Source organism: Dreissena polymorpha, chromosome 12 (assembly GCF_020536995.1).
Source record: "Dreissena polymorpha isolate Duluth1 chromosome 12, UMN_Dpol_1.0, whole genome shotgun sequence".
Lineage (NCBI taxonomy): Eukaryota > Metazoa > Mollusca > Bivalvia > Myida > Dreissenidae > Dreissena > Dreissena polymorpha.
This window is the reverse complement of record NC_068366.1, coordinates 39,829,816-39,950,795: the sequence shown is the minus strand read 5'-3', so window position 1 is coordinate 39,950,795 and position 120,980 is coordinate 39,829,816. Positions and strand designations below refer to the sequence as shown.

Sequence of the window (120,980 nt, the reverse complement as noted above, 5' to 3'; positions counted from 1 at the left end):
TTTGATCTAGTGAACTAAAATGGGTGTGGCGTGTAGAACTGATCAAGGTGCATCTATATATGAAGTTGTAGGTGGGAGCACTTTGATTTTAGAGCCAATGTAAAGGTTTTTGCACGCCTATGGCAGACGGTGGACGCCACGACGAGCTGGCTCTGACAATAGCTTGGGGTTTTCTCCAAAAACAGCCTCGCTAAAAATCGGCCTAAATTTTGTGAGTCTAGTAATCAAATAAGCAAGGAGTTGGACACACTCCGGCCGAGCGTTCAATAGCGAACGTTGGCGAACTTTAGCGAACGTTCGCTATAACTGAATGCACTACTGGATTCAAGGTTTCCATGGAAACAGTTTCATACCACAGTAGTCTGCTGAGATTATTGAAGGTAGTCCTCCATAAAGGACTTCATAAACTTCAAAATACACATAAGACAACTTCAATTGAAACCTCACTTCTGTTAAGAAATTCAAAAACAATAAATGTGATTGTTGCTATCGTTAAATCCACTTCTCTTAAATTTGCAGTTAATCCCATAACAAAACATACTTTAGCCAATTGTGAAATTAAGTATCTACATTCAAATTTATAGTATATTTTTGGGTCCAGAACAGATGTGCGATTGTCTGGCAGTCAGTTTTTTAACCTGGTTATTAGATTGGCGAATGCGGGCGGGCTTATTGTTTTTGCCCTGTCTGTTGGTCTTTCTGTCTGTTTGTGCCAACTTTAACATTTTGCAATAATTTTTGCTATATTGAAGATAGCAACTTCATATTTTGCATGCATGTGTATCACATGGTGCTGCACATTTTGAGTGGTAAAAGGTTAAGGTCATCCTTCAAGGTCAAAGGTCAAAAAAACTAAAAGCGCAGAAGGAGACATTGTGTTTCTGACAAACACATTTCTTGTTTTTCAGCATGAGAATAGTTCTCGAGCTTATTTATATATACAAAACTTGTTGTAAGCAGCATAAGTCAACTAGTATAGCAAGGATGATTCCTATGAATAAGAATCTGAATTCATGCACTTGGGTATTTTGTCGCAAAAGTAGAATGGGTGGGGATCCATGACAAACAAGGAAGAGTCGGGTGTAATCACTAAATGCCAATCATTCCATGTGTGTGTGTGTTTATTTTAAACTTGTGTGAGGTCCGTCTGCAACAAAAATGTATTGCGTGCATTCCAGATGCATGTCCCGGCACCGCTGCTTAATTAACTAGCTTTTCTTCGTTAAAATCATCTGCTGGTACGGCACATATGATTTGAAAATGGTTTGATAGTGCATTAGTCACATTGCGTTGCATTGTGTTGTGTCGTGAATACAAAAATAACACTCGCCTATAATCTTCCCTCATTGTAGTTATTTTTTGTTGACAAGCTCTTCATTGAAGACCTATCCATGACCACAGTATGTTGTTCTGGAATATGACAATATTAAACTCAAAACGAAGGGCCGAGTTTCATATTGATGTTTGTATTGCTCATGTATACAAAAACTTGACATCTTAAATATTTATTAATTAAAAAGGTAAAATGGAATACAAGTTAAAACACAAACTGGCAGTTAAAGCTAAAAATAGTGATCACAATTCAAAACAAAACGAAGAAATATAACAACTGGTGCTGTACATGCTTTGTGAGCTGTTTTTTCTGATTGATTACATATTTATGCTGTATTAAGTACAATTAAGGTAAAGAGAAATTCTTCAAAAGCATTAGAAACATACATAGTGTATGCCACTACAATACATGCATGGGATAGTAATAGGTGGATTTCAACAAGATTATTGAGGTTATATATCTTCAATATACTGCCAATTTTATCTGCTGCTAGCAAACATCATCGCCTAAAAAGCAAGTGTGTTTAGCCACTTTTAAGAGCTTCTATGGGATGTTTTCTAAATGAACACATTCATTATTAGTGTGACATTGAACTTTAATGTATTTTTAACTGAAAATTCCTTATAATTCAATGATCAGCCGTTTTCTGAGTTACTTACCAATTATAGGAAAGTGCCTTAGCAACAATGATTTTTTATTACGTTTCCTATTTTTCCCAGTCCATTTGGATAGAAAAACACTTAAATTTTGTAACAATCTTGATATAATTCATTTCCCACCACAGTGTATGAATTTTATCAATATAATATTTTCTTCAGTAACAATCTAAAATTTTCATTAAAAAACAACAATATGTACATGTGATCGAACTGTCAAAATGCAGATAACACACCCACATGTTTAATGTCGAGATATTTCTTTGAAAAATCCATAATATATGGGTGACTGAATCTATTGGAATGGCTAAACTATAGGAAACTAGTGACCTGAAAATCAATAGGGGTCATCAGCCTGTCACGATCAATGTACTTATGAAGTTTAATGATCCTAGGCCTAAGCATTCTTGAGTTATCATCCAGAAACCATTTTACTATTTCGAGTCACTGTGACCTTGACCTTTGACCTAGTGACCTGAAAATCAATAGGGGTCATCTGCCAGTCATGATCAATGTACCTATGAAGTTTCATGATCCTAGACTTAAGCGTTCTTGAGTTATCATCCGGAAACCATCTGGTGGACGGACCGACCAACCGACCGATGGACCGACCGAAATGTGCAAAACAATATACCTTCAAAGGGGGGCATAAAAATAATATATAGTGACTTTTTATAGACATTTAACGAATTCCTATACATATTGAAAAGGGATACAAGAAATGGCAAGAAAAAAAGAATTTTAAACAAGAGGGCCAAGATGGCCCTAGATCGCTCACCTGAAAGGAGTTGGTTCATTTAATCTTTACCAAACATCAAACTTGACTTAGAACTTGTCCAGACAACATCCTGGTTAAGTTTCGTCATTATTGAACCAAAACTCTGGCATATGGAGTGTTTACGATGTTTTTGTAAGATTAGACCTGGTGACCTATATTTTGACCCCTCATGACAAAACAAAACTTTGCTTACAAAAATAAATATTATGACCAAGATTCATAAACTTTGAAACAAAATTGTGACCTAGAGTGTTTACAAGGATTTTGTATAATATAGTGAAAATTTTGACAACTTAAGGGCAATAATTATGGCATTTATTATGCAATTTTGCTCAGTATCAAACTTGACTGAGATATTGTGGCCATATAGCTTCTCAGCACCTTTGATAAAGAATGCTTGAGAAATGTATGTGCTAGATTGTTTACAAACAAAATACGGACGGACAGACTGACAGCGCACAAAGACCAATCCTAAAACCTCACTCGAGCAATCAGGTAAGCTACAAAGGATGTTTTTTCACCGATCTGAGCCATTTTCCAATTTGTCCGAGATATAAAAAAAACCAATGTATTACCTAAGTGTCACGATAATTAGGAAAACAATGTGACTTCTAGAGTGTTCACAAGGTTTCTCTATAGTCATATAAGGAAAACTGCCCCACCCCCGACACCCATGTTTTTTTGACTGATCGTGACCATTTTCAAACTCATCTGAGATAATAAAAACCAATCTTTTTACCAAGTTTCATGATGATTGGGCAAAAAAATGTGACTTTTATAGTGTTCACAAGCTTTTTTACTATATAAACATAAGCAAAATCTGCCCCCCCCCCCCCCTTGGCAGCCATGTTTTAAACGGACAGGAACCATTTTCAAACTCAACTCTCATATCTAGCAAACAAAACAAATGTTCTGACCAAATTTCATGAAAATTGGGCCAAAAATGTGTCTTCTAGAGTGTTCACACGTTTTCACTATATTCATATAGAGCAAACTGCCCCGCCCACTGGTGACCATGTTTTTTCAACGATCTAGACCATTTGTTTTGACCAAGTTTCATGATGATTGGGCAAAAAATGTGACTTCTAGAGTGTTTACAAGGTTTCTCTATAGCCAAATATGGAAAACTGCCCCACCCACTGGCGGCCATGTTTTTCAACGGACCGGAACCACTTTTGAGCTCAACTAACATATCATTAAGACAAACATTTTGACAAAGTTACATGAAGATTGGGCATGAAATGTGACTTCTACAGTGTTTACAAGGTTTTTCTTGCTTTTGACCTAGTGACCTAGTTTTGACCCAGCATGACCCAGTTTCGAACTTGATCCAGGTATCATAAGGACAAATCTTCTGACTAAGTTTCATGAAGATCGCACAAGAAATGTGGCCTCTAGAGTGTTTACAACCAAATATGGACGGATGGATGACAGACGGACGACGGACAAAGACCGATCCCAAAAGCTCACCTGAGCAATCAGGTGAGCTAAAAAGAACACTTTTGATTATTCATTCTAACAGATATTACAAATATTCTGCTTCAGAAATTGAGCACACATTATTATAAGTCTATTTTGATTGTTCGGTACTTATAAATTATATTTGTGTACCAGCCAAATTAAAAATAAACAATGAACATTTTTTGAGGGGGTATGCCATACATGACAAATATTTCAAAGATTAAAAATAGCAAGGAATCAACAATTACATAATTTATGTAACTGGTCTAACTAATACTAAAAAAATAACATAAATAACAAATGCTGCTACAGCTACAGTAACCTAAATAACAAAAGTTCTACGGGTTAGCTTGAGAATAACAATACACTGATGTTAAATTTAAAAAGTCTATAAAGAGCAGAGAGTGTTGACCCTGATAAGCTAGTGCGGACTGCACAGGCTAATCTGGGACCACACTTTACGCACATGCATTAAGCCCTATTAACTAAGAACAAGACTCAGTTTGGGGAGGATGCTCAAAACGAGCAAGTATAAACAGTGCTCTAGCTAAAACTAGAAAAGGGAAGGTTTCTTTTTGGTCAAAAGAGAACTTTGGTACGCACAGTCATATAATCCCTGTAAAATATTTTCAGTAAAGCACGTATACTGGTTTGTATTTCATATTAAATGTATTTTCATTTAATATACTGTTTCTATTATAAATAAAATTAAAAATATTTCTATTCTTAACTATTTTAACTAAAAATTTAGTAAATTTAATGAAACTTCAAAAAAATGCATGGTGGGGGTCAGGGTGGGACCTTTATGTGAGAGAGTGCTGGGCCCTTCCATTTAGACCTAGCTGGAGCGCTGGTTGTAGATTGCAGTCATTTTCATTGCATAAAGCTCATATGAAAGAAAATGCCGTAACTCTTCACTGTTATTTTCTAAATACTAACATTATAGAATCTGCCAGAACAATTTTTTTGTATAGTATAGATATATTAATAAAATTTCCATTTCAACATTTACCTGTATAAATAGGTACATTTTTTATTTGTAGCTTGTCCATTTTATCGTTGGAATAAAATTGACAGTGGCAGCTTTAGATCAACTTTACCCAGAATTCATAATGAATTGCATTAGCATAACAGTGATTTAAAGGATTAATACACTTCGCATACTTGACATCAAACAACATACATAACATTTGCATCTTCATCTAACAACATCGTCTAATGAAATCTTTAAAGGTTCACTATTCAGGCAACACATACTGAGGAAGATGTTTGCCTTTCAAAAATCACATTTTGTACTTAAAATTACACATGATCTATTCATTTTTGTATTAAATAGTTTGATTGTATTATATCCAAACAATATCAACATACAATGTACGTGATTTATGACAAAGTTAAAACAAAGAAAGACAATGGCATTGTTCCCCCCTTCAGTGTCAATAATTTGTGCGCACAAAATCCTTTGATCAAAATCATAAATTCAATGAATTCCCTGAAAAGGAAAGCGTGGTAGAAAAAAAGTTTAATATCTTAAACAAAATATCAAAAGTACAAATGCCCCTATATTATTGTGTTTTCTTTTCTTTTTTCTCCAATCCATAAGATGTTCCATGTTTCACTTCTGTGAATCGAATCATCCATTTCATCAGTAACACCACTAAAACAAATAGTAATTTGTAAGTAAATAAACTTAACTACATACAAACATGTACAACACATCTTTTAACTCTTTCAGTGCTGGAACCGAATTTTGAAGGCCTTTGCAAACAGTTTGGATCCAGATGAGACACCACAGAACTTGGCGTCTCATCAGGATCTAAACTGTTTGCTATTCTGATAGTATTCTTTGAAAAAAATCGAAGAAAATGCTAATTTTAGAAATTCAGCAGACAACATTTTAGCAGACAAAATTTCCCAGCATGCAAAGGGTTAATGACAGTTGTGTTGGTATAATATCTCTGAAAGGCACAACCATCCAAAATACTATATATTACAACTGTTGTCCCCATAACCTCACATACAATCATAGCCATGAATGCATCAGACACAAATACAACAAGATGCGTTTGTGAAACACAATGTCCCCCTATATGACGTTTGACCTTGAAGGATGACCTTGACCTTGACCCTTCACCACTCAAAATGTGCAGCTCCATGAGATACACATGCATTTCAAATATAAAATTGCTAGCTTCAATATTGAAGAAGTGACATTACATGAGAAATTTTGACCCATATACTAGTATATGACCTTGAAAGATGACCTTGACCTTTCACCACTCAAAATGTACAGCTCCATGAGATACACATGCTTGCCAAATATCAAGTTGCTATCTTCAATATTGCAAAAGTATTCATTAAATAAGCGATTTGGGCCACATATGTTTGACCTCTGACCTTGAAGGATGACCTTGACCTTGCCTTTTCACCACTAAAAATGTGCAGCTCCATGAGATACACATGCATGCCCAATATCAAGTTGCTATCTTCAAGATTGCAAAAGTATTCATAAAATAAGCGATTCGGGCCACAAATATTTGACCTTTGACCTTGAAGGATGACCTTGACCTTTCACCACTCAAAATGTGCAGCTCCATGAGATACACATGCATGCCCAATATCAAGTTGCTATCTTCAATATTGCAAAAGTATTCATAAAATGAGCGATTTTGGCCACATATATTTGACCTCTGACCTTGAAGGATGACCTTGACCTTGACCTTTCACCACTCAAAATGTGCAGCTCCATGAGATACACATGCATGCCAAATATCAAGTTGCTATATTCAATATAGCAAAATTTATTGCAAAATGTTAAAGTTGGCGCAAACCAACCAACCAACAGACCAACCAACAGACCAACCAACATACAGGGCAAAAACAATATGTCCCCCACTACTATAGTGGGGGATATAAAAATTAAATTAAAGTGAATGAAAATTGTGTTACTGGTACAAGAAAATATCATGTATAGCTTAGTTTCAAAAAAGAAGAACAATCCTTCAAAAACTATGCATTGTTTAAAAGTTAAAACAGTAGATTGTATTAAATTGAATTGGACGGACAGGGCCCGGTTGCTAAAAAGGGCCAGTTCTGATACAGTCAGACCCACATAAATTTAATTTCAAAGGCAACGTTTTAATCAAACGTATGCAAACTTTTCGAGAAAACAAATGTGTTTCTAATTAACACATTTATTAAAATGTTCACAATTAAGTCACACAAATTGTTTTCTACAAATAAACTGTTGTAAGCTTATCAGGCAGTACAAGTTTTGAGCAACCAGGCCCAATTAACCCTATCCACCATAAGAAGCAAAGTGAAAATGGCTTTTGCAACCAGCATAAAACCAGAACAGCCTGCGAGTAACCTCGCAGTCTGTTCAGGTTTTATGCTGTTTGCTGTTAGCTGCATCTAAGGGTTGGAAATGAAGCCTTCAAAACTTGAATTTAGTAATAAAGATATCTAATTACATTTAACTTTCTATGGGACTACAAATGTGTCAAAATATGTATTTAAGTGATAAAGGGTTAATCATAATATACACACCTATGGGATAAAAAACAAGAGGGCCATGGTGGCCCTGTATCGCTCCACTATTTTTTTATGCGAAAAAAGCGTGCAATGCGCATGGGTTAAAATGTACTCAAGCATGTGACTTTCTCTTTCTATCCATAGTCCCACTGGCGCTTAAAGTTGGAAGGGTGAGCATTTTTATATATGGAAAACGTTACTACAGTGTTAACTAAACAGACTAAAAGCCCAGAAATTGTCGCACAGGTCCTTTGCTTATAACGTAGGACGTCGTAGGTACACTTATCTCTCCAAAAGATATTGTCGTTCTTTCTATTTCACATATTTTTAGATGATGAAGATCAAATCTACGCATGTTCTACATGATTAATGAAAGTTCCTTCATTCAATCATGAATCTTTTCCCAAAATTCCAAAATGTGTTTGTAGGTTTTAAAGTTTCTTTTACTTATATAGGTCATGACATATTCAAAATAACTAATGACGTAGATCACCTGAACTTTACTTCATTCTTGAGGCATTTGTGAGTGTAGCAGGATTGTTAACGTGGTGAAGAAATTGTTTATTGTACAAATAAGATATTTGCCCAAAGAGACATAAATTACGAGTTTTTCAGGTTCATGAGGTGCCAAAGCAGTAGGAATGATAACTTTGTAGAGGTTGTTTGATAAACGAAGTAAATGTTTATGAGACAAAAATTGAATTATAATTCATCAAGATGTTGTGATCATGGCAACACTACTTGCATATGGCTTGAGGTTTAAAGAGATATCATAACAAACAATTAGCTTGACCTAACCTTCCTTTACTTTTTCCATCTGACGTTGGTTACCTGTCATGTTTGTTTTTTAACAAGGGCTGTTTGTAAAACATGCATGCCCCCCATATGGGCTGTCCGTTTGTCTAGGCAGCCATTGTGTGAATACGATTTTTGTCACTGTGACCTTGACCTTTGACCTAGTGACCTGAAAATCAATAGGGGTCATCTGCGGGTCACGATCAATGTACCTATGAAGTGTCATGATCCTAGGCAAAAGCGTTCTTGAGTTATCATCCGAAAATCATTTTACTATTTCGGGTCACCGTGACCTTGACCTTTGACCTTGTGACCTCAAAATCAATAGGGGTAATCTGCAAGTCATGATCAATCTACCTATGAAGTTTCATGATCCTAGGCGTATGCGTTCTTGAGTTATCATCCGAAAACCATTTTACTATTTTGGGTCACTGTGACCTTGACCTTTGACCTAGTGACCTCAAAATCAATAGGGGTCATCTGCGAGTCATGATCAATCTACCCATGAAGTTTCATGCTTCTAGGCGTATGCGTTCTTGAGTTATCATCCGGAAACCATTTTACTATTTCGGGTCACCGTGACCTTGACCTTTGACCTAGTGACCTCAAAATCAATAGGGGTCATCTGCAAGTCATGATCAATCTACCCATGAAGTTTCAAGATCCTAGGTGAATGCGTTCTTGAGTTATCATTCAAAAACCATTTTACTATTTCTGGTCACCGTGACCTTGACCTTTGACCTAGTGACCTCAAAATCAATAGGGGTCATCTGCAAGTCATGATCAATGTACCTATGAAGTTTCATGATCCTAGGCCCAAGCGTTCTTGAGTTATCGTCTGACACCCACCTGGTGGACGGACCGACAGACAGACAGACCGACAGACCGACATGAGCAATGCAATATACCCCCTCTTCTTCGAAGCATAAAAATACTAGGATTGCCATATAATGAAATAAGGTATCTTACCTATTCTCTGATAGGTTGCTAGTAATAGACTTAGCGGCAGTCATGTAATAAACAAGGGCATTGTTCATGGCATCGGTAGAATATACTTTTCATAGATACATCTTTTTTAAGTTGGATTCTCCTTACTTTTTTGCTACTGAATATTAAAATCACTTAATTACAAGGTACAATTTGTTGTTAAGTATATCTTGAACAAATATTTTTTGCAATCTGTTTATAAATCATAAAATGTCATTCAAAAAAAAAAAAAATATAATAAAACAAGAATTTTGAGAGAATGTTAACATAAAAGAATAATACTAACCATTTGGTGAAAACAAACAATACAATTTTTTTTATAAAATGTTATATACAAACAAGGTTAATGGACTAAATATAAACAAACACACTTGAGTGTTCTTCTTGTGTTTATGATGTATTAAACTGAGTTAAATTAATATATTTAATTTGTTTACCTTTCAATATCTTGCATTTCACATCTTTAGTTCAATGCTATTTCAATTAATTGAACAGCGTGACAAACATAATAAAGCAGAATATGCATATGAATCTGATTATACACAGATCCACTATCATATAAATCCAATCATGTTTGTTTATTTCCATGTTCAAAAGATCCTCTTCTAAATTGTTTTACTTCGCGAGTAGACTCAACTCCAATTTGCAAACAGAAACACTGGTTTCCGTGACACAAATTCACTGTGCACATTTCTAAACAAAATATGTGTTTCTTGTATCTAAAACGCAGTCTTTTTTGTTGACAAAAACATTTCATTATTCCTATCAAACTATATGATGTCAGTCGTTAATTTGATTGATATTTGTCATTTCAATAATCTTAATTTTTCGCTTCACAATGGCGTCATTTGCATACGAAAATACCAAACACATTTTAAGAAACCGATTTTAATTGGAAGATTGGGAAACGACAGCCAATTATATCGCTCGTTTTAAAAATGCTTAGGCAGAATCTACCAGTGTAAAATGCAGAGAGATTTTGCGGGCCGCGGATATATTAAGCATATTTTCTTTTTTGTGACCCCCGGGTCAGGGTAAAATTTTACCCCAGGGGCATAATTTGAACAAAATAAGTAGAGAACTATTAGATGTCACTACATACCGAATTTGGTAGCCCTAAGCCCTACGGTTATGGACAAGAAGATTTTTAAAGTTTGCACAAAATAGGCTTTATATAAGCATATGTTCAATTTTGTGACCCCCGGGGCAGGGTCAAATTTGACCCCAGGAGCATAATTTGAAGAAATTTGGTAAAGGACTATTAGATGTTTCTACATACCAAATTTGATAGCCCTAGGCAGTACGGTTATGGACAAGAAGATTTTTAAAGTTTGCACAAAATAGGCTTTATATAAGCATATGTTCAATTTTGTGACCCCCAGGGCAGGGTCAAATTTGACCCCAAGGGCATAATTTGAAGAAATTTGGTAGAGGACTATTAGATGTTCCACATACCACATTTGATAGCCCTAAGCCCCAATGGTTATGGACGAGAAGATTTTGAAAGTTTTCACAAAATAGGCCTTATATAAGCAAATTTTCAATTTTGTGACCCCCGGGGCGGGGTCAAACTTGACCCCAAGGGCATAAGATGAAGAAATTTGAAAGAGGTTCACCCCAGGAACATTTGTGAGAAGTTTTATCAGAATTGGACTTGTAGTTTAGGAGAAGATGTTTAAAGAAAAAGTAAACGCACGCATGGACGCACACACAACGGACACAGGACCATGACATTAGCCCCGCTGGCCTCTGGCCAGTGGAGCTAATAAAAACTAGAAATGGCGCGGCAGAGGCCGACCTGTATCCCCATGTGTATGTTTGTTAGTAAAATGAGTGAAAATCTCTGACATGGCCCCACCCCAACCCCCATAACTTTTGACCCAGGGGTCAGATCAAAATTCCAAGTAGTGCACCGTCGCACATATGCTCATAGCTACTATGTGTATAAGTTTCAAGGTTCTAGTGCTAATAGTGAAGAAGGAGATAGTGGCCAGTACGGACTAACAGATGGTGGAGATAACCACATAATCCCCACAATTTTCGAAAAGCGTGGGGATAAAAAACTTAGTTGTCACCATCACTTACTTGCCACTATCACAGCCATGACTATAAGTTTGTGCATTACAGATCCGGACAGGACGACAAAGGCCAGGTACTGGAACAGTGGCACACACGTTAATAGAGTCCAGAAGATGTACCAGCATATATCGTAGTACCGCCTGGGCACCTCTATCACTGGGCGACCTTGAAATTTACCAGTCTGCTTGTAGTGTATCAATTCGTTGTCCTGAAATGAAAATCAAATGCAATGCTAATTTTCACTTGACGATCTCAGTATGAATTTATAAAGTTATTTAGCTCAAATAATCAAACTTTGTCTGGGTTTCAAGAACAGTTTTATAAATAAGCAAAATCATTTTCTCTTTTTTAATTACATACATGTATGTGCATATTGTAATGTAACCATTTGTTCTTGTTGTTAGTTTCCTAAGGTTCATTTTTCTATGTTGAAAATATTATGTACTCGAAGCAGAGGTTTTTCCCGCATTTAGAAAAATATAGTCTTAACCCTTATCCCCCTAACGGTGTAAGTAATTAAACATTTGTTTAGTTGAAATATGATCTCGTTATGACTTTGTTAGTATAAAAATTTCTAAGTAACCTGTATAAGTAAGTGTTTTAGCCAACAATGTTTTGTACCCTGATTTCTTACTCATCATCTCGCTCCTTTATTTTCATTATATGATGCATTACTTGACTATCATTTAGAATTTAGAATTAATAATAAAGTTTTAATGTATTTTTGTTCTCTTTGTATATTTTCAGCTTTTTACCATACGATATACAATGAAGGGTTAACTAAACTGCAATCGTTTTTCGTCTTGGCAGTGACATACATTACTCAAATCAATGCCACAAAACATTTTTTCTACAACATAAAAGATTTAATCCAGTAATTGAAAATGTGTTGATTAATTTATTGTTTAACCAAATGCAGTTTAATTCATACTGCAAATGTGTGTTTCTATATTCCAGATAACAAATTAATTATTCATAATTCTTTTAAGCACACAACTATTTTCTTTCATAATCAGGAAATGCATTTATGCAAGGCTTTTGCTGCCAATCATTATCATCACCAAATGCAACACATTTTTAAAGCTGGTGACAAAATTTCAAAAGTGGTGATTTAAAAAGAAGACATTTATGTAATTAGTTTTATTAATTGATTGCCATTAATAATAAGATCAGATTAACCAATGATTTTGATGTTATGAAAAAGTGGTGGCGACACCTTTTTATGGACCAGTGAAACCCCTGTTAAGTGATACCTTATTTTTGTATATGTCCCGAAGCCACTTGCCAGCCTCCTCCTCTGTGGACGGGATGTCTTTAATTGCATAGCGCCTGAAACAATATTGCTTTGCTCTGGAAAAACTGGGGTTATTGCATGTGCGTGAAGTGTTGTCACAGATGAACTTATGCAGTCTGCGCAGTCTCATCAGGGACAACAATTTCTTCCTTAAATGGGATTTTGCTAAGAAGCGACTAAACACTATTTTTAAGCGGAAAGTGTTCTCCCCACTTAGACTGTGCCAACTGCACAGGCTATTCTGGGACGATACTGGACACACATGTGTTTAGCCCTGTTTTCAAGAGAACAGCTCATACCACAGTTACTATATATAATCTTCCAATTGTTTGTGTTATTTGGTATACATTTTTTTAAATCCAAACAGCTTTTGTATATTGAGTTTCTGACAGACAGAAAAATTTAATGGTAAATCTGTTCATTAAATCCTTATGTTGACTTAGCTTCCAAACCAGCACTTAAAATGCTAAAAAAAAAATAAGTTGATACACATGTAAACAAACATGTAAACAAAGTTATATGATATGTAATCATCAAATAATAAATCAAGCATGTCAATTCAGAAACTAATGCAAGTATGAAAACTGCATTCAGCTTTGTTCAGAGACAAAACCACAATGCATATCACACAACAAAACACATGAATTGAAAGCCAATGTTGGGATGAATCGTTCAGACATCAGTGTCTCCCATACTGCCTGTCGGCAACAACCCAGTTACTATAGTTAAACCTTCGGACTATGCTCCAGACCGAAGGCAACTACAGTACCAGGAGGATGTGGAAAATGTTTACAAAATCTCCAAAATTAATCTGATATAAATCCCCCCTGTAAGCATAATACAAAAGCTTTCTTGCTAAAACTTTGTTGATTTATTCCTTTACCTAATGTATACCTTAGACACTTATCATTTTGTTTTTATTGCGGCATTATTTAAAATTAAACACAAATTAATCGGGACTGCTGATTATCCGAAACTGGTTGACAAACTGTATATGGTGAATCCAACCTATTCATTGTTGATGGGGCTATAATTATTTCAACAAAGTTTGCTGGATAATATGAGCTGCCTCTTGGGAAAAGGGGTCTTATGTGGCCAGTCTGGTAAGGGGCAACCCAATCCCCTATTAACCCTTTACCACTAAGATAGGTATTTTGACACATTATTAGTCCCATAGAAAGTAAATTCTAATTGAAGACCTTAATTACTAAATTCAAGCTTTAAAGGCTTCATTTCCAACTCTTAGATACTGATGAGCAGCAAACAGCATAAAACCTGAACAGACTGCGAGTTACTCGCAGGCTGTTCTGGTTTGATGCTGTTTGCACATAGCCAATTTGACTTTGCTTCTATGTGGGAAAGGGTTAAGTAATTCAAGGTTTCGTGGTCTCTTTAGTAGACAGGGTAGCTCCAAACCAGACTGCACACAGCATGTTATGTAATCATCCAATAATGAATCACGCACATCAGTTTAGAAACTAATCCAATTATAAATATTCATTAAGCTTTGTTCAGAGATAAAACCAACATGCAAACCGGCATGCATATCTCAAAGAATTACACATAAAAGCCAATGTTGGGATGAATCGCACAGGCATCAGTGTCTCTCATACTGACTGTCAGCAACAACCCAGTTAATATATGGTACCCTATGAAACCCTCAGACTTTGCTCGAGTCCAAAGGCAACTACAGTACCAAGAGGATGAGGAATAAATATACACAATTGTACCATATGGTAGCTCTCCACCTCAATCTGACATTGATCTTTACGGATGAATATATTTGGATGTATATATTTAAATACCCTTTCTTTCAATATTTTTGATTCCATACTGGAATGAAAGTAAACTGATAAAAGCATAATAAATGTACTGATATGGCATCTTGTAAAACCTGTGCACAAACAAACCCAAATACCACCACTAGAAATAGGTCACAGACATTGATGTCCCCCAACATGGACAAAAAGACGAAAGGTCATACCGATAGTTTTGCCTAAGTGGTCGAAGCCTAAGCTCCAACCTTTTAATGACTACACATTTAGGTAATTCAGCTGTAACAGTTTGAATGAAATCTGCAACCAATCATTTTAAGAGTAGTTCAGTAAACAACATTTTGGGAACTATGTACCTATATATTCTATAGTGGAAACATGGCAGTTTGTACCTAAGCTGTCTCAAGAAATATTAGATGTAAACATTTTATGTATGTGTCTACGTTAATTCAAATAACTTGTTTAGTTCTTGTCGCCCAATTTTTGCCTTAATTGTGGCATATTTATTGCAATTATATCAATAAACAAGATATGTGTTTGTCAGAAACACTATGTCCCCTTCTGCGCCGCTTTGAAGCTATATATTTGACCTTTGACCTTGAAGGATGACCTTGACCTTTCACCACTCAAAATGTGCAGCTCCATGAGTACACATGCATGCCAAATATGAAGTTGCTATCTTTATTATTGCAAAAGTTATGGCAAAATGTTAAAGTTGGAGAAAACCAACAAACAAACAAACAAACAAACAGACCGGGCAAAAACAATTTGTCCCACACTATAGTGGTGGGGGACATAAAAAAGTATGGAATAAACAGCTACATACATGTATCATTTCATAAGTTGGGTAATGGGGCCGCAGACCCCCAAAATAAGTCATTCCACTAATTAAGAGTTAAAGGGAGTGTCAACCACATTTGACGGAAAAATAAAATTGTTAAAATACCTTATTTTTTACAATTATTAGTTAATATTGATTAAAATATCATGACTGGTATATGACATTACTTGAACAAAGTTCAAATTTTCAGTATATTCGGTAATAAAATTTTGCGATGTGAAATTGAAAATACATCGCGAAAATAGGTGACATGACGATAAACACACTATAAATAACGCAAGGAGATTGATAATTTTATATATAAAATATATACAAATCACTACGCATGCACAATTTGCAATCCTGGGTTAACCACATGACGATGATGATCAATCTACTTGCCTTATTTATAGTTAACTGGTAGTTACCTGGTAGACATACCCAGTAAAATTGATAACTGAATATACTGAAAAAATGAAAACTTAACAACTTTTTCAAGTAATGTAGTATACTAGTCGTGATATTTTAATCAATATAAAATAATATTTAAACAAGGGACAAAATTGTCACAAAACCAGGTTTTCATTGTGAAAAAAAAATCTGATAAAGGGAGAAAACTCAAACTGAACTTTTGAAATGAACAAACAAAATTAACCACCTTTGTAAGTTTGTTTTAAAAAAATAAATATTTTTAGTCGTGGCGACCTTGACATTGGAGATATTGACGTGATTCTTTCGTGCGACACACCGTCCCATGATGGTGAACAAATGTGCCAAATGATTTTAAAATCTCACAATGAATGACATAGTTATGGCCAGGACAAGCTCATTTATGGCCATTTTTGACCTTTGAACTCAAAGTGTGACCTTGACCTTGGAGATATCGACGTAATTATTTCGCGCGATACACTGTCCAATGATGGTGAACAAATGTGCCAAATGATTTTAAAATCTGACAATGAACAACATAGTTATGGCCCGGACAAGCTTGTTCCGCCAGCCCGCCAGCCAGCCAGCCAGCCCGCCAGCCAGCCAGCCAGCCAGCCCGCATTCGCCAATCTAATAACCAGTTTTTTCCTTCGGAAAACCTGGTTAAAAAACACACAGTATTTTAGAACTTTTCTTTTTTTGTCAATCGCGGTTGACAGTCCCTTTAAATTTGCTTCGTGGTTTACACAATTTCAGTGCAATATCTCCATTCATGAGCAGAAACTCTTTTTTTATTTTAGTAATAGTAATTTGACCCAACACACCCTAAAATACAACCCCAAGCAACGGTTCCATACATGTTTGCTCTCATGTTACACGTTATATAATCATCAAACAATAAATCAAGCATGTAACTTAAAAACTCATCCAAGTGTGACATATTCATTCAGCTTTGTTCAGAGACAAAACCACCTTGCATGTCACAACAAATAGCACATGAAAGCCAATGTTGGGATGTTTGGTTCAGACATCAGTGTCTCCTATACTGCCTGTCGGCAACAACCCAGTTACTATATGGCACCCTATGAAACCCTCAAACTTTGCTCCAGACCGAAGGCAACTTCAGTACCAAGAGGATGTGGAAAAAAAACATACCAAATTTAGCAATAGCTCTCAAACATTGTCCAGACCTTTATCTTTATGCATGAATATATTTAAATACCATTACTTTCAATATTTGTGTTTCCATACTAGAACCATGTTAAATGTACACCTATTGTGTATGGTTTGACTTTTCAACAACGAATATTGACAAAAAACAGGGGAGGGGCCGTGGGGGGGGGGGGGGGCGGGGGCAAATTTATGATACTGCTGCCTGTGACTAGAATCAAGGTAAATTGATCAATGCATAATAAACATACTGTAGTGGCAGCATCTCGTGAGCACTATCAAAACCAAACACCACTACAAATGTGTCAAAAACACTGATGTCAGCTCAACACATGCTTGGACACAGAACAATCCATTATATATTCTACAGTGGACAAAATAACAAAGCTGCATAGTTTTGCCAAAGCGTTCACAATCTAAATTCCTTCCTTTCTTATTAATTATAAAATAAGGTATTTCAGCTGTATCGGTTAGAACGAAATCAGCCACTATAAAATTACACAATTTTATTTGGTCTTATAAGCAGACAGGGATGCTCCAGACTTGACTGTGCTGATGCGCAGGCTTGTGAGGAGCAACGCTTGCCTCATTAAATATATGACCCATATGATGCGGCTCTAATGAGTAGCATCTCAGCCAGTATCTATTTTCCGGCAGGTGACAGTGATACCTGACAATCATTGCACATGTGACTTTTTTTCCAGCAATGGCGTCCATCAGGCTTGGCTCTGGTCTGTCAGTGGGGAAACCCACCGTAACATCTAGCACTGTTGGAACTGAAATACCAGTTGCTAAGTAAACCCAGAGTCATATCACACGCAATGGGAAGTGAAATACCCGAATTTAACCCTTTCGCTCTCAGAAACAAAGTGAAAATGGCTATGTGCAAACAGCATACAACCAGAACAGCCTGCGAGTAAACTAGTTGCCGTCTGCTCAGGTTTTATCCTGTTTGCTGCTCATCAGTATCTAAGGGTTAGAATTGAAGCCTTAAAACTTGAATCTAATAAGAAAGGTCTTTCATTAAATTTAACTTTCTTAGGTGTACTAAAAATGTGTAAAAAAGTATCTTAGTGGTAAAGGGTTCAATATACATGACTATTAAACTTATAGCAATTTTTTACACAATGAGAATTGTTATATTAGGTTTTTAATTTAGGCAATTCTATATATCTACCAAAATAGAAATTTGAAACAAGAGGGCCTGAAAGGCCCAAAGTTGCTCACCTGAGATAAAAAGAAATGACCTGTTCTTTGCAGCCCAAGATATCAATGGAACAAATGTTCTAACCAAGTTTCATGAAGAATGAACAACAAATGGCCCCCTGGTGGACATGTTTTTTTAACAGACCTGAACAATTTTTGAAAACTTCTAACATTTTCCAAATTTCATGAAGATTGGGCAAAAAATGTGTCTCCTAGAGTAGACTGTTCACATGTTTTCACTATATAAATAAAACTGCCCCACCCCCTGGCGGCCATGTTTTTTCACTGATCACGACCATTTTCAAACTCGTCCGAGACATCCACATAACTAATGTTTTGACAAAATTTCATGATGATTAGGCAAAAAATATGACTTCTAGAGTGTTCACAAGCTTTTTTACTCTATAAATATAATAAGGAAAAAGACCCCCCATCCGGCGGCCATGTTTTTTTACCGATCCAAACCTTTTTCGAACTCAACTGTCGTATCCAGGTGTGGTAGTGCGGTCTCATTCGCTTACGCAAGTGTACTGGTCATGGACAGTTAATTACGAGTTATGTAACTTTGTGAGCACTTATGTAATGCGGAAATATTTATTCGACGCTTATTTCCAGTCAGGATGACACCACTGACTGGATGTTATTCAATTAACTAAAGGCGTCCAGTCAGATACGCCTGAATACACTCAAAGAATTAATCTATAAGTGAAAACCAAAGCAGCTTTAACGAAAATAACAAACTTTTATTCCAAGAACTCGGAAAATGAAGAACAATGACAGAGAATTAAGAACAGGTACAAGCCAAGTCTAAAGAGTCTAAGTATTTTTACAAAAATGAACAAAAAACAGCAAATACCTTAATGAATGTAAAAAGAAGTTCACAATCTGTCAAAAAAAAACTGATATAAATATTAGTTACTGTAAGTCTAGAAGTTGCTTCAAAAATCTAGTTTAGAAAATAGGTCTAACTTAATCTTAAGAACACAATTTATGGAGATGAGGAAACTTCAGTGAATCAAATGTAAAAATAAGAAGAATTTACTAAAGTTATTGCAATAAAATAGATTCTTTCTATTTTAGAAAATACCAAATAAAAATAATCTAAATAATAAGAATAATTTAGAAAATAATGCCAAAATGTCTTCATGCTGGTGTTACAATAATTTAGAGTTTAATTATTTCAAAATTCCAACCTTTTTCAAGAGCTGTTACCTTTTCAAGAAAGCATCAAGAGGTGATTAAATCAGCCAAAATAGCTTATTTTATACAGTTCTGAGCGCACTGGCAGAAGAGTCTATTTTCCCTCAGAACAGTCCATTTATCAATGATCAATATCTTCCCAAATTCCAGAGCAGAACTAACAAGACTATTGCCAAGCATTATAGTCCCCTACCGGTTCCACCATTGTCAGAAACTCCACCATTGTCAGTTTTTTTGTTGCCATAGCAACCAGAATTTTTGACGTAGGAACAAAATGAAATGACATGCATAATGTCGATATTGCCATCTATCCATGTTTCAAGTTTCATGAAAAATATTTAAGAACTTTTAAAGTTATCGCAGGATCCAGAAAACCACCATTTTCAGCAGTAATTCTAGTCTATTTGTTGCCATAGCAACCAGAATTTTTGACGTAGGAACAAAATGAAATGAAGTGCATAATGTCCATATACCCATCTATCCATGTTTCAAGTTTCATGAAAAAAATATTAAGAACTTAAAAAGTTATCACAGGATCCAGAAAAGTGTGACCGACTAACTGACTGACTGACAGAGGGCAAACCATAAGTCCCCTACGGTGAAACCAGTAGGGGACAAAAATAGATTACTGAACCAGGTCAAACAAGGGAGATAAATACTGCAAAATTATGTACATGTTGTCTTTCATTCAGCTTTCTCTTATTTGATAGGCCTATCATAAGTGCTAATGACTAAAACAGTTATGTTAATTATGAAAATTATGTGTTATGAAAAATTATATAATACAGTTAATGTTACATAATAATGACATAATAAAACCAAACTTTACTACACAGGAAACAAATGTTCTGACCAAATTTCATTAAGATTGGGCAAAAAATGTGTCTTATAGACAGTTCACATGTTTTCACTATATACATATAGAGAAAACTGCCCCACACCCTGGCGGCCATGTTTTTCCACCCATCATGACCATTTTCGAACTCGTCCGAGATATCTATATATAAAATCAATGTTTAGAAAAAAAATGATGATTTGGCAAATAATGTGACTTCTAGAGTGTTCACAAGCTTTTTTTACTACATAAATATACTGAAAATGACTCCCCCTTTGGCGGCTATGTTTTTTACCGATCCGAACCATTTTCAAACTATACCGTCATATCCACAAAACACATGTTCTGACCAAATTTCATGAAGATTGGACCAAAAATGTGACTTCTAGAGTGTTCACATGTTTTCACTATATACATATAGAGAAAACTGCCCCGCCCCCTGGCCGCCATGTTTTTTCACCGATCTGGACCATTTTCGAACTTGTCCAAGATATCAATGAAACCAATGTCAAGTTTCATGATGATTGGGCAATAATTGTGACTTCTAGAGTGTTCACAAGGTTTCTCTATAGCCATATAAGGAATACTGCCCCGCCCCCTGGTGGCCATGTTTTTCAATGGACCGTTATTTTTTAACTCAACCAACATATCATTTAGACAAACATTTTGACAATAATACATAAAGATTGGACATCAAATGTGACTTCTATAGTTTTCACAAGGTTTTCATTTTTTTTGACCTAGTGACGTAGTTATTGATCCAGCATGACCCAGTTTCGAACTCAGTCGAGGTATCAATAGGACTAATGTTCTGACCAAGTTTCATGAAGATCACACAATAAATGTGGCCTCTGGAGTGTTCACAAGGCAAAATGTTGTCGACGGACGACAGACAAAAGGCGATCACAAAAGCTCACCATGAGCACAAAAGAACTAAAAAGCACAAACTTCAATTTTACCTCAAAATCTTTTCAGTGTGAAACAGAAAAGCCAGAAAGTAAGGTATACTGTAAAATAGTTATTATATGATTGGCATTCATTTTGTTGATTTCATGGTTTGATAATCCATGATTTTAACACAAAGGATCAATGCAAATTCTTAATTTTTATTTCCAAAATCAGACATACACCAATTTACTTGTCCACACAAAAGTACTATTTTTTAAACCATTTAATTTTACTCTGACAAACATAAATAATATAAGATAAATACTTATGCTACTATATATAGTAACAAAATTTACTCGAATGCATGTGATTATCGGTCAGAGCAAGGTGATTATCACGTTTGGCCCTGCAGGGCCAAATGTTGATAATCGATAATTGGCCCCAGAGCTTAAGCACATGACGTTACGGCCAACGCGTTATGTAATAACAAAATGGTGTCCACATTTAGTCTCAGCCAACACTGATCAATACAATTAACCACAACTCAATGCAAGAATCGAACAAAATGTTAACGCCACATAGCACACAGTTTGGATAATACACATATCGATTGAAACTGAAACTCTTCTGTACATTAGATATATTGCTCTATTTGAGCTTTTACAGGAATCATCGAACAGCAAAATTTATAGTTAAAGAAACACGTACCTCGACAACTTAAATCCGATGTTTTTAATAATGAAATAACAACGATATGCTATTCCGTCCTTTTTTGTTATTCCATCCGTTATTTTATATTGATTTTAAATCACACTTTTTTTCAATGATTGTATGGAATGCTAACCACTTTCACCAAAAACAGGATTAACGGAATCGAATGACTTGTCAGAGCGTTTACACAAAATTGATTGCTAATAATGCATGTCAAACACACAATCTGAAATAAGTTTTGGATTTGTTTGATGCTGTAAAATATAAAACTGTTAAATATAAATCCTCCACGACGGAATTGCTGTCCCTAAAAATCCAGAGAGTCTAGCTATAACTGTGTTTCGTCACAGAAATTATGTCACATGAGACACGTCATAAATTGCGTGATAAATTGAATGAAAATTAAAGTATGGAAAGCTGGTTCTGTAATAAATAGTACAGTTAATGGGGATTTAGTATTAAAGACGTTAATACCATAGTTGCTTGAGGGCCAGAAGTGATAAGCGGCCTTGGAGTGAATATTCACTCTGCGGGCAGATTATCACTTCTGGCCCTCAAGCAACGAGGTATTAACCTCTAAGTAATTACAACCGTTTACAACAATAACAAGTGTTATCTTACTTTTTCCCTGCATCAGTTCCATGGACAGGGCAAAGCCCTTGGTTCGAGGCAGCAGCATGTGCTTGTACTCAGGGTAACCTTTCTCCTTGGCAATCTTCTGGCATATAGCATGCTTCTCGGGTGTCCATCGTGTGCCCTCGGGAAATAACAGAAGCTGTAATACGGAATGAAAGTGGAATATGGGAATCTTAAATAATCTCCTTGGTGATTTTTAAGTTATGAGAAAAGTGTTTTCATGCACATGGATGTGATTATTAAGATGATAATAAAAAGAATGTGTTACCAAGTAACTAAAATAAAGTAAATGACAAAAATGCACTAATATAATATATACATATGAACTATAAAACATGCATATTGATAAGATACTTATAATTATTAATTTTCTGTAAAATATATATGTATCATGATTTGTTATTTCATTTTATTTTATTTCTACTTTAAAACAAGAAGTTATGAGCTTTATTTATACATTATATACCTTAGTGATAAACAATTCATTACAGCACAACTCTCTGAAAGAAAATTTCTGTATACCATAACGCTGTGTTCTTTTACCATTAACGAGCCCAAGGCCTAAATGTAAAAGCCACACCACCATTAATTTTCTGTATACCGAATAAGTAAGTTGGGAAATACATGTATCAATAAGAGCATTGATGGCGTCTCTGTTAAAACATACCAGACTACTAGTAATTTGTGTGTAAAAGCAAAATACAAGCAATAACTGTGCTCATGACTATAATGGAATGTTTCAATAGTCAATTTAACTTGTTTGACACTGCATGGGTATTTATAGAATATGAGTTTCATAAAAATTGTAAAAATTGAATTTAAGAAACATAAGACAGTATTTACAAGTTTATAGCACACTGCAAATATCTGAAATATAACTTTAACTAAAATAAACATTAAACAGAAGAATAAATTCACATTTAACTGATAAGTACAGCAGACGAAGAATAATTACACATTTAAATGAGAAATACCTGTACAGCACATATGAATGGCAACTAGGGGCCTCATATGAATCAACTTGGTAAAGGACCACTTTAAGATGTTACATGCAAAATCCCAAACTTCTTTTCCATGTGATTTAAGATTTTGATGTCTCCACACCATACATATCAGGGAAACAAGGATCCCTCAGGGCAGGATGAACTTTGACCTCAGGCGCATGATTTGAACAGGAAGACCATGACACCATGTTACATGCCAAATAAGACACCTCTGTGCCAAGCAGTTTCACAGAAGAATATTTAATACGATTCAAGTGCTTATCCTTATTTGTGAAGTTTTCATTGTTTAATCAATTTTATAATTTCAGCAAACTACCAATGACCGGAATGATTTTAACAACAATAAAAGATGGTAATTCAAGAATTATTCCTAAGAAATCTCATTTAGATCTGCCAAACTGTTCAAGAGGAGAAGTAGAAAAAAATAATGGACACACAGACTAAGTAAACACCTATGTGAACAGCTGAGCTCAAATCTTAAGCAAGACACCCAATTTTGAAGTTACTTCCTGATTAATTGGGTGAACAGAAAAATTGATTCTACACATATTTATATTGAGTACTGAATGGTTTTTAAAACCTTGGAGGAACTAAAAAAGGGGGAAGGGGGACATTAAAATGTTTGTAAGAAAATGTATTTGGACCGATTCTATGAACATATGAAGAAAACAAACAACTTGATTGAATGTGATTTTGTTTTTTGGAAATCCCTATATAAATGGAGATATCCGTCTTCTTTATGATTGTGTTTCTGAACACAAATATCTGGAACTACTTGGTATTGCAGGCTACACAGGCAAAACAGGGCAACTAAGAGAACAAACAAGGGCATGGCAGTGCAATTTATATTACCCTGCATCGTTAAGTAAATAAATACATGTGGATATAATAAGGTGATTGAATAAACAGAAAAACATGCACTGGTACAAATGAGCAAGGTTCTTGGAAAACTGGGCTTAAGGATGTGTGTAGTGTTTTTCCAGATTAGCCTGTGAAGTTTGCACAGGCTACTCAGGGATACAAGTTTTGCATGTATGGTATTTTTCCTTCACAGACTGTCTTTTCTTAGCAAAAATCAAGTTTAGGCGAAAAGTATGGTCCCAGATTAGTCTGTGTGGACTGCAGAGGCTAATCTGGGACGATACTACACCCACGTGCATTAAGCCCAATTTTCTCAGAACAACGCTCAAATAAAAGTATATGGGGCCTTGCTATTGATAATGGTTTTGATTTTAATTCTTCTACTCCTTTTTGATTGTTATACATTCAAATATGTATGTAGCAAGTTATGAAGCTTTTGGCTTTTGATAAATGTGATAGCAACACTTCATTTCAATAATAATATTTCCCAATCTATCAGTACAAACAGTGATTTTAAATTTGTTGCAACAAAATCAAGTTATAAATATTATGTATGTTGTTTTAAATTGCAAGATAATAATGCTGAAATACATTGTAACAGCAAGACCCCTGTGTTATACAAACTAAGACTTGCAAACTTGATCTGAAATCAACAGAACACAGTTCTGAAGCAGTGAATTCTCCTAAAATGACATGCATGGAGTAAACTTTTAAGCAACTCATAATAATTAAATACATTAAACATATGAGATTTTAATTGTGCTTTTAACCAAAAAATAAAAAGTAAAGAAATCATTAAGCACAAATGCATATGTTGAATTCATATCAATGTTAATGAAATTTATTCATTTCAAAGCATTTTGGAAAACAGCCAATCATTTACATTCATGAAGCAAGGTAAAGGAGTAGCACACATATTTATATAAGTCTTCATTTAAATATAATGAGATATTAAATTTTAGTTTTAAAACCAGGTGTCAAGATATGCCTATAAAAATACAAATGTAGCAGTGCTACTTGGCCAGTCCTATTTAATAATGTAAGGCATAATTTATTTCATTATACTATACAACACATCATGTCTGATATATAAATCCCTGAATCAGCCATACTTACAGTTACCCAGAATGGATCTGGGTAGGTGACGAGTTCAGATATGGATTTCTCCAAGATTTTCTTGTCTTCATCCCAATTTCTCTGGAGGAAAATGCTTTCCGTGAAGTACCAGGTCCATCCAATAATGGGGACATAACGCAGTATGTGTTTGCCATATATTTTTGTATTCTGAAAAAACACACACAATATTTTGTGACTTTAAATAATTTACTTGAGAGGAGGTATAATAACAATTCTGCAGGATAAATGTGTTCTATAAACTACCAGACAGGTAGCTATGGCAAAACAATACCTAAAATGTTTTATGGAGAATAACATGCATCTCTGTACATTGCAGGTCAATGATATATAAAGATATTATATACCAGAGCAGGATTCTTAGCAATTCTTAAAGATTCTATTTACTTGCTTATATTTAGGTAAAATGCACACATGTTAAGAACTGGAGTTATTGAAATAGCTCATCCTTGATTGTAGGAAAAGGAAAAAGAATGGCAAATTTTAGGGAGAAGTGTGAGCCAAATATCAACATTTTTTTCTTAATATTCATATTGTGCAAAAAATTATCTCAGTGTTCAAATAAAGAAGACGTTCTGAAATTTAATAAGACTATTTCTCCTGAAACTGCCCTCTAGGATGAGCTCTGGGTCAAATACTTGCCATGTACTGACGCACAATCGGTCGTTGTCGACTCAGGTACTACTTAAAAAAAACTGCGTACTCTGAAGCTTCAATGCAACCGGTCATACTACAGGGTAGTTTATTTTCTGAGACCCTGGTACTTTGTAATATACCAATTAACTCTTTTCCCCTGGCCCATTATAAGCAAAGTAAAACAAGAGCACTGCATAGTGGGTGCAGTTTTGAATAAATGAAAGCTTGTCAGAAGTGACCTTGACCTTTGATCTAGTGACCCAAAAATGGGTGTGGCGTGTAAAACTAATCAAGGTGCATCTACCTATGAAATTTTAAAGTTGTATGTGGAAGAACTTTGATTTTAGAGTCTATGTTAAGGTTTTAGCAAGACGCAGACGGCGGACGACGAGGTGGCTATGACAAAACCACGGGTTTTCTCCGAAAACAGCCGAGCTAAAAACCAGCATAAAACCAGAATGGCATGCAAGTAACTCGCAGTCTGTTCAGGTTTTATGCTGTTTGCTGCTCATCAGTATCTAAGGGTTGGAACTGAAACCTTTAAAACTTGGATCTAGTAAGAAAGGCCTTTAATAAAATTTAACTGTCTACGGGACTACTATAAATGCGTTGTAATACGTATCTAAGAGGTAAAGGGTTAAGCTGTACTTAGTAACTACTTACCCCCAGCATTCCGTGCCTCTCTGCCATCATCCAGGCCATGAGCCAGTCTATCTCGTATGTATGGTTCACCATGCACACACAGTGCTCCTTGCCCAACATCTGCTGGTCTTCAGGAGATATATACAGGTCACAATGCGCGCCTGACCACCAGTGCGCAAGGAACGAGAACTCTGTAGGATAACATAAAGATTGTACAAATAAGCCTTTTTTGAAGTTTTAATAGGGTAAATATTTGATTAGGTTCCATTCTTAATAAAAAAAATATTCAAAAACACAATTAGTGAAGCAGTGTCGACAGACCTTTTATGAGTTAAGTACATGTCAGACGGACGTTAACCTAAGCTGGGCACGACCTTATGTGACCCAGATGGCGATTATGAAGGTTTATTTGACGCACGTCAAAAGCTGTGAAGAGAACACCGTTACGGACATCAATACTTGTTTGAAAATGTTTTCATATTTAAACTTGATTTAAATGAATTTTTTTGCGTTGTTTCATTGTATAAAGTGATCATGAGTGGCTATTACATCAATTCCAAATTGTAAGTGACTTTATCAGAACCGTAAGTGCGTAACGGTGTAAATGCACATTTTAATGACGTTTTACAACTTTAAGAATTTATTTTAAATGTTTGGGTACATGTTTATATACTAAATTCTTCTTTCATCGAACACCGTTTTGAAGACTTTATGATGTTAAAACACGGTTGCAGTGTTTGTTGAATCTTAAAGGGGCCTTTTCACAGATTTTGGCATTTTTTTAACTTATTCATTAAATGCTTTATATTGATAAATGTAAACATTGGATCGTAAAAGCTCCAGTAAAAAATCAAGAAAAAAATTACAAAAAGGAAAAGAACATTGCCTGGAGCAGGTTTCGAACCAGTGACCCCTGGAGTCCTGCCAGAGTCCTGAAGTAAAAACGCTTTAGCCTACTGAGCTATTCCGCCGAGTACACATTCGTGTCGTATTTTATACCTTATATAAGCAATCTTCGTAGTTTCACAAAATTTAACGACAAAAACAGAACTCTCCAAATTATTCAATCGTTTCGCGTTGCAACGCTTTATAATTTTTAGGTTTTAAAATCGTCAAAAGATGCATATAATGGCTGTATTAGAGCATGGTTAATGTTCAGTATTACTGTTTCCTCACAAATATCATAACTAAAACGAAAACTTACGAATCTGAAACAACTTTTTTCAATTTTGTCAATTTACCAAAGCGTGAAAAGATCCCTTTAATGTATATAAAAGTCTTCTTTTTTGCAGCGTAACGATGTTGTCACAATTGTAACGGTGTGGACAGATTATCTTATGCTTTCATATTCTTGTTAATAATTAACAAGAATATGAAAGCATAAGATAATCTGTCTAATTAACTTAATTCGCATCGTGTTTTTTACAAGACATGTATGTCAGATAAGTTCCATGTAAAATTTGCGATGTTGTTTGAAAGACAATCGGCGATATGAATACGAACTTTATTCACATCATATCGTGTGTATAAATTTGTCCACACTGTTACGATGTTGTCAACACCGTTACTCATTCAGCGTAACGGTGTGGAACGTAACGGTGATGACATTCAGGAATTCTGACAGAACTGGTTCCAATTGTATTCATTTTCCATTTTTGTCTGATAAATTCCATGTAAAATTTGCGATGTTGTTTGAAAGACAATCGGCGATATGAATACGAAGTCTATTCACACCATAATGCGTGTATATATTTGTGCACACCGTTACGATGTTGTCAACACCGTTACTCATTCAGCGTAACGGTGTGGATCGTAGCAGTGATGACATTTAGGCATTTGATCATCCACAAACAGCATGCTACTTGTCTCAAAAGCACATGACGCACACATTATTTTGTGGCATCTTCGAATAATACATACTATTTTTAAAATCATAAGAGAACAGAAAGTGGAAATAGCAAAGAAAATGGACGAACGGTGTTGACACACGTTCAATATTTTACTTACTTACTTTACTTACTTTCTGATGATTTTCACATTTTTCACGCTCTGTTCATGGTTTCATTATGACGTGAAAGGTTGAAAGAAGGTTTACTTTTCGGAAAAAGTTCTATCCCCCTATCATTCCTGTGCGGTAGATGAAATTTTCTTCGTAACAGTGTCGACTTGAAAAATTACGGACAGAGCCATAACTGACCATTAAAAATTATTCTGCATATAAAGCTACTAAATGTAACCGTTATTAAGTTAAGTTTAAATATATTTAGCTCCATATGGTTGGTTTATTTTATTTTCGTTTGACATTTTTTATTTATTTATAAAACAATCAAGAAAATTACCTTTTAAGAATTCAGACAACACGCCGTTACTAAAATACATGGGGGTTAGTTGCTTTGACAAAGCATAAAACTGCTTTGAGCGTGTGATCTGTTAAGAACTCTTATCTAATATTGTTAACATATTATTTAACATTGTAATTAGGAAACTAATCTCCGTTAATGTCAACCGTTTAGATAATTGTTGAATATGGACAGTAAATGGAACCTAATCAAATATTCACCCAATACCTTTTTAACCTCAATTTCATTCAGAAATGTATTCTTCATTGTATAACATTCAGGTCTTATTTTAGTGACAGAAACTAGTATTCTTGCATGTCAAATACTAAAACATTAATGCTCATTTAAATGAAGGGCATTACTTAAACACTGTTTACTGGTTTACTGCAGGTCAAATATGACATCTCTTCTAAGATAAAATCAAGTCCAGGTGGAAAGTGTTGTCGCTGATTGGCCTGTGCGGATTGCACAGGTTAAAGGCTCTATAAAGGTGACAAATCCAATTATTTGGCATATCAACTGGTCAAATTTTTACCGGATTTCAGTAACTCTTGCATAAAAACTGCTAATAACACAGCAGATTGCACAGATTAATCTAGGACACTTTGTAATGCACATGCATTAAGCCCCACTTTAACAGAGAACGGCTCAGATTTATTTTCTCTTAAAGAAACTTGTAAGTTATATAAAGAACTTAGAAGCCAAATACTCACGACTCCACAATGCATAGGACAGGAAGTTTGTGTATTTTCTGTAGAGCGTCTTGCTAAATGGCCAAATGACCATTCCAACAAGCATGAGAAAGCTGACCAGAAAGCCACTGGCCAGGAAAATGTATCCCAGCAGAAGCTGCACTACAATAAGACCCTTGAACCATGACCAGGCCCCCATGACAGTCTGCAAAATAAAAGCACTTTTTACTATGAAAATGCTGGGTTTGTAATTAGTAATAGCTATTTATTATCATAGTATAATTAGTGTATGGATTATTTGAGTATAATAACTGTCTTAACAATTTGTCACTTGACTACAGTAAGTTGTAATTCAATTGTTCTTTTAGTTCTGGTGGACAATGATATATGAATTGCTGACTCTGATACTCTTTCCTGATCGCGAATTATTTTACTAGCAAGTTCTTGACATAGTCCACCAGGGCTCGAAATTAACACTCGCACACTCGCAAAATGCGAGTAAAAAATACCGATTGCGAGTTAAGTTTTAAGCCACTAGTATTTTTTTGCGAGTAAATAAATAGTGAAAAGAAATGAGTAGGTATAATGCTGTTCGACATCATGATGGCTAAATCTTAGGTCAATTTATAGAACGGCTGAACGCCCAAGTACCCTTATGCGTAAGCGCGCACCTTGTATGTAGACTGGTATATACAAATACGCGGATGGTATTGGTACAAAGGAAGTGAAACAGTCGACTATTCACACATGTTCATTGAAGCGAAAAAATAACTTGTCACTTTATTCCCACAGACGGAAATAACACAAAATAAACATATTACAAAAGATAAAGCAAAGTTAACCGTTTAGTTAGAAAAAACGGATTTTAAATCCTTCTACGAAAACAGTGAATTAGTGGTAAAAATAACTTAAAATAAGACTAAAACCTGATGTGGGCCGTTATGGTCCAAGGAACATATATCTTTGTATGGTTGCAGAAATAAAATGTGTATACATGTTAAGTACTTTTATTTTGTTTAAATAGTACTAAACTTATGTCCAAGGTTTTTTATGTTTCCATCAAAATTTGCGAGAATGTTTTTGATTTTGCGAGTTGGTATTAAAGCTGCTCTCAATTTTTTGCAAGTAGAAAAAAAAAATAAATGCGAGCCCTGTCCACATAAACGTACTCCCAGAGCCTTTGATAATTTTTGCAATGGTGGCTCTCAGCAACTCTTTGGGTTAGAAAGCTGAGAGTTGAACTGTTTTTTTTTTCGTTCAAATTTGGGTCTGGTAAGGGGACCCATTCCCAATGAAAACAAGTAAATATTTATCCCAAATGGGGCCTATAAATTCCCAATTGAAGCTTTCCAAAAAAAAAGTCTTAACATGTCAATTTATCTCCAAATCTAGCTCTAGAAGTTGAACCTTAGAAAATATAATATTGAAATCAAATTTATTATCAATTTAGGCAAAAGTACGCGTTGTTTCCCAATCCAAAGGGATCCCGCCCCATTCCCAAAATTGTAAAAAAATACACTGGTTGAATTATGATATTGCCATTAGTTCTTGACATAATTTTTTTGACAATTTGGCACCATACAAATGATTCGAACCGTTCGATTATTTTCAAAAAATAAGTTAGATACAATAATAAATTGAATTATACGCTGAATATGCAAATACCGATTATAGAAATATTTCAAATGTCAAATCTTTTTGATGCACTCTGGACTCTGGAACTGGAACGAAATTGCGTGGTTACGGAATGCAACTATTGATAATGGTATGCATAATGTACAATAACTCCCACGTAAATACATATTAAAAAACAATTAACGGTGTTTTCAAAAAGTAACACATCATTATAGAAGCCAGCCATGTGTTATTGTCTAAATAACTTGGGACTTACAAGTTAATTATCGGTGTTATAGATATCTTGACATCAGGTCAAGTCAAGACGGTCATAATCAAGACGACAAGATTAGCTGGTTCCCAATCTGTCATAGTACATGGTATCAGGGATGTATAATAATAATAATCCATTATACATCCCTGAGTGGAAGGACTTGTTGATGCCATCTGGTTCAATCAGGGGCAGGTAAGTGTTGTATGAAAAAAGTTTTTTGCTGTACTTATTAGTTTTAAATTGAATATGTGACATTAATTTAAGCTAAAAGGTTAAATACACTTATTGTCCCCTACCGGTGAAACCGGAGGGGACTTATGAATTGCGCTCCTTCTGTCAGTCTGTCTGTCTGTCCGTCACACTTTTGTGGATCCTGCGATAACTTTAAAAGTTCTTCATATTTTTTCATGAAACTTGAAACATGGATAGATGGCAATATGGAGATAATGCACGTCATTTCATTTTGTTCCTACGTCAAAATTTCTGGTTGCTATGGCAATAAATAGACTAAAAATACTGCTAAAAATGGTGGTTTTCTGGATCCTGTGATAACTTAAAAAGTTCTTCATATTTTTTCATGAAACTTGAAACATGGATAGATGTCAATATGGAGATAATGCACGTCATTTCATTTTGTTCCTACGTCAAGAATTCTGGTTGCTATGGAAACAAATATATATTTAAAAAATATCCTTTTTTTACTGACAATGGTGGAGTTTCACTGGTAGGGGACAATATTGCATGGCAATCTCTTGTTCTGTTAATATACTTGTTTAAAAAGCCTATAATATTTTAAATGCCCTCTTGGACACCCAAATGTTATGTAATTGGTGCCTTTCCGAATCCAAAACACATTAATAACAAGCTCTATAGCTCATGACACACATATAAATACGCTATAAATATAAGGCTTGATAAAAGCATATCCTTTATGTATACATCATTTAATTAATGTCCATTTTTTAACCTAACAGTTTAGACCCACTTATAATAATTCCCTAGGTCTGCTCAGCTGGATCTCGCCTGCTGGTACACGAGTCTGTCTATGGCCGACTGGTTGAGAAATTGAAGACGCGGCTGACCCATTTCCGTCTGGGTGATAGCCTCGACAAGACCATCGACATGGGGGCCATTGTAGACGAGTCCCAGAGGAAGTCAGTAGAGGAGTTTGCGGAGGACGCCAGAAAGGAAGGGGCAGAGGTGAAGGCGAATTATGTTTGGGGGAGGGGCCTACTTGTGGTCTCGTTGACCAAATGTAAACAAATATAGAAGTACAATAAATATGTACGGAGAAGAATTCATTTAAGTTTTTAGTAACTTGTTTTCTTATCCATTATTGTATAAATGTAATTCATATGCCATGTTCATTTTTTTTATAAATGCTGTTGAAACCAAAACCAAAGGATTCCGGTATATAGAGGATCAGGTTTAGAGGGTTTCCACTGTATAGAAGATGTTGATTTGTTTTTGATTTTACATTTACAAAAACATCTTATCATCATTGGAAAATTGTCCATGGTTATTGTTAGTCGGTTGTTAATAAAAAATGAAGATAATTCATGTTAAGAAATTGTATTGTTCCTTTTCCATATATAAGTGTTTGTATTGGTGACATATAGGTCACAAATGTACACATGTATATTGGTTGTGAATTATAAAAAAATCAAAAGTGATTTTAATTTATCGTTGATGAGACAGACCCTGCTGTGCTTATAAACATGTTAGGGATTTTTTGTTTCAAATTGTGAAAAGTACCGGTGCCGCGCTGATTAGAAAAAACTAACTCGAAAATAAGGGTATCACGTTTACAGATTTTTCTAAACGTTTAAACGAAATGAAATAAACGAAATGTTATCCCTGTGTCCGTTTCAAAAGCATAAGTGCCATTGCATTTCCAAACTGAAAGTAGTAATTATTTTTGGAAGTTATATCCAGTGCATATCCCATTCGTGCAATGACGTCATATTAAAACCAACTGTTCTCGTCGTTATAGAACCATTGGGTTACACTTTGTCTACTTATATGCCGTTATATTTTTAACAAAGACCAATTGATATCCAACCCACATTTCTTCAATAAGAGTAATCCGGTTCTAAATTTTCTATGTTTTATTTAACAAGATGTACATCAAAACTAGTATATGTTCATTTAATTTGCTGCATCAAGAATGAACTCGCTGGCGTGACTTGCGTATCCGTCGTCCCGTAAAGGTTTACTCAATAGATTTGTGGAGGAACACCAGTTTGTCCACTGATGAAGAGTCTAAGGACGCACTAAGCTTAGTAATGGTAGCTCCAGGAACGGAAAACACTCGCTCTGATTGTACGGCAGTTTCTGGCACACAATTTTCATGTGGTTTGCCATGGTCCCCGTACTTTCCCCTTTGTACGACAACTCTGTTGCAAACAAGTTACATTTAAACTTTTCCGCATACTTCAAATTGAGTAAAAAAAGTTCCAATACGGTGATTTTTTCCGCGACCTGTCTCGTTTGCCATATCTCTAAAAAATGAATGCCGATGAAAAAACGGCAGGAAAATTTCCTCGTGCACTTTGTGCTGACGCGCGTCGAATGTTCAAGACGCTTTGGGGCATGCTCATGCAACAAATGGGAGGAAAAAATTTCTCAAGCACTTCGTGCCGACGCGCGTCAAATATTCCAGACGTTTAGTCCGTATGTGGTGTATTGTTTCGGTATTGTGAATAAGGGCCATCTGGCGCACTTGATACACATACAAGTCTTTTTCAGCAGTTGTTAATAAGCTTTGCAAAGTCGTAACGTAATGAAAGATGGATTATGGTGATATTGACTGTAGTTAAAAAGTTTACTGTTTTTGTAAACGTTTGTGAGCAAAACACGCAACACGTCCGTTTAAAAGTGATACCCTTAACCCGAAAAACACTGAAATTGGGAAAATTTGTGTCGTGAAATCTTCAGATTGGGTATTGTGGGTCTTTTCAATTGCTTGGTACTTTATTTCACAAACCCATTTAAACATGGTTTTACATGCCTTTTTTGCTTGAAATGTTCAATTTCAGTGCTCATTTTATTTGTTTACTTGAAGATAATGCGCTTTTGGAACATAATTGACGCAATTTTCCTTCCTTTTGGGAAATTTTCAAATGGCATTGAGGAATTGCTGTTATAAAGCTGTAATAAAAGAATCAACTTGAATACTCTAATTTATATTCAGTTATTGTCACTTTGCAGGTGTATCAAGCGACAGCCTCTTTTCCTGCCCGCGGCTGCTACTATCCTTCACCCTCATCACAAACGTCCAGACTGTATCCAGAGTAGTCGCCGAAGAGGTAATCAAATCAACATTCTATTCATCTATCTGAGGGAATCACATTTATAATTGAATACTTCTGTGGAGTGGCCATTAGCCCCATCTGTTTATGTCAATATTTGCATCAAAAGTTCTAGTTGTAAAAGATCTTGGTTCTTCTTTAAAGAAGTTTATTCAAGCTAGATTGTGATAAAAGCGAGAGGGGTTTATTCAGACAATTTACGAGTCCATTTCTTGGGAAAAACCAGCTTTCTTTCAGAAGAATCCATCAAACGCTTCCCAATTGTAATTCACTTCCCCATGTCAAGATGGACACCATTTAATTCCATTAGAATACTTGGATCTGTATAACTAAAAAAGGGATAATATTAGCCCTGCTAAAGTCTGGTATCAATGTTTTACCCTGTATTACACCATATTGTATCTGTAAAAAGCGGTGTAATTAATTAATCTTAGTTGTTTTCATTCTTTTCCCAGCGCTTATACAATGACCTACTATTGCCCTTGCAGATTTTTGGCCCATTCCTAACGTTCAGTTTATTTTAGTAACTAGACTACACCAATGAAAAACGACAAATCTGATCGATGTAAGATCAAAATAGCTACATAAAACTTTATATTTTCATCTGCAGCATTTTATGGCCTACTATTACCCTTGCAGATATTCGGCCCAGTCCTGGTGGTCTTGGCTTTCCGTACTGCAAAGGAAGCCAGCACCATGGCCAACAACTCTATGTACGGTCTGGCAGGCAGCGTGTGGACCGAGAACATCAGCCTCGCCATGGAGGTCGCCATCAGCATCAAGGTCAGGGGTCATGTCACTGGAGTTAAGCTGTTTATCAGATATTCACAATGACATGGCAAACGAAATTACACCCTGAAGAGTGATCTGTGTTTACATAAAAATGTATACATCAAACTTATCACAATGCAATTACGTAAATAAAATAACAACTTTTGCCTGCCTGAATAAAATTCCTTATGCTTTCTTAAGCTGACTTAAATCCATTTTTCTTCAGGCTGGTACAATTTGGGTAAACTCCCACAACATGTTTGATGCGGCTGCTGGCTTTGGAGGCTACAGACAGAGCGGTTATGGAAGAGATGGGGGCAAAGAGGTAAGAAATGTTCTTAAATGTGTATCTTATCTAATAGTTTAAAAAGCATGTTGAATAAATAACATCATGCTCAGTTCTCCATATAATTCTTTGCACAAGCAGTTTTTATGCCCCCGGTAGGGTGGCATATAGCAGTTGAACTGTCCGTCAGTCAGTATGTCAGTATGGGTGTATGTGTGTTTGTCAGTCTGTCCGTCCGTCCGTCCGAAAAAAACTTTAACATTGGCCATAACTTTTTCACTATTGCAGATATCAACTTGATATTTGGCATGCATGTGTATCTCATGGAGCTGAACATTTTGAGTGGTGAAAGGTGAAGGTCAAGGTCATCCTTCAAGGTCAAATGTCAAATATATGGCGTCTGTCCGTCCGAAAACTTCAACATTGGCCATAACTTGTTCAATATTGAAGATAGCAACTTGATATTTGGCATGCATGTGTATCTCATGAAGCTGCACATTTTGAGTGGTGGAAGTTCAAGGTCAAGGTCATCCTTCAAGGTCAAGGTCATTCTTCAAGGTCAGAGGTCAAAAAATAAAATTTCAAAGCGGCGTTCTCATGAAGCTGCACATTTTGAGTGGGGGAAGTTTAATGTCAAGGTCATCCTTCAAGGTCAAAGGTAATTTTTTATATAAAAATTCAAAGCGGCGCAATAGGAGGCATTGTGTTTCTGACGAACAAATCTCTTGTACACTTCTAAAATTTTTGGCACAAATAGTTTTTTACTTTAAAAATGAGTTTAATTCAGTTTTCTTACATAAATATACAACAATTTTTCAATATTAATTTTTAATTTTACATATGATATTTTACTCCTAAATAAAAAAATACAGTTGACAAAGTTTTGTTCTTTTACTTATTTAGGGAGATACTTTATGAATGACAGACTTTGTTAAAACAAGTTTGCATAAAGTAAATCAAAGAAGAAGCCATTTCACCATAACATGACATTATGATACTTAAGGTTTTGGCCTTTGTCGAAACTATTTAAGAACATTTATAATAAAGCCAACAGATTCTGGAAACATAAGAGTTTAAATGTTCAATTTTAGAAGGTAATGTGGCATTGTTATTATGTTACGGTTAACAGTTTGAAGCTGTGCTAAAGTATATGCAGAAATTTTGAAAATCAAATCATTTTTCTGGAAATTTATATAGTTTTCATGAAAGAGGTGCACTGCTTGCGAACATGTTCATTATTAAAATTTGAAACATTTGTAAAGGAAATATTCAATAATACATAATTCTAGGTTCTATTTCCTTATTAAGTCAGCGCCATGAACAATAGTTTTAATCATGCACGTTTTCCCTGGAATATATCTTAATTTTTCATTCTCTTACATTGGAATTTTTCCCCATGTACATATTTATGCCCCCCCATTTCACAAAGCCTTTATTGACTTTCCCAACAGGTGAAGAAAAACCCTGTCATGCAGAGTTTACCTTAATTACGATTTCTTTTATTGTTATTGTTGATCCGGTATAATTTATCAACAAATGCTTAATTCGTTAGATTTTTTGATGATATGAGCCACATTCTGGGAAAACTGGGCTTAATGCATGTGCGTAGTGTTGTCCCTGCAGCAGTCTGCATAGTCTAATCAGGGACGCCTTTTCCACTTTTATGGTATATTTCATTAAAAGAAAGTCTCTTCTTAGCGAAAAATCAGTTTAAGCGTCGTACCTGATTACCTTGTGTAGACTGCACATGCTAATCTGGGACAACACCTTATGCACATGCATTAAGCCCAGTTTTCCAGAACAAGGCTCATTTTAAAAATGATTTCTGTCCACTCACAGGGCCTGTATGAGTATGTGCGCCCAGCCTGGGAGTCCAGACCCCGCCCTGCCAATGTCAACCTTGACCTCAAGACATTCGGGGCCACCATACGACAGCGACCCACCATCGATGATGGCACACCAAAGGGCAAAATACCAAAGAAGGAGTTTGTGTAGTTCGTTGAAATACTGAGGCAAAGTATATTTTTAGCTCGGCGTTTTCGGAGAAAACCCGAGGTATTGTCATAGCCAGCTCGTCGTCCGACGTCCGCCGCCGGCGTCGTGCTAAAACCTTAACATTTTGTTGAGGTTTTGAACATTGGCTCTAAAATCAATTTGCTTCAACCTACAACTTTGAAACTTCTTATGTAGATGCACCTTGATGAGTTCTACACGCCACATCCATTTTTGGGTCATTAGGTCAAAGGTCAAGGTCACTGTGACCTGTAAAAAAAAATTCTGACAAGCTTTCATTTATTCAAAACTGCACCCGTAGCCGAGCGTGGCACCCGTTATGCGGTGCTCTTGTTTAGATTTTATTTTACTATGTATACATTTGGGTTATGGAGCAAATAGTTTATTTACAGTTAAAATCATTGTTTAGTGTAATGAAACAGAATGATTTAATATGTTAAGCTTGTCCTATTTTTTCTTAGTAAATTACTTTTTAAAGAAAGAAATATAAATATTTAATGATACTTAAAACACATTAATAACTTAAAGAAAAAATCTTGTTGTGTTACATTTTAAATACTACTATAATGTAAGATTGGATAGATGTAAATACATGTATTTAAGTTAAATATACAATAGATGTATATAAATATTTTTAGGAAAATAAACATACGTTTTCTTATAACTGATCAGACTTGACAAATATTGTTATGCTCCCCCAAACTTTTTGGGGGGAGCATATACTCGCCGCTTCGTCTGTCCGTGCGTGTGTCCGTCCGTCCATGCGCAATTTTTGTCCGGGCTATTTCTCAGCAATTAATGACCGGAATTCAATTAAACTTTATGGGAAGCTTCACTACCAAGAGGAGATGTGCATATTATCAGCCGGTTCTGGTCGGATGATTTTTCACAGAGTTATGGCCCTTTGAAATTTTCTATTAACTGTACATATGGTGCAATTCTTGTCCGGGCTATTTCTCCCCAACTACTGACTGGAATTCAATGAAGCTTTATGGGAAGCTTAACTACCTTGAGGAGATGCGCATGTTATTTGTGGGTTCTGGTTAGATGATTTATGGCCATTTGAAATTTTTAAGTTGCTAAACCATCAATCGTATTATTTTGTTCAAAGTTATGCCCCTCAAGACGTTTCCTTTTATCTGAATATATAGTGCAATATTGTGACAAAAAAAAACTTTGGGGAGCATCAACAGTCATCGACGGTTTCTTGTTTTAATTATTTGCATGTTTATTTTACAGTTAACTCTCTTACTCTGATAATGCTGTACCAATATCAATATATTCACAGTAGACATGTATACTTGTACTTGTTAAAACCTAACATATCTCATGCCACGTACCTTTGTACTGTATGTTTGTTAAACGATAAGCTTGTAATGCTTAAGTTGACTTAATGTCCTGTTTTGTTTAATAACAAATTTTTTCCCTGCAGGGTTGACCGCACCTACAAGATGTACTATGGCGAGGCACAGAAGAGACCGGATGCGGAGTACGCCCGGCCGGTGATCAACCCGGATGGCAAGGTGATCGGGCATGTGGGCGAGGGGAACCGGAAGGACCTGAGGAATGCTGTAGAGGCGGCTCACGCTGCTTCACCAGGGTATTGGGTTGTACAGATGTAATACAGATGTTGTTTTTGCAGGCTTTGTTCATATGATGTTATATAACAGTATGTAATAAATATATTACATCTCAATTTTAAAAGTGATCTATAAAAATTCTTCCAAATTCTTTAATTTAAACATGACTTTAAGTGATGTATATATAGCACAATTTTATTCTTTGACATTCACTTTCAATATAGGATTATTTTAAAGCCTTTAAACTAGAATGATGAATTTTTAGCTTAACTATTCTTTAAATAATGTGAACTATACCCAAATCTCGCTGTTGAGTTGTGTATAGGTGTACGGGTCTGCATAATTGTCTGGTCAAGCAATGCCTCCTATTCACTGTTTCTACTACAGTTATTCACTTACAACTTTTTTTCTGGTCACTGACCAAGTTCCATAACTCTTACATCGAATTTAGCAGCGTTATGCCCCTTATTGAAATAAAACTTAGCAAATGTGTTCAGGGTCTGTATAAACAGTCACTGACCAAGACCTATTACTTTGACCAGCCTTTTAGTGTGATTATTTCCCTTTTGTACCCTTTTGGAAAGTCAGGGAAAGGTTTGCATGCAAGTTGAAATTCATTTTATGGTTTTGATGCAAAAAGTACATACAAGTACTACAGATATTCAATTGAAACTTGACACATGTCTTTGGGATTTTATAATGCGAGGTCACCAAACAAGACCCATAACTCTGCAATTTATCGAATCATACGCTTTACTTTACTTTATGTACTTATAGATATAGGTAAACAACTCCTATCTTTAGCTGAAATGTCTAGCGTGGAGATGCATTTGGGTCCGATTGAGTCAGAGTCAAGATCACTGTTTCTTAAAATAGCCTTACAGTTAGTGCACAATGACTCCCGTTAGGAAGTCTGCTGACTTCACAGGTTAATTTGCGACGGCACTTAAGGCATATGCAATTGGCCGAGTTTCCCCAGGACATGACTCCTATCAACATTCACTCTTGCACCAAGCCCATATCTTTCTAAGTATATCAACATTCACTCTTGCACCAAGCCCATATCTTTCTAGGTATAACAACATTCACTCTTGCACCAAGCCCATATCTTTCTAAGTATATCAACATTCACTCTTGCACCAAGTCCATATCTTTCTAAGTATATCAACATTCACTCTTGCACAAAGCCCATATCTTTCTAAGTATATCAACATTCACTCTTGCACCAAGCCCATATCTTTTTAAGTATATCAACATTCACTCTTGCACCAAGCCCATATCTTTCTAAGTATATCAACATTCACTCTTGCACCAAGCCCATATCTTTCTAAGTATATCAACATTCACTCTTGCACCAAGCCCATATCTTTCTAAGTATATCAACATTCACTCTTGCACCAAGCCCATATCTTTCTAAGTACATAAACATTCACTCTTGCACCAAGCCCATATCTTTCTAAGTATATCAACATTCTCTCTTGCACCAAGCCCATATCTTTCTAAGTATATCAACATTCACTCTTGCACCAAGCCCATATCTTTTTAAGTATATCAACATTCACTCTTGCACCAAGCCCATATCTTTCTAAGTACATAAACATTCACTCTTGCACCAAGCCCATATCTTTCTAAGTATATCAACATTCACTCTTGCACCAAGCCCATATCTTTCTAAGTATATCAACATTCACTCTTGCACCAAGCCCATATCTTTCTAAGTATATCAACATTCACTCTTGCACCAAGCCCATATCTTTCTAAGTATATCAACATTCACTCTTGCACCAAGCTCATATCTTTCTAAGTATATCAACATTCACTCTTGCACCAAGTCCATATCTTTCTAAGTATATCAACATTCACTCTTGCACCAAGCCCATATCTTTCTAAGTATATCAACATTCACTCTTGCACCAAGCCCATATCTTTCTAAGTATATCAACATTCACTCTTGCACCAAGCCCATATCTTTCTAAGTATATCAACATTCACTCTTGCACCAAGCCCATATCTTTCTAAGTATATCAACATTCACTCTTGCACCAAGCCCATATCTTTCTAAGTATATCAACATTCACTCTTGCACCAAGCCCATATCTGTCTAAGTATATAAACATTCACCCTCGCATCTTCCTCCCCAGATGGGGCAAGCGTGCGGCGCACAATCGGGCCCAGATTGTCTATTACATGGCGGAGAACCTGGAGATCCGGCGGGAGTAGATTGCCGGACGCCTGGCGGACATGACGGGGCGGTCCCTGGAGGACGGTCTACCGGAGGTGGACCTCTCCATCAGTCGGCCTTTCCACTGGGGAGCGTATGCTGACAAGTTCGGAGGCACTGTCCAGGTAATCAAGTTTTAACCTTTTACCTCTCATATACACACTTTGGCGCATTAATAGTATCGTAGGAAGTCAAATTGAATTTAAGACCTTTTTTTTCAAGATTCAAGTTTTAAAGCCTTGATTTCAAACCTTAGAGACTGATAAGTTGCTAACAGCATAAAGCCTGAACAGACTGAGAGTTACTAGCAGACTGTTCTGGTTGTATGCTGGTTACATGTAGCCTTTTTATCTTAAGATGTGAGACTGTGAGTGGGAAAGGGTTAAAATATATGTAGATGTGTAATATATCGCTGGTAAATGATGGTCCACAAGACGTTTGATTGTCCATACATTTAACTGTTCGCTTTTGCCATTTACATATCATGAATGCCATTGTTGGACAGAGATTATTGTTGGAAAATATGTTGTATGCTGTAATTGTCCTTGTCCAATATTGATCTCAAAGTTGGCGTGGTTATACATCTCTTAGGTAAATCAATTGTTCTGCATTCAAAGCTTGGTCAATAATTATCTGACACAAGTGGAACCGTTTATTTTAATTGGTCATGCCTGGTCATTTGAAAAAAAGGAACTGAAACACATTCACAAAGTAGCTAAAGAAATGTTTAAATTGAACAGTTTCAGAAGTAAGAATATTTCTCATTTAGACCGTTCCAAGCGTTGCCATCAGTTCAACTGGTTAACTGATATATTACATGTTTCTCATATTCCCATACCTTGGCTGGGGAACTGGGCTTAATACATGTTTGTCAAGTGTCATCCCAGATTAGCCTGTGAAGTCCACTCATGCTAATCAGTGACAACACTTTCCACATTTATGGAATTTTTCGTTGAAAGGAGGTCTCTTCTAAATAAAATTATTGTTTAGGCGTAAAAGTGTTGTCCCTGATTAGGAAAGGCTGATCTTAGACAACACTTTACGAATATGCAATAGACCCAGTATAAACTATCTCTCTGTAGGAGACCACCCTATATGGGGCCACACTCAAGATCCACGAGCCAGTGGGAGTGATCGGTATTGCCTGTCCTGACAGCTACCCCCTGCCAATCGGGACACCTCGGACAATTCCGCCATATCGGCGATCGTCTCTCGGGTGTATTTGGTGGAAGGATATGTCTAACGCCTCTAGGCGGAAGATATTACACCGAAAATATAGTTCGGGTTACACACCAATAAATTTGCACTAAATCAACCGGTAATACAGATATATAAGGAGCAATATCTTTAAGGAGTAATATAATAGAATATTCATTAATGTTAATGTTTAAAATTAGATATTATTGCATGCAAAATTTTTAAATTTTAATAAAATGTTAAGAAAGCCAATTAGTTGTTTATTGAAGTGAAAACAACAACATTATTCAAACTTAAAAGAATCAGTATTTCTTAAATTATATTCATTGCAAAATTGCTGATGTTCGGCTGCCGGCAACAATCTTTGAGATTTAATCAATATGTTTATGTTCTATACCATAAAGAATCGTACAACACTGTACAATGGTACAGAGAAAACTCTTCCGTGTAATATAAGAAATAGTAAACTCACGTTGGTCCCAATGGCATTATAGTGATTAGCCAGGCAGTCACAAACTGTATATGGACCATAGCCATAAGGCCCTCAGTGGGGCTATTATCAGTATTGAGACACCTGAAAGGTTTCATGGAATGGAATGAGTGGGGCTTGATTGAATTTCAAAAACGATTCTTTCTGTACATTTGATGATGGCAACCATACAGTACTTCTGGCAGATATTGTTTATATTTTATCCTAGGCATTTATCCAGATGTTGTTATCCCGACCAGGCAACTATCTTTTCAAAGCCTTAAACAATCAAGTGCCATTAAAATTAGGGACAGTGTAACAATGTTCAGTTTGGTAATATTAATATATTAAGGCATAACTTTGCCCTTGGAAATGAACTCAATTCAGAATGGCCTCTCAAAAAAAGACATACTGTACTGGAAATGTTAAAACTGAGCAGTGGTGTTGTTAAAATTTATATTATTTATCTTTTAAGAAACTTTAAGATACATATCACAGGCATGCCCATGGTTTTGGGTCTTTACTCTTTAGATGAGAAACAAAAGCACTAAATATGGTCGACAGTGCAGGCAACAATTGTAAAAAGATATTTTCCATCCCTGACTGCCATTACTTACATGAAGTAATTTAACTGTAATATGTCTGGAAACAGTGTCAGTCACACTTTTCTAAATATTGATTTATTCATGCATATGTATATATATGTCATACAAGTACAGATCATACAATACAGTCAATTTAGAACATTTAGCAATTGGAAAACAATTATCACAGGTTTTGGATCACAATGCATTGATATATCACATTTTGAATATCACAGTCAAAGTTAATCATTTACATTCAGTTACAAGTAAATAGTCAGTGTATTTGGAAGAAATCTGAAATAACAAGTAGTTACAAGATGTTGAAATCAAGACATAATATATATACCACAGGATGTCCCATGAAAGGTTTGCAACTTATTTCCAATGGGGCCCTATAGATGGGTGGAAAATGTACAAAAATGGTGGCATTAATACGCATAAAAATATCGTTAATTTAAACTTGAGACTATAGTCTTGAGATCAAATAGTAATTAGCATATATTATTAAAGACTCTTTTATAAAGAGCATTAGTTACACAATGTTTACTACTATCTTGTCATCACATTTAAATGTACGTACAAATACTTTATTGATGACTTATTTGAACAACAGTAATATATATTCCGGTTATATATATATATATAACATATTCAGGCCTCAAAAAAATGCTAGCTACGCCCCTGAAGAATCTTATTCTTCAGTTCACCTTTTTAATAATATTATTAACAATAGATGTAGCAGAAAGATCAGCTTCGAATATTGAACCAAGGTTTTCAACAGATGATTGAGAAACAATAGTGTGATCATTGCATTTTACATAAAAATAATGAAGTTTAGATAATTTCCTTTTGGAACCAAACACTAAACATCCAGTTTTTCCAAGGCAGTTTGTTATCCACTAACCATTTAATACAATTTTCAAGTTCTTTACAAAAAACACTACCGATGATACTAGGATCTTTGTGAAAATAAAGGATGACACTTTCATCAGCATAAAGAATAAGTTTACATAAATACAATAATCAAAAATCACTAATATCCTATATCAGTGTTAAGGCATTATGAAATGGAAATGGGTGTGAAAAGTAACAAGAACCCTACACATTTACATCACAAAACATCTGATATCAACAATTACTGGATATAATATACATGTTGAAAGTTAATATAAAGAGGGCAATACAAAAGAATGTACAAAAGTAGTAATAAAGACAAAACAACCAATTTACAATGTTAAGATTTATGCAGTTGTTGGCAATGAGAGAACAATTACCATTCTTTACTTTGAATTTTGCAAGTGTAAATCAGAACACAAGAATTTGTTTCCCAGTCACTTTGAGCTATATAAGTGCCCAATGTTTACACTCAGTGAATTTGTAAAACCAACTTATATGTGCTAACTGTCTGTCCGAAAGCTTAAACATTTCCTATAACCTTTGCAATATTGAAGATAGCAACTTGATATTTGGCATACATGTGTTTCTCATGGAGCTGCATATTTTGAGTACTGAAAGGTCAAGGTCATCCTTAAAGGTGAAATATAGGGCTTCAAAGCGGTGCAATAGGGGGCATTATGTTTCTGACAAACACATCTCTTGTTTTTACATGAAAAACCACAGACATTGTTGGAATTTGCCACATATTAGGCATTGTGTATACATTTTTTAACTCAATTTTCCACACAATGAAACAACTTTTTTAAAAGGCACCAACAAATGTTCCTCCATACCCATTGCACGCTAAACAAAGAATCAGTTTTTAGCTCCACTGGCCAAATTTGTTCAAATTATGCCCCTGGGTCAAATTTGACCCTGCCCCGGGGGTCACAAAATTGAAAATTGCTTATTTAACGCCTATTTTGTGAAAACTTTCAAAATCTTCTAGTCCATAGCCATTGGGCCTAGGTTTATCAAATTTGGTATGTAGAGACATCTAATAGTCCTTTACCAAATTTGTTCAAATTATGCACCTGGGGTCAAATTTGACCCTGCCCCAGGGGTCACAAAATTGAAAATTGCTTCTTTAAGGCTTATTTTGTGAAAACTTTCAAAATCTCCTCATTGATAACCATTGGGCCTAGGGCTATAAAATATGGTATGTAGAGACATCTAATAGTAGTCTACCAAATTTGTTCAAATTATGCCCCTGGGGTCAAATTTGACACTGCCCCGGGGGTCACAAAATTGAACATATGCTTATATATGGCCTTTTTTTGTGAAAACTTTAAAAACTTCTTGGCCATAACTGTATGGCATATGGCTACCAAATTTAGTATGAAGTGACATGTAATAGTTCTCTTCTTAGTTTGTTAAAATAATGCCCATGGTGTAAAATTTGAAACTGCCCCGGGGATCACAAAATTGAATATATGCTTATAAAGTACTTACTTTGTGAAAACTTCAAATATATTCTTGTCCATAGCCATTGGACCTAGGGCTACCAAATTTGGTATGTAATGACATCTTATAGTCCTCTACCAAGTTTGTTCAGATTTGAAACTGCCCCGGAGGTCAAAAAATTGAATATATGCTTATAAAGTGCTTTTTTTGTGAAAACTTCAAATATATTCTTGTCCATAGCCATTGGACCTAAGGCTATCAAATTTGGTATGTAATGACATCTTATAGTCCTCTACCAAGTTTGTTCAAATTATGCCCCTGGGGTCAAGTTTGACCCTGCCCCGAGGGTCACAAAATTGAACATATGCTTATATAAGGCCTATTTTGTGAAAACTTAAAAAACTTCTTGGCCATAACTGTATGGCATATGGCTACCAAATTTAGTATGAAGTGACATGTAATAGTTCTCTTCTTAATTTGTTAAAATAATGCCCATGGGGTCAAATTTGAAACTGCCCCGGGGGTCACAAAATTGAATATATGCTTATAAAGTGCTTATTTTGTGAAAACTTCAAATATATTCTTGTCCATAGCCATTGGACCTAGGGCTACCAAATTTGGCATAATGACATCTTATAGTCCTCTACCAAGTTTGTTCAGATTTGAAACTGCCCCGGGGGTCACAAAATTGAATATATGCTTATAAAGTGCTTATTTTGTGAAAACTTCAAATATATTCTTGTCCATAGCCATTGGACCTAGGGCTACCAAATTTGGTATGTAATGACATCTTATAGTCCTCTACCAAATTTGTTCAAATTATGCCCCTTGAGTCAAGTTTGACCCTGCGCCGAGGATCACAACATTGAACATATGCTTATATAAGGCCTATTTTGTGAAAACTTAAAAAACTTCTTGTCCATAACTGTATGGCATAGGGCTACCAAATTTTGGTATGTAGTAACATGTAATAGTTCTCTTCTTAGTTTGTGCAAATTATGACCCTGGGGTCAAATTTGAAACTGCCCCGGGAGTCACAAAATTAAATATATGCTTATAAAGAGCTAATTTTTTGTGAAAACTTTAAAACCTTCTTGTCCATAACCATTGGGTCTAGGACTACCAAATTTGGTATGTAGTGACATCTTATAGTCCTCTACCAAGTTTGTTCAAATTATGCCCCTGGGGTCAAATTTGACCCAGCCCTGGGGGTCACAAAATTGAACATACGCTTATATGGAGCCTTTTTTGTGAAAACTTTAAAAACTTCTTGTCCATAAACATTCGGCCTAGGGCTACCAAATTTTGTAAGTAGTGACATCTTATAGTTCTCTACCAAATGTGTTCAAATTTTATCCCTGGGGTCAAATTTGACCCTGCCCCGGGGGGTAACAAAATTGAACATATGCTTATATAAGGCCTATTTTGTAAAAACTTCAAATATATTCTTTTCCATAACCATCCGGCCTAGGGCTATCAAATTTGGTATGTAGTGAAATCTAATAGTAACACTGTATTATGTGAATTGGGAATAAGACATCAATTTGGGAATAAATTGTGTTTTATCAAAAGTGCATAATATGCAGTTTTATCTGTTGTATTTATCTAGTTTTACAAATTATGATTAAAACATATACTTGCATATATAATAGCATCATTTAAATTGATTTTTCTTCAAAACTGGATTTTATATTAATTAAAAAAAAATCCTCATGAAATGAAACTGTGTCAATGCAGCGCATTGACACATTTTAAAAATACAATTTAAATGATAAAAATTCAATCACTGTCAATGAAAAAGTCATGGAAAATTTCTTATTAAGCTTAAATTATAGATAATATATTACAAAAATATATGTAGATCATGAAATGAAAAGTCTTGTTTGAGAAAATCACCTAAATGATGTCCATTCCCAGTTTGATGTCTTATTCCCAATTCACATAATACAGTGTTTAGTCCTCTACCAAATTTGTTCAAATTTTATCCCTTCGGTCAAATTTGACCCTGCCCGGGGGTCACAAAACTGAACATACGCTTATATGGGGCCTATTTTGTGAAAACTTTTAAAATCTTTTTGTTCATAACCATTGGGCCTTGGGCTACCAAATTTGGTATGTAGTGGCATCTAATAAACCTCTACCAAATTTGTTCAAATAATGCCTCTGGGGTGAACTTTGACCCTGCCCCTGGGGTCACAAAATTGAAAAAACGCTTATGAAGCGCCTATTTTGTGAAATCTTTAAAAATCTTACGATGAAACCATTCGTACTACAGCTTCCAAATTTGGTATGCAGTAACATCTTGTAGTCCTCTACCAAGGTTGTTCAAATTATGACCTTTGGGTCAAATTTGACCCTGACCAGCGGGTCACAAAATTGAACATTATATACGCTTATATCTTGCTTATTTTGTGAAAACTGTTAACATATTCTTATCCTTAACTCTAGGACCAAGGGCTACCACATTTTGTAAGTAGTGAGGTATAGTAGTCCTCTACAAAGTTTGCTCAAATTATGCCCCTGGGGTTAAACTTTAACCAGCCCAGGGGGTCACAAAATTGTTCATGTGCTTAAATAGGGCCTATATTTAAGTATTTGCACATGCTGAGAAATATTTGTTTTAGCCTTTTTTTAGCAGTGGAGCGATACAGGGCCATCGTGGCCCTCTTGTTTATAAGAATATGTCAAAATGGGCAAAAGTCAGGGACAATACTGTCTAAATGCCCTTTTAACAACTCTGTTGACATGCGGCTGTAGTATATTTTCTCTGTAAATTTACAGCGAAACACATAATGTCATCATCATAAATGTATTGCTTACATGTATATAAATAAGTTACGAGGTCTTACCCGGTATTTATACAAATTAACCTGGATATTTATGAAAAACACCATCTCCTTGTAAAGTGTAAAGAGAGAAGGCATTTGTTCACCAGTAACATTATGTTCATGACAGGTAAATAAAAAGCAGAGAAACATGAAAAATTCAGTTCCCAATTCATAGAGTTTTTTAAAAGTTCAACTTTGCTTAAGTAATAATGCATCAATGTTGATTCTAAAGAAAAAGAGTAATCATTTATGCCTTAACTGTTCTGCTGTCCAGAAGCAAGGACGACATACACAACTTGACAAGCTTTACAACATTTATAGTTTTAGTTACTTAACAATCTAAAATAAATGTCCATTCTAAGTTTGCTGTCGTATTCTTCCCTTAAATCATACATGTTTCTTGCATAATTGAATGTTCATGTCCATGGATCACAATGTATATAGAAACAAACATTATTTTGAATTATCTTTCACAGTTATATATTTAATATTAGGTTAATTTTGGGATACACTAAAGCAAATATTAAAATTTGTCTCAAAATGGATCATCCTCTGAAGCCCCCGATGGGATTTAAACCCATACCTCTTTCCTCTGGAGAGGAAAGTATTCTATCTTAAAATACAAGGGCATGTAAGAGGAAAACTAGCAATTTCAAAGGGACGTTTTCACAGATTAGACATGTATTGAAGTTTGTTATTAAATACTTTAAATTGATGAGTCACAAAATCTAACTATAACATAAGAACTCCCCAAATTTTTTTTTTTATTATAGACTCTATGCTATTTTGATAAATGCAAACATTGGATCTAAAAAGCTGCAATAAAAAAGACAAGAATAAAATTGAATAAAAATATAGAAGTAACCCTCAAACGGGCTTGAACCATAGCGCATTGACCCCATGGAGTAAAAGTCTACCATTTAGACCACTCGGCCATCCATACTCATACAATGAGTGATGTGTTTCATACTTTATCATTGTTGTGCCGGTGCCCGGTCTACAAAATGCGCACATACCTCGTGATTGGGAACCAGCGACAAATCGGTATAGTGCATGCTGGGCAGCACGAGATAGTACGGTCTCTTGTTTTTTATTTGGCAATTTTCCCGTGATTAGTTGGCGCGTATTCTGTGCGCAGCAGTTCATGAAAAACGTGTTTGGTTGACTGTTGTATATAGCAGTGTAAATTGCTGATATATCGGTAACTAAAGTCCGAGGAAATAGAAGTTTACACGCACGAGTTTTGTCCTTGGCAATTCTTTTTATAGCAGTGTTATTGCGAAAGTAAACTGGGTCCCGGGAAATTAGTGCTTAACGTCAAGTTAAAGCGACGTGTTTCTTACTTTCAGTTTTTATTAGATGGGCGCTTTAGCGCCCGTCTAAAGTGCTTAGTGTGAAATTCAGGTCGATACGGCCTAGGTATGATTAACCCAATCCAGCTTGCGTATCCGCGCAAGAAAGAGTTGTATAATTTATGCAAGAGGTTTGAGTTCTCCAATTATGTGTATTCACAAATGGAAACATTATATTAATATCGTGTTACTTTCAATATTTTCGAACGGTGTTTAATAGAAAAAAATCAATAAACAATGATCGTATTGTACGTGTCGCGGAGGAGATTGTTTATGAATGATTAAAATAGTTCACTTTCTGCTGCGTGTGCGTGACGTAGTATTTTCGCTCAGCTCATTCATAAATCTGAGGCTGGCGATAAACAAAGGGGAGTCCGTGTGAGAATAACGCAGTAGTATAAGGTTACGCTTGTTTATATTCACAGGTCTCAATTAATAATACGTTGACCACGAGTTCAACAATTATTACAGGGATACGATAGACAACATACAAAAATGTTTCATTATCGCTGAAACTGTTAAAAAACATTTAAATATAACAATAATATTCTCTAAAAAATGTAGTCTTGCTGTTTTGAAATAAGGTTTGGAATTTTGTTTTCTAAATAACTTAATTCAAAACACAAGTTAAATTATAGAGTTTTTTACTTGTTAGTCGCATATTTACCGCATTATAATGTGTGTTATAATAGGCAAACCATACATTAGTAAAATTCAATCTGCCTTCGCACATAGAAGGAATGGGTCAATTAGATGCTGCGTTTCCTTTGCTTACTTCAGTTAGAGTTCAATCATTTACGTAATAGCAATCACAAGGCTCCGACTTCAAAGGATTTGCGGAGCGTTCTTACATAATAAAAGTCGAAGTCGCATGGTATTTGCGTTTTGCGTCCTATTTGGTCACGTGGTTCTTTTTCCCGGTTGTTTTGGCATTCATGATATGAGGCTATTAATAGATGCGCCTGTCGATAAACAAAGGAAAGTTTACGGGTTATAACAACGCAATAGGTTACGCTCTCGCATACAACTCAATGACGTAGTACAGGTCGTAAAATGAGAGATTCGGGAAAAAGTTGACGCTTATTTATATTCTCAATTTATAAAACGTTGAACATAAGTTCAAATATAACTTCAGCGATACGATAGACAAAAAAATATTTTCATAATTGCTAAACCCGAATATAACAAACAATTGATAATAATAATAATACGAATGCAATAGTAGAAGGTTAGTAGAAGGTTAAGCTTGTTTATATTCACAGTTTTCAATACATAGACAGCTGGATATGAGTTCATCAATTACTACAGGCATACTATAGGCAACCTCGAAAATGCTTTTTAATCGCTAAAACCGAAAACAACTTAATATATTATATTAAATATATTTATAGCAATAAATGTCTTAAAAATGTAGTCGGCGTATACGCTGACTTTGAAATAAAGTTAGCAATTTACTTTTCTAAATAATTAAATACAATTAAACAAAAGTTAAACTATTGTGTTGTGTTTTTCACTTGTAAGCTGCATATTCACCGCATGAAATGTGTGTTAGCATTGTCAAACCACACATTAGTGTGAGTAAATAAAAAAATATACTACGGGAGAGCACTTCATATGTGTCCTCATATGCCTTGTTATGAGTATCTTTCTTCACTATCGAAATATATCGAATGTTTTTATTTTATTTAAACGCAGTTTTCTTTCGACACATTTAAATCACACGCCAATAGCGCCGTCATGCGAAAACGGGTCTTATGCGTTTCGGCAAGCGTTTGTTAAACCCAACATGTGCTTTTGCGCAGTCAGGCCATAGGGGATGATGTTCGCTTTAAAATCACTCAATATGTTATGTTTCTCCTTACCAGAAGGAGGGATAGCTGAGTGGGCTATTTATATGATGGACGCATATCTAATAAGACCCATTTTCGCATGACGAGGGTCATTACAAATCTCATTGCGAATTGAAAATGCCACATTTAGGAATAATGCTTTTTGATACAAAATTGAATTGAAAATAGCAAACTTATTAATAATGGCAGCCTATCCACACATTAAGGAATGATTTCCAGACGTGCTGACCAAGTACGGCAAACATTGTGGTATGATAATTAAACGATTTTCTCTTATCGTGACACTATACTATTTCGCTAATGATTGTTTTCTCATCTTGGAGGCGAAAGTGAAATTCTGCGAGATGGATTGTAACGCGTAGTTGTAACAGGGCCACAATTTGTGTCGTTTGAGCATACAGAGAGTAGTCCGGAATTCCTTACACTGAACAGTGCTACATCCTTTGAATTGAGCACATACGCAGTGATGTAGCAAAAATTCAGAGGTTGTATCTCGAATCAGCTTATTAAATATTCGAAAATATTCATGCGTGTCTGTTGGCGTTATGTAAAAGTCACTAAGATGACAACTGAAACAGCTACGCCTAAAAGCGCATTAGTGCTCTATACCTATGTTTATGTTAGCGTTGTTGACACCGTGTGAACTGCTCGGGTAATAAGTAAAGCTTAAACAGCAATGTTTATATACTTTTATTCCTCCATATACAAGATACGAAGATTGTTGTATATTTTGAATTTGTATATGGTGTCAAAAATCAAAAGTTTTGTACACGGAACTTTCCTTATGAATTTATATTCTTGGTGTGATAGTCATTTGATATTAGAAAAAAAAAATCCTTTAATATGATGGTGACTGCAAATTTTCTTTATATTAAGTTATCATTACCATTTTCATCATACTTTCTATGCTTTCAGAACTTCCAAAAAGCATGTTGTTTTTATTTTGTCTAAGTTATTTCTATGAAATAATAAGGATGATAAAAAGTGCACACAAAACTCGACCCGTGCGCTATGACACACACTTTATAAAGTTGAATGGCGTGTGTTCATTTCAAACTTGCGATTGATTTTCAAAAATGAATTGCGTGTTAAATTATGCAATAGCGAACATCTTCAGTGCCTTCAGCGCTTTGATTGATTATTGATAGCAACAACAGTGATAGCGATTTTGTTAATTGGTTATTGTTTGGCAATTAAATGTTAATTGTCTACCAGTAGATACAAAAGTTTTTATTTCAGAATTTCTTGGCCCATTTATTTTAGGTTTTTTATTAATTTAACTTTTTCATATTTACTTGTAAAGTTCTAAATTGACAATGGATATGGGAAGTGGATATACCCCACCATTTTTACTGGTAGCCCCAAGAAAAATTCGAGTGAACTACGACACTCCCACTAGATTATGCAATATTCTGGGTGTGGGCAGACAACTGGCACAGGCCATTGTTTTGATACGGGAAAATACGGGAAATTTGTTACCACATACTTTAGAGGCAATTATAGGGCGGCCGCTGACCTTTGGTGACATGACCGAGTTGGATTTTAGTACTAACCCCGCATTATTTAGAGAAGCCCTGGGGTATGGGGATGGGGCGGAACATGTTGGGGAGGGTGGAATGGGGCGGTCAATCGCAAATAGGCCCATGGACCCACACGAAAGGAGGATAGATATGTCTGTGCTCGAGAAGGAGTCGGTAAGTCAGGATCACGAGAGGGCCCAACTCGAAGCCCAAATTTCGGCTCTTGAGGCGGACGTTGCTCAATGGGACGATTTTCTTCCCCAGATTGCAAAGCCTTTGCTCCCAAAGCGTCTGTTGTTACAGCCGAACCATATGATGACAAGGATACCGAAACCGTTTAATGTCGCATCAAGCGTCCCCGCCCCGCCCCCTTTGTTAGGTTTGCCCCAGAGTAGGGACAATGGGCCTACGGGATCCCATCGTGCCTCAAAGGGCCCTCTTTCCCCGAATGGTCTACCTGTCCCAATTCCATCTACCATCACTATTCCCATACCCAGCAATGCACCGGTTTTCAATAATTTGCCCGGACCAAGCAACCCTCCTGGCCCAAGTATTCCCCCGACACAGAAAGACCGGGATGTTCTGACAAAATTGCCTAAGAGCCTGCTATATGATGGGCAGAGCAATTGGTTTGTTTTTCAATGCAAGTTTGAGCGCTACGCAAGGGTGCAAGATTGGTCTGACGCAGAATGCGCCGATTGCCTTGGTTGGTGTTTGACAGGAAAGGCGGTCGATTTCTATGCGTTGCTTACCGAAGGGAGAGGGGCGGTACCTTACGCAGAGCTAATGCAGCGACTGCAGGAGCGTTTTGGCGCCAGGGAGCTTACCGCCACCGCGCAGGGCCGTTTCCACGTTGCCCATCAGGAAGTAGGCGAGTCCCTAGACAATTGGTCAGATCGGGCGCTGAAGCTGGCAACAGCGGCGTTTCGTGATCTGCCCTATGCATACGCCGCTGAACAGGCAGTGACGAAGTTTTGTCACGGTTTGATTGACGAGGAGGCCGGCAAGCATGTTAGTCTGCAGTTACCAACATCTATGGGAGATGCTATGAACATGCTGAAGATATATAGCCATGTTCAGTCGGCTTGCGCCGCGGCTCCGAGGTATACCCAGGAGACTGAGCAAGAAGAGTCAAGGTGGGTTCACGAGGTGAAGAAAGCACCCACTGCGGATGAGGTCAGTGTGTCGGCGGTCGACAAATTGACCCAGGTGGTCGAGAAGTTGCTGGATGCTGTGGAGAGATTGTCAAACTCTTTTGGAAGTTCGGCCGTTGATCCCTTTGTCCGACAACCGGGTAAGCCGTTTCGAAATAAAAAAGGCTATGCCGAATACCCTGTGGAGTGCCCCTACCCAGGGAAGGTCAGGAACCGGTGGTACAACGACCAACGCCAGGTTATGTATCCTGCGGGTGCGGGTGGCGGAGGTGCACGTGGGCATCGGAACCAAAGTTCAAAAGTCCGCCCTGAGGGATCGCATCGCGGCAGATATGGTTCCAACTGGGGACATTTTCATGCCATGTCCTTGCCCAACCATAAGGAGAAGGAGCCCGTTGTGGTAGCTGCGACGACTAAGCAGTTGGGCCAACCGGAAGTGGATCATGTAAACCAGCTAGGTCCGGTTTCCCAGTTCTGCATGAAGGTGCAGCATGCCAAGGACGTGCACGATGCAGTTCCCTTGGTGCTGCCAATAGTGCCAGATGTTGTCAGTGATCCAAGGATGGTCATTGGCGAGAGCACTGAAGGATACCATGGAGATCCTGTGTGCGATGATGAATTTCGCGTGCAGCGCGTTGCGGTTCAGTCTGCGGAGGCGGCTAAAAGCATGGCGACCGACAGGGCCGACCAGGTGGGGGCCAAAATAGCCCAACGAAAAGCTGCTGAAACTACTCCGGCCACCGGAAGGTCAGTACCTGTCAGACGGGCGACAGAAGTTGCCGCGTGTGACCGCCGTAAGGGCGGCGCATGCGGATGCCGAGTTACCCCAGATGACAGCTGGGAAGGTGGTGTTCGAAGACTTGTTCGGCGTGGTTCCAAAGGGTGGCGACCCTCTAGTTCTCGCCGCTGGGAGCGGTCCCAGCGGTGGAAATTAGGTTGGCGACCACCAGAGCGTCTAACTTCCAAAACCTGTACCGCCTAAAATTGTAAATGGCGAGGTTAATTGTTAGTAAAACTAGGAAAACAATGCAAAATACAAAAGACCCCCAATTTTAAAAAATACAGTAAAGTTGCAGTCACAATCTATTCGCGGTGTTGATAACGTATTACGGTGTACGCGGAGTATCTCTAGTAGTAACACTAAAAGCAGCAGCAGTAGTAGTAGTAGTAGTAGTAGTAGTAGTAGTAGTAGTAGTGGTAGTAGTAGTAGTGGTAGTAGTAGTAGTAGTAGTAGTAGTAGTGGTAGTAGTAGTAGTAGCAGAAGTAGTAGTAGTAGTAGTAGTAGTAGTAGTAGTAGTAAAAGTTGTTGTTATGAATATTACATGAAGTACGCGGTGTATAAAAGTAATAGTTCTCTTAAACATTTTGATTAGTTTGATTAGATTGTTTTGAATATATATGTCCTATTGTCTCAGTTTAAGCCCAGTCTTTTATTGCAATATTGTTGAAATTAATCTGAGCAGTGCTCTGCGAAATGGGGGTTTAATGAATAGGCATAAAGTGTCGTCCCAAATTATCTTGTGCCGTCCGCGCTTAACTTCCTGTATTTTTTGTATTACCGCGCTAAGAAGTGCTTTGCACAGTCACGGATGTGTTTGATTATTTCCCGTGAAGTCTGTTGTTTTTTTTTTCCTTATGGTCGGGTGTGACATTGTCGGACATTGTCGGACGACCGCTGTCACACCGCACCATCGGATGTAGTAACTACGCAGATGGTGAATAGGAACCCGGTTTCCCCTGCAATATCCCAGTCTTGGCACCTCCGTCACCTTTTATCATTCCATGTTAAGATTTGTGATTCGATCTAACTTCAATCACTTCGTCATTGCTGTATCATGTCATTTATTTCCGTAATTTTGTATAAATGAATTTATTTTCTACCAACCATATGCCGAGCAATGTCGTAGAATTTTGTCGCATGAGTTTGTTTTTTATAGGTGACAGTGCTTGACGACCACTGTCACACTCAATACTGTTGGCCGGAAGTGGTATTTCCCGGAGTTGTTCTTTTAAACAATATTTGCAGGTTTTTTTTAATTTGTGTGTGACCGTGCTTGACGGCAACTGTCTCTAGCGTCACTTTGATTTTTTGAATGGCCGGAGTTGTTTCCCGGCGCATGTACACTTTTATTGTTTTTATTTTTGTAAAGTACATTATTTCTCAGTGTGATCTCCACATTCTAATACATAAGTGACTGTACTTGTTGGACGAAAGCCAACAAGAATGTTTTTTCTTGATTAAGCAATTGTCGGACGATAGCCGACAATAATGCTTTTTTTTATTTACTAATGTGATGGAAATTTTCTTATGCAAGAAACATATTGGTCACTAACCGCTAGAATGCAGCGGTCTGTATGTACCCCGCTGGGCAAAGGCAGTCCCGTGCCTGCGGGAGGGGGATCATGGTCCCATTTGAGTCTCTATCTCTTCTGCCTTGGGTGCGACCGTAGGGCGGCGGCCCAAGAGGACAAAAGTGGGAGGAATGTAGTGGGTACAATAGTTTTATTTTAGTTGTCTTTTCCTCCATATAATGTCAATGATTATGTTGCAAAATGTACGTTCTCTATATAAAATTAAAAGCAATTATATGTATAATTTGGACAAAAATAAGATTTTTTTTCCTTATATTTTTAACCTTTTTGTCACTTAGATATTATTTTAACGCGTTTGTGGTGCCTTAGAAGGTTACGTTTCTTGTGATTTGTATTTTAATATAACCAAGAGGATTTTTATTACCTTAGAAAGTTAAATTCCTTGTGATTTTTATTTTAATATAACCAAGAGGATTTTTATTGTATATTATGCAGTCACATGCAGAGGGCGTAGGCCTTCTCATTTGGGCTGCGAGGAGATGTATTTGTATGCAGTTATTTTATTTCTTAAAATTTGTGAAAATAGGTTGGAAGGTGGGTACACTTGTCCAATTATTGTGCAGACAAGAAAAGGAGCAAGAGTTACCGGGCCTTATTATGAACTTTTATTTTTAACTCTTTATAACAAAGATTAAGGCTCATATGCGTTCATATTTGTGCGAAGGTGCTAAACATAAATGGTCATTTAATGGAGATGCATTAACTTTAGTTGTGGTTTATGGCAGGCGTTGCGCCAAAAGAGAGGTCGGACGAAAGCTATGCCTGACTTAGGGGAGTTGGGTCAAGGTGCTTACGCAAGGGGCACTATTACTTCATCGGTGGCGCCGGTACGATTCCTTCGCTGTGTGGCGTCGTCCCAAAAGGACAAAAGTGGGAGGAGTGTTGTGCCGGTGCCCGGTCTACAAAATGCGCACATACCTCGTGATTGGGAACCAGCGACAAATCGGTATAGTGCATGCTGGGCAGCACGAGATAGTACGGTCTCTTGTGCACGGGTGATTGATGCGAGTGGACGTCTTTTCCCAAGTTGAGTATTGCTTGGAGTAATTGTGAGCCTGAGTGAGTAATTGTGAGCCTGAGTATAGATTATATTGTTTTATATTGTATTATATTGTATTTTATGTGTGTTCAACACGTATTTACCTGGAAGGCCATTCCCAGAAGATATAAGTGAGACTGTGACTGTATGTGAGTCTGTGAGTTGCCTGTGATTGTGTAAATGACAGGCATTTCCCTGGAAGTGTATTCCCAGAAGTATATGTGTATGTAAGCCGGTGACTGTGTGTTTAAGTACGTATTTGCCTGGAGGTGTATTCCCAGAAGTACATGTATAGTGCCATTTTGTGACGTGCAACCGACGAGTATAGCCGACGAGTTCCCTCGACGACGACGAGGACGTTTGGTGCATCCTGACGAGCATTCCAGTTGATGCCCATGTGAGTTGTTTAGTATCTTGTCGTTGCTAGTAATTGCTGTAGTTGTTGTGAAAGAACCCCACAAAGAGCTAACCGTGAAAACACTACATCATGTTTATGTAAGCAATCCTCGTATCTCACAAAAATTCAAAATACAACGAAAACAGTCGATTTAATTTTAAATTTACTCGTAGTTCTGGCTTCCATAACTTTAAATGTCGCTATTTATGATTTTTGACTGGCGCGACTTTCAATACTATATAAACTGTACGCTGAAGTTTCTTTAGCTAATTTACTCGATGTCAATACTATAAGTACTCCTTCAGTATGTCAGTAATGGCATCTTTAAATTTTAACAAGTTTTTAAGTACGTTGTGGGAATTCACAGATCTACATTAAATTATTACTTAAAGAATGTAATCTTGAAAAAGACGAGCTAAAAGACACATTTTAATTTGTCCTCTTCACGAGAAGGCCGCCATCTTGTTTTCTAAAGTAGTTCCAAATCCAATATGCCGGCCGCCTACGTACATCAGAGAGACGGTGTGGTGTAGCCCACTGTCCGATGCGTTCAGATTGACCCCCTGCTTGCCTTTGTGTCCCTGTTTGCCCCAGCGGTTGTCCGTGGCAACACCATTGTCATAGTTCCCAGTGAGAAGTATCCACTTATGGCTATGGACTTCTACCAGGTGAAGAGTTTTTACCAAAAAAATAATGTTTAGACAGAAAGCAATGTCTCTGATTAGCCTATGCAGACTGCACAGGCTAATCTGGGACAACACTTTACACAAATAAATGTAAACCCAGTTTTGTTTTGAAGTGTTTGTTTTGATTAAAAGCATCTTGCAAAAATAGCTGGGTCCATAAGACTGTTAAAAAATATTTTCTTTTTTAAACAGTGTTTCTATTATTTTCTATTTACAAATTTTTAATGCATAACACATTCTATGTCCCATTTGTGTCGTCACTTTTTTAAACATTCAGACTTATGTATAAAACCAGAGTGATCCATCAACAGTAAACATACACAAGATAACTCTTACTTATAACAGATGTAAATCCTGGATCAGCATTTGTAATAGTGTATAGAGGCAATACTGAGAAATGTTGCATGGAAATCCCATGATGTGTTCTCCAGAGAAAAAGATTAATGTACTTAAAATCTCATTTTTAGATTTGCGCCTACTGTATTAGCAAATTATGCTCAGCCTATTAAGGTACAACACTTTCTGCATAAATAAGATTTCCTTTAAACGAAATTTTTTCAATAAAAGCAGAAAGTGTCGTACCTGATTAGCCTTTGCGGATTGCACAGGCAAATCTGGGACGGCACTTTACGCACATGCATTTAAGCCCAGTTTCCCAGAGCATGGCTCATTTTACTGCAGGTGTTTGACACGTCTGACCTGCCTGAGGGCGTGGTGAACATCATCACGGGGGATAGGAACCACCTGTCCAAGTTCCTGGCAGAACACCAGGACGTACAGGCCATGTGGTACTTTGGCTGTGCGGAGGGGTCAAAATACGTCGAGTACATATCTGCTGAGAATGTGAAACGGACCTGGGTGAATTATGGGTGAGTCTTGATAAGAAATGATTGGTTAGCCTTAATAAGGAATAAAGGGCGAGTCAAAGAAGAAGAGCAGTGTATTTAAGTGATGCAGCAAGTTTTATTAATAATTAATAAAAATAGATCATTTCCATGGCCTAAGGGTTAGGGGGTTCATCTTGTGAGAGAGAGGTTTAAGGTTTATTCTTACTCAGAACTTGTTCTCAACTGGCTCTGTGCCTACCAAGCCGCTGGTTAAATAAGGAGCACTGATTGTCTTTCTGCCAAGCGTCTAGCATAAATAATAGGAATTGGGGTAAAAGATGCTCAACAGTACTTGCTGACCCTTAATCATTAGGATTATAAACAAACACTCCTACATTATAGTGTAAAATCATTATTATATTAGGGACATATTTTTTTGTTTATTGACTGATTCATAAATTTACAAAAATACGGAGAAAGATCACAGTTCTCATTTTTTCTGAACATAAAACTCCATGAATCTGCGTGTCCGTGAAAAAGTAATTTTTAGCTCTACTGGCCGAAGGACAAAGAGCTTATGGAATGGCGTGGTTTCCATCCGTCCGTGCGTTAGACTTTTTCTTGTTTACGCGATAAAGTCCACAGTTTCATCCGATTCTTTTCAAACTTGTTCAGTGTCTTTATATTAATAAGGACTCGAACCGTATTGAAAATGGGTTTCATCAGAGTAAAAAGTCCAGAATTATCTCCCCTTGAATTTGAGAAAATTGTGAAATCAGGCTTGTTTACGCAATAAAGTTCACAGTTTTCATCCAATTATTTCCCAACTTGCACAGTGTGTTTATCTGAATGATGAGTTAAACCCTATATATTGAAAATGAGCAATATCGAAGTCCAGAATTATCTCCCCTTGAAATTGAGAAAAAAATGAAAATTCAGTTTTTTTATGTGATAAAATCCATAATTTTCATCCAATTCTTGGCAAACTTGCACAGTCCCTTGACATATTGCTTTCATATTTTGCAAACTTCTTTACCAACATGACTCTAATCTATAAACAAGAGCAGACAACTGTATCAAGCATTTTGTAAGAATTATGGCCCTTTTTCCATTTACAATATGCATATTACTTTAGTTACATTGCAATAACTTCTTTATTTATGATCAGATTTTATTAATACTTTGACAAAACAACACTTACCTGAATACCACAATGGCTTCCACCCAAACAATACCCCACGCTCCAACCAAGAATCCCTGTCCCCCCCGTCCCCCCTCCCCCCCCCAAAAAAAAAAATCATTTTTGTTTCATTTTTTTTTATTTTTGAAAGATCAATAAATCGATAAATGACCACACCCCATATTATACCCCCCTCTCACCCCCCCATACCCCACCCCCCAATTTTTTTTTCCTTTTTTTTTGAAAGATCGTCTAATAAATTATTCAATATGAACAATTTCCCCATGATGGCTTACGTTATACTGTCAAGCACTCGAATAGTCGAGCGCGCTGTCCTTTTACAGCTCTTGTTTAAAAAGAGCAATATCGAAGCAATAAGTCCAGAATGACTTCCCCTTGAATATGAGAAAATTTTGAAATCCCGCTTGTTTACGCAATTAATTCTAGAGTTTTCATCCAATTATTTCCAAATTTGCACAGTATCTTTATATCGAGGAGGACTTGAACCCTATTGAATATGAGCAGTATTGGAGAAATAAGTACACAATAATCTCCCCTTGAATTTGAGAAAATTCTCCTTGTTTTCGCGATTAAGTACACAGTTTCCATCTTTTTATGCCCCCCTTCGAAGAAGAGGGGGTATATTGTTTTGCACATGTTGGTCTGTCGGTCCGTCCATCGAATGGTTTCCGGATGATAACTCAAGAAAGCTTATGCCTATGATCATGAAACTTCATAGGTACATTGATCATGACTCGTAGATGACCCCGATTGATTTTCAGGTCACTAGGTCAAAGGTTAAGATGACTCGAACCAGTAAAATGGTTTCCGGATGATAACTCAAGAACGCTTATGCCTAGGATCATGAAACTTCATAGGTACATTGATCATGACTCGCAGATGACCCCTATTCATTTTCAGGTCACTAGGTCAAAGGTCACAGTGACTTAAACAGTAAAATGGTTTCCGGATGATAACTCAAGAAAGCTTACTCTAGGATTATGAAACTTCATAGGTACTTTGATCATGACTGGCAGATGACCCCTATTGATTTTCAGGTCACTAGGTCAAAGGTCAAGGTCACAGTGACCTGAAACAGTAAAATGCTTTCCGGATGATAAGTCAAAAATAATTAGGCCTAGGATCATGAAACTTCATAGGTACATTGATCATGACTGGCAGATAACCCCTATTGATTTTCAGGTCACTAGGTCAAAGGCCAAGGTTACAGTGACAATAAACGTATTCACACAATGGCTGCCACTACAACTGACAGCCCATATGGGGGGCATGCATGTTTTACAAACAACCCTTGTTCTTTCCAAACTTGCACAGTGTTTATAGCAGTAGAGCGATTCAGGCCCTCATGGGCTTCTTGTATATTAAACCTTAAAATTTTATGCAAATTAATATAAATGATTACACAGTAAGAGTAATAAGTACACATATGAGGTGCTATACCTTTCTGTACTGCTGAAGGCTCGATCGCGACTGGGAGGATGCAGATCAAGGTCAAGGTGACGAGTTTCTCTACCAGGCTGTACAGGTGAAGAACATATGGGTGCCCATGGGAGATGTATTCGCCAACTAGATGCTATTACCATTGAGATTGTTTGAGGGACAGTGGACAACTTAGCCAAGTTCTGTGAAAATTGAGCTTAATTAGTGTGCGTCAAGTGTCATCCATGATTAGCCTGCGCAGTCAGGACAGGCTAATCAGGGGTGACACTTTGTGTCTGTTTGTTTTTGTTTACAAGAGACTTCTTTCAAAATGAAAAAAATCATTACAGCGGAAAATGTCCCTAATTTACCTGGGTGGACTTTGAGCCCAGTTTTCCCAGAACGCGGCTTTGGCTGATAAAGTGGAGGACTGGTGTGGACAGGTAACATGAGGGGATATTTTATTAGAAGGCATTGTTACTGTCTCTGGAACTTATCATGTATTTGTTATTGTATGTTGGATCAGACCTCTGGGAAAGTAAATTGTTAAGATATATATACTGTTGTTTTGTATTTCTTTTTTTGTTTTAATTTTGTATCTTTAAATTGATATAAGTTTTTTGTTGATAATATAATTGTTTTGTGTAGTTTATTTGTTTTGTTCAATGCTAGTATTAATGTGTTTGTTTTCTTCTGTGGAAATTTTTAGTTTTTTGTTCTTCTTTTTTTTTAATGAATATCATTTTAAAGTATAGTTTTCAAAACTAAGTTGTTGCACATTCCTGTACACAAATTGATACATAGAGTTGATGAAGTATGAAATAAAGAAAAGACATAACAAAGACTGCGTGTACATGTAAATAATATTGTTCATGTTCTCATTGATGGCTTTTAATATCCATGTTCTTATGTATGTTCGTAATTTTGGTGGGAATACATCGGCAAAGTTGTTGTGTAAATAAATATTTAGCCAGTTTCATCACAATGCTAAGTATACCAGTATTTAATAATTAATGGAAGTTGTTCTCGGCCAGTCCAGAAGACACATCATATAAATTACTAGTTATATTATTTCCCATTTTGTATCTGTTCTTTTCATAGGTTGTACGCTTGTTAACCCTAAAATGCTCATGTTTTAAACCAACTATCCTCTTTAATCTGTTTTCATTTACAGACCATCTGAAGATCTCATCTAGTGATATGCAAAAGGTTAAATAAAGCCAGAATTAACCCATTTATTCCTAGCGTCTAGAAAAAAGGCCTTGGCAAACAGCGTAGACCCAGATGAGACTGACGCCGCATAATGCGGCGTCTCATCAGGGTCTGCGCTGTTTGCTTAAAGGAATTTCTGTAAGAAATATTCTAAATATAGAAATAAATATACTAGACATCCCTAATTTTGGAAATAAATTGATCCAATTTAGAAGGATGGGAGAGTCCACTAGGCAAAATGGGTTAATTGGCAAAGAAAGTAGAGTCTGTAAACATGTAATGTAAGCAACGTTTTTAAAGAACTGAAACAGTTTATAGAAAATTAATGTTGCGCTTATGCTTGCCAAGAATTTCATATATGATGAATGTTTTGATGAAGATAAGATTACAGTAGTAGTATTTATGTGTTTGATAACAAGATTAAGAGGTGCAAAGTTTATGAATGTCATAGCATTGTACAGGTACTTGTTACCATGGAAATTTATCCAGAATATCATGTGTTCTCCACCATACTGCCTCAAACACCAGTGTTCAGTCTCATTGTGTGGACATTGTTGTCAACCTTAAAAAAATAATAGACTTTTGTCAAAACACGTGGATGTTGCTACTTATGTCAATTATATTCAGTTTGTGAAAATCAAGATTCAGCTGCATGGACCCGAATCTGTTTAGTTTATGTTGGAAGATCAGTGTAATTAATCAGTTAAATAATGCAGCTGTGTTCTTAATACGTCCTTTTTATTTGAAATTTGTTCTTTTGCTCATTTTATAACTTTTTCAATCATCACAACTTTATGTTTTGTGCGAGTGGCTTTAATTTGAATCTCATTTAACCATGTTAATCAGTTTTTGTTTGTGTCTTCTGGTCTATTGTATTCAGTATACCCAGTTCTACTTGTAAATCGTACATCTATTTTCATATAATGTTATTCTTAAATTAATGGTGATTTTCACATGAAAATGTTATTTATAAATAATGCACTAAAATACCAGCTTTATTATTCAAGTACTGATTTCTCTCAAGTTGATGCATTTGTGTATATTTGTCGTGGGCTTAAAGATACAATTGTACATTATAACTCTTGGCAGTTCGATATTGGAAGCTCAATGAGAAATTTGCTTTGCACCTTCTACTGTTGTTTTCTTTTATCAAGCAAACCCTTTCTTGTTGTGTTTATACTTATATGATTATATATATATATATGATAATAAGGACAATAGAATTTTTAATTCTTATTAATTATTATACCATAATCAGGTCACTTTATATTGTCACATGATCATATATTATTGCAGCTATTGTTGTTTTGCATAGAGATTTTATGCTAGTTATTATTATATTGTAGGTTGTCACAAGTGACTAAGAAATAAAAATACAAAAACAAATCAGTTGTTATGAATGCTTAATACTAGTGTATTGATGGTTTTTTAATTAGAATGTGCTTTCCCCTTCTTTAGCGAGGGATGGGCATATATATATATATATATATATCACCCAAAAAACTTGAGATATTGGCTGTCCAGTTAGTAGTTGGTACACAAACTTCTCATATACACAAATTTCTCTTGGAGGCAACTCAGATTCAATGCCAGTTTCCAGCGCATGTGAGTTTGGTAGGTGGTCACCATACAGTTTGGGCTTCATAAGGATAATTCCATCAGTCCCCCCCCCCAGTACAGATATCACACGAAATGTAATACATTTCGTTACAATCTCAATATCTGGAAATTGCAGCTATAATTAAAAAATCAGCCTTACTTTTGTGAGTCTAGTTATCAAATAAGGACGGAGTGCTGGGACAGATTCCTCGTCCTCCATAAAGGACTTTACAAACTTCAAAATACACATTAGACAACTTCACTTGAAACCTCACTTGTGTTAAGAAATTCAAAAACAATAAATATGATTGTCGCTTTCGTTAAATCCGCTTCTCTAAAAATTGCAGTTAATCCCATAACAAAATATGGTTTAGCTAATAATGAAAAAAGTATCTACATTCAAATTTATAGTATATTTTTGGGTCCAGAACAGATGTGCGATTGTCTGGCAGTCAGATTTTTTTGTATGATGCAACTCAATAAGGATAACAGCTGGGGTTCTGATACCATTTCTCAGCTTGTGAACTTGGTCACATGGATATGATGGTGCTTCTGTGAGAGAAGTGGATGTTTGTAATGGTGTCCAATATAACTCGACAAGTGTTGCTGCTCGTGACGAGACTCATAGAAATATAAACCAGCATAAGAACATACCGACCTGAGCATTTTGGTAAAATTTTATATTTGTTCATATACAAAATGGGGACATTTTTGTTCAGCATGAGAACAGTTCTCGATCTTATTTATAAACAAGCGATGTGTTTGTGAAACACTATGTCCCCATATATATGACCTTTGACCTTGAAGGATGACCTTGACCTTGCACCACTCAAAATGTGCAGCTCCATGAGATACACATGCATGCCCAATATGAAGTTGCTGTCTTCAATATTGCAAAAGTTATGGCAAATGTTAAAGTTGGGGCAAACAAACACACCAACAAACAAACCAACAGACAAGCAAAAACAATATGTCCCCCACTATAGTGGTGGGGGACATAGGAGTCGTAAGCAGCTTTAGTCAACTAGTATAGCAAGGGTGATTCCTATTAATAAGAATCTAAATTCATGCACTTGGATATGTTGTCACAAAAGTGGAATGTGTGGGAATCCATCACAAACAAGGACAAGTCGGGTGTTCACTAAATGCCAATCATTCTGTGTGTGTTTGTGTGTGTTTATTTCAAACTTGTGTTAGGTCTGTCTGCAACAAAAATGTACTGCGTGCATTCCAAACGCATGTCCCAGCACGGCTGCTTTATTAACTAGCTTTTCTTCAATATAATGATCTGCTGATACAGCACTCATGTAAATTATTTCCAAAAAAAGGGATATCTAGTATATTTATTTCTATATTTAGAATATTTCTTACAGAAATTCCTTTAAGCAAACAGCGCAGACCCTGATGAGACACCGCATCATGTGGCGTCTCTTCTGAGTCTACGCTGTTTGCCAAGGCATTTTTTCTGGACGTTAGGCATAAATGGGTTAAGTACAATTAAGGTAAAGAGAAATTCTTCAAAAGCATTAAAAACATACATAGGGTATGCCACTACAATACATTCAGGTGATAAACATAGGTGGATTTCAAAAAGATTGATGAGTTTATCTCATCTTCAATATACTTCCAATTTTATCTGCTGCTAGCAAATATCAAAGCCTAAACAGCAAATGTGTTCAGCCACTTTTAAGAGCTCCTATGGGATGTTTTTTAAATGAACACATTTATTATTAGTGTGAAATTGAACTTTAATGTATTTTTAACAGAAAATGCCTTATAATTCAACGATCAGCCGTTTTCTGAGTTACTTACCAATTATAGGAAAGTGCCCTAACAACAATGATTGTTTATGTTTCTTATTTTTCCCAATCTATTTGGATAGTAAAACACTTACATTTTGTAACAATGTTGATATAATTCATTTCCACTTCCAAAACTTCTACGGGTTAGCTTGAGTATAACAATACACTGATGTTAAATTAAAAAAGTTTATAAAGAGCAGAGAGTGTTGACCCTGATAAGCTCGTGCGGACTGCACAGTCTAATCTGGGACGACACTTTACGCACATGCATTAAGCACAGATTTCCCAGAACAAGACACAGTTTGGGGAGCATGCTTAGGAACGACTTAGCAAGTATTAACAGTGCTTCAGCTAAAACTAGAAAAGAGAAGGGTGCTCTTTTGTCATAAGAGAACTTTAGTGCGCCCAGTCATGTAATCCCTGTAAAATATTTTCAATAAAGCACAAGTACTGGTTTGTATTTCATCTTAAATGTATTTTCAATTAATATACTGTTTCTATTATAAATAACAATAAAACTATTATTTCTATTCTAAATCTAACTATTAAAACTGAACATTAAGTAAATTTATTTAAACTGCAAATACAGTATGCCGAATTAAAATGTGATCAGAAGAAAAGGGCATGGCGGGGGTCCAAGCGGTCAGGGTGGGACCTTTATGTGGGAGAGTGCTGGGTCCTTCCATTTAGACCTAGCTGGAGCGCTGGTACGAACATTTATTGCAGTCATTTTCATTGCATTAAGTTCATATGAAAGAAAATGATGTAACCCTTTACTATTATTTTCTAAATATTAACATTATAGAATCTGCCTGTACAATATTTTTTTCTAATTCATGTGTGTGGATTAAGTATAGTTATATTAATAAGATTTCCATTTTAACATTTACCTGGATAAATAGGTACATTTTTTATTTGTAGCATCTCCATTTTATCGTTGGAATAAAATTTACAGTGGCAGCTTTAGATCAACTTTACCCGGAATTCATAATGCATTGCATTAGCATAACAGTGATTTAAAGGATTAATACACTTCGCATACTCGACATCAAACAACATACATATCATTAGCTAAAGAAACTTCAGCGAACAGTTTATATAGTGTTGACAGACCTGTACGCTGAAGCGAACCCCATATTGAAAGTCAACCAGAGTCGTAACATATTTATGTCACGCTATAAATCAAAGACAGTTCATTTTCTTGGATACATTTCTACATATACTATTGGTGAATGAATATAATTTACTGCATCAGGGCATATTTTAAGGTTCAAATGTTTCAGATGCATCTAACTATAGATGAAATAACTCTCGTCAGCCTGTAATTCACAATTTTGACACCATCGTCGCTTTGTCACGTAACGAGTTTTCATTTGGATACTTTCGGATCGACCTTGACATTTTTTTGCTGAAATTGTTAACATTACTTTCGTTTTCTGAAATCTATTATTTGTAACAGTTTACATCTGGTGGATTAAAAGACTGATTTCAAAGTGAATCAGGTAATTTTAAATAATTTTAACTTTGAATTTGTATTTACACTACAATTTGTTTACAAAACAATAAGAATAATTTAAAATACCGGGAAATGTCATTCTGAATTTGAACATTTGAGCACATGGTATGTTACTAAAAATAGAAATAACGTCATATGACCGTGAAATCTCGGGAGATTCTCATTTAAAAAAAGTCTGTTGTATCGCTGGTTTTCTCGATATGTAAGAGCAGAAAAGATAAATTTCAAATGTTTAAGATAGTATTTTGTGAAAGAATATATCAGTTAAATGTGAAAAATGTCAATCTTTCCATCAAGTGGTTGATTTGGGCCAATAACTGCATTTAAAAGCTGTTTTGGACCGGTCTTTGTTAACTGTCAACTTTTCGGGAATTTCTGGTTGACTTACTTAATGGGGTTGGTCCATAACTTTAAAGTCGCGCCAGTCAAAAATCATAAAAAGGGACATTTAAAGTTATGGTAGCCAGAACTAACGTAACATTCGCATCTCCACATAACAACATCCTCTAATGAAATCTTTAACAGGTTCGCCATTCAAGCAAGACATACTGATGAAGATCTTAAATAGTTTGATTGCTTTATATATATATCCAAACAATATCAACATGCAATGTACGTGATTTATGATAAAATTAAAACAAAGAAAAACAATGGCGTTGTTCCCCCTTTCAGTGTCAATAATTTATGCGCACATCCTTTGATCAAAATCATAAATTCAATGAATTCCCTGAAAAGAAAAGTGTGGTAAAAAAGTACAATACGTGAAACATAATATCAAGAGTACAAATGGGCCTATATTATTGTGTTTTCTTTTCTATTTTCTCCGATCCATAAGAAGATGTTCCATGTTTCCTTTCGGTGAATCGAATCATCCATTTCAGTAGTAACACCACTGAAACAAATAGTAATTTATAACTAAATAAACTAAACTTCATACAAACAAGTAATACACATCTTTTAGTGACAATTGTGTTCGTATAATACCTCTGAAAGGCACAACCATCAAAATACTACATATTACAACTGTTGTCCCAATAACCTCATATACAACAAGACTATTGCCAAGCAATATATGTCCCCTACCGGCTCCACGATTGTCATAAATTTCCACTATTGTCAGATTTTTTTGGATTTTTTTTGTTGCCATGGCAACCAGAATTTTTGACGTAGGAACAAAATGAAATGACGTGCATAATGTCCATGTTGCCATCTATCCATGTTTCAAGTTTCATGAAAAAATATGAAGAACTTTTCAAGTTATCGCAGGATCAAGAAAAGTGTGACAGACAGACTGACAGACTTACTGATGGAGCGCAAACCATAAGTCCCCTCCGGTGAAACCGGTAGGGGACAATAATTGCCATAAATGCTTCAGACAAAAATACCAAAATTCAATTAAATTGTGTCACTGGTACAAGAAAATATCATCAAAAGCTTAGTTTTAAAAAAAGAACAAATCCGTCCAAAACTAAGCATTGTTTGATAGAATTGAATTGAATTTGACAGACAGGGCCCGGTTGCTAAAATGGGCCAGTTCTGGTACAGTCAAGGCAAACCCACATAAATTTAATTTTAAAAGCAATGTTTTAATCAAACATATGCAAATAATTCGAGCAAACAAATGTGTTTCAAATTAACACGTATATCAAAATGTTCACAATAAAGTCACATAAATTATTTGATCAGAATTAACGGTTGTAAGCTTATCTGGCTGTACAAGTTTTGAGCAATCAGGCCCAATTAAGAGTTCCCCCATCAGAAGCAAAGTGACTATGGCTTTTGAAACCAGCGTAAAACCAAAACAGCCTGCAAATAACTCACAGTCTTTTCAGGTTTTATGCTGTTTGATTATCAGTATCTAACGATTTGAAATGAAGCCTTTAAAACCTGAATTTAGTAAAAAAAGATATCTAATTAAATTTAACTTTCTATGGGACTACAAATGTGTCAAAATATGTATCTAAGTAATTAAGGGTTAATCATGATACACACACCTCTGGGATAAAATATAAAAATAAACCTAGTTGTCACCATCACTTACTTGCCACTATCACAGCCATGACTATAAGTTTAAGCATCACAGACCCAGACAAGACGACAAAGGCCAGGTACTGGAACAGTGGCACACACGTAAATAGGGCCCAGAAGATGTACCAGCAGATATCGTAGTACCGCCTGGGAACCTCTATCACTGGGCGACCTTGAAATTTACCCGTTTGCTTATAGTGTATCAAGTCGTTGTCCTGAAATGGAAATCAAATGCAATGCTAATTTTCATTTTACCATCTCAGTATGAATTTATAAAGTAATTAAGCTCTTATAATCAAACTGTGTATTGCTTTCAAGAACAGTTTATAAATAAGCAAAATCTGTTGTTTTTTAATTATATCTGCAAATCACTCAAATCAATGCCACAAAACTTCTTTTCTACAACAAAAAAGAATTAATCCAGTAATGAAACATTTGTTGATTTATTTATAGTTTTACCAAAAGCAGTTAAATTCATACTGCAAAAATGTGTTTCTATATTCCAGATTACGAATTAATTATTCATAATTCTGTTAAGCACAAAATTATTTTTTTTCGTAATCAGGAAATGCGTTTGTGCAAGGCTTTTGCTGCCAATCATTTCTGCCAATTGCATTACATTTGTAAATACTGGCGACAAAATTTCAAAAGTGGTGATTTAAACAAACAAACATTCATGTAATAAGTTTTATTAATTGATTGCCATTAAAAATAAGGCCAGATTAATCAATGATTTTCATGTTATGCGAAAGTGGCGATGACATGCGATACCGTTTCCCATGTAATATAACCATTTCATGTTTTTTTATATTACACATGTGTTATTCAACATTTTTAAGCGTTTTCATTGGCTACGTTTTTTGTTTATTAACCAATCGCAATTTGTTATTTTGCTGAAATGGCGTTGCAACGTCAAATGACGTCACGAAATGTAAACAACATTCGGGATTTATCATTATGTTTGCGTAAATATTTATTTAATTTGCTCATTTTAAAGCATGTGATAAAAAAGATCAGACACTCGATGTCATATCATACCATATTTTATAAAACTCGTCCAGGAAATTTGTTAGTAAGCTCGCCAAAGGCTCGCTTACTAACACAATTCCTGAACTCGTTTAATAAAATATGGTATGATATGACAACTCGTGCCAGATCCTATATTTATGGACATGTAAAACCCCTGTTATGTGATACCTTATTTTTATAGATGTCCCGAAGCCACTTTCCAGCTTCCTCCTCTGTGGAAGGGATATCTTAAATTTCATAGCGCCTGAAACAATAACAGCTTTGCTCTGGAAAAACGGGGTTTACTGCATGTGCCTGATGTGTCACAGATGAACCTTTGCAGACCGCACAGGCTTATCAGGGACAACAATTTCTTCCTTAAATGGGATTTTGCTAAGAAGCGTCTAAACACTATTTTTAAGCGGAAAGTGTTCTCCCCACTTAGACTGTGCCAACTGCACAGGCTATTCTGGGACGATACTTGACACACATGCGTTTAGCCCTGTTTTTCAAGAGCACAGCTCATACCACAGTTACTATTTATAATCTTCCAATTTTTTGTGTTATTTGGTATACATTTTTTAATCCAAACAGCTTTTGTTTATTGAGATTCTGACAGATAGAAATGGTAAATCTGTTGACTTAGCTTCCAAACCAGCACTTAAAATGTTATAAAAAAATAATTTGATACACAATCCATGTAAACAAACATGTAAACAAAGTTATATGATATGTAATCATCAAATAACAAATCAAGCATGTCAATTCAGAAACTAATGCAAGTATGAAAACTACATTCAGCTTTGTTGAGTGACAAAACCACAACGCATATCACACAACAAAACACATGAATTTGAAAGCCAATGTTGGGATGAATCGTTCAGACATCAGTGTCTCCCATACTGCCTGTCGGCAACAACCCAGTTACTATAGGTACCCTATGAAACCCTCAGACTTTGCTCCAGACCGAAGGTAACTACAGTACCAGGAGGATGTGGAAAATGTATACAAAATCTCCAAAATTAATCTGACATTGATCTTTATACATGAAAATATAGTTCAATACCATTAATTTCAATATTTTTGTTTCCCTACTGGAATCAAGTTTCATAGATCAATGCGTATATAATGTCACCATACATGTTTCCTACATTCTATGACAGGCAGAAAGACAGAAATATTTATATGGTGAATCCAACCTATTCTTTGTTTACGGGGCTATTATTTTTTTAACAAAGCTTGCTGTATAAATTAAATTAAAATCTCAGGGGTGTGATTGAGGCGAAGTCAGAGGGGAGGAAAATTCTGTCGACTGCTTTTGACTACGCGAATGACGCACATAACGCAATGACAATCCTTAAAACAGACATTAAAATTAACAACTTTTTGAACTTCATAACAATATTTCTTTATTAAAACCTGTTAAAACTTCACATTTAACATACTGAGGATGCAGAGTAAACAGTATTTATTGTGATCAATAGCAGCAGTTTTTTAATTGAATTACAGTAAATGGACATAATATAAACAAACACACTTGAGTGTTCTTCTTGTGTTAATGATGTATTAAACGGAGTAATATTAATATATTTAATTTGTTTACCTTTCAATATCTTGCATATCACAACTTCAGTTCAATGCTTTTCCAGTTTACTGAACAGCGTGGCAAACATAATAAAGCAGAATATGCATATGAATCTGATTATACACAGATCCACTAACATATAAATCAAATCATGTTTGTCTATTTCCATGTTCGACTCTTCTAAATTGTTTTACTTCGCGAGTAGACTGCACTTCAATTTGCTCACACTGGTCTCCGTGACACAAATTCATTGTGCACATTTCTAAACAAAAATAGTGTTGCTTGTATCTAAAACGTAGTCTTTTTCGTTGACAAACACATTTCATTATTCCTATCAAACTATATGATGCCAGTTGTTTATTCGCTTGCTATTTGTCATTTCAATTATTTTAATTTTCGCTTCACAACGTCGCCATTTGCAAGCGTACCAAACACATTTTAAGAAACCGATTTTAATTGGAAGATTGGAAAACGACAGCCAATCATATCGCTCGTTTTAAAATGCTTAGGCAGAATCTACCAGTGTAAAATGCAGATAGATTTCGCGATCCGCGGAATCGGTGGTACCCCCTCTCCCCCACATTTCTTTACGAATTTACGCGAATCTCAGAAGTGACCCCCGGGACAACCCGATCCGCGGAAATCCGCGGATCCGCGGAAAAATCACACCCCTATATATTATTAATATAAGCTGCCTCATGGGAATAAGGGTCTTATGTGGCAAGTCTGGGGACCGTTTCAATAAGCTCCCGTAAGTTTGCTACAATTTGTAAACTAGTTGTGATATTCGCAACTTGCCTTTTTGGGTTTAAATAAACTTTCGTAACTTACGATATCGTGGAATGCTGTCAAGTTGATGGTTTTGAATTGATTTCTGGTTTAAGTGTGGAGTTTTGTTTTTATCAATTGAAGGTTTTCTTTTTATAAACTTGATATATATAAACATACAAAAGCAAACCGAATGTACAATAAATAAATCATAGATTACGAGAGAGTTTTACGAGGCCATTCACGAGGCGCTTATTGAAATGGTTTAACTACTCAAGTTACGATATTGTAACATTAGGATACAATATCTTTTTGAAACGATCCCCTGGTCAGGAGCAACCCAATCCCCTAGTAAGTCACTCAAAGGTTTCATGGTCTCATTACCAGACAGGGTAACTCCAGACCAGACTGCACGCTGTATGTTACGTAATCATTCAATAATGAATTACACACATCATCTAAGAAACTAATTAATTAATGAAATATTCATTTAGATTTGTTCAGAGATTAAACCACCATGCAAACCACCATGCATATCACAAAGAATTACACATAAAAGCAAATGTTGGGATGAATCGCACAGACATCAGTGTCTCCCATACTGCCTGTCGGCAACAACCCAGTTAATATATGGTACCCTCGAGTCCAAAGGCAACTACAGTACCAAGAGGATGAGGAATAAATATACACAATTGTAACATATGATAGCTCTCCGCCGTAATCTGACATTGATCTTTACGGATGAATATATTTGGATGTACATATTAAATACCCTTTCTTTCAATATTTTGTATTCCATACTGAAATGAAGGTAAACTGATAAAAGCATAATAAATGTACTGATATGGCATCTTGTAAAACCTGTGCACAAACAAACCCAAATACCACCACTAGAAATAGGTCGAAGACATTGATGTCCCCCAACATGGACAAAAAGACGAAAGGTCATACCGATAGTTTTGCCTAAGTGGTCGAAGCCTAAACTCTAAAATTTTAATGACTACACATTTAGGTAATTCAGCTGTAACAGTTTGAATGAAATCTGCAACCAATCATTTTAAGAGTATTTCAGTAAACAACATTTTGGGAACTATGTACCTATATATTCTATAGTGGAAACATGGCAGTTTGTAACTAAGCTGTCTCAAGAAATATTAGATGTAAACATTTTATGTATGCGTCTACGTTAATACAAATAACTTGTTTAGTTCTTGTCGCCCAATTTTTGCCTAATTGTGGCATATTTATTGCAATTATATCAATAAACAGTTATGTGTTTGTCAGAAACGCAATGTCCCCTTCTGCGCCGCTTTGAAGCTATATATTTGACCTTGAAGGATGACCTTGTCCTTTCGACACTCAAAATGTGCAGCTCCATGAGATACACATGCATGCCAAATATGAAGTTGCTATCTTCATTATTGCAAAAGTTATGGCAAAATGTTAAAATTGGAGAAAAGAAAGAAACTAACAAACATACAAACAAACAAACAGACAGGGCAAAAAACAATATGTCCCCCACTAAAGTGGTGGGGGACATAAAAAAGTATGGAATAAACAGCTACATACATGTATCATTTCATAAGCTGGGTTATGGGGCAGCAGACCCCCAAAATAAGGCATTCCACTAGTTAAGAGTTAAAGGGAGTGTCAACCACGATTGACGGAAAAATAAAAGTTTTAAATACCTTATTTTTTACAATTATTAGTTTATATTGATTAAAATATCACGACTGGTATATTACATTACTTGAACAAAGTTCATATTTTCAGTATATTCGGTAATAAAATTGTGCGATGCGAAATCGAAATACATCGCGAAAATAGGTGACATACAATTCACTACGCATGCACAATTTGCAAACCTGGGTTAACCACGTGACGATGATGATCAATCTACTTGCCTAATTTATAGTTAACTGGTAGTTACCTGGTAGACATACCCAGTAAAATTGATTACTGAATATACTGAAAATATGAAAACTTAACAACTTGTTTCAAGTAATGTAATATACCAGTCGTGATATTTTAATCAATATAAAATAATAATTAAAAAAACACACACTATTCTAGAACTTTTCTTTTTTCGTCAATTGCAGTTGACAGTCCCTTTAAATTTGCCTCGTGGTTTACACAATTTCAGTGCAATATCTCCATTCATGAGCAGAGACTCTTTCTATTTTAGTTATAGTAATTTGACCCAACACACCCTAAAATACAACCCCATGTTACACGTTATATAATCATCTAACAATAAATCAAGCATGTAACTTAAAAACTAATCCAAGTGTGACATATTCATGCAGCTTTGTTCAGAGACAAAACCACCTTGCATGTCACAACAAATAGTACAAGAAAGCCAATGTTGGGATGTTTGGTTCAGACATCAGTGTCTCCCATACTGCCTGTCGGCAACAACCCAGTTACTATATGGTACCCTATGAAACCCTCAGACTTTGCTCCAGACCAAAGGCAACTTCAGTACCAAGAGGATGTGGGAAAAAAACCATACCCAATTTAGCAATAGCTCTAGAAACATTGTCCAGACCTGTATAGTTATGCATGAATATATTTAAATACCATTCCTTTCAATATTTGTGTTTCCATACTAAAATCACAGGCAGCTTACCCCAGGGGTTCCAGATTGTTAAATGTACATGTACACCTATTGTGTATGGTTTGACTTTTCAACAACGAATATTGACAAAAATAGGGGAGGGGCCGTGAGGGGGGGCAAATTTATGATACTGCTGCCTGTGACTAGAATCAAGGTAAATTGATCAATGCATAATAAACATACTGTAGTGGCAGCATCTCGTGAGCACTATCAAAACCAAACACCACTACAAATGTGTCAAAAACACTGATGTCAGCTCAACACATGCTTGGACACAGAACAATCCATTTTTTTTTCTACAGTGGACAAAATAACAAAGCTGCATAGTTTTGCCAAAGCGTTCACAATCTAAATTCCATCCTTTCCTATTTATTACAAAATAAGGTATTTCAGCTGTATCGGTTAGAACGAAATCAGCCACTATAAAATTACACAATTTTATTTGGTCTTATAAGCAGACCGGGATGCTCCAGACTTGACTGTGCTGATGCGCAGGCTTGTGAGGAGCAACGCTTGCCTCATTAAATATATGACCCATATGATGCGGCTCTAATGAGTAGCATCTCAGATAGTATCTATTTTCCGGCAGGTGACAGTGATACCTGACAATCATTGCACATGTGACTTTTTTTCCAGCAATGGCGTCCATCAGGCTGGGCTCTGGTCTGTCAGTGGGGAAACCCACCGTAATATCTAGCACTGTTGGAACTGAAATACCAGTTGCTAAGTAAACCCAGAGTCATATTGCACACAATAGAAAGTGAAATACCCGAATTCAACCCTTTCCCTCTCAGAAACAAAGTGAAAATGGCTATGTGCAAACAGCATAAAACCAGAACAGCCTGCGAGTAGCTCGCTGTCTGTTCAGGTTTTATGCTGTTTGTTGCTCATCAGTATCTAAGAATTGGAATTGAAGCCTTTAAAACTTGAATCTAGTAAGAAAGGTCTTTAATTAGATTTAACTTTCTGAGGGACTACAAATACGTATCTAAGTTGTAAAGGGTTAAACAAGAAACCGTCGGAGACGGGTGATGCTCCCCAAAGGTTTTTTTTGTCACAATATTGCACTATATGTTCAGATAAAAGGAAACGTCTCGAGGTGCATAACTTTGGACAAAATAAAACGATGGATGGTTTAGCAACTTAAAAATTTCAAAGGGCCATAACTCTCTAAATAAATCATCTAACCAGAACCCACTAATAACATGCGCATCTCCTCAAAGTAGTAAAGCTTCCCATTAAGCTTCATTGTATTCCAGTCAGTAGTTGGGGAGAAATAACCCGGACAAGAATTGCACTATATGTACAGTTTATAGAAAAATTTAAAGGGCCATAACTCATCATCCGAACATAACCGGCTGATAATATGCACATCTCCTCTTGATAGTGAAGCTTCGCATAAAGTTTCATTAAATTCCCGTAATAAGTTGCTGAGAAATAGCTCGGACAAGAATTGCACTATATGTACAATGGAAAATTTCAAAGGGGCATTACTCTGTGAAAAATCATCCGACGCAAACCGGCTGATATTATGCACATCTCCTCTTGGTAGTGAAGCTTCCCATAAAGTTTAATTGAATTCCGGTCATTGGTTGCTGAGAAATAGCCCGGACAAGAATTGCACTATATGTACAGTTAATGGAAAATTTCAAAGAGTCATAACTCTGTGAAAAATCAACCGACCAGAACCGGCTGATAATATGCACATCTCCTCTTGGCAGTGAAGCTTCCCATAAAGTTTAATTGAATTCCGGTCATTAATTGCTGAGAAATAGCCCGGACAAGAATTGCAATATATGTACAGTTAATGGAAAATTTCAAAGGGCCATAACTCTGTAAACAAGAGCACCGCCTTGCGGGTGCAGACCGCCCATCTATTTTCTTTTTAAAGGTGAAGGGACTCTCAATTTAAATCACAAAGAAGGGACAGGTGGAGTGAAGAGGGGTGTATAGTGTGGGGGTGTGGACATTTATTACATTATCTTCCAAAAATGCGGAAAAATGCAAAAAAAAAGAAAATTCGGGGGGGGGGGATTCTTGGGTGCAATGGTTGGACTGTATTTCAAAAATAAAATAATAAAAATTTGTGTTTTTTAACCGTTCAAAAACAATAAATTTGGGGGTGGTGGGGTTGGGGGGTATAGTGTGATGGTGTGGTGGTCATTTGTGAGATGATCTTAAAAAAAAATAGGGGGGGGGGGGGTTCGGGGGGAGGGCACGGGGGATGGTTTGGGTGAAGTCTATTGTGGTATGTCAGGTAAGGGTAGTTTTGTCAAAGTATCAATCAAATCTAATCATAAATAAAGAAGTTATGGCAATTTTATCAGAATTTAATAATCTTACCTTGAGAGTCAAGGTCATTCTAAGGTCAAGGTAAAATTCAACTTGCCAGGTACAGTAACCTCATGATAGCATGAAAGTATTTGAAGTTTGCAAGCAATAGCCTTGATACTTTAGAAGTAAAGTGGATCGAAACACAAAATTTAACCATATATTCAAAGTAACTAAGTCAAAAAGGACCATCATTCTGTAAAAATGACAACCAGAGTTATGCAACTTGTCCTTTTACTGTCCCCTTATGATAGTTTGCGAGTGTTCCAAGTATGAAAGCAATATCTATGATACTTTAGGGGTAAAGAGGACCAAAACACAAAACTTAACAAAATTTTCAATTTTCTAAGTATAAAGCGCCCATAATTCCATCCAAATGCCAGTCAAAGTTACATAACTTTGCCTGCAAAGTCCCCTTATGATAGTTAATAAGTGTTGCAAGTATTAAAGCAATAGGTTTGATACTGCAGGAATATAGTGGACCTAAACACAAAACTTAACCAAATTTTCAATTTTCTAAGTATAAAAAGGGCACATAATTCTGTCAAAATGCCAGTCAGAGTTACATAACTTTGCCTGCACAGTCCCCTTATGATAGTTATTAAGTGTTGCAAGTATGAAAGCAATAGCTTTGATACTTAAGGAATAAAATGGACCTAAACACAAAACTTAACCAAAATTTTCAATTTTCTTAGTATAAAAAGGGCACATAATTCTGTCAAAATTCACGCCAGAGTTATCTAACTTTGCCTGCCCAGTCCCCTCATGATAGTAAGTAAGTGTACCAAGTTTGAATGCAATAGCATTGATACTTTCTGAGAAAAGTGGACCTAAACGAAAAACTTAACCGGACGCCGACGCCAAGGTGATGACAATAGCTTTTTTTTTTTCCAAAAAATAGATGCTAAAAATCATCCGACCAGAACCTGCTGATAATATGAACATCTCCTTTTGGTAGTGAAGCTTTCCATAAAGTTTCATCGAATTTCGGTTATTAGTTGCTGAGAAATAGCCCGGACAAAAATTGTGCACGGACGGACACACGGATGGACGCACGGCCGGACGGAAAGACGAAGCGGCGACTATATGCTCCGCCCAAAAATTTCTGGGGGAGCATAATAAACATGACTGGTAAAATACAGCAATGTTGAACAAAGTTTGAACTGAAATATCAGGTCTTCAATTTAGGCTACACTATAATTATATCTAACTGAATGGAAATTTGAAAAAAAACTGAAACTTCAATTTCACCTTTAAATCTTGCCAGCCTGAATCAGTATAGCCGAAAATTATGGTGTAATGTAAAACCATTAATATTTGTTGGACATAAACTTAATATATATATATATTGATTTTGTGGTTTGATCGATCCATGAGTTTAACACAAAAACATCGGCAAAAGACCAATGCAAATTCCCTTTTTTTTTTGGCAAAATCAGACATACATCAATTTACTTGTGCACAAAAGTATTTTATTGAAACCATGAAATTCACTCTGACGAATGTAAATAACATTAAAGTAATTACAACAGTTTATAATAATTACAAGCGTTATCTTACTTTTTCCCTGCATCAGTTCCATGGACAGGGCAAAGCCCTTGGGTCGGGGCAGCAGCATGTGCTTGTACTCAGGGTAGCCTTTCTCCTTGGCAAATTTTCTGGCATATAGCATGCTTCTCAGGAGTCCATCGCGTGCCCTCGGGAAATAGCAGAAGCTGTAAAACGGAATGCAAATGGAATATGGGAATCTTAAATAATCTCCTTGGTGATTTTAAAGTTGTGAGAAAAGTGGTTCATGCACATGGATGTGATTATTAAGATGATAATAAAAAGAATGTGTTACCAGGTAACTGAAATATTTAGTGAATGACAAAAATGCACTAATACTATACATACATATTAACTATAAAACATGCATAGTGATAAGATACTTATAATTATTAATTTTCTGTAAAATATATATGCATCAGGGTTTGTTATTTCATTATATTTTTTCTACTTTAAAAAAGAAGTTCTGAGCTTTATTTAAACATTATATACGTAAGTAATGAGACGATTCATTACAGTATAACTCTCTGAAAGAAAATTTCTGCATAACATAACGCATGAGCCGTGTTCTTTTACCATAAAACGAGCCCAAGGCCTAACTGTAAAAGCCAAGCCACCATTAATTTTCTGTATACGGAATAAGTAAGTTGGAAAATACATGTACATGTATTAATATAAGTAATGATGGCTTCTTTGTTAAAACATACCAGACTACATGTACTAGTAATTCGTTTGTAGACTAAAAGCAAAATACAAGCAATAACTGTGCTCATGACTGTAATGGAATGTTTCAATAGTCAATTTAACTTTTTTGACACTGCATACGTATTTATACTTTATTATTAAGAATATGAGTTTCACAAAAATTGTAAAAATTGAATTTAAGAAACATTAGACAGTATTTCCAAGTTTATAGGCACACTGCAAATATTTTAAATATAACTTTAACTATAATAAACATAACATTAAACAGAAGAATAAATTTACATGTATTACATGTTAAACTGATAAGTACAGCACACATGAATGGCAACTAGGGGCCCTATATGAATAAACTTGGTAGAGGAACACCTTACTATGTTACATGCCGAATCCCAAACCCATTTGCCATGTGGTTTAAGATTTTGAGGTCGTCACAGTATACATATCAGGGAAACAAGGATCCCTCAGGACAGGATGAACTTTGACCCTGGGCGCATGATTTGAACAGGAAGACCATGACACCATGTTACATGCCTCATAATACACCTCTGTGCCAAGCAGTTTCACAGGAGAATATTTATCCCACTTTTACAGCGATTTCGGTTGATTAAAGCCCCGTTTATTAAATTTCATCTATAATCAACGGCAAGGCTATAATTAATGGCACGAAATGACGTCATCAACTGCCGAACCGGGACTACTTTTCCCGCAACAAAAATAATCTCAAATGTTTGTCAATCTTAATGACATTAAAACAAATACAAGTAGAAAAAACGTGTTTGTTGCCATTTATTGTCACTAAAGCTCTAGTATTAGGTAAATTTAACACTATGTTGCAAATAGGTTCTGTTGTTGTTGCTCCCCTTTGACGGAGTCAGTTCGAGTTGCTCCCCTTTGACTATAAAACACAATCGTCTGCGAAATTGTAAACCCCTAAAATGTCTGACGAATTTGACAAAGTCAATGTCTCATTAACTTGGGATGCATTAAATAATGAACATGAGCAATAAGCAACTGAAATGGAATTAACACTAAGCCAGTTCCAGGAACAATTTGGGTTTGATCCATCTATTTTGTTCACAAATGAAATTGATATGACCATTGAGAATGAAACCAGCCCCAGTAGTAGCGCACCATCCAGTAGCACTGTCTTCCCCCCAACTTAAGATCTTCATGAGAGTAAAGAGTTCTTAGATGTAAACCTCACTGATGTTGGTGATTTCATTGTCCAAAATGAAAATAAAAAGACTGTAGCGAAGACCTTGTCTGACATAAACAAATTTAAACGGTTTCTTATGTCAAAAGCTGAATCAAAAGAAATCTACCACATAGAACCAACTCTTCTTGATGAGTATTGGCCACTTTCCTGTTGTCCCTTAAAAAGTCAAATGGCACAGATTCTGAACCAAGCTCCCTCCGTGGCATCATTGCAAGTGTTGACAGGTACCTGAAACGACATCGCTATGGATGTTCAGTCATGACAGGGACTGAAGCCCAATTTGCACTCACAAGGGACACCTACAATGCAAAGAAAAAAGTCTTAAGAAACAGGTAAAATTGAGATGAACGGTTATAACTAAAAGAAATTTGGCAAAATAACATATTCAACAGAAAACGTATCATTTATGACAAAATTGGGAAAAAATCCCAAGTGTAGTCTGTACGAAACTAATACCCTGTCGACATAAAGTTGCAGTTAATAAATAAACGTCGAAAAGACACATTAAAAGTAATACAGTAAGAATACGAAAGATAGAATACTAAAAAAATAAATTTAAATTAAAAAATATAGTCGAAAAGTTAAATGAAACAGTATAATAAATATAAATCACCAATTTAGGGTATGGGAAACCGTCCTAGGGAGGCCCATTCGCTGAGTGATACCGACATCGATCTGCTCTGGGAGAAGGGGATCCTTTGCACCGAGTCTCCGAAGGCCTTGTTAAATACAATCTGGTTGAACAACTGCCTTCATTTTGGCCTGCGAGGAACAACGGAGCAATACAATTTGCGGTAAGAAACATTTTTAACACACAAACACACAAAATATGTATCAATTAAACACACAAACACACAAAATATGTATCAATTTTTCTCATTATTGTTTCACCCCATTCACAAAGTACATCCGCTTCAACTTAAATGCTGTATTTTATTATTGTTCATATCTGACATTAAATTAAGATTCTTGTATTTTGTTAGGTGGGGAGACGTCCGCCTCCGTGTAGACTCGAATGGTGTCGAGTACTAGTATCTCGAGTTGAACGAGCGGCAAACGAAAACGCGCACAGGAGAGAACATCGCTGACATAAGAAAAGTGTCTCCCAAGATGTTCGGCGCTTCTGGACCAAGAAATCCCGTGTTAATTTACAAGCTGTACTCGAATATGCGTCCATCTGATTTTTCTTCAGATCAGCACCCTTTCTACCTGGCAACACGCACAATTGACACTGCATCCCAGTGGTTCTTGCGTCAACAATTGGGTGTCAACAAGCTGGGTCAGATGCTGAAGGCCATGGCAAAAGACGCCGGCTTTCCCCAGCACAAGAGAATAACCAACCACTCAGTTTGCAAATTCCTGGTCCAAAAACTTCGAAATGCAAACATTCCACCCACTGAAATCATGGCAATAACTTCTGAAGAAGGACCCATTTGGTTTGGGATGTTTACTAAAAAAACATGACATTTCACACCTGGCATAGGTGAGGAATGTAGAGCTGTTGACCACCAGACAGTGTCATTAGTCTTCATTAGAGATACTGTAACCATTGCATAAGGTTCATTTCATTTTAGCTTTATCATTTTATTTTTGCTATTGGAAATAAAACAATGTATGAATGTGAACAAAATTTCAATTCTTATTCATATTGAGAATTTTTATTTTATTTTGTACATGTACATTTAAAATTCAAATTTTTGGTTCTTTACAATTGAAACAAAATTAGAAATAACTACTTCTGTGAACAATTTCGACTTATAATTCTATTTTTTAATTTGCTACAGTTTAGATTCAAATATAGATTCAAATTTTTGGTTCTTAACATTACATTATGAATTGCAATAACCAGGGGTTTTTATCTGATTTTGGGGAAAGGGCCTGGCCTTTTTTGAGGGGAAAAAAAATCGCGCGAAACGTCGAATTTTGGGGGAAAAAATTGTGCGAAAAGCTGGATCTTGGGGAAAATAAGCAAAGTCTAAAATAATCAATTTAACATATTTTACTGTTTTTAAAACAAATTCAAGGCAACAGATAATTTAATTATGCAAGATTTTTCTAGTTTCTACAGTGGATCAGGATAACTTATATATTTAAAGGAAAAAAAAAAATTTTTTTTTTTTTTTTTTTTTTTTTAGGGGAAAATGAAATCTAGGGGAAATTTTACCAGCTGAGGGGAAAAATAAATCCGAGGGGAAAGGGCCGATTTTCGGCGGGTCCCAAAGAAGAAAAAAAACCACTGATAACAAAATAGATGTAACATATAATTTAGAAATATTTTACTTAGTAAGAACTGAGTTACTAAGTTACTCAGTTTTATTTAACTTTTTTTTGGTTCTTAACATTAAATTATGAATTGCAATAACGAAATAGATATAATATTTAATTCTGCAATATTCTACTTAGTAAGAACTGAGTTACTAAGTTACTCAGCTTTATTTAACTTTTTTCCACATTAATTAACTATTTTTTTAAAACTTTTCTGATAGCAAGAAATAAATGATTCAGTACAATGAATTGCAATGTTATAGTAGACAATATTTGTTTAACTCAAATTGACTCAATCAACACTTGTATTTGCACAGGTAATTAATGCCCATTCATACTGCTATGAATGAATGGACAACACCTACACAATATATAGGTGGTACATAAAGTCTCAAAGTGGTACATAAAGGGACTGGTACATAAAGGGACTGGTACATAAGGGGTCACACCCAAAAAAGTCCAGTCCATAACCAATTATTCCACCATATCTGTTGAACAGCAGCAAAAGTGTTCCAACATTCTTGCGCAGTCCAGTAAATGTTAAAACCAAACAGCTTCCTCTGTTCACCTTCATGCACTGAAACTATGGTCGAAATACAGCCTACACAACCACTTTCTACCGTTGAACAAGTTGATCTTGATGTTCGTCCCACCCATTCACTTCACCAGCAAATGTCTTTCTCTCGTTCGAACAACTTTGCCTCACAATTCTTTGGTGCCACTTTCCACATTCGAAATTTTAATGTGAATAATTAGATTAAATCCAAGTTGTTATTGTTATTTCGTCACGAAATAACCACATATTACAACAAAGAAGCAAATGTTTTGCACCTCGTGTTCTAGTTGATAGTTTGAACATCGAAAGTTAATTGTGTGTGGTGTTAGGCTATGTTGTATACAAATGTAGTTCCTTGTATATAACAACTAAATGCTATATTAATGTTATAAAACTTTTAGATTTGCAATTCAATATGAATAAAATTGTTATAAGTAACGCACGACTCTTTGTCACAGAACGATATTCTGATTTTTTTAAATAACAATTTGATCAGCGGTTATTTTTGGAACGCGGAGTAATACACTGACCTTGGTTACACTACAGTCATTATCAAAGTACGACAAACACTCATGAAAACTAATTTTGTTAAAATAAAAAGGTTTACTGAATAAAAAAGTGGGACAAATAGAATAATAGGTTAGTGTTGATTATAGATCAGGTTTATCATGCTCGGCACGAAAACGAAAAAGCACTCGCAAAGGCTCGTGCTTTTTGTTTTCTAAGCCTCGCATGATAAACCTGATCTATAATCAACACTAACCTATTATTCTCTGTTTATTACGATTAAAGTCCTTATCCTTATTTGTGAAGTTTTCATTATTTAATCATTTTTATAATTTCAGCGAACTACATATGACCGGACTGATTTTAACAACTATGAAAGATGGTAATTCAAGAATGATTCCTAAGAAATCTCATTAAAATCTGCAAAACTGTTCAAGAGGAGAAGTAGAAAAAACAAGACTATTGCCAAGCTATAAAAGTCTCCTACCGGCTCCACCATTGTCAGAAATTCCACCGTTGTCAGAATATTTTTTGTTGTTGCCACAGCAATCAGAATTTTTGACGCAGGAACAAAATGAAATGACGTGCATTATGTCCATATTGCCATCTATCCATGTTGGAAGTTTCATTTAAAAAAATATGAAGAACTTTTAAAGTTATCGCAGGATCCAGAAAACCATCATTTTCAGCAGTATTTCTAGTATATTTGTTGCCATAGGTACCAGAACTTTTGACGTAGGAACAAAATGAAATTACCTGCATAATGTCCATATTGCTATCTATCCATGTTTCAAGTTTCATGAAAAAATATAAAGAACTATTCAATTTATCCAGGATCCAGAAAACAACCATTTCCAGCATTTTTTCTAGTCTATTAGATGCCATAGCAACCAGAATTTTAGACGTAGGAACAAAATGAAATGGCGTGCATAATGTCCATATTGCCATCTATCCATGTTTCAAGTTTCATGCAAAAATATTAAGAACTATAAAAGTTATCGCAGTATCCAGAAAAGTGTCACAGACTCACAGACTGACGGTGAAACCGGTAGGGGACTAATTCATGGACACACAGACTAACTTACTAAGTAAACACCTATGTGAACAGCTGAGCTCAAATCTTGAGCAAGGCACTCAATTTAGAAGTTACTTCCTGATTTATTGGGTGAACAGAAAAAATGGTTCGACACATCATTATATTGAGTACTGTTCAGTTTTTAAAAGCTTTGAGGAACTAAAAAAGGGGGTAGGGGAGATTAAAATGTTTGTAAGAAAATGTATTTGGACCGTTTCTATGAACATATGAAGAAAACAAACAACTTGATTGAATATAATTTTGTTTTTTGGAAATTCCTATTTAAATGGAGATATCCATCTTCTTTATGAATGTGTTTTTTAACACAAATATCTGGAACTACTTGGTATTGCAGGCTACACGGGCAAAACAGGGCAACTAAGAGAACAAACAAGGGCATGGCAGTGCAATTTATATTACCCTGCATCGTTAAGTATCTTAATACATGTGGATATAATAAGGCGATTGCATAAACAGAAAAACATGCACTGGTACAAATCTTGGAAAACTGGGCTTAGAGCATGTGCGTAAAGTGTTGTCCCAGATTAGCCTGTGAAGTTTGCACAGGCTACTCAGGGATACAAGTTTTTATGTATGGTATTTTTCCTTCACAGACTGACTCTTCTTAGCAAAAATCAAGTTTAGGCGAAAAGTATTGTCCCAGATTAGCCTGTGTGGACTGCAGAGGCTAATCTGGGACGATACTACACCCACGTGCATTAAGCCCAATTTTCTCAGAACAACGCTCAAATAAAAGTATATGGGGCTTTGCTATTGATAATGGTTTTATTTTTAATTCTTCTACTCCTTTTTGATTGTTATACATTCAAATATGTATGTAGCAAGTTATGAAGCTTTTGGCTTTTGATAAATGTGATAGCAACACTTCATTTCAATAATAATATTTCCCAATCTATCAGTACAAACAGTGATTTTAAATTTGTTGCAACAAATTAAAGTTATAAATATTATGTATGTTGTTTTAAATTGCAAGATAATAATGCTGAAATACATTGTAACAGCAAAACGCCTGTGTTATACGAACTAAGACTTGCAAACTTGATCTGAAATCAACAGAACACAGTTCTGAAGCAGTGAATTCTCCTAAAATGACATGCATGTAGTAAACTTTTAAGCAACTCATAATAATTAAATACATTAAACATATGAGATTTTAACCTTGCGTTTAACCAAAAATTGAAAAGTAAAGAAATCATTAAGCACAAATGCATATGTTGAATTCATATCAATGTTAATGAAATGTATTCATTTCAAAGCATTTTGGAAAACAGCCAATCATTTACATTCATGAAGCAATGTAATGGAGTAGCACACAGAGCTACAGATAAGGGCCGTACAGCTGTAAATACGGCTTTTTAATGAAAGTTTGAGCATTTATTTTTATAAACTGGCCGTACAAATACGACTTCAATATCCCTTTTACGCATTTACGGAAAACATCTGGCCGTACCGATATGTCCGCGTCAGCGCGGCGAGATTGGTTGGTCTGTAACCTAACGGCGCTTTTCGTTACATAAAATTACCGACAAGTTTTAGACTGGGTTTTGGTATTAATGTCTATTCCCTTGCCATTGCGTACACACCGGTCTAACTGACTTTTATCCCATTTTCACCGCGACATTGACGGTATAACACGTTGTGGAATATACTTGCTTGTATTCAACACTGTGGAATATACCTGTCGCGTGCACGGACTACTTTTTAAATGACGTCATGCGATATGCGCTAAAATTAGGTCGATATTGTTTGGTTCATTGATCGAATTTTAAGGTCACCCATTAGAAGAAAATGTGCATATTTTGCAGAAAAACATGTATATGACATATTCACCAAAAGGAAATGTTGAAATATAATATGAAATTACACGATTTTTGTTTTGTTATTTTTTTATTTATAACAAAGTCGACAAAACTTAAGCTTTAAAATTATACGACCTTCAACCTTTAAATCTAGTCATATGACATAATTTTTCGCCATCCGTATAATGAATCAGCTAATTGATGGCGTCATAAAATGACATACTTATTGCGTCATTTTCCCCAATTTTTTTTGACGATTTATTATAAACGCGACTTATTTCACATGTTTTCTACATGTACTGTATGTCGACATATCTGAATTCTCAATTGATCACATTTTCCTTATTTCGTGTAATGTGCATTGTTTATAACCAAAGCATATACTTTTGACATTTAACTTAAATATTTAGAATGTACAACAAGCCATACATATATCGCACAGTTCATGAATAATCTGCTATGTTTGCTTTCCTATTTAATTCACGTTAGGCATAGAGCTGTGTAAAGTATAAGATGGTAAAAATAGCACCACACTGGAATTGGGAACGTCCCATTTTGTACATGGGGTATTTTCTACTCATTTATCTGTTGTGTATTGGAATGTTTTCCATTCTTTGTGTATTTATATATTAAATTTTTATCTCGTACAATAAGGGCATTTACCATAGATAAATAAAACATTGTGCAAGTTTAAACATAATTATGTTTGTATGCAGAAATCTGCAAATGCAACCGAGTTTACCAACGGCTATTATTAGATAAACTGCTCCGGTTCATTTGAATAGCAGTAATGTAGAGTACATGACGTAGCGTGTGACGAAGAAGAAAGTTTATCGCGTTCATAAACTCATTTGAATAAAGTGATAGAATGGCATAAGGGTCTTTATTTAACTATGCTAAAATAATTATTAAAGACCCTAGATGCAAAATCGTCAATTATTGAGTTAAATGGATTATTAGATGGATTTTTAAAGAATAATTAAAGGTAAAATACTAGTTCTTACGTGTTTTGATTTTTGTTTGTACTTTTGTCGTTCCCTGTTCTCGGGGAAATGATTTTAACATGGGCGCCATTGATACATCGGATCACACACGGCATACCCATAACATTATATAAAAAACACGTTCTGCGCGTCCTTAAATTCGTCGTCCGAAGTCGGAAAACGTATTACCCTGTATATTTTGTCAAATAAAGTGTCAGTCGCTGCAATTGTCTGTTTACTCGTCAAAATTGTCAAGGTCTTCGATAGCTAAAGAAACTTCAGCGTACAGTTTATTTAGTAGGCCTATTGACAGACTTGTACAAAGTCGCGCCAGTCAAAAATCATAAAAAGCGACATTTAAAGTTATGGTAGCCAGAACTAGGTCGTCGATGGTGTACATGTATGTTGACATCGACAGCATTTTGTCAGACGCAATCGCCGCCATATTGGATTTTGATAATTTTCTTTCGAAAATAAAATGAATTATAGTAAAATAAAATCTTCTTTTCGCGGTCGTAATGTGTTAAAATTCGCATACTGCATAAAATTGAATGTAGGCATATGGTGATATTTTTACTTGTTTTACAGTCTGTGTGTGAATTTTTTAAAGACTATTTTGCGTACCAGAACAAATACATGTAGATCTATATCACAACGCATGGTTACATTTGTTAGATTGTAAGCGCTTTTATGACTGAACTAAAATTATTGTTAAGGTTATTAGATCTATTTATGTTAAATGTCATGTTGAAAAAATCAAATGGGATAAATAGAATACTAGGATTAGCGTTGAATACAGAGAAGTTTATGTTGCTCGGCTCGAACACCGAAAGCGCTCGCCAAGGCTCGCGCTTCCGGCGTTCTAAGCCTCGCAACATAAACTTCTCTGTATTCAACGCTAACCTAGTATTCTCTATGTGTACTAACGCGAAAGGATTTGTGGGTAGCACTTCTTTTAGGCCACGACTTTTTTTTATTGGTTTACAAAAATTATTTTGAAAATGGTCCATCGGGCGGTCGAAAAAAAAAAAAAAAAAAAAACATCATTGGACATTGGAAAAAAAAGTTAATACTAATAACATCAGAACAAAGACAACATATCTTTTATAACCTTCAACACAGAGACAAAAAATCAAATTATGCAATGAAACACATCTATATCTTCAAATAAAATGAGTCCTAACAGCACATTATGTAACATCAGGCAATTTTAAACACTGCATTACATGACATGCGTTCTTCTCCCATTAAAACGAAAAACTGCGCTTCATTTCCATAATTGGATGCGCACCATTACGCAATGCGATGCCCGTTGCATAAATCTTATATAAGATAAACTACTCATACACAAATTACCCGGTATGTGTTTGCTCTTACTCGACTTATGAGATCGTACATGAAAAAAAAAATCGAGGTAGATCGATCCATGCGTCGTCGCGGTAATGTTTGTCAAAGTTGTTGTTGTCATGAAAACTCGTTGATTTACAACGCAAAACGTCTTATTTGAACTGACGCGAATTAATTTAATCATATTTGTCAACTTCGCTTTTGCTTTATTTTGATAATTTAATCCAAAGTTTAATGTTAGCAAGTGTTTTTTTTTACTGGAATTGTAAACAAGGAGTCGGTTAAAGTCTTCCGAAAATGTGCAGTCTGTGTGAATTGACAGTTTGACGTCATCAAAGGAAAGCCGCTTTCTGTCGGAAGCAATAAAGCGACAAATTTCGCGCCGAATAAATTGGCTTCCTTTGTCTAGCAATCAACATGCCGAATCAATTGTATGTTTGGTTCTCAATTGCAATCCTCCAATTTAATAAAAGCACGTGCATAGCTCCGCCTTCGAATCTTTTGCAGAGAACGGAGGCGGAGTTTAACGGTTAATTGAGCTAGTGTTTTACACAAGTTGAGTTCCGATTTGCCGAAATTACTCGGCCCAAAGCGTTGAAACGACAAATACATTTATCAATGATTTTTCGAGATATACCGATTTGTTCCGATTTCCAAACTTTCTGTACAGTTCCTATAAACTATGGCGGACGTGTTTACAAAATTCCTAAACACATATATCGTAAATAATGGCAGTGTTTTATTGGATTATTTATACTAATTATCAAATACTATCGGGTTTGTTTAATATAATTAACATGTTAAACAATATAGTTGCGTCACAGACACGGAAATAAATTTTGATGGGGTCGACATTTGACTGACGCTGATTTTCTTATTGTCTGTAATTTTTACCCGAAATAAATTTTGAGAAGTGCCCATAAAAGGACTGGTACATAATGTGTCACATTGAAAAATATCCCGATCTCTGCAATTGAATATATGTGAACCAATCGTTGATTGTACTTACTTGATTTTATTCGCAACCGTACTCAAACCGGATCGTTTTTTTTTTCTCGTTTCGCTCGTTTTGCAGTGCGGTCGGGAATAAAATATTAAAAAAAAGACGATTTTCCGATTTTATTTTTTTTCCCATTTTCCAAAAATTAGGGTCGGCGGTTTTGTAAACCAAGAAATATAAAAGTCGTGGCCTTACGAGTAAAAAGCGAAAGCGAAAGTTGGTCAGGTAATCGTGCTTCTGATAACCGCTATCAGTCTTAGTAGAGATTCAAAATCACATTGAACATTATAACATAACAGTTCTTTAAACAGCATTCCATTTTAAACACACAATAAAAAACGACTTTTCTTTCATTATTAACATTTTCATTCCTACGAAGAACTACTTTGGCGGAAGCATAATGCCCCAAACCAGGGGAATGTGATGCGTCTTGGTATAGAAGTGACAATAACGTAGTGACGTCACCATCTATGTATAGAATGATTCCCTTGCGTCATTTCGGATAACTCGTAAACCCGTCAAAAGCAATATGTCTGCGCGCAAGAGGAGACCCACTAAACCGCTTTCGGTTAAAAAAAAACACTTTATTAGGCTACATATGGTCGTCTAACCATCCTGACAAAAGTGACATCCAATCCAATGGTTAAGTGACATGAAAAGAACAAAGAAAAGCCTTCGTGAAGCATATAAACCAAGGAAAAATGCTAAAACATGTTAATATCAGATTGACTGTATTACAGTTGAAGTGTTTGCTTAAGCTTTTAACAGTCTGACAGTGACATTAGAGTTCTATTACTTAGTTTACTAGTTGGCTTGTGTTTTCTTGTCAAGAAAAATAAAGAAATAGTATTTAGTTATGAGTTTTAATGTGTTTTGTATTTGCATCATAATTAAAGAAGCTAAATATGTTTATTTTAATTGCTGCAAATGTTTCTGAAAAGTCAGTTATACACCCTTCAATATCCAAGAACACGGGTAGTACAGTACTACCTCAGGAATGTCAATTGGCCAAAATCTAAAATCCTGAAAATAGGCCTATCGTTTTGGGGCCAGAGCAAAAAAGGGTTAATAATTCATGTAACTTTGTTTACTTTTATATATAACTTATGTAACTTTGTTAACTAGTGTATATAACTTTGTAAACATTATGTCAAAGTTAAATCATTTATGTTTAAGATGACATTATGTGACAATAATCTTACAATTCCAGAAAAAATCCTCTGATTTATATCAATATCAAAATTGGTCCTTAAGGGTCAAAATCCTGATTTCAGGCATAATCCTAAACTTTGACGCCTCTGCTACCTGTAATTTTGGATATGGTAGTACAGGTACTTATTGATTTTCAGCATTACTCCTTTTCTTTCTGGCATTGGCAGTACCGGTACTAATTTCACGAAATCCTTATCTGGAGCTCTGAGCACACATATTTATATAAGTCTTAATTTAAATATAATGAGATATTTAATTTTAGTTTTAAAACCAGGTGTCAAGATATGCCTATAAAAATACAAATGTAGCAGTGCAACTTGGCCAGTCCTATTTAATAATGTAAGGCATAATTTATTTCATTATACTATACAACACATCATGTCTGATATATAAATCCCTGAATCAGCCATACTTACAGTTACCCAGAATGGATCTGGGTAGGTGACAAGTTCTGATATGGATTTCTCCAAGATTTTCTTGTCTTCGTCCCAATTTCTCTGGAGAAAAATGCTTTCCGTGAAGTACCAGGTCCATCCAATAATGGGGATATAACGCATCATGTGTTTACCATATATTTTTGTATTCTGAAAACACACACAATATTTTGTGATTTTTGAGAATAATTTTCTTGAAAGGTATAATAATAATTCTGCCAGATAAATGTGTTCTATAAACCAACAGACAGGTAGCTATGGCAAAAAATGCCTCAAATGTTTTACAGAGAATAATATGGATTGCTGTAAATTGCAGATCAATGATATATAAAGATATTATATACCAGAGCAGGATTCCTGGAAATTTAGGATTCTATTTACTTGCATATAAAGGTAAAATCCACACATGTTAAGACCTGGAGTTATTGAAGTAGCTCATCCTTGATTGTAGGAAAAGGAAAAAGAATGGCAAATTTTAGTGAGAAGTTTGAACCAAATATCAACATTCTTTCTTCATACATATAGAGCAAAAAATTATCTCAGTATTCAAATAAAGGAGACGTTCTGAAACGTAATAAAACTATTTCTCCTATAACTTCCCTCTAGGATGAGCTATGTACTGGCACACAATCCGTCGTTGTCGGCTCAGGTATTACTTTAAAAAGACTGTGTACTCCTAAGTATTCTAAAATGTCCCCTGGATACGTAAAATAAGCTTCAAGGCAACCGTTCATACTGCAGGGTACTTTTTAGTTTATTTTCTGAGACCCCAGTACTTTGTTATATACCAATTATTTCCGCCATAAGAAGCAAAGTAAAAACCAGCATAAAACCAGAACAGCCTGCGAGTAACTCGCAGTCTGTTCAGTTTTTATGCTGTTTGCTGCTCATAAGTATCTAAGGGTAGGAACTTAAACCTTCAAAACTTGGATCTAGTAAGAAGGGCATTTAATAGACTTTAACTTTCTAAGGGACTACTATAAATGCGTTGTAATACGTATCTAAGAGGTAAAGGGTTAAGCTGTACTTAGTTCTACTTACCCCCATCATTCCGTGCCTCTCTGCCATCATCCAGGCCATGAGCCAGTCTATCTCGTATGTATGGTTCACCATGCACACACAGTGCTCCTTGCCCAACATCTGCTGGTCTTCAGGAGATATATACAGGTCACAATGCGCGTCTGACCACCAGTGCGCAAAGAACGAGAACTCTGTAGGATAACATAAAGATTGGACAAATAAGCCTTTTTTGAAGTTTTATTACCTTTTTAACCTCAATTTCATTCAGAAATGTATTCTTCATTGCATAACATTCAGGTCTTATTTCAGTGACAGAAACTAGTATTCTTGCATGTCAAAAACTAAAACATTAATGCTCATTTAAATGAAGGGCATTACTTAAACACTGTTTACTGCAGGTCAAATATGAAATCTCTTCTAAGATAAAATCAAGTCCAGGTGGAAAGTGTTGTCGCTGATTGGCCTGTGCGGATTGCACAGGTTAAAGGCTCTATAAAGGTGACAAATCCAATTATTAGGCATATTAACTGGTCAAATTTTTACCGGATTTCAGTAACTCTTGCATAAAAACTGCTAATAACACAGCAGATTGCACAGGTTAATCTAGGACACTTTGTAACGCACATGCATAAAGTCCCACTTTAACAGAGAACGGCTCAGATTTATCTTCTCTTAAAGAAACTTGTAAGTTATATAAAGAACTTAAAAGCCAAATACTCACGACTCCACAATGCATAGGACAGGAAGTTTGTGTATTTTCTGTACAGCGTTTTGCTAAATGGCCAAATGACCATTCCAACAAGCATGAGAAAGCTGACCAGAAAGCCACTGGCCAGGAAAATGTATCCCAGCAGAAGCTGCACTACAATAAGACCCTTGAACCATGACCACGCCCCCATGACAGTCTGCAAAATAAAAGCACTTTTTTACTATGAAAATGCTGGGTTTGAAATGAATAATAGCTATTTATTATCATAGTATAATTAGTGTATGGATTATTTGAGTAAAATAACTGTCTTAACAATTAGTCACTTGACTAAGTTGTAATTCAATTGTTCTTTTAGTTCTGGTGGACAATGGAATACGAATTGCTGACTTCGATACTCTTTCCTGATCGTGAATTATTTTACTAGCTAGTTCTTGACATAGTCCACATAAACGTACTCCCAGAGCCTTTGATAATTTTTGCAATGGCGGCTCTCAGCAACCCTTTGGGTTAGAAAGCTGAGAGTTGTTTTTTTTTTCGTTCAAATTTGGATCTGGTAAGCAGACCCATTCCCAATGAAAACAAGTATATACATTTATTTATCCCAAATGGGGCCTTAAAATTCCCAAGTGAAGCTTTCCAAAAAAAAAAGTCTTAACATGTCAATTTATCTAAAAATCTAGCTCTAGAAGTTGAACCTTAGAAAATATAATATTGAAATCAAATTTATTATCAATTTAGGCAAAAGTACGCGTTGTTTCCCAATCCAAAGGGATCCGGCCCCATTCCCAAAATTGTAAATAAATACACTGGTTGAATTATGATAATGCCATTAGCTCTTGACATAATGTTTTGACAATTTGGCACCATACAAATGATGCGAACCGTTCGATCATTTTCAAAATATAAGTTAGATATAATGATAAATTGCATTATACGTCGAATATGCAAATACCGATTATAGAAATAGTTCAAATGTCAAATCTTTTTGATGCACTCTGGACTCTGGAACTGGAACGAAATTGCGTGGTTACGGAATGCAACTATTGATAATGGTAATGCACAATAACTGGCACGTAAATACATATTAAAAAACAGTGTTTTCAAAAAGTAACACATCATTATAGAAGCCAGCCAGTTGTAATTGTCTAAATATCTTGGGACTTACAAGTGAATTATCGGTGTTATAGATATCTTGATATCTTGACATCAGGTCAAGTCAAGACGGTCATCATCAAGACGACAAGACTAGCTGGTTCCCAATCTGTCATAGTACATGGTATGAGGAAAGACAACAACAGAAACAACACTAGCATAATAATAACAATAATAATAATAATAATAATAATAATAATATTAAAGATAAAAAAAGAAAAGATGATGATAATGATGATGATGGTGATGATGATGATGATGATGATGATGATGATGATGATGATGATGATGATGATGATGATGATGATGATGATGATGATGATGATGATGATCATAAGCATGATCATAATCATGATCATAATCATGATCGTGATGATCATGATATTGATATTGATGATGATGAATGCTTAAATCTATCATTGTAAGTAAAACATGTGACATTGATACGGTATACACAGAGCTTAAACTGGTCACATGGCGTCTACCGAAACCGAACCGGGCATATGTAGACCCACACGGAAACCAGACCAGAATTTTGATACACACGGAAATTACACACACACGAAATCCAAACCGGACATATAACATTCGCGCATGGAATAATTCATCTTAATCTCTATAAAATAGATCAATACAATGAGGTCAAATCCGTCACATTTGCACGCCATGAGTTCGAACTGCACATCACGATTAAACCCGAAACCGTATGTGGCACATTGACCCATACTGCCCTAAAAATGCATATAAATTACATTGGAAACAAACTAATAAATATAATCGTATGGAACCAAAACAATATAGGTCGACACAGTGAATATATAAACACTAATTGAACCAGAATGAAAAACAAAAGCTCTCACTGATACTGAGGCGAACAGATCTGGTATATGCGGAACCTGTCCCGAACTGGACATGTCGACATAAATACATATTTTTTAACCTGAACATAATCATAGTATCTCACATTAACCTATACCGGAACCACGAAACCAAAACCGAAAGCATCGACACACACTTTTTCCGAGTTGAATCAATCTACACAAACGAAACCCGAACCCGACAAAAAAACACATTGAACTTAAACTGGACATATCGACATACTGAACCCGACATATTAACACAAGCACACTGTATCCAAGTCGAATACCAATCCAAAAACACACAAACACGGCACCTGAACAGGACACATCGACAGGGAATGAAACCTCTCAGAAGGATCTCAGTAAGACACTGACAAACAACCAGATTCTCATGTTATCATCTGATATGTCGTTATCGTGAGTTACTGTCTTGAAGTTCGATACTTATGAAATACAATGTCCGCTTGTGAAAAAGAATTAGTTGTTAATCCAGGTTCACTCAAGTCATCGTATCCATTCACAGGGACCTGTTTCAAGCGATTTCATGTACAAGTTCTTACATCCTTATTCATGAAGCACACAGTATATAAAGATATATAATTGATACGATAGAGAATATTGAAAGTACAAAATTACATTGTATATAAATATTTATTATATACCTGTTTAATGCTTTAAAAAAATACAGGTTGTATCAATTGTTGAAATAAAATAACCCGTATTACGCTACTCGCTGTTTCCAATTCCGTATAACCATACTAGCCGGACTACTTCGACCCATTTAATGACGTCACATTACGCGCACCGAAAATATTTTATATTACGAAATATATTACGTAGTACATCGTGTGACGTCATTTCTGTGACGAAACACAATAGTTTTATCTAAACTTTATGGAATTTAAGGACCTGTCGGACGTGGTGCTTTTTAACAGTTAACTATTTGTTAAAAACATTGAACGAATTCAAAACGTATTTTGGAGTGTGTTTTTATCATGCATAAATGTATATTTCGATATGAATACAATAAAATAGTGTGGTTTAAACTAAGTTTCGATAAAGACATGGAAGATAGAAGTGGAAGTGCATATTGTTTCAACGTTTTTGCTATAAACATCGGATTAAAGTTATTAAACGCCGTCTCTCGTGTGATACGTCATCACACAAGCCACTCGAGTGATACAAACTCTTGGAACAATTGACTAGCGTAATATTCCGTATACTAGTATATTATATAGGAGAGTCCGTTGAGGGTTAGAGCATATAATTTACATCGCGGTCAAGTTTTGCACTGAGGCTGAAGGCCGTGATTGACATCACTCTTCAAAGGAGGAAATACTCATATTACCCCCGAAATATGGCGTTGATAATTATTTTATTTTATAGAAAAAAATCCGTAATTCTTCACAACATAGTTATGCTTATAATTATGCAGATTTTATTTTAATATAAAATTAATATTAAATTAACATCCTTAAAATTCCCCCAATGTGTTACATTGACAGTTCCAAGGGGGTGATCGCAGATTTTATCTTTTTATATGGACAGTATGTGTCTTGTTACATAAGTGATGAATAAGAACATGAATTTCTCTCTTAATAGTGTTTCTGGACTTACAGTGTTTGCTTTATTTTATAAACCGTTTGCAATCAGCAATTAAACAGAATATAAAGGTTTTTGGAACCAGTTACATTATTACGCGTTACTATATTTTGAGACCGTTTAAAACGTCGTTTGTAATTCACATGAAATGTCGTAAAATTATAAAATACCACTTTTCAACTGTAAACTTGCCACATTTCCGGGTGATGCAAACATATGTCATACTGGTTTTAACATTTTGAGTTACACTGGAGGTAACAAATAATAAAGATATATGCAATTTAAAGATAAAATAATGAAATATGTATAACTATATATCACTAAGAAACTTTGTGTTGATTTTTCTCCGTTAAATTGAAAAAAATACAATCAACTGATTGTATATACGGATAATACATATATTTCGGATACGTAATTTTTTATGATATGTTACTCTCACCCTGGCGGTTTTTGAGCAGCGCCTCTGTAGCTAAAGAAACTTCAGCGTACAGTTTATATAGTATTGACAGTCGCGCCAGTCAAAAATCATAAAAAGCGACATTTAAAGTTATGGTAGCCAGAACTAGCGCCTCTGTTGTGCCTTAATTTTCAAATCGATGTTGCCGCGTGCTTCATTTTTTGGTCTTGGTAAGCCTTTGCAAGATCTGATCTGAATGATGTTTTGTCATTCTGCGTATGATAAATCAAATAATGAGCTCAGGGCTTTCCTTTGACCCGAGCTCCCGGGTTTTGACATTTGAAAATTACAGAAGACCTTTGTTTGACTCGTGAGAAAATTACGTCATGCATCATATTTGACCCGGGGGAATATGCCGACTTGCGTCAACAAGATCAAAAGTTGTTAAGACTAAGTGATAATTGGCTTGGGGCTGACTCCGCCGCTGAGTATCTCTTTTGGTAGACACTTATCCTTATTGCCCGTTTCCAATCATTGAAGCACAAGTCCACCCAGTAGGCGGAGTTTGGCCCATTTAGAAATCTAGTAATGACCAATTAAAACACAACTGGTTCAATGACATGTGTATCAACATTCCATTATTTATCATAGCGTTTGTTATCAGCTGTTTGCGGAAAAGACATGTATTAAAACCACCGCGTCAGTTTTAATAATATCCAATATTTAATAATAACATCCATATCCACAATACACCAGGCTTCCTGAAAAGGCCGGACCGCCGGTCTTGTCAGGCAAAATTCTTTACGGTCCGGCGATATTTCTAATATCGCCAGTCCTTGAGACAGGCCAAAAAAATTGTGACTAAATACCGAAAAGTCTAATACTTGCCAAGAGAACGAAAACACCCCATTATAATCCCTCTTTTTTGTGAATTTCGAGCCTTTTTGTCATGAAGAACACTAACGTGTCACTAGTTTATTAGAGTGCTCTCCCTTTGTTTGTTTTTTTTTCAAATTTTATTGGTTCGACATATTACCACCTATCCAATTACAAATGTTGTGAAAAAAACTACACATGAAAAAATTTTGTTGCTAAAGTTTCAATGGCGCTAGAAAAGGAAGCTTAGCGATGAGGAAAAAAAATTTGTAGGAATATGAAGCAAAACAAGTAAAAATAACTTTTCAAAGTAGTGGAAGTCTGACAGAAGTTGGCTGCATTATGACGAGTCACAATCAATATGTTTTGTGACGTATGTTGAAACGATTTAATACGGTGCAAGTCTACTAATCAATGCGTAGTCATGTTATGTTATTTTGTTTTGAGTCTGACTATAATTTAAAGCTGTTGTCCATCATACACTCTAATCACAAGAACACGCAAACGTTTTGTTTTACTTTATCGAGTGTACATGTACACAGGCTGCACATTGCAATAAATATGAGTTACCGTAAAACGTTGTGTATAACGCGCATTTATGTATAACGCGCATCTACTTTTTAAAGCTAAAAAATCGGGGAAAAAGTTTTTGAAGCAAAAAAATCGGGGGAAAAATTCCGTACCGCAGGCTAACTGAAAATCGTTATATTTACATTGCCGATCTTACTTATTCTTTTATTGCTTCAATTATAAATTATTTTTAAGACGATAACGATACAACTAGTTGGTGTTTTTTTTAATCATATTATGCGTAAAAATAAATGTTTGGATTTAAATGAATTATGCATGAAATGCACACTTTCCAAGAGGATACCATCAAGGTTTTCATCATATGTCTCCGAAGTAACTGTCCACGATTTTATCGTGGAGTACACATAACGGATGGATTAGTTATAACTAAGAAACTGACATTATTGATTGGTATTGTCACCTGGTTATTCATGCATGACTAATTCACAACCGCGCGTTTTATTTACAATGCCAATATCATGCGTTCTTTTCGAGTGTCTAAAATTGACAGGAGACTTTAACGACTCAAACTTCTCAACACCATCACGACATTACCGGCGATAAACAAACAATGGAGTTGTGAAGCCGTTTGCCGGTTCGCATGTTTTGATAATAGCCCAGCTACACAAAACTTGACAGGTAACGCAAATTGCTCAATAATCACATCCTCAATCTTGACAAGACGTATGAAAACGTGTAAACAAACACAGCATCAATTTTATTAACACATTTGAAAAGCAAGAAAAATAATCTTAAATATATCGGGAAATACCTTGCCGACATACTATTGTAAATCGACAAGTGCCCCCAAATAAATTGTGTAACCCTAGTACAGTAGGGTATAATATTGTGGGAAAAGTAAACAATAACATTTAAATAACTAGAAATGGCGCGGCAGAGGCCGACGCGTATCCCCACGCCGAATGTTTGACCTAGGTGTGCCCCAGGGTTGGTAATGGGGCCATGCATAGCTGAGATTGACCGTATTGTCATAAGAGAAGTTCATCATCAATTAGAAGTGAATTGGTGTAGAAATGAAGAAGTTATAGTAAAAGGCAATTTTGGGTGGGTGTGACATATGTGGGTAGGGCGCCCCAGGGTTGGTAATTGTGCCATGCATAGTTGAGATTGACCGTATTGTCATAAGAGAAGTTCAGTATCAATTTGAAGTGAATCTGTGTAGAAATGAAGAAATTATAGTAAAAGGCAATTTTGGGCGGGTGTGGTCTATGTGGGCGGGGCGCCCCAGGGTTGGTAATGGGGCCATGCATAGTTGAGATTGACTGTATTGTCATAAGAGAGGTTCAGTATCAATTTGAAGTGAATCGGTGTAGAAATGAAGAAATTATAGTAAAGGCAATTTTTGGTGGGTGTGGTCTATGTGGGCGGGGCCCCAGGGTTGGTTATGGGGCCATGCATAGTTGAGATTGACCCTAATGTCATAAGAGAAGTTCAGTATCAATTTGAAGTGAATCCGTGTAGAAATGAAAAAATTATAGTAAATGGAATTTTTTGCTGGGTGTGGCCTATGTGGGCGGGCGCCCCAGGGTTGGGATTGGGGCCATGCATAGTTGAGATTGACCCTAATGTCATAACAAAAGTTCAGTATCAATTTGAAGTGAATCCGTGTAGAAATGAAAAAATTATAGTAAATGGAAATTTTTGGTGGGTGTGGCCTATGTGGGCGGGGCGCCCCAGGGTTGGGAATGGGGCCATGCATGGTTGAGATTGACCGTATTGTCATAAGAGAGGTCCAGTATCAATTTGAAGTGAATCGGTGTAGAAATAAAGAAGTAAATGTAAAATAACCTAAAAAAATGAGTGATAATTTCTGACGCGGCCCCACCCCAACTGCTATAACTTTTGACCCAGGTGTCAGATCAAAATTCCAAATAGTGCAGGGTCGCACATATGCTCATAGCTACCATGTGTGTAAGTTTCAAGGTTCTAGTGCTTTTAGTGTAGGAGGAGATAGTGGCCAGGACGGACGGACGGACAGACGGACGGACGGCGGAGATAACCACAATATCCCCACCTTTTTTTCAAAAAGCGTGGGGATAAAAATGGCTTCCTCGTTATTCATTCTCTTCAAATTTATTTGATTTCAATGCTCTGTACGTACCTGAAATAATAGAAAATATATATGTTAACTTTATAATGTTTGTTCATCTTATTCAGATCGTCAATATAACACTATTATTAACATAGTTACAGTTAAAACACCGGAAAACAGAATGATGCGAATTACCGCTACTGGGTAACTGACAGCGAAAAAATGTCTTGGCATGGCTGAAGTTGTGCATAACGCGCATCAAGTTTTTAAAATGAAATTTTGGGGTAAAAAAGTGCGCCTTATACACAACTTTTTACGGTAAACTTTACTTAATTCTTCAATTATAAACTCGCGCTGTTCGGTCAGGTGAATTTTTGTCTGGACAGGCAAACTTTTCCATCAGCCTGTCCGGTTGACAGGCACTTTTTGGTACTTTCCAGGAAGCCTTGATACACTCTAAAGCATTTTTTTAGAAATACTTCCACAATATGTCAGAATGTATTTCCAAAGCTTAATACACCCAACCTTGTTTTACTTCATGTTTGCTTCATTCAAATACGCCTGAAAGTTATGCTGATATAATTATGTACTGTCTACAACGTCACATTACACACTTGGCATCAGAGTTGCTAAAAATAACCATAGAACTGGTATAACTGACCTTGTGACAAAGTGACACATTTGGATGCTGCATGTGCTAACTGATAACAACATTGGCTTGATAATTGACCATTTGAGACGGCATAGAAAAACGGCGTGTTTGTCGCAAGAAAAAACCCATTCGGCACTATCAGTGGATCTAATCTACAAAAAAGTAATCGCCATGCAAACAGCAATCCTGAGCATCTAGATATGGTTTGTGGAAGACAAATGATTAAGTCTAAAAAAACTTTCAAGGATGTAATTGAGGATTATAATCAGAAAGCGGAAAATGCGGAGTCTTAGGTACATTGTATAATTGTAATTTGTCTATCTTGTGCTTTTAACGTAGCGTCAAAAATGCTTTGAATACTGTAGTAAAGCGCATTTGCGTGCTTGATAACAGTTCAGTGTTCATGTTTTATTGTTTAATTATGAACAGATATATGAATTGTACATGGTTGGCACCAATCGACCGCCCCGGGTTTTAAACGGTGGTTTTTACCGGTTAAAACCGCCCCGGTCAATACTCCCAAAGTGGTCATTACTGGTCAATACTGGTCGATTGAACTTTACCCCCAATTTTGATTAATATTCCATGCTAAATTAAACAATCTTGATAATATAAATTAAACAGACATGTTGCCAATAATGTCTTAAGCTATTAAAACACTTTTTTATACCTGTTCATGCAATTTGTAGGCCAATCTCTCAAAATTTTGCAAATGAGTCAAGTTGGTCACTTGGATTTTGCTGGTCGATTGGTTTTTTTTTTTCAATTCTAACGAATTATGAATGCTCAGAAAATTCTGTGCTTGATTCAACAAGAACCTGTCAATTACATTGTATTAGTTGTTCCTCATGCCCCACTGTCTCCACAGTCTTTCACAGTCTTCAAACCTATACAGGTTAGGGCATCCAAAACTGAAAATAGGGCCTTACATGGCACCTTGACACAACCCTTACTTGTCATGTATTCTTGCCTGGATTTCTTTAACAAAATAGTGAAAAAATATTTTATTTTACCATTGATATAAAAAAAACTTAATAAGAAATAATTATTAAAAGAAAGAAATAATTTAAAGAAGAGTCTAGAGTAGACCCACAATTGGTAAACATTATTTGTTTTTCCAAAATCAAGAACTTTGATTGCTTATTCATTTAAAGACCAATTGAACTTTGAAATAAGAAAACCCTCTTAATATAGAAAGGAGACAAGTTAGAAGTAACTATTAAATTAATAACATTAATAGCAAGATATCTCCCTAAGGGCAGATTTGCTTCATTGTCACTATCAGAGACATACCAGTGCATGCATTTTATTACCAATTAAGGCTTAGGGGCCAGATCATTTATGATTCTAGAAACCACAAGAGTTCTGTTTGTCCATCAGCTTATCAAATAGATATATCAATAGATCAGTGAAATACTATGGTAACTACAATAGTAATAATACTTCAGTAACAGATGTGATACACTGAGATAAAGATATTGCCTTAGTTCTTATGTATTTGAGACCGTTTCCATAAATAATAAAGAAGTACCGGTATTGTTTACAGCTTTAAAGCTTTTTTTACAATAGATAACTCAAAAAAAGTTTATCAATTACAGAATAATGATTGATTTTATTATAGAATAGCTTAAATTCTTCCTTTGTCATGTTAAAATGCTACAATTTTCAATCGACCAGTATTGACCAATAATGACCAGTATTGACCGGTTTTAACCGGGTATTGACTGCCGGCCCGGTCAATACTCAATTGACCGGTCAATATGCCAACCCTGGAATTGTAACAAAACACAATCAACTGGACGCCAGAGGTTATGTACACGTTTAAACATAAATTTGGCATCTGTTTCAACGACCTGAAAATTTTTGTTCAAATCGTGCTTCCACGTCCGAATTTTATGACTAAAACTGTACAAACTTTTTGTGATTTATCAAACATTTTGTACACAATAATCATTTATTAATTTTCAAGTGCCCTGTGCAGCGACAAGATTATATTAATGATTTATTGTGTTATTGTCCCCTACTGGTTTCACCGGAGGGGACTTACGGTTTGCGCTCTTTCTGTCTGTCTGTCAGTCAGTCACACTTTTCTGGATCCTGCAATAACTTTAAAAGTTCTTAATATTTTTTCATGAAACTTGAAACATGGATAGATGGCAATATGGTCATTATGCACGTCATTTCATTTTGTTCCTACATAAAAAATTCTGGTTGCTTTGGCAACAAATAGACTAGAAATACTGCTGAAAATGGTGGTTTTCTGGATCCTGCGATAACTTTAAAAGTCCTTAATATTTTTTCATGAAACTTAAAACATGGATAGATGGCAATATGGACATTATGCGCATGATTTCATTTTGTTCCTACATAAAAAATTCTGGTTGCTATGGCAACAATTAAAAAAATAATCTGACAATGGTGGAATTTCTGACAATGGTGGAGCAGGTAGGGGTCTATATTGCTTGGCAATAGTCTTGTTTAATTTAATGTTAATTCCGTATTAAATTTGTAGATGGCGGATGAAAAAGGTGTTCGGATGACAGAAGATGAGAAGTTTAATCTCATAACTAGGAACTTGCAGGTATCATATTAATGTCTTTATGACTGAATAGCTGGAAGGGATTTAACCCTTTGCATGCTGGGAAATTTGTCGTCTGTTAAAATGTCTTCTGCTGAATTTCTAAAATTAGCATTTTCTTCGATTTTTTCAAAGAACACTATCAGAATAGCAAACAGTTTGGATCCTGATGAGACGCCACGTTCTGTGGCGTCTCATCTGGATCCAAACTGTTTGCAAAGGCCTTCAAAATCTGGTTCCCGCACTGAAAGGGTTAAGTGAATGGAAAAGGCAATGTTGAAAATTCATTTTGTTGAAAACTGCCAAATTTCATTGTGTTTGGCCATATCAGTAGCAAAAAAAAACTACATAAGTGGGCATGGAAAATCCTTCAATAAGTAATAAATAATTAAATAACTTGGATGAATATTTTCTTTTGAACTTATTGCAAAGAATTATTTGATAATAATAAATATAAGTCCATTTGTTTGAAAGTGTTAAAACTTCAACAACCTGGGCCCTTTCTATTAACTAGAAGCACTTCTAGAGTGGAACAAATTTATTTGCAGGGAAACAAAATACTTCATGCACAAAAGAAACAAGGAAAAAGTTGCCAATAAAAACTCTGATTTTTATGTTTGATTTGCTAAAGCAAGACATTTTAAATATTTATTTCTTAATTCCTCTTTAATCATGTGTTATTAGGAACCATTTTAATTGTGAAAGATTATAGTTCTAGTTTGAATGAAGTTTTCTATTTTTACAGGAAACACTAGGAGAGGATAAAATCAAGGCAGTGCTAAAGGAGCGAGACTTGAAAGTGTACTGGGGTACTGCTACCACTGGGAGGCCACATGTGGGATATTTTGTACCCATGTGTAAAATATCAGATTTTCTGAGAGCTGGATGTGGGGTAATAATTATGGTTGTGATTTGATTTTACAGCCATTCTCTCTAGTTTTAGTCATTGCATAACATCAGGGCTGTATTCACCTTCCCATTCTTAGGCTTAAGAATAAAGAATAAACTTAGACTTAACGAAAACCTCTGGCATATATGCAGGTTAAAACTGATGCTCGTATTAAAACAGCTTGTTCATCACTCAGAATTATATAATGATACGTTTAAGTTGCCAATTTAGTCTTTACTGTTAAAGTAACTAAATGAAATTACAATTTAAAGAATATTCGTTATTTTAAGTCTTCAGTCTTAGAATTGATTGTTGCATACGGGCCCAAAGCTTGCTGATATTGTGTAAAGACGTAAATTAAGAAAGTATAGTTCATATAAATATCATGGGCAGTGTAGTGCCAAAGTAAATATTGCACCCCAAGGAGAGTGATGGCCTAAGGTGGATTACTCTTCAAGGGGGGCAATATTTACTATACCCTAAAACAAGGCTATTTGAATTGTTATTATCATACCATAAGTCTGCACATGCTAATCAGTGACGACACTTTCCATCTTAACTGGATCTTGCTAAGAAGAGACATACTTTAAACGAAAAATACCATAACAGCTAAAAGTTTTCCGTGATAAGCCTGTGCAAACTGCACAGGCTAAACTGGGATGACATTTTAGGCATATGCATTAAGCCCAGTTTCCTCAGAACGAGACTCATTTCACGAAAAAATGACCGCTTGTAAGCAGTATAGTGTAATTGATCGGTGGTCAGCAGTATGATTTAATTGACTGTAGGTCAGCAGTATGGTTTAATTGACCGCTGGTCAGCATGATGGTTTAATTGTCCGCTGGTCAGCAGTATGGTTTAATTGACCGCTGGTCAGCAGTATAGTTAAATTGACCGCTGGTCAGCAGTATGGTTTAATTGACTGCTGGTCAGCAGTATGGTTTAATTGACCGCTGGTCAGCAGTATGGTTTAATTGACCGCTGGTCAGCAGTATGGTTTAACCTTTGTCTGCTGGTCAGCAGTATGGTTAAACCTTTGACAGCTGGTCAGCAGTATGGTTTAACCTTTGACCGCTGGTCCGCAGTATGGTTTAACCTTTGACTGCTGGTCAGCAGTATGGTTTAACCTTTGACCCCTGGTCAGCAGTATGGTTTAACATTGACCGCTGGTCAGCAGTATGGTTTAACATTGACCGCTGGTCAGCAGTATGGTTTAACCTGTTGTTGTTTTTTGGAAATTCAGTATAGTTCAAAGTAGTGGCTAAGTTCAAAACTGACATTATCTACCTGTATATGTTATCTATATAGAGATTTTCAATCACTTGTTAGTCATCAATTTTTTTGTCTGTGAAACAAAGAATTATGTAGTAAGACATTAACACACAGCAAGACTGAGCCGGACGTCAATAATCAGCCTGCTGCTGACATAACAACCAGCTAGCAGCGTAAAAATATTACTATTTATAGTAATGTTATTTTTTATGTAAATTATAAACTCTTCAGGTGACGATCCTATTAGCTGACCTCCATGCCTATCTGGACAACATGAAGGCGCCCTGGTCCCTGCTGGCCAAGAGGACCGAGTACTATGAGCACGTGATCAAAGCAATGCTCAAGTCTATCAGCGTGCCTCTGGATAAACTCAAGTTTGTCAAAGGCACAGACTACCAGCTCAGCAGGTGACACACTACTAAACTTTATACAGAAATTTTACATATTTTTGTGTCCATATCAATTCAGATTCGAACATTTTGTGTGTCCATTAAATCATTATATGCAAAAAGAATGTAGAAACATTATATCCCGTTTAACCCTGATTTTGTAATAATTATTGCTGCATTGAATTTTTCACCTTCAAATTCCAGTGTGTTCCAATTTGTTTTTGTTTCATTCAAGAGAGTACACACTGGATGTGTACCGGATGTCGTCAATGGTGACGGAGCATGACGCCAGGAAGGCAGGTGCCGAGGTCGTGAAGCAGGTGTCCAGTCCCCTTCTCAGTGGCTTACTGTACCCGGGTCTGCAGGTATATATAAGCAGCCCTCTATGAAAACCGGACTTCATGAATATGCGTAGTGTCGTCCCAGTTTAGCACTGGCCAATGTGAGAAGACACTTTCTGCTTGCATTGAATCTTTTGTGTTAATGAAGTTTGTTCTAAATGAAAATCCAGCCAATGGGGAAAGTGTTGACCCTGATTAGCCTGTGCAATCTGGACCAATACTTTACGCACATGGAAAGCCCAATTTTGAAAAAAATCATTTGAAGAGCTTGTTTCTTTTTTCTTTATTTAAACCTCCATCCTTGACCCAATCAAATAGCTTTACCTTTCTGTATATTATTAATCAGTTGTGAAAATCCTGATCAGTACTCTGCTGGAGTGTTACAGTTTATATTATTATACCTCACTTTTATTCACAATGCTAAACTCCCATAGGCCATCATGACATAGAAATACTATCAGACCCAGCAGGAAAAAATTTACCGTCCAAAAAATACTGTGGCCCGCTACCTTAGCAATGACGTGCCACCAGAGGGAAAAAAAGTACTGTCCAAAACATACTGACGCCCACTACCTTAGCAATCACGTGCGGAATGGTAAAAATTTATACTGTCCCATTCGCGCATGAGCAGCACATAGCTTTGCATTTCCGTTGTATTTGGATATTTAAAATATCTATTGCAGCTGAAACTGTGCTGTATAATAGATTAATGCCATTATTTAAGCTTTGACAGGAGTCATACAAAAATTCAATTTAGTATAAACGAAACGCTTACCTCAATGGCAATTTTAATCTAATGCTAATAACAATAGTGTCTGTTCTTAAGGTGTTATGCATGACAAACACACAATCCGAAATACATTTTGGATTCGTTCGATGCTTTAAACATATATTTTAGTGTTAAAAAACCACCACGTCAATATTGTTGTCCCAAAATGTTTCGTCACCGAAATGACGTCACACGAGAACGTCATAAATTGCGTAATCAAGTGATGAAAATAAAATATGGAAAGCTGGTTCGGTAATATAATTTTTAAAGAAATAATTGATGACTAAGAAAATTGATTTTGCTCTGCATGAAACTCTGAACCACTCAACATATTAATGGTTGTTCATTGCTGAAATTAAAAACAATTATTGAATATTTAAATTGTTCATGGTTCATATAAATTGTTCATGTTTGAATAGTTTGTTCGGTATAATAAAATAAATATACAATGTCTGACAGGGTGACTGTAAATTTGTCAACTTTCGGAAAAATACTGTCAACCTTGGCTTTGCCTCGGTTGACAGTATTTCCTCAAGTTGACAAATTTACTGTCACCCTGTCAGACATGTAATATTTATATATTGAACAGATCTAATGGCTCAGAATCAATTTAAAGCGTAAATGGTATGTTCTAAATGGCTTACCATGTACCGTTTCGGATTAAAGTCATGTATTGTAAGTACAATATTATTATTTATTACTCGGTAATACCAATTTATGGTCTTATTTTAACCACTGTACTTATTATTATACTCATGCAGGGAGGGTGTATTCTGGAGCCTTCTTATTTTTTGCTTGATAGGTGTTTTGCATTTAAATTTGTTCTTAGAGCTAATTTTTTTCACATTTCTAAAGTGATTAAATTGAAACTTTAAATATGTCATCATAATGAAATGTATAATTGCAACACTAATTTTTCATCCTCAGTTATTCAAACATTCCTGAGTGATTCGCCCTTGGACTTAGCTGACAGAGTAATATCTGCATAAAGAATATACGAGTCGTGTTCTGAGAAAACTGGGAATAATGCATGTGTGTAAAGTGTCGTCCCAGATTAGCCTGTGCAGTCCACACAGGCTAATCAGGGACGACACTTTCCGCTTTTATGACATTTTTTGCTTAAATGAAGTCTCTTTTTAGCAAAAATCCAATTTAGGCGCACGTACATTATGCCCAGTTTTCTCAGAACACGACTTATATGTTTGTGGAGCCAACTACAACAACATTTCTCAAGTGACTGTCTAAAGTGAAGCTTTAAATATGTCATCATAGTGAAGATAAGTTGTGCAAGACACTTTTCATCTCGGCTCCAGTGATGAACACTTTCTTGAGTATTTTTCCCTTAAAAGCATGTCACAATTTTTTTGGGTGAATTAGTCTCGTTTGTGTTAAAGCTTTTGTAAATCTATCGGTACAATTTGTCAGCCAGGCCTATATTTTGCTTTAGAAGTTTGTATTAGTCCCTGTAGCAATTTACAGCAAAACAGAGTGTCATATGCCTGTAACCGCGTTATTTTTTTCTGGCCAAATTTTGGTCCAAAGTTCGGCCCCATTTCTGATCTCACTAATTATAATTTTTTCCTCCAATGACTGCCTAAAATTCCCAAGTAAAGGTTTTTCATACAAATGAATTTATAAAGAAATTTCAATATTAATGGTATTTTAAGATTTTATTCTTTTTTTATGTATTTGTTAGTAAAATAGAGCAACACCAACTTTCCTATTATAGTCAAAACGACACTATTGCCCAATCCAAACAGCCCTGGCCCCGTTTCCAAAATGATAATAAAACCCCACTGCTGTAAATTGTATGTGGGCTGTTTGCTCGGCAGGCCCTGGATGAGGAGTACCTGGACGTGGATGCCCAGTTTGGAGGTGTGGACCAGCGCAAGATCTTCACTTTTGCAAAGAAGGTCGTTACCACTCAGAAACCCATTTTGATCTTTAGATAATCATATTGAATTAAATATCTTTCTTACTATATTCATGTCTTTAAGTCTTTATTTGAAATTTTGAGATACTGATAGCAGCAAACAGCAGAAAACCTGAACAGACTGCAAATTAAACGCGCTGTTCTGCTTTTATGCTGGTTGCATAGTCATTTTCAATTTGCAACTGAGCAGGCAGGGATTGAAGACATTATCATATAACTACAACTGATCCTTCTGAAACTTTAACAACAGTCCAGACCAGTCCAGACAGCTTTTCATTGATGGAGAAAAGCTGGATCAAATGTGGTTTGTGACAAAATGCCAATTGACAATAGATTGCTTGCATAGTATTTTTCACAAAAATGTGTTTTTGCGAAGTATTAATTGATTTGTTATGCATTCTTATGCCATTTAAAAGATCACAATCACAATAGACAAAACATTCTATGACAAATTAGTTCTGTTTTTGCTAAAAGCAATTTTATTTTCATGAAATGCTCTTGTACTCCAGTAAATGCTGGATTTACCTTTCCAAACGGTGCAGTTAATGATTGCAGACAATTGCTTTCAGTACATGCCACATTTGGGCTACAAAGAAAGGGCCCATCTCATGAACCCCATGGTCCCTGGGCTTACTGGTGGGAAAATGAGTTCATCGGAAGAAGACTCGAAAATCGACCTACTGGACTCGAGTGCACAATTGAAGAAGAAGCTCAAAAAAGCGTTCTGTGAGCCAGGAAATGTGGAGGAAAATGGCATCTTGGCATTCTGCAAATCTGTGTTATTTCCACTGTCCAAAACAGGAGGTAACTTGATTGTTTTTATTGCAATTACCAGTGTTGCTGCATTATTTGAGTGAAAGTGAAAAATAGAAATGGAACAAATAAACTAAGTGTTTATATACATATATATTTATATATATATATATATATATATATATATATATATATATATATATATATATATATATATATATATATATATATATATAAATAAATAAATATATATATATAATTTTTTTTTCTTATATCACACAGTTAAGTTTGATCAGAAGCTGATTAATATTCAATAAATCAATTCATGTGTTGGTTATATTTAACTTCACTTGCTTACAATTATATTCATTATTATATTATAAACATTATAGGAGAATATCAATGTATTCATTGTATATCATTGGCCTATTTAAACTCAGTCTGTTGCCTTCGTAGATCCAGTACAAATTGTGTCGGGGGGGGGGGGGGGGGGGGGGGGGGGGTTAATGAATCCTTCCACTGTGGGGTTCAAACTTATGACCTCTCGGTCGCTAAATTCCTTTCTGCTGTCCGCTAAGTGACTGGAAGGTCCCATGTTCAATACCCACTCTTGGATCTCAAGCTCTTTCTAAAGTACTGGTTCATCCATGAAAAAACTACTCTATAAAGCCGAAGCTTTTTAAGCAATTGAGCTTACGTAAATATGTTGAAGTTAATTTTCTCTCAACAGAGTTTGTTGTGAAAAGATCTGAGGAGAATGGTGGTCCAGTAACCTTTGCTGATTACAAGGCACTGGAAGAGGCATTTGCCAAACAGGTAAACATGTTTATAGTGCATATTAATAGAAGGTAATTGTTCAGCCCAAAAGAAGCACAAGTAAAAATGGTTTATGTGTTTTGTGAGTTTTCTCAAATGTTTGTCATCATACTTTTTAAACACAATATGATGCAATCTAACCAGTTCCTGGTACTTGCTTTTTTATTTTTTTTTCAAATCACTCTATTTAAAGTGTCCATAGTTGTGTGGGGTGTTGTGTCGACTTAAAATTTAAGCTTTTTACCTCTATAGAGGCTAAATTTTTCTGATGAAACTTTGTCAAAATTTTTATCTTCACTATAGCAAGGGTTATCTTGACATTGTCTTGGTTGAGTTTTAATCTGTGCCCTTGAGCATGGCTACTTTATGTGTGACAAAATGGTGCGATTTAATTTTTAGTCTCACATACATGAAGCATAATTAGAAATCCCCACTCTTTTTGGAGATAAAGTGGGGATTATGTGGTTATCTCCAACGTCTGTCAGTCCGTCCTGGCCGCTATCTCCTCCTACACTATTAGCACTAGAACCTTTAAACTTACACACATGGTAGCTATGAGCATATGTGCGACGATGCACTATTTGGAATTTTGATCTGATCCCTGGGTCAAAAGTTTTGGGGATTGGGGTGGGGCCGGGTTAGAGATTTTCCTGTGACTGCGATTCGAAAAAGGCTCTGTGTCCTTTCAGATATTGCTTTTATATTTGGTGTGCATGTGTATCTAGACAACACCTTTTTATGCGCATACAACTTTTTACCCCTTTGACCTTGACCTTGAGGTCAGCGTTCAGGTGTCCAAATCTGCCATTCAAAAAAGGCTCGTAATTACTGTGTCCCTTCAGATATTGCTTTCATATTTGATAGCATGTGTATCTGGACAATACCTTTCCATGCGCATGAAATTTTTGAACTTGGGGTCCGCGTTCAGGTTTTGAAATCTGCGACTGCGATTAAAAAAAAGCTCATAATGTCTGTGTCCCTTCAGATATTGCTTTCATATTTGGTACGCATGTGTATCTAGACTAGACCTTTCCATGCGCATACAATGTTTGACCCCTGTGACCTTGACTTTGAACTAAAAGCGTCCGCGTTTAGATTTTGAAATCTATTATGTGGTTATCTCTGCCGTCTGTCCGTCCTGGCCACTATCTCCTCCTATACTATTAGCACTAGAACCTTGAAACTTACACACATGGTAGCTATGAGCATATGTGCGACAGTGCACTATTTGGAATTTTGATCTAACCCCTGGGTCAAAAGTTAAGGGGGTTGGGGTGGGGCCGGGTCAGAGATTTTCTTTAATTTTAATGTCCCCCACCACTTTAGTGGGGGACATATTAATTTTGCCCTGTCTGTTGGTTTGTTTGTTTGTGTGTTTGCGTCAAACTTTAACATTTGCCATAACTTTTGCAATATGGAAGATAGCAACTTGATATTTGGCGTGCATGTGTATATCATGGAGCTGCACATTTTGAGTGGTGAAAGGTCAAGGTCATCCTTCAAGGTCAAAGGTCAAATATATAGCTTCAAAGCGGCGCAGTAGGGGACATAGTGTTTCTGACAAACACATTTCTTGTTTAGGTTATTTTACATTAACTTCTTCATTTCTACACTGATTTACTTCAATTTGATACTGAACATCTCGTATGACAATACGGTCAATCTCAACTATGCATGGCCCCATTACCAACCCTGGGGCGCCCCTGGGTCAAACATGCGGCGTGGGGATACAAGTCAGCCTCTGCCGCGCCATTTCTAGTTAATAATTATATTTGCTTATTGACCAATTGAGAAGGATTTTTATGTAAATTTCTAAAATGTCTAGTCTGAGAGATCTTGTTCATGTTGTGTACAGGAGCTGCACCCAGGTGATTTGAAGGCAGCAGTCGAGGCCTATCTGAACTGCCTGTTGGAGCCCATCAGGAAGGAGTTTGATACCCCAGAGCTAAAGAAACTCACAGCGGAAGCTTACCCCATTGAAAAGAAAAGTGTGTGAATTTAGGGGAAAATATTCACCTTTTTTGTCTGCTAATGTATGGTTTGTTAAATACAAAGTGCAAAGGATACATGTTACCACAAATTTAATTGATGGTTTTATTGGTTATTAAGAAATAATTACAAAATTCATTTTCAAATCATTCCTACTTTTGCAAATGTTATCACATATTGCTGTCAAATGCAGTTTAGCCCTCTTTGGAATTTCAAAGTAATTATTTTGTAAGAATAAAGTCAGGTGCAGCTTAAAATGAATGTCTTATTTTATTGAATATTATCTTATTTGTAATTTCATGAGGCCCTTGAAACCCAACAGGGCCTACAGTTCTTCTTTGCAAATAAGTTTGATTGGTCCATCTTGTTTTTAAGGGATGAACTCCTAAAAGTAGAATTTTTAATTTTTGACTGGTTTCTAAGCACACCTGTGTATCTTACAGAGGGAGCTGGCAATGCGGCCAGTGCAAAGGAGGGTAATACAGAAGAGTTGTCTCCCTCCAGACTGGATTTAAGAGTGGGAAAGATTCTCAAAGTTGACAAGGTGAAGATTACATCATGTTTTTGTTATTTTATTGTTTGCACCTTATTGTCTAGGTATTTCTGGATGTGTAAATAATCACTTTGTCATATATGCCCTAAAATGAATATTATTAGATCAGTCCTTACTAGTCGGATGTATAACTTGTGAATGGATATCTGATTATCTATTACCAACCCAAAAAATTAGCATCTGGTTGTGTGTTACAAATTTACAGTGCCCTTGGTGGATGTTTATTAGGTCGGCTGTTTTCGGAGAAAACCAGAGGTATTGTCATAGCCAGCTCGTCGTGTCCGTTGTCGTGTCGTTCGCTTTGTGCTAAAACCTTTACATTTTGTCAAGGTTTTGAACATTGGCTCTAAAATCAAAGTGCTTCAACCTACAACTTAGAAATTTGTATGTAGCTGCACCTTGATTAGTTCTACATGCCACACCCATTTTTGGGTCACTAGGTCAAAGGTCAAGATCAAAATAAAAATCTGACAAGATTTAATTTATTCTAAACTGCACCTGCAGCCGATCGTGGCACCCGTTATGCGGTGCTCTTGTTTTAAAACCTGTAACTTCAATGTACCTGTCTCTTAATATGTGTGACAAATTGCAAAGTTTTTCATAATTCTAAGTATGCACAATAGTAACACAGAAACAAATATTTTAAAGCATTAGTTGAAATGTTCACTGAAATTAGTGTAGCTCTTATAAACTTAATGTAAACTTATTCAACAGTTATACATCATACCATCTATATAGGTACAGGTTGCAATGAATTCTAGAGATGTCTGAATCATGTCAGTATTTTGTTCAGCTATAGAAAACACTTAACATTCAACTGTTGAATACATTGTATATTATAGCATCCTGAGGCCGATTCCCTGTTTGTTGAGACTGTAGACCTGGGGGAGCAGGAAACCAGAACAGTAGTCAGTGGACTGGTTGGTCTCTACCCTGCAGACAAACTGCAGGACAGACTGTGCATTTTCCTGTGCAACTTGAAACCAGTCAAAATGAGGGGTGTCATGTCCTCTGCCATGTTGATGTGTGCCTCAGTGTAGGTGTTTTGTTACAAATCTGTCAGTGATAAAGTTTAAGAAATCTAGGTAACCCTGCGCACACATAATTTGACTTAGTATAAATGTGCACATAATAAATGAATACAAATAAAAAACACTCCCATACTAATACACATCTCAAATAAGTTTATGTTATTAGGAGAATTTACTTTATAATAAAAAAATAGTGTGAGGTACTATTGTTAAATTGCTATTAAACTACGGTACATTTACATGTTAACCTCAATCTGGGAAAATTGGGCACTATGCATGTGCGTAAAGTGTCGTCCCAGATTAACCTGTGTCATTTGCACTACACTTTCTGCCTCTGAATATTTTGCTAAGAAGAGACCCCCTTTAAATGAAAAACACTATTAAATCAGAAAATTATTGTCCATTATTAGCCTATGTGGACTGCATAGGCTAATCTGGGACTACACATTACGCACATTCATTAAGCCCATATCAACACACACCTCACGTCCCGGTGTGTTGACCTGTTCCAGGCAGGAGCCCCGTTCAGTAGAGCCCCTGACCCCTCCTGAAGGCAGCAGTCCGGGGGACAGGGTGTTCTTTGAAGGTCACAAGGGTGAACCCGATGAGCAGCTCAACCCCAAGAAGAAAGTCTGGGAGAAATTACAGGTGCGATTTTCATAGGTTTCTTAGACTGCAAACTTGTTTAGTGCCACAAGATGCATTCATTAGAATTTCATGTGAAGTGGTATGGAAGTACCTTTTAACTTTCAAAGGACAATTATTTACTACATAAATGGTGTTTATATTTTTCATTGTTTGGGAGAAATTACACGAGTTTTTTTCGATAGATTAAGCAAATTTATCAATACACAAACAAAAACATTGCCATGAAAAAGATATATCACCGTGCACAGAAAATACAAATTTCTAAATAATGGTACTACCGGGTATTTTAATAACAAACAAAACATTTCAGAATTTCAAGAAAAAAACAAAATCATACTGCTGTTCTGCATGTTACAGCTCTTAAGCCGCAACGCTGAACTGTAGTTTGTTCCTTGGGGTTTTATTTAGAATATTCAGGCCTTATAATAGGATAAAAAATGTTCACTATCTAAGAGGTCAATGTCTTGTTATTTGCATCAGCATACTGGCTTTGTCTGAGGTAAGCAGACTTTTTAGAACCTGACTATGTTGGTGAGTAATGTTTGTGTGCAGTAAAATAAATCCTTTACTGATAGTTATACCTTTATCTTTTCTTTCCAGGTGGATCTAAAGACAAGTGACAAACTTGTTGCAGAATGGCAGGGCAACACCATGATGACCAAGCTTGGTCATGTGACGTGTGACTCATTAAAGCACGCTCCTATCTGCTGAGTTTTGATGCAGAAGAACAGTCTCAAAATCATGGGTTCCTTGTTGATATACATTTACGCTTAAACGTCGAGTTTTGTTGCTGCAATGAATTAACCATTTACCACTTAAAAACGTATTTTGACAAATTTGTAGTCCTTTAGAAAGTTACATTGAATTAAATACCTTTCTTACTAAATTGAAGTTTTAAAGGCTTCTTTTTCAACGCTTAGATACTGATGAGTCGCAAACAGCATAAAACCTGAACAGACTGCGAGTTATTCGCAGGCTGTTCTGGTTTTATGCTGTTTGCATATAGCCATTTTCACTTTGCTTCTGAGTGGGAAAGGGTTAATGTTAGGGTGTTATCAAGTTCTAGTGTTTTATTCTTTATATTGTGTTATGATTGAACAATGGTTGGTTTTAGTGATTGCACTGAACAGTGGCATTTTGTCAGATATATGTATGTTATTTATTGATTTTCTATTGATTTTCATTAGTTACTATTGTCTTTAGTAATGAACAACAATACATATAGTTATTTCAATGAATAAATATACATGTACATACATTGTGTTTGTTCCTTTGATCAATGCTTTGTGTAATTGTTTAGAGGAAATCCATTTGTATGCTCCACCAAACTTTTATTTTGGGGGGAGCATATAGTTGCTGCTTCGTCTGTGTGTGTCCGTCCGTCCGTGCACAATTTTTGTCCGGGCTATTTCTCAGCAACTAATGACCGGAATTCAATGAAACTTTATGTGAAGCTTCACTACCAAGAGATGTGCATATTATCAGCGGGTTCTGGTCGGATGATTAACTGTACATATAGTGCAATTCTTGTCCCCCCAACTACTGTACTGATTGGAATTCAATGAAGCTTTATGGGAAGCTTAACTACCTTGAGGAGATGCGCATGTTATTTGTGGGTTCTGGTTAGATGATTTATTAAGAGAGTTATGGCCCTTTGAAATTTTTAAGTTGCTAAACCATCCATCGTATAATTTTGTACAAAGTTATGTCCCTCAAGACGTTTCCTTTTATCTGAATATATAGTGCAATATTGTGAAAAAAAGCAACCTTTGGGGAGCATCTCCCGTCTCTGACGGTTTTTTGTTTATCATAGTTTCAATCTTTCTAACATCAGGTTTGTTTCGACAGTTTTTTCGAAATACGTTGCTAACTTGATAATTTGATATCTGTTATAAATGGACCATATTTCTGTGTATACTAATTACTTTAAAAGTATCCCCAAATCGTTTAAATAGATATCCAATACTGAGGCTACTAGTACATCTAAATTATGGGTGAAGTACTTTATTCCCAAGTCAAGTTTATGTATTCATATTTTAATCTTCCATCTGCATAGAAGTGGATATGTTTCTAGAGTTTCATCGTGCATTTCCTTTATAATTAATAGTTTGTGTTAAAGAAGCACCCTTTCACTTAAAAGAGTGATCAGTGAACAACGTAAACGACAACTGCAAGTAAAGAAATGGTGTTTATGGTAATGAATCTTCAGCTACTTTAATGCCACCTGACAGTTATCAGTCAAGGAGATCTCCTGCCGGTCCAGCCCTCCAAAATAGAATATTTTGTTCCGGTGCCTATTGGTTAAGGGGCAAAAAACTGTACAAAGGTGCTCCGGTGGGGGTTAGTTTAAATTTATTTACATTCTCAGTGTTAACAGGTGGAAAAGGGGGACAATGAAAGCCACAGGAGTAAGGGTTTTGAAAACTTCTCCTGTGGCTGTCTCATGTACTAGTGTGTGGGGAGGTAGTGAATTCCGTTGGATTACTGATCTAGGGTAGAACGAAAATTTATACGAGTCTTTTGAGGTTTGTATGTGTCTAAAACAATGATTACCGCTGATTCTGGATCGGGTTCAACAGGAACAAGCGAATTATCTAGAGATGGCAACTATATGGTAAATAATTTATTATAACATGTTTAGACAGAATTTCTGCATGTTTCAAGAGTGGGCAAATTCAGGGTGTCTATCATATTAGTTACTGAGCTTGCGTTGTGGTATCTGTTTGTTGCGAATCTGGCTGCATGTATGTATTTGTACTTTTTCCAGTTGATTTAATTGAGCTTTCGTATGTG

At 35.9% G+C, this 120,980-nt stretch overlaps 3 protein-coding genes and 1 pseudogene across 5 annotated transcripts; 2 read left to right on the top strand and 2 right to left on the bottom strand.

Annotated features, from left to right (window-relative positions):
- Positions 1–1,489: 1,489 nt before the first annotated feature.
- LOC127853034 (1-acyl-sn-glycerol-3-phosphate acyltransferase gamma-like) lies at positions 1,490–31,863 on the bottom strand. Of its 2 annotated transcripts, none has more exons than XM_052387162.1 (9): positions 31,787–31,863; positions 29,917–30,100; positions 26,886–27,055; positions 25,569–25,736; positions 22,573–22,726; positions 17,782–17,887; positions 12,877–12,952; positions 11,630–11,831; positions 1,490–5,885 (listed from the first exon to the last, which is right to left on the bottom strand). In XM_052387162.1, the coding sequence occupies exons 2-9, from the start codon at positions 30,092–30,094 to the stop codon at positions 5,794–5,796; spliced, it is 1,146 nt and encodes a 381-aa protein (XP_052243122.1). In that variant the 5' UTR covers positions 30,095–30,100; positions 31,787–31,863; the 3' UTR covers positions 1,490–5,793. The 2 variants fall into 2 exon arrangements, with proteins under 2 accessions (XP_052243122.1, XP_052243123.1); XM_052387163.1 differs by lacking the exon at positions 31,787–31,863 and adding an exon at positions 31,561–31,772.
- Positions 30,468–63,425, top strand: LOC127852548 (aldehyde dehydrogenase family 16 member A1-like; annotated as a pseudogene).
- Positions 63,426–88,361: 24,936 nt separating this feature from the next.
- LOC127853042 (1-acyl-sn-glycerol-3-phosphate acyltransferase gamma-like) lies at positions 88,362–97,292 on the bottom strand. Of its 2 annotated transcripts, none has more exons than XM_052387177.1 (5): positions 97,230–97,292; positions 96,077–96,260; positions 95,377–95,546; positions 94,318–94,485; positions 88,362–88,643 (listed from the first exon to the last, which is right to left on the bottom strand). In XM_052387177.1, the coding sequence occupies exons 1-5, from the start codon at positions 97,269–97,271 to the stop codon at positions 88,584–88,586; spliced, it is 624 nt and encodes a 207-aa protein (XP_052243137.1). In that variant the 5' UTR covers positions 97,272–97,292; the 3' UTR covers positions 88,362–88,583. The 2 variants fall into 2 exon arrangements, with proteins under 2 accessions (XP_052243137.1, XP_052243136.1); XM_052387176.1 differs by having other exon boundaries at positions 88,363–88,603.
- Positions 97,293–99,822: 2,530 nt separating this feature from the next.
- Positions 99,823–119,443, top strand: LOC127853224 (tyrosine--tRNA ligase, cytoplasmic-like). Its single transcript, XM_052387513.1, has 13 exons — positions 99,823–99,932; positions 106,739–106,807; positions 107,550–107,696; positions 109,197–109,372; positions 109,590–109,719; positions 112,297–112,377; positions 112,967–113,201; positions 113,881–113,966; positions 115,822–115,954; positions 116,399–116,499; positions 117,351–117,544; positions 118,052–118,187; positions 118,788–119,443. Exons 2-13 carry the CDS (start codon positions 106,739–106,741, stop codon positions 118,896–118,898), a joined length of 1,599 nt encoding a protein of 532 aa, XP_052243473.1. The 5' UTR covers positions 99,823–99,932; the 3' UTR covers positions 118,899–119,443.
- The last annotated feature ends 1,537 nt before the right edge of the window (positions 119,444–120,980 follow it).

Excerpts from the sequence above, each read along its gene's own strand:
- LOC127853034 (XM_052387162.1), bottom strand. The coding sequence starts at position 30,094 with ATGGGGGCCTGGTCATGGTTCAAGGGTCTTATTGTAGTGCAGCTTCTG. Across the intron at positions 25,737-26,885 it reads AGAGGCACGGAATGCTGGGG|AATACAAAAATATATGGCAA; the intron begins GTAAGTAGTTAC and ends GTGTTTTTTCAG. Across the intron at positions 22,727-25,568 it reads CAGATCCATTCTGGGTAACT|CTTCTGTTATTTCCCGAGGG; the intron begins GTAAGTATGGCT and ends TCCGTATTACAG.
- LOC127853042 (XM_052387176.1), bottom strand. The coding sequence starts at position 97,271 with ATGTCAAGATATCAAGATATCTATAACACCGATAATTCACTT. Across the intron at positions 95,547-96,076 it reads GTCCTATGCATTGTGGAGTC|AGTTCTCGTTCTTTGCGCAC; the intron begins GTGAGTATTTGG and ends GTTATCCTACAG. Across the intron at positions 94,486-95,376 it reads AGAGGCACGGAATGATGGGG|AATACAAAAATATATGGTAA; the intron begins GTAAGTAGAACT and ends GTGTGTTTTCAG.
- LOC127853224 (XM_052387513.1), top strand. The coding sequence starts at position 106,739 with ATGGCGGATGAAAAAGGTGTTCGGATGACAGAAGATGAGAAGTTTAAT. Across the intron at positions 106,808-107,549 it reads TCATAACTAGGAACTTGCAG|GAAACACTAGGAGAGGATAA; the intron begins GTATCATATTAA and ends CTATTTTTACAG. Across the intron at positions 116,500-117,350 it reads AGATTCTCAAAGTTGACAAG|CATCCTGAGGCCGATTCCCT; the intron begins GTGAAGATTACA and ends TGTATATTATAG.